Below are 144179 nucleotides of genomic sequence, written 5' to 3' on the forward strand. Positions count from 1 at the left end.
TGGTGGGGAGGGCAGGTGGAGAGAGACATGCTTCCCTTATAACCCAGCAGTCCTGCTCCATGTATTTTCCCAAGAGAAATGAAAACTTCTGGGTGGATGTTTATTCACCCATAACCTGTATGTAGATGGTTTTGGTTGCATTTGTCGTATCTCCTCGACATAGGACTTTTCGTCTTATCCATTTTGTCTTGAATGTGTATGGAATTATTTTTAGGTGGTTGTTCTGGGGATTAAAATATGTATGCCACACTTTTCAGTCTAATAAGAGGTGTATCTTACCAACTCGAGTAATATGTGAAAGCCTAACAGTCATATACATTCATGTGGCTCTTTGTGTTATCATATGTATTCCATCTACAAGCCTTGAAGCCCCACATCCCCTTCAAATGATGATATGTTTTCATGGTTTGGAAGCAGCTCATCCTGGAGGCGCAGAACCTGCCAAGCGTTTTGCACTTCCTCCTCCCAGTCCCCCTAGGGTTGAAGGCTGCACTCTAAGAAAGCAATAACCTGTCCCCAGGAGTCTATCCAGATCCCTGGAGGGCTCTATTTCTGCAGGACGAGGCTACCCCTTGGAATAAATCCTCTCTGCTTCTGCCCAGCTCTGTAAGGGGCACCTTCCATTGTTTCTCCAGCAGGCTTTCCTCTGCTGACAGGGAAGGAGACAGTGTGGGGCAGACAGGGATTTATCCTCTTCTCCTTGGGCTGAGGAGAGGGCTGGGAAGTCCTCCAGGCAGCATCTCACTTCCTCACTCCTTGGGCTGTTCTAAGTGGCTTTCCGGGTCCTTCCTGCTATTTTCATGCTCAAAAATTGAAATTGAGTTTTCTGAGCTGGAATTTCCTCTTTCTGTTTAAGGCTGCTAGGAAAAATGGCTGCCGGGGGTCCTGTAAAGCAAAGCTTGCTTGGGGAATAGGCGAAGATGTATGTGTAAGTGATTTGCTCAAGATTATGCAACCTCCCTGGGCATAGCCCCCACTTTCCTGGGAATTTCCTAGGATGTCCTGGAACGGGCCTCCATCATTCCCCATTTCCTGCTGCATGAGGAGACACTGCCCCCTACAAGAACTATAGTGTAATATCTCCCCCTGGTGTGTCCAGAACAGAATTGATTCCTTCTGGTGGGTTCTTGGTCTGCTGACTTCAAGAATGAAGCCACGGACCCTCGCGGTGAGTGTTACAGTTCTTAAAGATGGTGTGTCTGGTGTTTGTTCCTTCAGATGTGTCCGGAGTTTCTTCCTTCGGGTGGGTTCGTGGTCTCGCTGAGTTCAGGAGTGAAGTTGCAGACCTTTGCAGTGAGTGTTACAGCTCTTAAAGATGGTGTGTCCGGAGTTTGTTCCTCAGATTGTCTGGAGTTTCTTCCTTCCAGTGGGTTCGTGGTCTCACTGACTTCAGGAGTGAAGCCACAGACCTTTGCAGTGAGTGTTACAGCTCTTAAAGGTGGCGCGTCCAGAGTTGTTTGTTTCTCCTGGTGGGTTCGTGGTCTTGCTGACTTCAGGAATGAAGCCCCAGACTCTCGCGGTGAGTGTTACAGCTCATAAAGGTAGTGCAGACCCAAACAGTGAGCAGCAGCAAGATTTATTGTGAAGAGCGAAAGAACAAAGCTCCCATAGCACAAAAGAGGACCTGAGTGGGTTGGGGCTGCTAGCTCGGGTGGCCAGCTTTTATTCCCTTATTTGGCCCCACCCACGTCCTGCTGATTGCTCCATTTTACAGAGCGCTGACTGGTCCATTTTATAGAGTGCTGATTGGTCTGTTTTACAGAGTGCTGACTGGTGCATTTACAAACCTTTAGCTAGACACAGAGTGCTGATTGGTGCGTTTTTACAGAGTGCTGATTGGTGCATTTACAAACCTTTAGCTAGACATAGAGCGCTGATTGGTGTGTTTTTACAGAGTGCTGATTGGTGCGTTTGCAAACCTTTAGCTAGACACAGGGTGCTGATTGGTGCGTTTTTACAGAGTGCTGATTGGTGCATTTACAAACCTTTAGCTAGACACAGAGTGCTGATTGGTGCATTTACAGTCCTCTAGCTAGACAAAAAAGTTCTCCAGGTCACCACTCGACCCAGGAAGTCCAGCTCGCTTCACCTGTTACTGAGATCAGGAGGTGCTGACTGCCTGGGTTCAGGAATGGGAAGCTTGGGCTGAGCCTGAGGGGTCCTGGAGCCTGAGACTAACTATTTTCTAAAAGAAATGGCAAATGCAACCATTATTTGTTGTTTTTTTTTCCTTTATTAAGTAAGCAATGAATGTTCTTAATAGAAAGTGTAGAAATTGCAGATGCGCGAAAAGAACTAAATGAAACCATTCCATAAAAATAATCCCCAAACCAAGGGACCCTTACCATTTGTATTTGAGTAGGCCTCATTCATGTCTTATGTCTACATGAGTCCCCTCCCCATTATCCCATAGGAAAGAGAGAATGAGTCCTTAAAAAGTTGTTAATGGGGTAAAAAGTTTGAATTGCCAAAGGAAGTTTAGAGAAGACGCTTGGGCCTTAAAGGACCTCCATTAACATGAGTATTGGGACCTAAAGAGGTGTCCCAGGAAACCAGGAAAACAAGTGGTAAAGAAATTGGACTCAGACTTAGCAAGTATTCCTTGGAAGATGACCTTACACTTACATGCACGGATGGGGATGTATACAGTGTTTTTACAGTTACTTAAAAGAAGAATCTCACATTGATATTGTGGAGGTTCACACTTAAAGGATTAATTTAAAAATGTCCTAATGCCACATGAATCCCTCGCTGTGGTCAAGAGTTTCCTGATTCAAGGCTTCTGTTTCTCCCTCCGCTTAGATGAAAGAAAAGATGTGAAGCCCTGGAAAACTGGCTTTGAAGATGCCAAACTCGCTTTAGAGAAGAGAAAGGCATTGCTGTTGGAGATGCTTGTGAAGAATTTGAGTTAAAAAAATTGTTTTCTAACCAAATACCACATGTTCTCACTTACAAGTAGGAGCTAAACATGGAGCATCTGTGGACATAAACATGGGAACAATGGATACTGCAGATTACTAGAGTGGGGAGGGAGGGAGGAAAGGAGGGGGGATGGGGGTTGAAAAAGTACGAGTTGGGTATAGGCTCAATACTTGGGTGCAATGTACCCATGTCACAATCTGCACATATGCCCCCTGTATCTAAAATAAAAGTTGAAATTAAAAATGAATAAATAAATAGAAGATGGTTGGCTGTCTCTGTAAAAAAACTAAATTGTTTTCCTGCTGGGTGCGGTGGCTCATGCCTGTAATCCCAGTACTTTGGGAGGCCGAGGCAGGTGGATCACCTGAGGTCAGGAGTTCGAGACCAGCCTGGCCAACATGATGAAACCCTGTCTCTACTAAAAATACAAAAATTAGCCGGTGTGGTGGCATGTGCCTGTAATCCCAACTACTTGGGAGGCTGAGGCAGGAGAATTGCTTGACCCCAGGAGGTGGAGGTTGCAGTGAGCCAAGATTGCTACACTGCACTCCAGCCTGGGCAACAGAGTGAAACTCTGCTTCAAAAAAAAAAATGTTTTCTAATGTGAAAGAAACTAGCAGTACTCATAAAAGATATCATATAGATAGTTACATCTAAACTAATATTATAAATACATGTTTGTTTTCCCTAAAAGCTTATATAATCAGGACAACCCCAGCATTTCTGTTCACTCACTGGGACATACTTTTTTTATATTTTTGCATTGGGAAAATTGACTTGGGCATTAGTGGTATGTATATTCATATTTTTAAAAATCTGGAGTTATTTTATACATGCTCTTTGATAATCTATTTTTAAACAATACGTTTTAAATATGTTAGTACACCTTTATGATGATCCATTTCCACTTAATGAATAGTAAATGTATTTTTTCTTCCTTATGATTTTAACGTTTTCTTTTTTCTAGCTTACTTTATTGTAAGAATACAGTATCTAATACATATAACATACAAAATGTGTGTTAATCGATTGTTTATATTATCAATAGGCTTCCAGTCAATAGTAGGCTATTAGCTGTTACATTTCCAAAAACGTAGTCAAACATTATATGAGGATTTTCAGCTGCACAGGCGGTCGGTGCTCCAACTCCTGCACTGTGCATGGTCAATTGTATATCTATGTCATAGTTTTTATGATCTACACAGTATAAGAATATCATATTGTGGTTTTGTTTTTCCTCTTGTTTTAAAAGATAGGGTGTTGCTCTGTCACACAATCTGAAGTGTAGTGGCACCATCAGAGCTCACTGTAACCCCAAACTCCTGGGCTGAAGTGATCTTCCCACTTTAGCCTCCTGAGTAGCTAGGACTACAAGGGTGTGCCACCATGTCTGGATAATTAAAAAACTTCTTTTTTTAGTAGAGACAGGATCTTGCCGTGTTGCCCAGGCTGTTCTCAGACTCCTGACCTCAAGTGATCTTCCTACCTCGGCCTCCCAAAGCACTGGGATTACAGGTGTGAACCATCCATGCCTGGCCCAAAAATTGTATACTCAAAATTATTCAATGCTTTTCTTATCTCTTTTATCTCGTGTGTGCATGTGTGTGTGTTTGTGTGTGCATGTGTGTGTTTGTAAGCCACATGCTATGAAAAGCTTCAGCATAGTCTACTGGGCCTGGAGTTCTAGCCCTGGCCTGGCTCTGCAGCTTCACATGTCACGGGCTGCCCCCACCTCCTCACTGGCTGATATCTTTCCACTCCATGTGCTTTTCTGTCACTCTGCCCTTTTCTGTCACCCCTCCTGTCCCTGCTTCCCCTCTAGGCTGAGAGCCCCCAGAGGCCCCACTTATGCACCACTGTATCCCCAGTGCCTGCTGCAGGCCTGGCATCTGGGAGGTGCTTATTCAATGGTTTTTCAGTGAATATGTGTGAATGATGAGGCCTGAGAAAGAAAATCAGCCCCTGATATCCAGAAATGGGTCTAATGACCAAAAACAGCCCATTATCATTGTCGCTTTATTGGAGATAAGTAACCTCACAGAACATCAACATCAGAAAAGGTACTCTGAGACTGTGATAAAATGTGAAATAAAAACAAGCTTCCTGTGCAGCTTCCAAAATTCCAACATCCTTGTTCCTTGTGGAGGGCTGGGTGGCTGCTGCTTCTTTACCAATCAGAACTTTATTCTCACTCGAGTGAGCCTCCCTTTACGTACAATGTGCTGAGACACTTAATTGTATAATTTGTCCCCACCTTCTGGCAGCATCCAATCACTACGGAGCCACTGCTTACTGACACCTAGCCCCAAATGACCAACCTAAAACTGACACCCCACAGATCCCCCATGGTGCGTGCTTTTCCTCCCTGCAAGGAGTAATAAACCCAACTTGCTCCACTGCACGTGTGTTCCTGGAGGGTATTGACTGGAGGCAGCCCCTCTTGAGGGGCTGCCTCGGCTCTGCCTCTCTCATCATTTAAAGATGATGGTGATCAACAACACAGGGCTTTCTGTGTGCCGGGCCCTGTTTTGAGTTCCTCGCATATACTCATCTGCATTTTATCCTCACAACAGCTCTGAGGAGTGGGTACTGTTCTTATCTCTGTTTTGCAGATGGAGGAGCTGAGACACTCAAAGGATTAACCCCCTGGCCCAGGTCACCATCTTGTAAGTTGCTGAAGTGGGATTTGAACCCATGTGGTCTGGCTCCATAGTCCATGCACTGAGCTAGGGCCTAACCAGGCTTTGAGCCTAGGCAAAACACAGGTCCTGACCTGCCTTCATCCTGTGCAGGTCGTGGAGCTCATTGGAATGTGATGGGAAGGAGGAGAAGGAGGAGAAGGTGATGGAGAGTCTCCTGGAGGCAGTTGAATTTTTGGCATGGCTGAGAGGACCTGGGGTGGACCCTTGACCCACATTGGGCCCACTCTTGCCTCTCTCCCAGGAACTAAGACTTAGGATTTATGAATGCTGGTCTGTCTGTGCAGGAATGGTGCATAAGGGTATGTAAGCTAGGGAACTGAGAGGTGACATCTCCCCTGGACACAGGGAGGACATTTGGGAAAGATGGAGCAGCAAGTAGAGAGAGAAACAGAGATGGGGGAGCAATTCAAGGGGAGAGTGAGAAGGGAGAGAAGCAAGAGGGAGAGGAAGAGGAAGATAGAGAGGGAGGCAGAAGGATAGGGTCAGGGATAGGGCTAGGAAGGAATGGAGAGAGAGAGAGGATGGAGGAAAGGAGGGAGAAAAACAGACATATATATACATATATACATATATACACACAGAGCAGACACACACACACACACACACACATACACACATACACAATCCATTTCTCCTCTGTCTGCACGTTAGTCCCAGCGGTTCTCTGCTCCTGCCTGGGAGAATCTACCGTCCCTTGCCCCAGGGGTGGCACAGACATGGAACGGTTGGGACCTCTGGCTGGATCCTTCAGCATCCCAGACCCTGGCCCACACCTGATGCTGTGGGGGATGAAGGGAATCCCAGCAATTGTTGCTCTCAGGCCCCAAAAGAAGTTGCCCAGTGGAGTCAGGAGGTTTACAGTATGTCTGGGAATACATTTTCCTCCAATCCTGTCTTACTGTTGCCAACAATTTCCCAGGCAAGTAGTGAATTGTTTTATTTGTTTGCTTTATGTTTTGAAGAGAGTGAGGCAGCATGGTGATTTGTGAAGGGCTGAACTCAGACAGACCTAGGTTTAAGTTCTGGTCATCTCACTTGCTGTGTGACCTTGGACAAGTCACTTCACTTCTCTGAGCCTCTCTCCAACAACGGGGCTAATAATCCCCGCCTTATAAGGTTGTGGTGATGATTAAAAAGTGGCTGGGAATGGTAGCTCTTGGAAATAGTAGACAGTCAATAAATGTCAGTTTTCTGCTCTTCAGTCTTTTAAAGTTACTGTACAGCAGGTCCTGGAATAATGCTAAAATGTTTCATTATAATGTTGGTGAGAAAAAGAAAAATCAATTCCCAGCCAAGGCCATCATCTGGGTGCAGTCTGTACCTTCTCCCCATGTGTTCGTGGGTTTTCTCCAGCTCTCTGGTTTCCTCTCATATTCCCAAGATGTGCACATCAAGTTAATTGGCGTGTCTAAAAGGGCCCAGTCTGGGCTGGGTGCGGTGGCTCACACCTGTAATCCCAGCACTTTGGGAAACCAAGGAGGGAGGATCACTTGAGCCCAAGGGTTCAAGACCAGCCTGGGCAACATGGTGAAACCCTATCTCTCCAAAGAATACAAAAATTATCAGGGGGTGGTGGTGCACCCCTGTAGTCCCAGCTACTGGGAGGCTAAGGTGGGAGGATCACCTGAGCCTGGGAGGTCAAGACTGCAGTGAGCTGTGATCACGCCACTGCTCACCAGCCTGGGTGACAGAGAGGGACTCTGTTTCAAAAACAATAAAATAAAATGGCCCCATCTGAGTGAGTGTGGGTGTGGGTGTGAGTGTGCTCTGTGAGGGGATAACGTCCTGTCCAGTGTGGTTTATTGCCTTGTGCCCTGAGCTGCCAGGATAGGCTGTGGCCACCTGCAACTCTGAACTGGAATTACTGGGTTAATGATTATCTTACTTGTTTTTATTAATCTTTCTTAAGTGTATGTATAGCTCACATTTATTTCAATGTTTAATACTAAAAATGTTTTGGTCTTCATTTAGAAGTTTAGTGATGTTTGGCCGGGAGTGGTGGCTCACGCCTGTAATCCCAGCACTTTGGGAGGCTGAGGTGGGGCAGATCACAAGGTCAGGAGATCGAGACCATCCTGGCTAACACAGTGAAACCCCGTCTCTACTAAAAATACAGAAAATTAGCCGGGCGTGGTGGCAGGCGCCTGTAGTCCCAGCTACTCGGGAGGCTGAGGCAGGAAAACGGTGTGAACCTGGGAGGCAGAGCTTGCAGTGAGCCAAGATCACGCCCTTGCACTCCAGCCTGGGGAACAGAGCGAGACTCCATCTCAAAAAAAAAAAAAAAAAAAAAAGTTTAGTGATGTTTTTGTGGCCAGAAATATGCCTGTAGAAACTTAACTCTAGTTAATATCCATTAGCCTGTGGTAACATTGGTGTTGTAGTACATTGTTTCACTTAAAGTTGCAGTTTCCAAGAATCTGTTAATGACATTAGGTGAGGACTTACCCTATTAGTAAAATTTACACTTGACAAGATTTTAAAAAATATTTTCCACTGACAAATAGAATTGTATTTACTTGTCTGTTATTTCAATAAATTCATGGGAATGAAACTAACATCTGGCACCTATATTTTAACTTTTTAATGTTCTTACTACTGAACTGTAAATGATAAATATAACAAGGAAATTTTTATCAACATATAAATGCTTTTCTCAGACATAGTGGGCTCTTTCTCCTCTGGTTGATTGTGCTGATGAAGATGGCAGTAATGGCTTCCATTTCTTGAGCACTCACTGTGTGCCTGTCGTGTTGGTGATGATGAAGATGGTAGTACTGGCTTCCATTTCTTGAGCACTGCTGTGTGCCTGTCCTGATGGTGATGATGAAGATGTAGTAATGGCTTCCATTTCTTGAGCACTCACTACCATGTGCCTGTCCTGATGGTGATGATGAAGATGTAGTAGTGGTTCCCATTTCTTGAGCACTACTGTGTACCTGCTTTGCACTTTACTTGAGTTATCCCATTTGCCCTTCATAACTCTGTGAGGAGCTCCTATTGGGATCTCCTCTGCAGAAGATGACGGTGAGAAAAGGAGGATGGAGAAAGTGGAAGGGACAGCATGGTGCTCCTCCTTGCTGATCCACGTGGTTGGAATAGAGGCTCAGAGAAAAAATGGGCAGAGCCAGAAATCCCAGGACCTGGTGTTAGTGGGATGTGGGGCCCAGCTGCCGACCTGTGGCCCAGAGCAGTGGAGGATGCCTTGGCTGTGCCCTGGCACACAGCCCTCTACTGCCCTGGCATCTGAGCACTGGGGACTGTGGCAGTGGGGTCAGTGCCCTCAGCTGGACACAGAGCAGAATTTGAGAAATATGGGCCCACCCCAATCCTACAGGACCCAGAGACCCAGCACCCAAGGAGGCTTGGGAGAAGAAGAGGGATGCCCTCAGCTAGCACATGGGGCTTGAGGTCCTGCTGACTTCTAAGGGACCTCATCTGATCTCCCCGCTGGGGACACCCAGCACGTGCAGGCTTCCTTCCTGGCTCCTCTGTCAACCTTTCTCCCAGCCTTCAAACTTTCTCTTCCCAATGCCATTCTGACACTTCATCAGTTCCCCTTCTAGTCCACTAGATGCTGCTCTGCACCCACCTGAGCACCACCATTTCTAATTCCTTCGTTCCTAGTTTGGTAGAGACAGGTGAGCTGGTCAGCTCTTTCCCAGGAGGTAGACTGGAGACCAGAGTGCTTACCAGGGCTCTTTGCCATGTGGTAATGATTTAAACTTCAATCACTGTAACCTGTGGAGCTCTTTTCACGGATTAGCTCCGGTAACCCCCACAGGCCCCCATGATGTATGTTCCCATCCTACATATGAGGAAATAGTATCTCAGGGAGATGATGTGACTTGCTCAGGGTTACACAGCAAATACCTGGACAAGGTGTGATTTGACAAAGCTTTTTGTCCAAGTTCAAATGCCAGAGACATAATATTGCAATAATGCCAGTAGAAGTTGCTATTTATTAAGCTCCTACTACTGGGCGAAGCTTGCAGAATACGGAGATGAATATGACAGACCTATTCCATGGGCAGTTTGTCATGTGTCCACTCCCCTGGGAACTTCAAGGGCAGCGCCCCTGTGTCCCCAGCACTGAGCACAGAGCACACCATAGAGGAGGGTCTCAGCTAATGTTGGCTGAATCAGTGAATGAACTACTGTAGGCTATACAATAAGTACTTTGGTCTTGTGACATTTTTTCATCTATAAAAGGGAAGGTGGAGGACAGATTCTCCCACTTGTCTTATCAAGGGTCCCATTTTTGGGTGTGTTGGCTTAATCACACAGGCCCATCCCTAAGATCCCTTCTGGTTCTGCAGTGCTGCCACCTATCATTGGTGGTTTATCTTTTCCAGGAGTACTTATTTCTTTACTTACCACCGATGTATGCCCCAGAGCCCTCTACTGCTCTGGCATCTGAGCACTGGGGGTAATGGGGAGCAGGTGCAGTGCCCTAAGCTGGACATGGACAGATGGAGCAGAACTCAAGATTTCTTTGGAGCCTTAAACACTGAGGGAATATGATGAACTCTATAGATACTTCCCCCAGAAAAACACATTCATGCCTATGTTTTACATACAATTTCAGGGCTTCCTAGAGCCTAAGTTAGCATCTCTACTGTAGAGGATTCTTGAAGACCATAAGATATCAAGAACGAAAGAATCGTATCTCAACTGGTAGCATTATCTGTTCAATCAACACATTCTTATTGAATTGCTACTAAGTGCCATATATAACTTTAGCATCTAGCTCAGTTAGGAGGGAGCTTTTGGGCAGCAGGGGGTCCAGTCAATGAACTCTCAGCTCTCAGGCCACACCTGCTGATGGGGCTCTGGGTGGTTTTCATAGCTTCTCACCTCCGTGGTGCACTTGCAACTTTTTCTCCCTCCTGGTCCCTCTCTTCAGAGCCCTTTAGAGCAGGCTTATACAAAATGAGTGTGGAGAATCCTGAATTATCCTCGACTTGCAGCCTTGTTCTTTAGTGCTCATGGTCCAGAGTTTATCCCAAAGGTTAGCAAAATCAGCTGCTCTCAGGGTTGTAAGTACAAAGCCACTCTCATCGCAACTTCCTCAACAAAATGTCAGAAATGTCTTCCTCTCCATTTTTGTTAATAATAATTTTTTGAAAGCCTTGGTTGTTCATTGGGCACATATGTATTGAGTACTTTGGGGGCACCTGAGACTACGGGGTGAAGGAGATTATATCTTTGGATGAGGCACGGTGGATGGGAGCAGGATGAACTGATGTCCGGCTGTAAGTGTCAATCCATGTTTTATAGGGTTCAAAACTGCCACAGTTTTGTGGACTGCTTTAAGAAAAAACATTGTAAAATTTCGGTTCAAAAGTGAATAGTTATTTAGAATTAGAGGAGAAACTGCAAAAGCCATCAATTTAAGAAAACTGAGAAATGTGACTGACATCACAACATTCAGAAAAAATAACATTTAAAATAATTGTGTGTAATGCTTTATTCCTGATTTATTTATTTTTTGCCTTCATAGTGTTTGATTACTCCTACAGATAGCACTAATTTTATAATATTTGGTATAGAAAGGGTAAAAGTATATTACAGGTTTTCTTCCATCATGAAGGATAGAAATCTGTTCTCTATTAATCAGAGTTTAGAAAAAAAATTGGTGTCACATATAATTATTTGTAATGTCATGTTGATTTTAAGGATTGTTGTCAAATTTGGGCAAGCCCTATATCAAGATTCTTACATATGTGAACCGTCAGATTTCTGGGGATTTTGGGTCGTGTGTGTGTGTGTGTGTGTGTGTGTGAAAGAGAGAGAGAGAGAGAGAGAGACAGAGATAACTGGTTAAACTTAAGTACTCCTGGAGGTAATGACACTCATTAATCAATCTGTCACTAATATAAATATGTAAAGAGTTTTGTGTTATCTTCGTTTTATGTTAAATCAGTTAGAACTTTATATAATCCTGCAATATGTTGATAAACTTTATTCTTCTTCATTAATTTGGTTATTGAACAATCTAAGTGCCTAGTCTTTGAGTCTATCTGAAATGTATCTCTTCCTCTTTATGAATTTCTGCTTTTGGTATGATAGGAAAGTTTTTGTTATAACTCTCATTGTTTGGCACATTTATAATTACATACACTGCACTATCAAGTATATTCCAATAGAGAGAACTATTTTGATTCACCTTTGATCAGATTAAAGTCTGCTTCTTGTGATTTTATATATCCTAGCATGGGAACAAAAAATGGAGCCTCTGGTGCCACTGATTTCAAAATTCATTTCTCCTTCACTTCCCACATGGTTCTGGTGCAAGCACTACAGGATATGTTCCCGTCGTGGGATTACATCTGGCCCTGCACATTTGTGTTAGTACATAGAGAGCTGAACTGAAGCAGTATCCCTGGAAGTTACTCCTACTCCAGGATGATGAGCAATAACTTACCTATGTACTGAAGTGGCTACTTACCACATTGATATATCTCACAGAACCTCAACAAAGGACATCTGTAACTCAGCTGTCTCATACCCACACAACAGAGAATTAACCAATGGGAAAAGTCAGGATGCAAAGAAAAAGATGATTGCTTGGTAGGCTATTAATTACTGCCTCAATTTCAGAACTTGTTATTGGTCTATTCAGGGATTTGACTTCAGATGGATTCACAGCTGAATTCTACCAGAGGTACAAAGAGGAGCTGGTGCCATTCCTTCTGAAACTATTCCAAACAATTGAAAACGAGGGACTCCTCCCTAACTCATTTTACGAAGCCAGCATCATTCTGATACCAAAACCTGGCAAAGACAAAACAAAGAAAACTTCAGGCCAATATCCTGATGAACATCAATGCAAAAATCCTCAATAAAATACTGGCAAACTGAATCCAGCAGCACATCAAAAAACATATCCTCCATGATCATGTCAGCTTCATCCCTAGGATGCAAGGCTGGTTAAACATATGCAAATCAATAAACCTAATCCATAACACAAACAGAACCAAAGACAAAAACCACATGATTATCTCAATAGATGCAGAAAAGGCCTACAATAAAATTCAACATCGCTTCATGCTAAAAACTCTCAATAAACTAGGTATTGATGGAACATATCTCAAAATAATGAGAACTATTTATGACAAACCCACAGCCAATATCATATTGAACGAACAAAAGCTGGAAGCACTCCCTTTGAAAACCGGTATGAGACAAGGATGCCCTCCCTTACCACTCCTATTCAACATAGTATTAGGAGTCCTGGCCAGGACAATCAGGCAAGAGAAGGAAATAAAGAGTATTCAAATAGGAAGAGAGGAAGTCAAATTGTCTTTGTTTGAAGATGATATGATTCTATTTTAGAAAACCCCATCATCTCAGCCCCAAAACTCCTTAAGCTGATAAGCAACTTCAGCAAAGTCAGGATACAAAATCAATGTTTAAGAATCACAAGCATTCCTTTACACCAGCAATAGACAAGCAGAGAGTCAAATCATGAATGAACTCCCATTCACAATTACTACAAAGAGAATAAAATACCTAGGAATACAGCTAACAAGGGATGTAAAGGACCTCTTCTAGGAGTACTGTAAAGCACTGCTGAAGGAAATAAGAGAGGACATAAACAAATGGAAAAGCATTCCATCCTCATGGATAGGAGAATCAATATCATGAAAATGGCCATACCGCCCACAGAAATTGATAGATTCAATGCTGTTCACATCAAACTACCATTGACGTTCTTCACAGATTTAGAAAAAAAACTACTTTAAATTTCATATGGAATCAAGGAAGACCCCATATAGCCAAGACAATCCTGAGTAAAAAGAACAAAGCTGGAGGCATCATGCTACCTGACTTCAAACTATGCTACAAGGCTACAGTAACCAAAACAGCATGGTACTGGTACCAAAACAGAGATATAGACCAATGGAACAGAACAGGGACCTCAGAAATAACAGCACACATCTACAACCATCTGATCTTTGACAAACCTGACAAAAACAAGCAATGAGGAAAGGATCTTCTATTCAATAAATGGTGCTGGGAAAACTGGCTAGCCATATGCAGAAAACTGAAACTGGACCCCATCCTTATACCTTGTACAAAACTTAACTCAAGATGGATTAAAGACTTAAATGTAAAACCCAAAACCATAACAACCCTAGATGAAAACCTAGGTAATACCATTCAGGACATAGGCATGGGCAAAGACTTCATGACAAAAATGCCAAAAGCAATTGCAACAAAAGCCAAAATGGACAAATGGAATCTAATTAAACTAAAGAGCTTCTGCACAGCAAAAGAAACTATCATCAGAGTGAACAGGCAACCTACAGAATGGGAGAAAATTTTTCCAATCTACCCATCTGACAAAGGTCTAATATCCAGAATTTGCAAGAAACTTAAACAAATTTACAAGAAAAAAGGAAAAGACCCTATCAAAAAGTGAGCAAGGGATATGAACAGACACTTCTCAAAATAAGACATTTATGTGGCCAACAAACATATGAAAAAGAGCTCGGGCTGGGCATGGTGGCTCATGCCTGTAATCCCAGCACTTTGGGATGCCAAGGTGGGCGAATCACAAGGTCAGGAGTTCAAGACCAGCCTGGCCAACATAGTGAAACCCCGTCTCTACTAAAATACAAAAATTAGCTGGGCATGGTGGCATGTGCCTGTAGTCCCAGCTACTCAGGAAGCTGAGGCAGGAGAATCGCTTGAACCCAGGAGGTGGAGGTTGTGGTGAGCTGAGATCACACCACTGCACTCCAGCCTTGGCAACAGAGCAAGAGTTTGTCTCAAAAAAAAAAAAAAATAGCTCAACACCACTGATCACTAGAAAAATGCAAATCAAAACCACAAGGAGATACCATCTCATGCCAATCAGAATGGTGATTATTAAAAAGTCAAGAAACAATAGATGTTGGTGAGACTGTGGAGAAATAGGAATGCTTTTATGCTGTCGGTGGGAATGTAAATTAGTTCAACCATTGTGGAAGACAGTGTAGGGATTCCTCAAGGATCTAGAACCAGAAATACCATTTGTCCCAGCAATCCCATTACTAGGTATATACCCCAAAGAATGTAAATCATTCTACTATAAAGACACAAGCACACGTACATTTATTGCAGCACTATTTACAATAGTAAAGACATAGAACCAACCCAAATGCCCATCAATGATACACTGGATATAGAAAATGTGGCACATATACACCATGGATTACTATGCAGCCATAAAAAGAATGAGATCATGTCCTTTGCAGGGACATAGATGAAGCTGGAAGCCATCATACTCAGCAAACTAACACAGGAACAGAAAACCAAGTACAGCATGTTCTTACTCATAAGTGGGAGCTGAACATTGAGAACACATGGACACAGGGAGGGAAACATCACACATTGGGGCCTGTTGGGGAATGGGGGGTGAGGGGAGGGAACTTAGAGGACAGGTCAATAGGTGCAGCAAACCACCATGGCACATGTATACCTACGTAACAAACCTGCATGTTCTGCACATGTATCCCGGAAATTAAAGTGTGTGTGTGTGTGTGTGTGTGTGTATTTGATTCATTCTCATCTCTGCCAGTAGAGTGTAAACTCCTTGAGGGAGTAGCTCTGCCTCTTTTGCTTAACCTTGTATTTCAACCACCTAGCACCAGGCTTTGCACAAAGTAGATGTTCAATAAGCGTTTGTTTTTGGAGTAAATGATGCATAGTAAGTGTTCAATGTATATTTGGATTTTTATTGGAGTGGGGCAAAAACATCGCTAAGAATAGAAAGTTACCAACCTAATTCTTGTTGGATTAGTAATGAATTTCCTCCAAGCTCAGCACTATATCTTGATCATTAGGAGAAACGCTCTAGATCTTGGATTTTGAGGGCCTAGGGGGTGGGAGGAAAAGACACAGGATAGCAATTTTAAAATGTTGTTGTTATTATTATTATTATTATTATTACTTGAGACAGGGTCTCGCTCTGTTACCCAGGCTGGAGTACAGTGGTACTGTTACAGCTCACTGCCACCTCAACCTTCTGGGCTGAAGTGATTCTCCTTCCTCAGCTTCCCAAAGAACTGGGACTACAGGCACCTGCCAGCATGCCAGGTTAGTTTTTTTTTATTTTTAGTAGACAAGGTCTTGCTATGTTGCTCAGGCTGGTCTTAAACTCCTGAGCTCAAGTGACCCTCCCACTTCGGCCTCCCAAAGTGCTGGAATTACAGGCGTGAGCCACCATGTCTGGCTCTTTTTAAAAATTATTGGCCGGGCGTGGTGGCTCATGCCTGTAATCCCAGCACTTTGGGAGGCTGAGGCAGGCGGATCACCTGAGGTCGGGAGTTCGAGACCAGCCTGACCAACATGGAAAAGTGCTGTCTCTACTAAAAATACAAAAAAATCAGCCAGGCGTGGTGGCACATGCCTGTGATCCCAGCTACTCGGGAGGCTGAGGCAGGAGAATCGCTTAAACCCAAGAGGCGGAGGTTGTGGTGAACCGAGATCATGCCATTGCACTCCAGCCAGGGCAACAAGAGTGAAACTCTGTCTAAAAAAAAAAAAAAAAAAATTAAGGGCCAGAAACAAACACAACAAACACATCCACTGTCTCTATCATTTAATAAAAGAAATACCATTTTAATACTCAAAGAGTAGGAAGGTTATAACTTCAGAAAAAAACAACAAAAAAACAAAATTATCCCTGAGCAGACAGAGGTAGTTGGTATCTTTGCACTTTTGCAGTGACAACTTCTGACACTTGTTTATGGATTCGAATCTTGTCTCCACTACTTCCTAGCTTGTGACCTTGGATAATCAACTTCCCCTCTCAGCACCTCTCTGCCCTCGTCTTGGAGTTGTCGTTAGAATGAAATGATTGGATGTATGTGAAGCACTTAGTGTCTGACTCCACAAATCACAGTGCTTAATACACATAGCAATAGCACCATCGTTGCTCACTAGAGACAACAGCGTCACTTAGTGGTTTTTTGCCCCAGCTACAGACAAGTTGAGCCCACGGAGCAATAATAAGGCATCTACAGGCGGTGAATGGGAAACCTTGCATCATGGCCAAAACTGAGAGCAGGGCAGAGAGAAAAGCCATAAATATTCATGAAAACATTCAAGGTTCAGGCACGTCCATCTCCCTGAGAATAAAGTTTGTTTCTGGGAAGCTACTGTCCAAGCTGTCAGTCCCATAAGAGGGAGAAAAAATAAAATCTCTCTCCCTGGGCCTCCCCGCAACTGCGGAGCCGCTTTACTGCGGTGGGGGAGAGCTGTCTTTCCACAGTGACTGGCAGGGCAGTGGGGCTCTGGCACCGTCCCCGTGGGGGTGGGTGCTGAGAAAAGGGTCGCTGTCAGCCAGAGCCCTCCCTGCCTCCTGCTTTCCTTCGAGGTCTGAAGAATGAAAAAGGATAAACAAACGGAATGTGTTTTGTGCGGGTCACAAAACAGCAACAAATGTAAGCTCTGTGCAATCCCTGATAAGGGTTTTGCACGGATGGAGCCATTAACCATTGGAAATAACACTCTCCTCAGAAAAGCAGTTGCAGGAGAGTCTATGAGAGCTGAAAGTAGACGTGAGCACTCTTTTTAGCTTCCTTGCCCAGTGTGGGAGATGGACAGGGATTTTTGTTTCCTGTCTCTGCTGGCAGGCTTTTTCGCCTCTGGCTGGGAAGGAACCTCAGTGAAGGGCAGAGGAGATTGGCTCTGGAAGTAGGAAGGCTGGCATTCAGATTCCAGTTCTGTCACGTGCTGTGTGACCTTAAGCAAGCCACTGTCTCCCTGACCCTTTTTCTGCATCTGCTGGGGATGATCATAGTATATCCCTCAGTTTGATTTGATGTTGAGTGGCCTAATCTATTCTACAACCACAGATGCCTATAGGGGCCAGGCAGATGTCATGAATGAGAGAAGCAGGTCAGATGCAGGGCAGTAGGGAGTGGTGGGGACTGCAGTAAACCAGGGAGCACAAGCCCTGTGTAATGGGTACAGCTGGTCAGCATCATCTGACCCAGGCACTCTGGCATTTGATCCAGGGCATTACAGACATCCTCAAAATCTTGGAGTCTGTTTCTTTGTTTAATAGTTTCTCGGTGGGCTTTGGCATTGTTGGGCTCAGCTGAGCTAAGAGACTAGATTTGGTCAGCAGTGAGTATGGTAGAAGGAAATGTGAGCTCAGTGTTGCCAGGGTTTTTAAATGCTCAAGAGAAGCAGGAATTCACTTCCATTTTAAAATGCTGCCACTTCGGCAACATTTTTTTTTTTTTTTTTTTAAAGAGACAGGGTCTTGCTCTGTCACTTAGGCTGGAGTTCAGTGGTGTGATCATAGCTTACTGCAGCCAGGAACTCCTGGGGTGAAGCGATCCTCCCACCTCAGCCTCATGAGTAGCTGAGACTATAGGCATGCACCACCATGCCTGGCTAATATTTTAAATTTTTTGTAGAGTTGGGGATCTTGCTATGTTGCCCAGGCTGGTCTTGCATTCCTGGCCTCAAGCGATCTTCCTGCCTTGGCTTCTCAAAGTGCTGGGGTTACAGGATAAGCCACTGCACCCAGCTCAACATTTAAAGATTAATCCACCACAATCCAGACAAAAACCCTGTGCCAGCTGTGTAACCTTGGGCAAGCCCCTTAACATCTCTGAGTTTCTGTTTCTTCATGAGTAATGGGGACAAGAATACATCTAGCTCCTGATCTTAGCAATTTATATTTAACTTTTACCTTTTTATGATGATGTAGTTTTACTATTACCTCTCATTTCACAGATGAGAAAACAGAGGCACAGGAAAGCTAAGGATTTACTTGCACAGGACCCTACAGCTAGTAAGTGACAGGGTTATCGTGAGACTTTAGAAGGAGATAATGCATGCAAAGTGGTCAGTGAATATTAGCTATTGCTGTGTTGTCATCAGGTCATTATTAATAACAGAAATGGTTCAAGGCCAGTTCTCACACTTAATTCAGTGGTTGAAGGAAGCTGCAGGACTTCGATCTGTCAGACAAAGATGATGGTTTAAAATTATGTGTTATGTACTTTTGCAGGTAGCTCTTGGTCATTTTAATAGTTCCTTTCCACATAGGCATTCGACAGCCTTGCCAATGGGTTTCCTGGGACAATAATTAGATTTAGGCCCCTGGTCCTGTCAATAGATTCTCATCTCGGGATGACCAAGCTGATCATGACGAGTAATTTACAGCTCGAGTTGTTCTGAAATCAATATGAATTTGCTTTTCATCGAGAGGGCTGTAAAACATGGGTGACAGGCAGCACCCAAAAGCAGTTGACATGGGAGTGGAGAGCTAGCAGAGCCTGGAGAGAGGTCAGACAATTTAGAGGGAGATAAAGCAGAGGCTAGAGGAGGCTGACCTCTGTCCAGTGGGCCGTGGTCACAGCCAGCCAGAGTTCCCACTGGGACCTGCTCAGGACAGTCTTGATGAGAAAGTAGATTTGATTGACAGTGAGGTGTGGTAGAAAGGGAATAAGTTTTGGAGTCAGATAGAACTGGATTTCTATTTCAGCTGTACAATTTTCTACTCTAGGGAGTTGGGCTCAATTCTTCAAGACTTGATTTTTCTAATCTGCAAGATGAGCAGATAACCGAACTTGTTGCACAGATGAAGGTGAAATGAAACTGTTTGCAAAGTGCTTATTTTGCTGCATGTGAGGCTGTCAAATGCACTTGTTAAGAGGGAAGGACTGCAGAGTCAGGTGGACCTGGGGGCAAATCCTGCCTCTTACCTATTAGCTGAGTAAAACTTGGGTAAGTCATTCCACCATTTTGAGCTTCAGTTTCTTTATATTGGAATAGTAATAGGAACGTCTGTCCAGGGTGGTTGTTATAATTAAATTAATTAGATGATGCATATGAAGTTATATTAGCACACTGCATGTAACATGATGTGAATTCAGCAAGAAGAGGACATCATTTTTGGCAATCTGATTCTCATCTGTCCCAAACAGGGCACAGAGGAAGCTGTCTGTTAACATCGCCTCAATTGCATGACAAATTAATGTTTTTAACACCCTTAAATTGGGTCATTTGAGGAGAGTTTAATACAAAAATTAATGACACCAAAACATATTTAAATAATAAAACAACCATTAAAATTATACATGCCTGATCTATTTACAAATATGTGGATGGGGCTCTGGAAAAACAAGATGCATGCTGAATGCCAGGAATACACCAGTGGGGAGCCATTGCCACTGTGGAGCCAATAACAGTATTGTTCCAGAACTTTCTTTTTGAGCCATTGCAATGCCTCCCAGTAGAATAGGAAGAATGAACCTGCCCATCCCATTTGTTGTGAGCTTGACCATATGACTTGCCTGGGTCAATAGAATATAAAGTAGGAAGTGATTGGAGCAGAGGCTAGAAATATGCTTGCATGGCTTGGCTCGCCCTCTTGTGCTTCTATCATTTGCCATGAGAAGAACATGCTCCTGGTATCTGATGGCCTTGGAATGAGGAGACCCATGGAGCAGATCTGAGCCCAGCTGGCAGCCTGACCAAGATCAACTGAACCCAATAGCACCAAAGAACTCCTACAAATCCTTGAGCAAAGAAATAAATGCTTGCTTCTGTAGCCACTGAGATTTTGAGGTTGTAATGCAGTAAAAACTAACACCTGCCCCCAAATTATAATGGGTGCAGGGAGGTGAAGTTACTGGATTGGGTTGCCTCAGAGGAGCTGTGGCCTTCAAAAGGGGAAGTCAACAGCTCACCCAACTCCCTTCCCTCCCTTCTGTCTCCTCCTGGTGCTTCTCATTGGCTGAACTCAACTAGAAGTGGAGAGGAAGGGAGTCAATGAGAGAACCACTGAAGACCAGCTCCCCGGGGCACAGCATGTGGTAGGGAAGGATGGAGAGTGGATATGGAAGGGCAAATGGGAATTATCTTGTATTAGTCCATTCTTGCATTGCTCTAAAGAAATACCTGCTACTGGGTAATTTATAAAAAAAATTATCACTTAATTGGCTCACAGTTACATAGGCTATACAGGAATCATGGTGGCATCTGCTTCTGGGGCAGCTCCAGGAAATAATCGTGGCGGAAGGTGAAGGGGAAGCAGGCATGTCTTACATTGCCAGAGCAGGAGCAAGTGGGAGAGCGGGGAGGTGCCACACACTTTTAAACAACCAGATCTCATGAGAACTCACTCACTCACTATCATGAGAACAGCATTGAGCAGGATGGTGCTAACTCATCCATGAGAACTCTGCCCTCATGATCCAGTCACCTCTCATTAGGTCCCACCTCCAACACTGGGGATTACAATTTGACATGAGATTTGGGCAGGGACACAGATCCAAATCATATCATATCCAGTGCAATTAAGGGGGAAGGAGGGTTATGTTGGACTCACATATTAACAAATAACTGTGCTAAGACCTTTGCCCAGGGGCTCTATCTGTGGCGTTTTGGGCATCTTCTTCCCAACTCTTTCTTGGCCTCCTGGATTTCCTTTGTTCTGCTTGTTCACCAGGAACATTCTTTGGGATGTGAAGCTCAGTGAAGTCAGCCAAGAGGGCTTCCTTGAAGAACCCAATTATTTCAGAATTTTTGCCCTTCTTAATCCATCAGCCACATTTTGGAAGTGTTTCCAAAATTGTCATGGCTGAGAGAGAGATTCGGGGAATATTTTCTTCTGTCTGTTCCTGTTACTTTTTCCTCCTGTTGGCTCCCAACATCTTTAGCGAAACCATATGTTCTAGGGTATCATTCACAGGAGTCCCAGCTCCATCCTGTGCACTCCAATTTTTTTGCTAGTCAAAAAAATTTGACTTTGACAGGAACACTTTAGCACAAAAGTTCAGAGAAAGAGTTTTGAAATCAGATCTAAGTTATAAAGGTCAACTTATCTTCTTAGCAGCTGTGTGACCTTGAACAGAGGACCTGACCTTATTCCTGAGCCAGCAGAGATCATTTCAGCACCAGATCCTAGAGCGACTTTTGAGAATTAAATGGGATATCCATGAATGCCCTTAGCACAGTACTTTGTTAATGCTTAATAAATTCATTACTATACACTTCCTAAGTGAGGTCAGGGGTAAGACTGACTCTAGAATGGGGTGGCACCTAATGCTGTAGCTGATGCCACAGCACTCAGCTACTCACCCCTGGTATTCGGGAGGCTATGCACAGTTCTTCTGTCAGTGGAATTCCATTAGCTCTTGGAAAAACAAAATTCTTCTTTCCAGGCAGGTAGAAGCTGAGGCATCTCTTAGCCTTCCAGGGCTCTGGGCTGTACTGGGAAGGGGATTTCTCCTTGGATCACCCTGCTGGTGGTCCCTCTTCTGGTGCCATCCACCAATTAAGCAGCCATTCATTTCACTCCATTCTGGAGAAACAAGTATTTGCCAAACCCTGTAATATCCTGGGATTTGTGAATTATCAAATCTAAATATAGATTTATATGTCTCAATTCAATGGTGAATTTGGGTCAGCCTGACTCTTGTAGATAAGTGATATGTACAATATACGATGATTGCAGAAGAAAAGTAGAGATGATTCCAGGAAGCTATTCAAATGCGAGAGAAGCTATTATCTGTTTCCATTGTCGCCTACCTCATGCTCAACCCTATCCACCACCAATCCAGCTGCTCATTCATCCTTCCCCCCACCACCTTCCTCATTTCTCACCTACTACACATCCCATCCTCCATCCATCCATTCCTCCATCTGCCTCATTCCCCTTCAAGCCCATATACCCACCTATCCATCCATTTACCCACCCAGCCATCAATTATGAAACCTTTATTCCATTCACTCCTCCACCTGCTCCATCTGCCATCTTCCCATTCACCACCTACCACCCAACCTCACAGCCACCCATGCATCCATTGCACATTCATCTATCCATTCCCTCACTACTCACCCACCCAATCTATCACCCCATGTCATCCATCTATCCACTAACCACCCATCCTAGCCCCAATCCTATCCACTCGCCATCCGCCAACCATTTCCTACACAGGCACCCACCCTATTCATCCATCCATCCAAACTTTCACCACCCACCCAGTTCATCCCTCCATTTAGCAAATATTTACTAATTACCCATATGTGCCAGGGATTATGCTATGGACTTGGCACACACATGCCTAAGAAATGACTTTTTTCCCAAGAACTTCTATACCCAGTGTGAATGAGATATACTCTAAAATAAAAAAGACAAAATAAAATGCCGCTAAGTTTTAATAAGACATGACAAACACGAGGCAGCATCTTGCAGTGAGTACGTGTGCATGCTTTGAAGCCAGACCTATTTGACTTTGATTTGGGCTTTGCCATTTGATAGATGGATTTCCTCATATCAATCACAGCACTTCGTTAAACCTGTTTCCCCACCTGCTAAACAGGAATAATAATTGCATTTACTTCAGAAGATCATGGTGAACCCTAAACAAGTTAGTGTTAAGTAAGTTAACACATTGTGAGAAGGGGCCATTCACAAGGAACAGTGGACTCCTCTACCAACCTAGAGCAGCCCAGCTGACAACCGACAAGACAATGGGAACCTCAGTCTTAAACTGCAGGAACTGAATTCTGCCAGCAAACACGTGGACTTGGAAGGGGAACCTGGGCTCAGAAGAGAGCCTGCTAACACTTCAATTGCAGTGCTGTGGGATCTTGAGAAGAAGACCCAGCGATACCACACCTAGACTTCTGACTCATGGAAACTGTGAGATAACAATTGTGTGTTGTTTTAAGCCACTTAGTTTGAAGTAACTTGTTATGTGGCAATAGATAACTAAGACATGGAGTTACTCGCCCACGGCTGCATAACTCCTCAGTGATAGGACCTGGATTCAGAACAAAAGTGAACCACCACACCTCCTGAAAGATAACCAGCCAGAGGGGCTAAAAAACCAAAGATTTTCTGATTAGCACCCAGCTGACCAGAAAATTAATTAATCAGAATCTCTGATTCCTTGGACCTTGTGATTAGTTAGGGATTTTCTGCATTTGAAATCAAGTTTTCCATGGTGATTGCACCAAATACCATGGCTGCCCTGATGCTGCTGTACAAGTGCAGCAACTGTAGAGTTGGGGGAAGAAAGTTCCACTTTGGATGTGACCCAAAGGTCTGATTCAGAACACCTAAGTGTTTCCATTTTGAAAATGTGATGCGCATTGCTTACTGAGAAGTAGCCATCTGGTTTCATGCCTCCGCTGCGTTCCCCCCTCCCTTGGGCCACATGGGCTGAAGAAATTAGATCTGTGGACATAAGACTTACTCATTTTAAATATAGAGAATGATTCCGTGGGGGCAGTGGTCTACCAATCAGATAGCCACGACCACCACTACTACCAAAATGACAACAGCAGCTCACAGTCATTCAGAGCTTTCCTGAGCCTGATGCAGAGCCCAGCTGTGAGACCTATGGGTTACCCAGGCAGGCTCATAATTTGGCACCCTTTGTATCATTACGTTTTAATATTTATTCATCATCTATTTGTTGGGTGTCAGGAAAACTCAGTTACTATTAATAAAATTGCATGCTTTTTTCTAACTCCAAATGTGGATCAGGTGTTTCACTCACAGTAGGAATGGAGAAAAAGTCACATTTACTCATTCATACCCTGGGGCCAGCATAGAATCAATGAACTGAAAACATTGGACAACATATTTCTCCCTTGTCTGTCTTACCTTTTCTCACTTCAGTTTTCCTTTGTAGCTTCTTAGGACACATATTAAAGGGATCAACATTTAGATCATGAAATAAATCTCCTTTCTAGCAAAGAGCTCTGTGGGCTGCACAAGTGCAGTGCTAAATTCTCAACAGACCGAGTTGATGCCAGTGACCAGACTTTTAAAGCTTTTTCACTTGTTCATGCTGTCAGCTCCAGAGTGAGGACTCTGGTTTGCATTTGGCCAGTTATGAGTATGTGTAGCTCTGCGTTGACTGGCTCCACATTCTAGATCTAATCCAAGGGTGCTTTGGCACACACTGCATGACTGGTTTGTCCCTCAACCTCATCAGTCTCTGCTGAACACTTTGAAGAAATCATCTCGTCTTTTCTTCCCTATCATGTTGTGAGGCAAGTACTATAATTGGCCCCATTTTCCTGATGAAAAAAGTGAAGCTTAGAGAGGTTAAGAAGCTTTTCCAAGCTTAGACAGCCATTAAATGGCAGAACTGGGATTCGACTCCAAGACCGACTGCCTCCAGAGCTTTTATTCATTATATTTGATGCTCAAATCCAGCATTTTGCAGGTGCACATTTGTTTTCATGGAGAAGTGACTGTATCAAGGATGAGTCCCACTGTAGCCACCATGAGCTGCTTTGTTGGGGGAAACAATGCAAGGGAAAGGTATGAGGAGGTGCACACTCACCTGAGCCTCTAGCACAGGTGTCAGAAGTACTATGAGGTTGAAGACTCTCAGCTGTAGCACATCTCAGATTTGGTCAGTATTCATTTTATTCATACATCCAATTCAATTCAATTCAATTCATTTATTCATTCACTCATTTGAGATTGATTGAGAACCCATGATGACAAACAGTGTTTTATGAACTAGCTGGTGAATTAGACAATGTCCCTGCACTTATGGCTTGCATTCTAATATGGAGGTAAAAGAAATAAGAAAACCAAGAAATAAAATACTTTTAGAAAATAATAAGCAACGTGAAGGAAACAAGGGGGGTTGTGACAGAGCAACAGTGGGATCTGGGTAGAGAAAACAGTCAGGGAAGACCTGTCTGAGGAGGTGACCGCAGAGCTGAGATACGAATGGTGAGAAGGAGGCGGTGAGGACAGGACCAGGAGGAGGAGCATTTCAGGCACATGGAAGAGCAGATACAGTGACCCTGGGCTGGGAGTGAGCATTGCTTAGATGAAGGAGAGAAAGGATGCAGTTGAGGCAAAAGCACAGTGCATGTGGTAATACACAGGGAAGCCTGGTGTAGCTTGAGACCAGAGAGGTCGGTATGGTTCCCTAGGGCATTTTAGGGCAAAAAAAAAAAAAAAAAGAACTCGGACTTTGGCCTGGTGTCGGCAGGGAGCCATAAAAATGAACAGCAGGACCCAGGTAATACTTTTTTCAATGGTTTCTCTGAAAGTCATGGGAAAAATGGAAAAAGAGGTCCAAGAGTGATAATAAGAACAAGTGGGAGACTACTGCAGAAGTCCTACTCCATATAGAAGGCACATCTGAGGGATTTCATGTTTCATTTCACTCTGGCCAGACTGGAACCCTTGCCAGTTCCTTTAACTAGCCAAGCTCTTTTATGCCTCAGGGTTTCCCCCACCTGCAATACTCTTTCAGCCCTTCTTTAGCTAAGTCGAGTTCTTTTTTAGGCCTAAAAAAGGCCCTCTTATCCAATGTCTTTTCATCTAGGAAGCCTTCTCTGGCCCCAAGTGCAGGTGAGCTCTCCTTGTTTCTTATTCCCACGGCAAACAGCTCTTCCTCTTAATGGCACCCATCTGCCTTGCAACTACTTAAGCAAGTCCACTGTCCCCTGCTGTTCCCTTTATGAGCCCCACGAAAGCAATAATTACATCACTGCAGCTGCAAATAGAATGCACAAAGAAGACTCTTGGCAAATATTTATTTCATGAAATAATATTTTGTTGAAGTTCGTGGCAACTTGAGATTTATGCTACTGACCCTAAATGATTTTTAAACAATTAAGTAGGGTCAGTCTTTCAAACAATTTTTTGTTTTTTTGAGATGGAGTCTTGCTCTGTTGCCAGGCTGAAGTGCAGTGGTGCGATCCCAGCTCACTGCAACCTCTGCCTCCCAGGTTCAAGGGATTCTCCCACCTCAGCCTCCTGAGTAGCTGGGACTACAGGCGTGTGCCACCATGCCCAGTTAATTTTTTTGTATTTTTAGTAGAGACGGGGTTTCACCATGTTGGCCAGGATGGTCTCAATCTCTTGACCTCATGATCTGCCCTCCTTGGCCTCCCAAAGTGCTGGGATTACAGGCATGAACCATTGCACGCAGCCCTCAAACAAATTTTTTTAGAGCAATAGCTATGATGGCTACATGCCTTGTATGTGCCGGGAACAATATTAAGCACATTACACTCAGTTACTCATTTAATCATCTCAATAACCATATAGCATAGGAACATTCACCACTGTTTTTCAGATGGGAAGCTGAAGATGATCATGGTTAAGTAACTTGCCCAACAAGACATTCTGATTATGTGATGGAGATAGCAATTCAAATTAATGTCCATTTAGATGCAAAGCCCATGCTTTTTAAACTAATCACTCCTGAAGACAGGCACAATCATTCCCTCAGCAAGTATTTACTGAGTGTCAGCTTCAGTGCAGAGGAAGATACGATGTTGAATTAGCCAGAGTTCCTGCTTTCTAGGACATTAGCATCTGGTAGGAGAGCTGAGACCTGGAGTGAAGAATCTATGTAATGTTTGTAATGTGGGAATCCATATGGCCCAGTCTAGAGAACTGTTGAGATCAAGAGAATTCAGTCTAAAAATCTTGAAAACAATTTCAGAGTAACACATTCACTTATTGTAATTCTCTAACACGATGAAGAGGACTCACAGTCTATAGAAATATTTCATAAATCTTTTCCCTTTGCCACAGCTTCCCTCACATACTACAGCTTTTCCAAAACCCCTCAATCCCAGCCTCACTCCAAATCTCTTTCTCCAGTCAACTGATGCACCTCTTTCCTTTATTCCTTCTGTTTTTTTTTCTCCTTAAGATTCTGTATCATTGAATCTCAAAACAGTTGACAAAACCCAAGCCAGCCCTTTTGCCAATTCTATGAAAACCATGGAGTTTCTTCTAGAGAAATACTCAAGTGCATGTACATGCAGACTGCCCCCTCCTGCCCCACACACAGACATACACTTATTTTACTGGTTTGCCTATAATTTCAAGGGTTCCACAGACCTTCTGAATCTTACCCACAGTTTCTGGATGATAAACCTTGGCATTGGTAATCTGAAAAGCCATTAGCTACTTAGCATTTGCCAAAGCAGGATAGCTCTTCCTCTTTCCATGTGCATGAGAGGACTTCAAAAATTTGCATAAAAATAGATGCCACCCTAACCAACCAAACCCCATGCCTGCTGCTTCAGATGCATGTCTTTCTTCACAGTTTCCAGCTTTAAGTGGCTATATCTTGCAAGGAGAAGGAAACTCTGTAATTAAGATAGCCAGATAACAAAGGACTTAGCAGCCCTCTAGTTGCTGACATTCTAGCTAAAAGAGCTGGACCCAACTCTCTAGTTTTTAAGTCCGAGTTCAGGCTAAAACCTGAACCCTGATACCGAGTGGTTTTAATTAACCCACATGGTATGGTTCTGCAAACCAACTGTTCTCAGCCACTGCATTATGTCACTAGTGGATGGCCATCAGTATCAGAAATGTTGGAAAGTAATTGGAACTATTAGTTAAATCCTAGAGTTGGAACATTATTTGCTTAAAAAATAAATTTGTGGAGACTTCTGGTTCCTAAATGGCAGTGTAGAAGCAAGCTGGCTTCACTACCCCACACAGAAAACCAAAAACATATATACAGTCCTGAGATTATTACCAGCAAGATCCCAGAACTGAAATATGAGAATGAGACATTTCCCAGGGCCACAAAGAAGTGAAAAAATTCTGAGCAGATGGTTAGAGAATTGGATTTCTATATCTGCAATGTCCCTACACCCAATCTGCCTGGCACGAAGTACATGAAAAATTTCCCCCCAACTCATGATTTCTACATTGAAAAAAGTGAGACCGAGGGGACAACTAACTTACCCACTATCTTATGTTCCCTGGCAGGAGACCTGTCCCTGCCTCAGCCTACAGGAAGCATCAGGAGTGCCTGAAGGAAGAAATATTTCTGAGGACAGGCAGAGACAAAGCAGGGAGGCAAGAGTACCATCCATAGCCCTGAAAGGTCTACTCTGCAACTTAGCCAAAGGAGATGCTAAGTCAGAGTGGCTGTTCAGCTGCACCATGCAGAAGGAGGTTTGTTCCACAGGTCTACTGGACATGAGCCCCTAGCCAGCCTTTCCACACTACTAGAATATTCCCTTTGAGACCTCATCCATTCAGGACAGGCAGTACTCTGATTGTTTACCAGAGCTTGGCTTGGGCACCATCTAGTCCTGAAATGGAGGCAGCAACTTAGCAGAAAAAAAATAAACAAATAAATTACAAAGACTGTCTAAGCAAACATACCTAGTAAAAATGAAAACAGGCCACACAGAGAAGACTGGCATAAATAACTAATCATTCAATGCAAACACACCCACACACATCCACAAAAACAATAAGAAACAAGGACCCATGATCTCCCCAAACAAACCAAGGAAACAGTGGTGAACCCTAATGAAACAGTGATATGTGAGCTCTCTAACCAATAATTGAAAACAGCAGTTTTAAAGAAACTCAGTGATCTGCAGAGAAAAGCAATTCAGAAATTTACTGAAGAAATTTAACAAAGAGATTGAAATAATAATAAACAAACAAATCTTGGAACTGAGAAATACATTTGCTGAACTGAAAAATTTATTGGAGGGTCTCAACAGTAAAGGGATCAAGCAGAGGAATCAGTGAGTTCAAAGACAGCTATTTGAAAAGACACAGATGAGAAGAAAGAAAAAAGAATGAAAAAGAACAAAGATCATATTTACAAGATACAGAAAATTACTACAAAAGTCCAAATCTAAGAATTATTGTCATTCAAGAGGGAGTTGAGCAAGAGCAAGGGGTAGAAAGCTTATTCAAAGAAATAATAACAGAAAAATTTCCAAAACTTGAGAAAGATATGAATATCCAAGTACAGGAAGGTCAGAGAACACCAAACAGATTTGATCCAAATAAGACTACCCCCAGGCATATAATAATCAAACTCTCAAATGTCAAGGACAAAGAAAGAATCCTAAAAGCAGCAAGAGAAAAGAAGCATATAGCATGTAAAGGAACTATAATTCATCTGGCAACAGACTTCTCAGTGGAAACCACACAGGCCAGGAAGGAGTGGGACAACACTTTCAAACTGCTAAAAGAAAAGACCTGCTGTTTAAGAATACTGTATCCAGCAAGGCTATACTTCAAATATAAAGGAGAGGTAAAGTCTTTTCCAGACGAACAGAAGCTGAGAGAATTCACCACCACCAGACCCATCTCATAAGAAATACTAAAGGGATTTCTTTAATCTGAAAGAAAAAAGAAAATACTAATATCCAAAAAGAAAACATGTGAAGATACAAAACCTATTGGTAAAATTAAACCTATATGGACAGATCTAGAATACTCTAATACTGTCATTGTAGTATGCAATCTACTAATAACTCTAGTATGAAGCCCAAAAGACAACTCTATCAAAAAGCAATAATAGTTACAGCAACCTGTTAAAAGATAAACAATATAAAAATATGTAAATTGAAGCAACAAAAAATTTAAAATGTGAGAGGGATAGAGTTAAAGTGTTAGAGGTTTTTTTCATTTTTTCTTTGTTTTTATTATTTTCTTTGTGATCTAAGTTGTCTTCTCTTTAAAATATCTTGTTATATCTAAAAGATATAGATCTTTTTGTAAGGCTTATAGTAACAGCAAGGCAAAAATTTTGTAATTGAATCACTAAAAATAACAACCAATGAACTAAAACATACTATTAATAATAGAGAAAATCACTTAACTACAAAGGAAGGCCATAAGAAAGGGAGAGAGGAGCTACAAAATGATCAGAAAGCAAGCAACAGAATGACAGTGGTAAGTTACTGCTTACCAATAATAACACTGAATGTAAATTGACTCAATTCTCTAATTAAAAGGCATACAGTGACTGAAGAGATAAGAAACAAGACCCAAATATATGCTGCCTACAAGAAACCCACTTCACCTATAAAGAGACAGATAGACTGAAAATATAGGAGGTGGAAAAATATATTCCATGCAACTGGAAACCAAAAGAAAGCAGGAATAGCTATTCTTGTATCAGATAAAATAGACTATACATCGAAGACTTTAAAAAAAGATGAAGAAGGTCACTACATAACAATAAAGGGGTCAGATCAGCAAGAGTATATAGTAATTACAAATATCTATGCACCCAGCAACAGAGCTCCCAAGTATATATAGCAAACATAAATTGATCTAAAGGGAGAGATACAATAATAGTAGGGGATTTCAAAACCCAACTTTTGGTAATGAATAGATCATCCAGACAGAAAATATACAAAGGAACATAGGAGTTAAACTATACACTAGATAAAATAAGCCTACCTGACATTTACTGAACATTTCACTCAACTGATGCAGAATACACATTATTTTCATCATCATATGGAACATTGTCCAGAGTAGACCATTTATTAGACCACAAAATAAATCTCAACAAATCCAAATAGTAGAAATAAAATCAAGTATTTTTTTCCAACCACAGTGGAATAAAACTAGAAATGAATAAAAAGAGGAGCAAACTAGAAATGAATAAAAAGAGGAACCTCAGAAACTACACAAACACATGGAAATTAAACAATATGCTCCTGAACAACCAATGGGTCAATGAAGAAATTAAGAAAGAAATTTTAAAAATTTTGAAACAAATGAAAATGGAAATATGACATACCAAAATCTATGAGATACAGCAAAAACAGTACTTAGAGGGAGGTTTATAGCAATAAACTCACAGGGCAAAAAGTAGAAAGACTTCAAATCAACAGCCTGAGGTTGTACCTCAAGGACCTAGGAAAAGCAAGAACAAACCAAACCCCAAATTCAAAGAATAAAAGAAATAATTAAGATCAGAGAAAAAATAAGTGAAACTGAGATTTTTTTAAAATACTGAAGATACAGAAGAGAAACAAAACAAAAAGCTGGGTTTTTGAAAAGATAAAAATCAACAAACCATTAACGGAACTAACCAAGAAAAAAAGAAAGAAGACTCAAATAACTAAAATGAGGAATGAAAAAAGGTACGTGACAACTGAGAACATAGAAATATAAAGAATCATTAAAGACTATTATGAACAACTATACAACAACAAATTGGGAAACTAAAAAGAAATTGATAAATTTCTGAATTAATATCCTTGGTAGATATTAATCTACCAAGATTGAATCATGAGGAAATAGAAAATCTCAACAAACCAGTAATGAGTAACATGATTGAAGCTATGATAAAATGTCTTCCATCAAAGAAAAGTCTAAGACCTGATGGCTTCACCACAGAATTTTGCCAAACTTTTGAAGAAGAACTCATATCAATTCTACTCAAATTCTTAAAAAAAAGTGAATAGGAAGGAACACATCTGAACTAATTCTATGAGGCCAGCATTACTCGGATATCCAAACCAGACAAGAACATAATGAAAAAAGAAAACTATAGGCCAATATTACTGATGAGCGTAGATGCAACAATCCTCAACAAAATACGAATTTAAAAACACATTAAAAAGAACATTCACCATGATCAAGTGGGATTCATCCCAGGGATGCAAGGATGGTTCAATGTATGCAAGTCAATAATACAATACATCATATTAACAGAACCAAAAATAAAAGCAATATAATTATTTCAATAGATGCTGAAAAAATATTTGATAAAATTCAACATCCCTTTATGATAAAATCTTCAACAAACTGGGTATAGAGAAACATACCTAAAAATAAGAAAAGACATATATAAAAACCCATAGCTAACATTGTATTAAATTGGGAACAATTGAAAGTCTTTCCTCTAAGACCTGGAACAAGACAAGGATGCCCACTTTCACCATGCTATTCAACATAATACTGGAAGTGCTGGGCAGAGCACTTAGGCAAGAGAAAGAAATAAAAGCCATTCCAATTGAAAAGAGAAAAACCCAAATGCTCCAACAAAAATTTCTTAGAACTGATAAATGAATTCAGGAAAGTTACAGGATACAAAATTAGCATACAAAAATCAGTAGCATTTATATATACCAACAGCAAGCAGCTGAAGAAGAAATCGAGAAAGCAATCCCATTTACAATAGCTACAAAGAATACAAAATACCTGGGCATCAATTTAACCAAAAAAGATAAAGATCTACACAAGGGAAACTATCCAACACTGAGGAAAGAATTTGGAGAGGACACAGAAAAGATGAAATTGTCATTTTAACAATATTAATTCTTCCAATCCATGAACATATATCTCATGCTCTTAGATTGGAAGAATTAATATTGTTATAATGACAATACTACCCAAAGCAATTTACAGATTCAATGCAGTACTACAGAAATATCAATGACATTCTTCACAGAAATAGAAAAAACAATCCTAAAATGTATGTGGAATCACAAAAGACTCTGACTAGGCAAAGCAATCCTGAGAAAAAGAATAAAGCTGGTGACACTATACTACTTTACTTTAAAATATGCTACAAAGCTATAGTAACCAAATCAGCATGATACTGGCATAATAACAGACACATAGACCAGTGGAACAGAATAGAGAACCCATATGTAAATCCACACATTTATAGTCAACTCATTTTTGACAAAGGCTCCAATAACATACAGTGGGGGAAAGACAGTCTTTTTAATAAGTGATGCTGGAAAACAAGATACCCCATTTCAGAAGAATGAAACTTGATGCTTTATCTCTCACAGTATAAAAAATCAAATCACAATGGATTAAAGACTTAAACTTAAGACCTAAAACTATGAAACTAATAGGAGAAAACATTGGGGAAATGCTCCAGGATGTTGCTCAGGGCAAAGATCTTTTGTGTAAGACCTCAAAAGCATAGGCAACCAAAGCAAAAATGGACAAATGGGATTATATCAAGCTAAAAAGTTTCTGCACAGCCAAGAAAACTTTCAGCAAAGTGAAGAGATGACCCACAGAATGGAAGAAAATATTTGCAAATTATTTATCTGACAAAGGATTAATAATCAGAATTTATAAGGAGCTCAAGAAAATCAATAGCAAAAAACAAGCAATCTTGATTGAAAAGACAAATAACCTGATTAAAAAATGGTCAAGAGATCTGAATAAACATTTCTCAAAAGAAGACATGCAAATGGCCAATAGGTATATGAAAAAAATGTCAACACTGCTAATCGTCAGAGAAATGCAAATCAAAACCACAATGTGATATTATCTCACCCCAGTTAAAATGGCTTTTATCAAAAAGGCAGGCAATAACAGATGCTGGTGAGGATGTGGAGAAAGGAGAACCCTCGAACACTGTTGTTGGGAATGTAAATTAGTATAGCCACTATGGAAAACAGTATGGAGTTTTCTCAAAAAATTAAAAATACAACTATCGTATGATCCAGCAATGCCACTATTGGATATATATCCAAAAGAAAGGAAATCAATATATTAAAGAATATCTCCATTCCCATGTTTATTGGAGCACTATTCAAAATCAACCTAAGTGCTTATCAGTGGATGAATGAATAGAGAATGAATAGAGAAAATGTAGTATATACACACAATGGAATACTATTCAGACATAATAAGAATGAAATCTTTCTTTTGCAGCAATATGGATGGAACTGGAGGCCATTACGTTAAGTGAAATAAGCCAAGCACAGACAGACAAATATCACATGTTCTTACTCATATGTGGTAACTAAAAAAGTGGATCTCATGAAGATAGAGAGTAGATTAGTGGTTATCAGAGGCTGGGAAGGGTAGGGAGTCGGAGGGATGAATAGGTGCAAATATATGGTTTGATAGAAGAAATAAGACCTAGTGTTTGATACATCAGTAGGGTGACTATAGTTTGCAACAATCTACTGTACATTTCAAAATAGCTAGAAGAGAATAGTTGGAATGTTTCTAGCATAAAGAAAAGACAAATATTTAAGGTGATGGGTATGTCATCTTTACAAATTTTATGAACGTGTAAAATTATTACACGTGTGCCAAAAATTTTCTATTATGTATCAATTAAAAGTATTTAAAAATAAATACATTTGAGAACATTAAAGTTATCTTTGTAATGATACTGCTTTCAATGCCCTGTTTTCAGATGTGCTTTCCTGTAGATGGGGGATGGGAGGGAATGGGCAGTGGGTGCCATCAGGGGAATTCTTAATAGCCCTGGGATTCCTGTGTGACTTAGTCTTGCCCTTCATGGTTTCTGATTTTAAAAATATTGAAAAAGGCCTTTGGTAACCCCCCAGTTTTTATGTTACCGTTTTTCTTCTCCCAGAATGGTGCTTCCCAAACCCTAGTTATTTTAACATTATCATCAAGATTTTTGTTGTATTTTGACTTATGCCTCTTTAATTTTCAATTTAAGATTTGTTCTAATACTCAATCCTCTTTAGCCGTATCCTAAGCAATAATAATCATGAAATCATGGGATTGATGTGTTTGTTATTTCCGCACATTAAAATAAGTACGTAATTTTAAAAATAAAATCATGCTTCATGTACCATCAAAAATAATTCTCTATACACCCAGTGTTGTGGTTACCACACTTTGAAGACACACTGTTCCAGTAAGTGCTCTCATGAGTTGAAAACCTTATCTTTGATCCACTTATTCATCGGTAAGTTCCATTTCTTCTTTTAAAATCATCTATTAGGTGCTTATTGTGTGCCAGGCACTGGTCTAGGTGTGTGCTTTGCTTATTATTTTATTTAATTATTTGAATAAAACTTTGAGGTTGTTATTGCTATTCCCATTTTGCAAATGGAGAAAAGGAGGCTCAGAGACATGTCTGCGGGTCTTGCCTAAGCTCACACAGCCTGCGGTTTTTCCAGGAGGACAGAATCAGGTATCTACATTGTGAGAAACTATTAGCAGTGATGGGGAGGCTTGTTGACCTCCTCAAAAAGGCAGGCACTGCGTTTCCAAAACGGCGTCAGCTCCTCTAAACAGTCAAATCACAGAGGGGACATTTGTTTGGGAAATATGTCGCAGTGTTCCAGCAGCCTAGATTCTTTCCAAGAGTTTCTCAAAATCCAGCAGAATAAATATCAGATTTTTTATTGCCTACCACATAATAGGAATATAACTTATTACCGTTGGAGCGCCAGGCTTTCGGCAGCCTCCATAAATCTGGCGCTCCAATTGACTCCATATGCATTTAAGCAAAACTCAGCCCACATAGGGGAGCAGGGGATGTAATTGGAATACGGAATGGGGCTTTTGGATTAATCACATTCTGAATATTAACTGTGTATTATGCTGATTTCCTTGCGAATATATTCAGAAGTCTCAGCATGTGTACCTGACTCAGCCTTATACAATCAGAATAGCAAATGTCCTGATTGTGAGGTTGGAAACAGTTCCAACTGCAGTGTATGAGGCCGAATTTCATTTCCCCTGAGAAAAAGAATATTTCAACACTCTCCGGGAGGCCTCGAAACACAATGTATGGTTTTTCGACACCAGGGGAAGAAGCAGTGTTTGTTTTCAGCTGCCTAGTTCAGAATGGATTTTGCCAAGGAACAAGACCATGTTTTGTAGTGAATTATTGGAGGATTTTTCTGACCCAATAACTATTTTATTTTTAAAGGAATAAGCACTCTATGATTGTCTTTACTAGGTGGAGGAGGCAGGGGGGTCGGAAGGTGGTAGAGGAGGGAATAGGAAGAGGCACAGTGTGACCAAGGATTAAGGTTTAGAGGGGAAAATTCTGAATGACTTCGTGCTCTGCCAAGGGCATTGCTGGGACGACCTTGCTGCATGACTACAGAAAACATCCTATGTTAGTTACACAATTCATCATTCACAAAGCAAGGCTGTACCTGCAGAATCTCATCTAGTACTCACAGCAATTCTGAGAGGTAGGTGGTATGATTCCCATTTCACAGATGTAGAAATTGAGGCTTGGACAGTTTCTCCCTTGAGCAAATGCGAATAAAAAAGTCATGGGAGGCCGGACGTGGTAGCTCACGCCTGTAATCCTAGCATTTTGGGAGGCCGAGGTGGGCAGATTGCCTGAGCTCAGGAATTCAAGACCAGCCTAGGCAACATGGTGAAACCCCATCTCTACTAAAATACAAAGAACTAGCTGGGCATGGCAGTGTGTGCCTGTAGTCCCAGCTACTTGGGAGGCTGAGGCAGGATAATTGCTTGAACCCAGGAGGTGGAGGCTGCAGTGAGCCGAGATCACGCCACTGCACTCCAGCATGGGCAACAGAGAGAGACTCTGTCTCCAAAAAAAAAAAAAAAAGTCATGGGAGAAGGACCTGGGCAGGGAGGGAGGTGGGTGGCAAGTGAGGCACTTGCTTCAGGCACAATGTGAAAGGGCACCCCCAAACCTCAATAATTGAGAAAAATTATATTTTAATGTAATGATGTTTTAAATTACTGCAAAAAATCTATGGGGAGCAAAATATCAAAATTCTACATAAGGACAGGATTAGTAATAGTGCTTTGATGAACCGTATTGGAGCCTAAGGCAAAAGGAAGAATCAGCAATTCTGATCCGGTCTTCATTTATTTTGATGACGTAGTTTTCTTTCTTTCTTTTCTTTTTTTTTTTTTTTGGCTTCCCTTTAAATTTTGTGCCTGAGGCCAGTGCCTCACTAGCTTCACCTCAGTCCTAGCTGTGCATGGGAGCCAAAATTATCTCCCTAAAGCCTACATCTGCTCAGATCAGGCCTCGGATCAAAACCTTCCAGGGGCTCCCTGTCACCTAAAGGAAAGAGTCCAGATGCCCAAGCTTGACTCTGGGAGCTTCTGAAATTGAAGGTGCACAGACTGCAGGCTTTGAACTGGGCTCTGCAGTTTACATACATAAAATGGGCTAACAGTTCAGGCCTTAGACTTAGGGACTTAGACAACCTGGGTTTGGATCTTGCTCTATAATGTACTAACAGTGTGACCTCTGTTAAAGTCCCCAAGCCTCAGTTTTCTCACCTGAAAAGGGAGAGAGCAGTGATATCCAGCTTATAGAGTTGCTGAGAAGATTGAATAATAAAAACAACAAGAATAATGAAAACAAGAACGATGCCATTTATTACGTACCAACCTTCCCAGCGTCTAGCACACAGTAAGTGTTCAGTTAATCCACTCAACAAACATTTATTGAGTACCTACTATATTCCAGGTTCTGGAGCTTTTGAGACTCCAATAAATGTTAATTGTTATTACCATTATTGAATCTTTACAACAGTCTCATGGAATAAGTATTACTGTTTTCATCCTTATTTTACAGATAGGGAAACTGAGGATCAAAGGGATTAAGTAGTATACTGGAGGTAAGCTAACAGTTAAATTGAAGAGCCAAGAGTGGAGTCCTATTAATTCTGGCTCCAAAGTCAACAGAATTCTTTGTGAGGTCTAACGAAGCCTTTGAGAGTATATTTGTCTTTTCCACGGGACTGTAGGATTCCAGAGGGCAGATCTCATGGTGGATTTTTCCTTGTGTTTGTCTCAGGCCTTGCAAAGAGTTTTGTACACAGCAAGTGTTCAACAAACGGCTAACAAAATAAACTGAATACTGTCTTAAAGCTTTCTTGAATGTGATTTGTGGTTTGTGTCTGAGTATTTACCCCCACTATGTCGAGTGCATATGGTGCTTCTCTAGTTCTTTGCAAGGAAAGATAACTTGGCTTGGTGGTGGAGATGGATGGGTGTCCAAAGTGAAACTCACCTTCTTCCTCCACTCACCTGCTCCTGCTTGAAGTCCCTATCTCTGTGAACATAGCACAGTCAACCCACTGCTCACACAAGATACCAGGTATTGTCCCTCCCCTGCTCTTCCATCTCCCTCTTTGCTGATAGCCGCTCAACTGCCATGTGCTGGGGATCCCTCCTCCTAAACCTTTCCTCTTCAGCCATATCTCTTCATCCCTGTCCACTCCCAGCTTAGTCTAGGCTGCCTCCAGGTCTGGCTTGGATCCCTTCTCACTTCTCTGCCTGCTTCTAGCCTGGGCCCCCATCCCCTCGTCTCATTCCATTCCCTACTGGGCAACCAGAACCATCTTTGTCAACCACAGACAGATCAGACCAGCCTCTTTCCTGCTTCAAACTGCATGGTTCTGGTTACCTAGAGCAGTGACCTCCAAAATAAGGGACCCACAAACCGGGGGCAATGAAGAATGATCCCCTTGAGTATGAGAAGGAGGTATTGAAATTTCTTTTTCTGTTTATTTTCTACTTTATCCTTTAGAAATTATATTTCTGTACATGTTTTACATATTTCCTTATATTTCTATGCTTAGTTTACATTCAGTAGAGTCTGAGGCAGAGATTTGGATGCATGGGACTTAGTGCAAGAGTGAGCTCAGGAGAAACCTATGAGAGAATAAGAGAAGTGGGATAGAGTCTCATGCCTGTAATCCCAGCACTTTGGGAGGCCAAGGGGGGTGGATCGCTTGAGCCCAAGAGTCTGAGATGAGCCTGGGCAACATAGTGAGACCCTGTCTCTACAAAGAAATACAAAAATTAGCCAGGCATGGTGGTGCATGCTTGTAGTCCCAGCTACTCAGGAAGCTGAGGTGGGAGGATCACTTGAGCCGGGAAGGCGGATGGTGCAGTGAGTCAAGATCAAGACCGTGCCACTGCACTGCAGCCTGGGCCATAGAGCGAGACCCTGTCGCAAAAAAAAAAAGCAGGATGAGGTAGAGGAAAATAGCTAAGCAAAGGTGTGGCCTCAGCTGGAGTCTAGCTTCAGCCTGAAACCAGGGGGAGCTCTGGAGGGTAAACTGCACTACAAAGAGTCAAGTTGACTTTTTGTGTACCTATGTCAGCCACCTGACCTTAGGGTGGTGAGGGGTGTCAATTTCCAAGTGAGTCCATTCTCCTTGGCCAAGGGAAATTCTTTAGATAGGAGGACAGCTGTGAGCAGTGAGCAGTAACACTCCTGCTATGTCCACAGGTGTGAGGGACAGATGGGACCCATTTGTTAGTTTCATATGTTCTTTATTTGAAAAAAGATCTTCAAACTATAGGTGTAAATATTTGTTTTATACCATTACTTTATTTATCTTTTTTGGAATAGTAATATTGTGTATGTTGGATTTTATTATTTCTCTTCCATATCTGTTATTTTTCTTTTATTCTTTTTCACTTCAGTTTGTTTTGTTTTTCTCAAATTTTCTTCTGTGTCTCTTATATTTTAATCATGTCAATTTGACTCTGTTTACTTCTATTTTTACTGTACTTGTCATGTTCACACTGAACTTTGTGAGAACCATTTCATCCCCTTCTGCTGCCTTTGAATTTCTTCCCTGAATGCTTTTTGCTCTGGGCTAGATCCCAGCTGAGGAGACCACACATTTGCTTAGCTTTTTTCCTCAACTCCGTCCTGCTTCCCTTATTCTCCCATAGGGTTTTCCTGAGTGCATGCCCTCGGTAAGCCCCATGCATCCAAATCCTTGCCTCAGGCTCCATTGAACTTGAAAACTAAGATAGTAACATGCAAATACATATAACTTTAAAAGGACAAAATAGAACTAGACGTTGTCTCTTGTTTCTTGGAGGCAATGGGTTTTTTTTGTTTTTGTTTCTGTTTTTGTTTTTGTTTTTGATGGAGTCTCGCTGTGTCACCCAGGCGGGAGTGCAGTGGTGCATCTCGGCTCTCTGCAAGCTCCGCCTCCCGGGTTCACATCATTCTCTTGCCTCAGCCTCCCAAGTAGCTGGGACTACAGGCGCCCGCCACTATGCACAGCTAATTTTTTGTATTTTTTTAGTAGAGACGGGGTTTTACCATGTTAGCTAGGATGGTCTTGATCTCCTGACCTCGTGATCCGCCCGCCTCAGCCTCCAAAAGGGCTGGAATTACAGGCATGTAATCCAGCATGTAAACCACACCCGACCGGCAATGGTCTTATTAAGCATTTTAAACAATCATTGTGATGTAGTTTGCCTCAATTATGTCAACTTTTTATTATAGAAATATCTGGATATATGCGAAAGTGGGCAGACTTGCATGCTAAACACTCAGGTATGCATCATGCAGCTTGAACACGCAGTCTGTCTGTTCAGGCCAAGTCTAGAAGCTGGAGCTACGGCCTGGGAGGGCGGTGGAATCAGAGTGGACACCTTTGCAGTCTGTTAACAGCAGTGATATCATGAGACATTTGATAGGGGATTGATGTGTCATGCCTAGAACAAGGGCCCCAGAATGACCTTGTCTGTTCACGTCCTGCTAAGTATTCAAAGCCCAGCCAAGGTCCAGCACAACATGGGCATCCAAACATTTGTTAAGAGAATGACCGTTCTCAGCTTCTTGTTCCTGATCTATCATTATTATTAATTTTATCACTATTATTGACACAATTGCATATAGCACTTAATGCATGCCAGGCACTATTCTAAGTGCTTGACATGTATTAATAATTTACCCTCAGAACAACCCTGTGAAGTAGATATTATTATTGTTCTCAGGAAACTAAGGCACAGAGAGGCTAAGTCTCTTGCCAGAGGCCACTCAACTGGTAACAGAGCCAGGATTCTCATTCAAGCCTGCTGGCATCTGCGACCTTGCCTGGGAGTGTCCTTGAGTTTCCTTGTCTGAGGGCAGCAGTCAGCAGAAGGAGGTTGGGCGGTCCCTGTGGGTGGTGTCGGGATGCAGACTGGAGGAGAAGGGCCAGGGGACTCAGAAGCAGGGCTAAAGAGGGGCTGAGGGGCAAGGAGGGTGTGGCAAGGGAGAGGAGGGCCTAGCAGAATGGTAAGGATGGGATCTCGAAGGAGACAGACCAGGCATGAAGTCCAGCTTCCCCTTCATCGGCCGCATGTCCTTTGTTAAGTCATCTGTTTATTGGGAACTTCATTCTCTTGATTTATAAAACAGGCCTCATAATCTGACCTCAGGGTTACTGCTTTGTCACTGTCCTGCCTCTGATACCCCTAGATGGCTCCTGTTGCTCACCCACCCATTCACTGAATGAATGAAGCAGTGCAGCCTTCGATAGCTGTTTAAATCTCTTGCAGTAGTATTACTTGGTGTTGGCTACTGCTTGAAACCCGCAGGTTTGGTCAGGATCTGGTGTATATTTTGGTTTAAGAGAGGTTTTCTCAAGGATTCTGGGGGTGCAATGGCATGTATTTTGGGGGCTTATCTCGCAGCATGTGGAAGGGACGTAAAGCTTCCTTCTCTTCAGCTTCCTCTGGGGTTGGCAGACACTTTGGTTCACACTAGGCAAGAGAGTGTATTGGTTGACAGTGGCAGCTCTGGGTTCAAACAGACAGGTTCAAATTTCAGGCCACTTCCTACACACATGATCTTGGTCAGCTTATTTAACGTCCCAGGGCCTCAGTTTCCTCATTTGTAAAGTGAGGGTAAAGAAACATATTCTAGTCCTGTTTTAAGGATTAAATGAGTAAATACAGGTGAACACAGCTTGGACAGTTCCCAGCACATGGTGGTGCCTGGTAAATGCACACACACCGAATTCCTTTGTGCATCAAGGAAGCGGTGATTGTGAATATTTTCTGATGTGTCCTTACCCACACCTGAGTAGATGGAGATCATCACAGGGCTCTGCCCACAACTGAGGAACTGCCTTCTTGTCATATAGAGTATGACTAAACATCTGTAAAACAATTGCTGTATGCCAGGCACTCTTCCAGATGCTTTATTTACATTACTTAATTTAATCTTCACAAAAATCCTAGGAAGTAGATACTATATTACCCTATTTTTCAATAAAGAAGCAGAGGATCAGAAATGTTAAGTGACTTTCCTGAAGTCACACAGCTAGTATGCGACAGAGATGGGCTTTAAACCCAAAGCCAGTGAACTGAACCAAAATGCTATCCTGCCTCTCTAAAGTCAGTGAAACTCAGTGGGAGGGGGATACAGTACCTTTCTGGCTGTCCCCTGTTCTTTTATCTTCTTCAGACAGCAGCTGTTCACCTGCGGTCTCAGGAGGGAGGCAAGGGCCCATTAAGGGAGTGAGGACAGCATCATTTCTGAGCAGACTTTCCAAGTCTTAGATGATGAGCTACTGCACTTCTGGACTGAGTTGATATCTCTGGAGCAAGGCACAGAGAAAGTGAAATCGGCAGAGCTGGCGAGATGTGCAGAGCACATCTTGTATCATCCACAGAGCTGGGAGTGCTTGGCTGATTCAGCTGAGAGAATAAAATTTCCCATTGTTTACTCCTCAGTATGTAAATATTTTTAAGTGAGCAGTATGAAAGAACAGCAGAAGGATTGTTGAATATGAGGGTGGAGGATGGAGGAAGAAACTGGGCTTTGGAATTGGAAAGTTTTTAACTTGTCACTTCCTGGGTGGGTAATCTTAGGTCAATGACTTCCTCTCTCTGACCTCAGTTTTCCTATCTGTAGTGTGGGGAAGAGGGTGGCTTGATAATCTCTTTGCTCCCTGACCTAACTCTCTTGTTCTTGTATTTTGGGGCATGTTTAAAGATGTTAGGGATGGCAAGAGTGGCCTCCCTCAAGCCCTCCAGGGATAGGACAGGTCATTCTGCATCTGTTAAAGTTCCTTGCTTCATTTGGCACATGAGGCTGCCAAAATGCAGGCCCTAGCACTCCACACAAGGTGCTGTGGAAGGTGCCCAAGTGCAGGGAGGGAAGCCTGATCTGAGGCCCCAGAGACAGCTGATAGGGTCAGACAAAGGCACCATGGAGAGCTCCTCAGGAAGCCATTGTCTACGGGGTGACTTGGCCAGAAGCTTTGCCAAGTCTGTACCATACTGTACATGTACCATACTGAATGGTAGCAAACTGGGCCAATCAGGGTCTCTGTTTGTATATGTAAAAATTCTAGGTGAATAAAGAGAAAATGAATCTCTTGGGTCAGGCTGTGATCCATGATGTTGACACCATGCTATCAAGATGGAGGTTCACTTCTGTTTTGGAAGCTCTGGGACCAGCTGCAGTGTATGAGGCCAAATTTCTCTTCCCCTGAGAAAAATAATATTTCAACACTCTCCAGGAGACCTCGAAACACAATGTATGGTTTTCTAACACCAGGGGAAGAAGCAGTGTTTGTTTTCAGGTGCCTAGTGGGTTTTGCCAAAGAACAAGACCACGTTTTGTAGTGAATTCTTGGAGCATTTTTCTGGCCCAATAACAACTTCTTCTTCTCCTTCTCCTTCTCCTCCTTCTCCTCCTCCTCCTCCTCCTCCTTCTTCTTTTTTAAGGACTAATTGCTCTGTAATTGTCTTTACTGGGTGGAGGAGGCAGTGGTGTCAGAAGGTGGTAGAGGAGGGAACAGGAAGAGGCACAGTTGACCAAGAATTAAGGTTTAGAGGGGCAAATTCTGAATGACTCCGTGTTTTGCCAAGGGCATTGCTGGGACGACCTTGCTGCATGACTACAGAAAACATCCTATGTTAGTTACACAATTCGTCATTCACAAAGCAAGGCTGTACCTGCAGAATCTCGTCTAGTACTCACAGCAATTCTGAGAGGTAGGTGGTATGATTCCCATTTCACAGATGTAGAAACTGAGGCTTGGACAGTTTCTGCCTTTAACAAATATGAATTAACGAGTCATGGGGAAGGTGTTCTCTGCCCACAGTCCTACAATGAAAACTTTCACCAAATGCAAAGAATCTGAGGCCCAGAGAGGTTAAGTGACTTATCTGTAGTCACACAGCTAGCAAATGGCAGAGATGGGTTTTAAACTGAAAACAGTCACCTCCAAAGCCTGTGCATTTAACTATTATGTTACATTGTGTTCTGGTTGATCCATCCATCCATCTATTTTTAAATTTACTGAGCACCTCACTGTGTGTGTCCAAAATGTGATTCTTCCTTGACTGCCAAGAGCTAGCTGTCTTCTATCATTCTCCTTCCACCCACCCATCCATCCACTCATCCATCTACCCATCCATCCATTTATCCATCCATCCTCACACTTATTTATTTTTTTAGCCTGTTTGCTTTATTTATTTATTTATTTATTATTATTATACTTTAGGTTTTATGGTACATGTGCGCGATGTGCAGGTTAGTTACATACGTATACATGTGCCATGCTGGTGCGCTGCACCCACTAACTCGTCATCTAGCATTAGGTATATCTCCCAATGCTATCCCTCCAGCCTCCCCCTACCCCACAACAGTCCCCAAAGTGTGATGTTCCCCTTCCTGTGTCCATGTGTTCTCATTGTTCAATTCCCACCTATGAGTGAGAATATGCGGTGTTTGGTTTTTTGTTCTTGCGATAGTTTACTGAGAATGATGATTTCCAATTTCATCCATGTCCCTACAGAGGACATGAACTCATCGTTTTTTATGGCTGCATAGTATTCCATAGTGTATATGTGCCACATTTTCTTAATCCAGTCTATCATTGTTGGACATTTGGGTTGGTTCCAAGTCTTTGCTATTGTGAATAATGCCGCAATAAACATACGTGTGCATGCATCCTCACACTTATTGAGTTCTCTACTAGGTTGCAGGCACTGTGCTAGGCTTTGAGGGTATAATGATAAGCATTACAGGCATGGCCTGCCCCGATGGGTTAACAGTCTATAGGGGGAGACAACAAACGAGGCAACAAATGATTACAACCCTTGATAACCCACAAAGGAATGAATTAGAGGATAAGAATCTGTCTGATCCTCAAATTAGGGAACATTCTTGTAAATGAAGTACAGGTAGGAGTGAGCAGAGCAACACAGTAGGAAGAGGGTTCCAGGCAGGGAAAACATGTTCCCAGCCTTGAGGTGGGAAAGACCATGGAGGCCAGTGTGGCTGGAGCAGAGTGACTGTAGGAGAGAGTGTCCGGGGATGACTTCAGAGAAATATGCAGGACCAGATGTACGGGGCCTCATGACTACAGTAGGTGTGATAGAAAGCCAGGAAACGTTTTATCCAGGCATAATGACATGAATGGACTTGAAGGCTACTGTACCACTCTCATCCCACCTCCACCTGGTTTCACCTGCGGATTGGATACATTCCAATTGCCTTCGGGGATGGTGCTGGAAAAAAATGTTAACTGTCATTTATTAAGTGCTTAGTGCATGTTTTATGTGTTTTTCCTGTATTATTACATTTATCCTTATGACATCCTATGGAGTAGGTACAATTATTATTTCCTTTTACAAGGAGAAACTGAGACTCAGAGAAGTTAAGACATTTGCTCAAGGTCAGCTTGAGGGGGATTAGAATAAAGGCTCATGTTTGTTTGACTTCTTTAGGTGTATATATGAACTTGCATCCATGTCTCAGTCCCAAGCCACATGGCTAGAATCAAATCATTCAGAGAAGCCAGGGCTGGGATGAGAAGGAATGCCGCTCAAGTAGCTGGAATTTGGCATTAGAGGAGACCAGGCTTATTTAGCTTGGAATCCAGCATTAGAACACCTTGACCCTGTGTCTTCTGGGTGCCTCATTACTCACTGGGAGTATGAGAAGGGAACGATTGCACCAAGGAGAGTTGCTGCAGCTGTTGTTAGAAGGCCTGATGTTTCTGACCTCTTCCTACCTCTTCCTATGCCTCAACCCATAGTGGCTCCTCCAGATGCTATGAAATCCACAATCCATGTCATCCTCGGCCACAAACAGCAGCCAGAGTGGAAAGCTCCATAGGACCAGAGCGCCAACGATACAAAAGTGATCTGCTTCATCAAAGCAGGGGCTCTTGCTCTGTGCCTGGCTGGCCCTAGAAACAAATTACTCTGATCTGAGCAGCTGGGCCTGGTTCTGGGAGATCTGAATTCAGACAAATCTGGAATAGAGTGCAGTGAAAAAGGAGAGACTCAAAAGTCAGATATAGCTGGGACCCAACCTCACCTTGGCCAAGTACCAAACCTTCTAGCTGTGTGACCTTGAATAACTTAGATAATTTCTCTGAAGTCAAAGTTTTTACAACATCTAGATCGGTTTCCCAAAGCCAAAATCAGTACAGTGAGCTATAAGCAGAATACTCATAGCTGATAATAACTGAGCACTTGTTATATGCCCAGGACTGTGCCAAATGAGATGTGTATATATTTGAGTATATATGTAATGAGTGTGTATGCATATGCATATATATGTACATATTTAAATGTAATAATCTTGAAAACCCTATTCACTGCACATACTATTCTTATTTTATAGATGAGGAACTGAGGCTCAGAGAGGTTGAGTAATTCATAACAGTTTAGTAAGCGGCAAAGCCGAAATTTGAACCAGGGCAGCTTAACTCTTCATCACTCCCTTTCATTGCCTTAAATATCCTCCCTTTTCTAAGGTATTAGGACTTCAAGTACAAACTCCAGAGCCTTCTGAGACAGCAAAGGCCTTATTTATAGGCATCTGGAAGTCATAATTAGAAAGTGGAGGTCATCTTTACTAAATTCCACGTCGTAGTCAATTGGGTGTGGAAACTGCACAATTCCAATGGTATGAATGTCTTCTTTATCCCAGTTGGTGCCTGCCCTAAATTAAAATCCCCTGAAGGTACTGCTCTCTTTATTAACTGTTTGCCTTGTTAGGATTGTAAACATTTTCCTTGTTGTGGAGTGGGTCACACCACTTAAAGGCAGAGACGATGTTGAGCAGGAGGGCAGTGCGTCCAAGCCTGCTGGGAAGTGGAGCCTTCCTTTGCCTGCTGCGGTCCTTGCATTTCTACTGGGAGGTCACAGAGACATAGAGCCCTGGCATGACTTCTTCTCCCATACAGCAAGCAGCTACCACATGTTACGGGCTACCTACAGATGTTGGAAACATGGGTTTGGAGCCATTGAGACCTGGGTGTGAGTTCTGGCCTCTTCCCGTGCCTCAGTTTTCTTAGCAGTGACATGGGATGGGATGGTATTTGCCTCACGGATGGAGATGTGGCTTGAGTGAAGAGATATGTGCACTTAGTATAGGGCTGATGCTTAACAATGAAAGCTTTTCTACCCTACTCCTTCCATCTGCTCCAGTTCACATTTCTTATGCTTTTTGACCAGCCAGCAACATTATAATGTTCTCCCTATGTGTAGGTATTTTCCCTTGTTAAGAGTCCTACCTTTCCAAGGAAAAAAGCCAGAAACTCACTTTGCCATCTCCTTTTCAATCTTGTGGCCCAACCCTGGGACCCAATTCAGATGACCTGATTTTTTTTTTTTTTTAAAGTCTTATTAAAGAATAACAGATGGTCAGGCGCGGTGCCTCACGCCTGTAATCCCAGCACTTTGGGAGGCTGAGGCGAGAGGATCACGAGGTCAGGAGATCGAGTCCATCCTGGCTAACACAGTGAAATCCCGTCTCTACTAAAAATACAAAAAATTAGCCGGGCGTGGTGTCGGGTGCCTGTTGTCCCAGCTACTCGGGAGGCTGAGGCAGGAGAATGGCGTGAATCTGGGAGGCGGAGCTTGCAGGGAGCAGAGATTGTGCCACTGTACTCCAGCCTGGGCGACAGAGCAAGACTCCATCTCAAAAAAAAAAAAAAAAAAAAAAGAAGAATAACAGATATGCAGAAAATCACATAAAGCATTAATATATTGCTTGTTAAATATTTATAAAGTGAATATATTCCGGTAACCAATGGCTAAAACACAAAAAGAGAACACTACCAGCTTCCCAGAAGACCTCACTAAACCCCTTTCTGGTACTTATTCCATGTAAGTATCTACTATCTTGACTTTTGAAGCACAGGCTAGTTTTGCTAATTTTTTTTTTTTCATTTTTTTAAAAACAAAAACAAAAACAAAAAAGGGATACATGTGCAGAATGTGCAGGTCTGCTACATAGGCATATGTGTGCCATGGTGGTTAGCTGCACCAAATGACCCGTCCTCTAAGTTCCCTCCCCTCATACCCCACCCCCAATAGGCCCCAGTGTGTGTTGTTCCCCTCTCTGTTTCCATGTGTTCTCATTGTTCAGCTCCCACTTACGAGTGAGAACATGCAGTATTTGGTTTTCTGTTCCTGTGTTAGTTTGCTGAGGATGACGGCTTCCAGCTTCCTCCATGTCCCTGCAAAGGACAGGATCTCATTCCTTTTTATGGCTGCATAGTATTCCATGATGTATATGTACCAAATTTTTGAACTTTATATAGATAGGATTGAACAGCATGTGTTAGTATGTATCATTTTGCATCTGGCTTTTTCAATCACCATTTAGGTTGTTGTTGGGATTTTTGTTTGTTTGCTTGTTTTTGAGACAAGGTCTCATTTTGTTGCCCAGGCTGGAGTACAGTGGCGCAATCTTGGCTCACTGCAGCTTTGAGCTCCTGGGCTCAAGTGATCCTCACACCTCAGCCTCCTGAGTAGCTTGGACTACAGGCATGTGCCATCGTGTCCAGCTAATTTTTGTATTTTCTGTAGAGACAGGGTTTTGCCATGTTGCCCAGGCTGGTCTCAAACTCCTGGGCTCAAGTGATCCTCCTACCTCAGCCTCCCAAGTGCTGGGCTTATAGGTGTGAGCCACTGCACTGGGCCTTACTCAACACTTTGTAAGATTTATCCATATTGTTGCATGTGGTTTATTCATTCTCATTTCAGTGTAGTACATATTCCACTGTGTGAAGATACCTGTATATTATTCTATTCAACTGTTGATGGACATTTGGGTTATTTCTAGTTTTCAGCTAATACAAGTAGGGCTGGTACGAATATTGTTATACATGTTTATTGGTGAACTCATAAGCATTTCTTTGGGGCATATATATATATATATATATGAATAGAATTGTTGAGTCATAGGTTATGTATGTGATGGCTTTTGTTTATAGCAATTTATACTGCCACCAATAATATATGAGAAGTCCAATTGCTCCAACACTTGGCGTTAACTGTCTTTTTAACTTTAGCCTATTATGGTAGTGATAGATATTGCACTGTGGTTTTAATTTGCATTTCCCTGATATCCAAAGACCTTTCCTTGGTTTTTTTTTTTGAGACGGAGTCTCGCCCTGTCACCCAGGCTAGAGTGCAGTGGCGCGATCTCTGCTCACTGCAAGCTCCACCTTGGTTCACGCCATTCTCCTGCCTCAGCCTCCCAAGTAGCTGGGACTACAGGTGGCCGCCACCATGCCTGGCTAATTTTTTGCATTTTTAATAGAGACAGGGTTTCACCGTGTTAGCCAGGATGGTCTCAATCTCCTGACCTCATGATCCACCCCCCTCGGCCTCCCAAAGTGCTGGAATTGCAGGCATGAGCCACTGTGCCTGGCCTTTCCATGTATTTATTGGCCAGTTGGATACTGACTTTTGTGGACTTCCCATTTATGTCTTTTGCCCATTTTTTCTCTTGGGTTGTCTGACTCTTTCTTATTAATTTGTAGGAGTTCTTTTTATACTTTGGATAAAAGTCCTTTTTGATTTCACAGACATTCATCTTCATTCTACTTGTTGTCTTTTCATCACTAGTAGATTATATCTTTTGATTACTATTAAGAGTTGTAGTTGCAGTCCAATGTGGTATTTCCCTTTAGTTAGAACTTTTATCATCTATTTAAGAAACCTTTGCCAACGTCAAGGCCATGAGGATATTCTCTCATGTTTTTGCCTAAAAGCTTTATTGTTTTACCTGTCACATTTATGCATAATCCATCTGGCATTGATTTTTGTGTATGCTGTGAGGTAGGGTTCAGGATGAATCTTTTCCTCATATGAATGTCCAATTAACCTAGCAGCAGTATTTGAAAATAACATCATCTCTCTTCTGCTTGCAGTGATACTTTTGTTATAAATCAGATGATTATGTATGTGTAAGTCTGCTTCTGGACTCTATATTTTGTTCCATTGGTCTCTATATCTGACCTTCAGGAAACTTTCACTTGGAAGAGAGATTTGTGAAGAAGGAGGTGCCCTAAGGAACCCATTTTTTGGTGATGATTGTGGGAGAAGCATAGAGAAATGTATTCATCTTCTAGAGGTGGCTGTGGCACGGTCCTAAAGCTGTAGTAATTTGAATTACAGTATCTAGGGCCTCTGTGGCACTGGCCATAGGGTCTCCTTGGAACAGTCCATGGGTATAATGTGGGCATTGCCCTTGGCTGTGTAGGCTTTAAGCTTAGTTCTTGGTTCTTTCCATTAAGGATGAATACAAAAAATTTGAAACCTCTGTGCTTGCCTTCCCCTGAAACCAATTTGCCACTGCATGCTCCTTTCCCAGTAAGCTGTGAAATACAAGGTCTCCTTGTAATACTTTTATACACTGCTCGCTGCAGTTTAATATATGAGACACTGTATCATAGTCTGGAGGTTCAAAATTACCTCGAAGTAATCATTTCCTAGAGGGCTGGTAGTAAACATTCTGTCACATAGCTATAGATTGTTGCCTGTCACCATCAATCAGCCCCCCAGGGAGATATTAGGGAGAATGATACAGGAGCGAACTGAGAACTGGTGAGTGTCTGCACGTGGCTGCCAGGTCTCTGCAAAGGGAGACAGGTTTGGTGGTCTGTGGCAAACTGGCCTTGTCGGGGGTGGCTCCTTCAGCACTAAGGGGCTGGAGATGTGGGTTCGGGCCCTGAGTGGCCTGTTGGCCTAACTCAGCTTCAGGTTCATGGGATCCTTTATCCTTAACCTTGGCTCTCTGATATCTTCCCTAGTGATTTGGACCAAACCCATCACTTGTGTTTGCAAAGTAATAGTAGTTGCCATTAATGAGCACTCACTCTGCCCCAAGAAATCTTCTAATCATTTTCATGCATCATCTCAATCTTCAGAGTAACCCAAGGATAGAGTTATAATATTAGCCCTATTTTAAATCTGAGGAGACCAAGGCTTGGAGATCTTGGCTAACCTGCAAGATCATGACAAAGTTAGGATTTGAACCTGGAGTGTTCTGCTTCCAGAGGCCGGGTGCTAAGTCACTAGGTACTCATTCTCTTACACATCCAGCTCTGCACTGGGCCCATTAGCCTGTGATCTCACTAAATATTTAAGGATGCTGCTTTTGTCCTCATTGTACAGATAAAGAAATCGAGGCTATAAGAAGTGCAGCTGCTCATCCAAGTTCAGTGAGTAGATGGCATTACTGAGGTTCCACCCCAGGGCTCTCAGGCTATACATCTAAAACTTCGTTTTTGGGTAGGCAGATAAAACATCTCTGTCTGCAGAGGAAGAATGTTTGCAGGTTCATCTCATGGACCTAATATCTCGGTGAACTTAGGCCTATGTCCCCAAAAGGGGCAGATCAGGTTTTGGCAAACTGACATATAAACAACTTAAATTACCTTCTTAAAACACAAAATTATTAATAAAACTTAGGTATGGACATATATACTTATTTAGTAGGTGCATTCAAGTAAGGGGCCCTGAAACTTATACTTCATAAACTTCATAGTAAATCCACTCTAGTCTCCAGTCTTCTGTGGACTCCCACCTTGGATGCAAATCTCCAAAACTCAGAAGACTTTTCCTGCCTCTGCTGGACTTATAGAAATCTGAGCATGGAAAGAAGCACAATGTGGATGATTTGAAAGTGTTCAGCATCTCAGTGTCATCTGTGGTCCCAAACAGGACTGGAGCTGCAAGGGGTGAGGACTCTGAGTGACTCTAAGCTAATGTCACTCAAAGTGTGGTCTCTGAGCTGTGGGTCTATGAGATGTTTGTTACCAGTCCAGGACAAGATCAGTCAGACACCAAGAACTGGCATTTGGAAACTTTTATAGCAATTCAATACTGCAGAGAGTTCAAGTGTCCCATTAAACAGGGTGTAGACAAGTTTGCATCTGGCTTTTTTAAACACTGATGAGATGCTTGTGGTGCCAGCTGGTACTAGTCATGCACAGTAGAACCATGTATCAGGCTATAATATATTGGGAGAAAACCAAAGCTGGTCCTTTACCATAGACAGTTTGAGAAGCACTGGTCTAAGCCTTATTGGGGATGTCATTTTTTTGAATACACCCAGTCATCAATCAAAGTTTCATTTCACAAACAAGCAAACCTCAAACCAGACCACGCCAAGACAATGATAACAGCAGCAACAAAATCCCAAATCTGACCCATTCATAATTTGTTTGTGGTCTGGTTTAGTTTTGATCTGGGTAATCTCATTGGCCTCCATTTTTGTGCAGGCTTAGAAGAAAGTAGTTCCAGTCTCTTTCAAAGTGTAGCCCAAGGACAACTGCCTTTATCCAAATTGCCTGAAAAGCTGTGTTAATTCCTATTGCTTTGTAAGAAATCACCATGCACTTAGCTTAAAACAACACAAATTCATCTTGCCATTTCAATGGGTCAGAAGTCTGAGTCCTGTGCTCAGGATCTCATCAGGCTAAGATCAACATATTGGCCAGAGATGGGCTTGAGGTCCTTTTCCAAGCTCACCAGCAGGTAGCAGAATTCAGTTCCTCGAGGTTGTAGGACTGAGGTCCTCAGTCCCTAGTGGCTGCCCACTGTTCTCTGTCATGTGGTCATCTTCATAGTATGAAATTTTGCTTCTTCAAGGCCATAAGAGTGTCTCTGTTACCTTGATCTCCCCAATGTCTTCCATCTCTAACCTCTACATCCTCTTCTAAAGGACTCACCTGATTAGGTCAGGCTTGCCAAAGATAATCTCCCCTTTGATTTACTTGTTAACTGGTTAGGGGCCTTCATTACATCTACAAATCCCTTCACCTTGGCCACATAATGTAAGCTCATCAGAAGAGTGACAACCATCATATTGACAGATCTCAGCTACACTCAAGGTGAGGGAATTATACAGGGACAGAAAGGGGCAGGGATCTTGGGGGCCATTTCAGAATTCTGCCTATACAGAAGTCAATTTAAAAAGTAGGTTCTTGGCTCCAAACCCAAGAGAATTGATTTTGCAGGCATTGTGGGGCTCCAGAACGCACATTTTAGCAACCTTCCCAGCTACTTTGAGACTGTAAGTTACACAAATCTGGGCTTGAGTGTCAGATTTGCCACTTATTAGCTGGGAGGCCTCTAGATAATCACTCCCTGTCTATGACATTCAGTTTCTTCACCTGCAAGGTGGAGTGGGCAAGCCCTACCTTGAAGGATTGTAGAGAGGATTAAATGTGATGCAGATTGATGTGATGCAGATTGGTGTGATGTGGATTGGTGTGATGCGGATTGGTGTGATGCGGATTGGTGTGATGTGGATTGGTGTGATGCGGATTGGTGTGATGCGGATTGGTGTGATGCGGATTGGTGTGATGTGGATTGGTGTGATGTGGATTGGTGTGATGTGGATTGGTGGATTTTTCATCCCGACTGCACATTAGAATCACTGGGATGTTGCCCTGAGTCACCTCAGACCAACTTAGTCAGAATCTCTAGGATGGTGTCTAGGCATCAACAGTTTTTAAAGCTCCCCAAATTATTATTATTATTATTATTATTATTTGAGACAGGGTCTCCCTCTGTCACCCAGGCTGGAGTGCAGTGGTGCAATCACAGTTCACTGCAGCCTCGATCTCCTGGACTCAAGCAATCCTCTTGCCTCAGCCTCTTGAGTAGCTGAGACTATAGCACAACCACACCTGGCTAATTTCTTTCTAAGTTTTAGCAGAAATAAGGTCTTACTATATTGCCCAGGCTGGTCTCAAACTCCTGGGATCAAGCGATACTTCTGCCTCAGCCTCCCACAATGCTAGGATTACAGGCATGAGCCACCACACATCCGGCCTCCCCAGGTGATTCTGGTATGCAGTTGATATATTGGTCAGCCACTGCTACAATAATGCTATGAAATGAATAACTCTGAAATCTCAGTGGCTTACAATAACAGATATTTTTCTCACTCTTTTATCTGCAGATGGGCTAGGGTTTGTTTAGTCAGGCTTTGCTCCAGGCAGTGTGGGTCTGTTCTGTTTCTCATCCTGAGACCAGGAGCTCTGTGGGACATGCCCTTATTATGGTGCTGATGGCAGGAGTGTTAGATTGGAAACATGTGCCACCTCTCGAAGTTCAGCTAAGAACTGGCCTCCTATCACTTCCTCTTATATTACATTGGCCAAGGCAAGTCACATGACTAAGTTCAACAACAGCAGGGCGAGGAAGTAGACTCTACCCACAATGGGAAACACTGCCAAGTCACATGGCAAAGAACTCAGATGGATGAGTCTGTTGAGAGCGGATGTGGAGGTGGGAACAGTAACCCAATTTACTGCGGCTGATAACTATGGATGCTAGGAAAAGCACTTCACAAGGTACCTGGCCAGAGTGGATACTCAATAAACATCATGTACTCCCCTAGAGCATACACTCCCACAACTTCCTCTGAGGCTCTTGGATGGGAATGATTCTCCTTCTGTGACTAGTTCCACGGATGAGGCGCTTTCCCTCACTGGCGTGAAGTCCGTCTCCAGGAGGAGAGGAGCTCGCCATAATGCACCAAGTGGTTTGAGTTCCTGGGAAGCGAGATCCGTACTGGAGGCTGCAAGAACTATGATTATCTACTTAAACATCCATTTTCCTATCCACCACTCACAAAGTGCTCTATTTATTTGCACACTCTCCGTAATATAGCAGCGGAGGGAGAATTCATTAAGGCAAATTGTGAGGATAGCTTTCAAAAAAAAAATTCATTGCTCTGTTTTATGCAGTACATAGTTCCCTGTTTAATGAGAACTCGGCAACTCCATTTTCCTTAAGGGTTTAATAAAAGTATAATTTAAAAAATTAAGACAGACGGGGAAAGTGCCGAGAGAAGCTATTTTCCTCATTAACTTGCAGAGTAGACCTTCTTGATATTGCAAGATGGGTGGAGAGAAGAAAAACTCCAGGAGCTATCAAGAGTTCTTTAAGGTTACATAAAACTCCGGCTGGGGTTTATGTCGCCTAGGGATTCTTGCTGAACAGATAGGAATTAGATTTATTGGTTGAGTAACGGGGCTGTTACTAGCTGGCAGTTTAATTAATGCTGATATAGGAGCTTTGCTTTCTCTTAGAATTTGAACTACAGAGCACTGGAGGAGGAGACACTTACATTTTTAAAATTTTCTGAATATTCTTGATTGCCTTTGGATGATAGAGGGAGGGATACTACTGGTGTGGCAATGGCCAATGTCCAGGTGATTCTCAGCTCTCTGCATGTAGTATGTCAGGGGAAAATTGTTAACCACAATTTGGTTTCCTTCCATCCTGCTGCTGATACTGGCTTCTTGAAGCAGGGAAGAACCTGAGAGAGAGTCATTTTAATAATAATGTTATTAAAGAAGCTAAGAATTAGTATTGCTCACATTTTTGAGTGCTTATTTTATTAATTTTCACTGGGAAGCTAGTGTTATCATCATCAGGAAACCAAGGCTCAGTCACACAGACAAAAAATACAGAGCTGAGATTTGAACACTGTGTCCACGTCTCAGATTCTGTGCTGCCCCATCCTATATGACAAATGGTCCAACCGAGGCTCAAAGAAGTGGGGTAAAATTCTCAAGGCTGAATAGCAAGTGAATGCAGAGTGGGAACTAGATTTCTACCTAGCAGCTTTCCCTGGTACAACCCTTGAATTTAATATGGGGATTCTGATGCACTGTGATATTAGTCTGCCTGACTCTCCTTGAGAAATATAAATATACTCTCCTTCCTCATCTAGAACACAGTAAGCAGAACTTACATTGATGGAGGGTTTACTATGTTGCAGGTATTCTGCTGAGTGCTTTGTGTTCATTATTACATTTAATCCTCACAATAAAGGGCAGGAGGAAGGTATGTTACTACCTCCACCTTAGAGGTGAAGAATTTGAGGCTCTGAGAGGTCAAATGACTTGCCCAAGGTCACAAATCAGGAAATGGTCCAGACAAGATTCTGACCCAGATCTATCTGAAACTCCCCAGTCTTTGCACTGGCCCCCAAGAAAACATTGCTTGGGTTTTCTACTACTTCATTTTACCAGTGTTTCAGGCTGGCTTCATCCATGATCACTGGGAGCTGACTAATGCAATTCAGACTGACACTTTTGGGAATTAGTTTTAGCAACTTCCCATGCAAATCCTTCTTCTCAAAAGATCGGAAGGGGTCTGCTCTCCTTCCCTGCATTCCCTTGTTGGCATGTGGTTTTATGGCCTCCTTGATGTGCTGTGTTATAAATCAGGAGGCTCTTCTCTTGGACCTTGAAGAGATGAATGGTCCTTGAGTATGGAGTAAGTGGGTCAGCAGTTTGGAAAACATGCTCTTCTCCGTCTCTCTTGGGCTGCCATTTATTACATGATCCTTAAGAGAACCACATTCTTTTCCAACCAAGAAAATGTGTATGGTTTTCCTCTATGTTTGATTCAAAAGTAGTTAAAATTTTTTCTTGACCATGTTATTAAGGACATTTGAGTTGATGACTAAAGGTAGATAATATTCAGAGAATAGAGAGAATGATTCCTAAATTTATGTTTATATTATCAGGGTTGATAACTGCCTTTAAGTATGTTAAGTTGCTTTTTACGTTGACCAAAGAAAGTAAGTTTTGATTTTGCAGGGATGTTTGGATTTCCCATTTAGGACCAGCAGAAGTGACTTTTACACCACACAGATCACTACTCTCCATGTCCTCATCCATGCGAGACATCACTAATAAATCATGACACTATTCCCTGCTCAGACCAGTTGTGATATTAAACTCCTTCCCAGTAGAGGGCTTCAGGCAGCCACTGCCACTGATCAAAATTGGATTATTTTGACTGGTCAAGTTTGACTGGATGTTATTTTATATCCTTTTTGAGTTTTCCTGCCAGACGGCCTCAGCTACAGGCCAAACTGGGTTGAATTAAGATGCTAATCAAGGCATCGATGGGAAATTAAATGACGCTCAAATTCTTAAATAATTAGAAATGAAGGCTTAGAAAAGTGACTCATTGACAATCACATAGCCAATAAGCCAGGGAAGAAATTTAATAGATTTGGGAGTCAGATAGACCCAGGTTCATGTCCTGTCTATACCACTTCCTAATTTAGTGATGTTGGGAAAATCACCTCAACTCCCCGAGCCTCGGTTTTCTCATCTGTAAAATGAGAGTATAATCTACTGACCTTGTTGAGCTATGGTGAGAATTAAACAAGATAATGCATATGAAATGCCTAGGGGAGGGCACGGTAGGTAGAAGAAGTACCTAATAAATATCGGAAGTTACTTTACCAGTGTTCTTAAAAGTATCTTGTAAACAAAAAGTTTAATATACATTATTATAAGATCTGAAAACTTTGTGAAGTGGGTACGACTATCCTCATTTACAGATCATGAAATGGAGACTCAGAGAAATAAGATGGCTTTCCTAACATTATACACAAAGTAAAATAGCAGAACAAGAATTCAAATCCCAGATCTGGCAAGGCACAAGTTTTTATCTGCTTAGCCTTATTTAGGTATCCTCATTTCCATGAAACTTATTCTGACCATCCTTTACAAATTTCTTTCCTCTTTCTTTCTTTCTTCTTTCTTTCTTTCTTTTTTTTTTTTTTTTTTTTTTTTTTTTTTGAGATAGAGTCTTGCTCTGTCACACAGGCTGGAGTGCAGTGGTGCAATTTTAGCTCACTGCAACCTCTGCCTCCTGGGTTGAAGCCATCCTCTCACCTCAGCCTCCCAAGTAGCTGGGAATACAGGTTCAAACCATTATGCCTGGCTAATCTTTGTATTTTTTGTAGAGACGGGGTTTCATGATGTTGCCCAGGCTGGTCTCAAACTCTTGAGCTCAAGCAATCTGCCCGCCCCGACCTCCCAAAGTGCTGGAATTACAAGCATGGGGCCACCGTGCCTGGCCATCCTTTATAAATTTCAACACCTCTCTCTGCATGACTATTTTCCCTTACTCTTCTTTATTTTTCTCTCCAAAGCACTTTTTAACTGTCCAACATACTATCTTACTAAATAATTTACTTATTTATTATGCATATATTTTACTCTCTGTCTCTCTCCTACTTGATCATAAACCCCACAGGGTAGGGAATTTTATTTTGTTAACTGCTATATTCACTGATCCTAGTACAGAGCCCGACACACAGTAATAAATATTGGTTGAATAAATGGATGAAGTATACCTGGCTCAAAAGCTTCCATTGTACCACACCATGTCCTAAATAATTTATAACCAGAGCTATCATTAGTTGAATGCCTACCATATTCTAGGCATCATGGAGGCATCAAAAATATATTGTTGCAAAGTTTGACCATAACCTTTCATGGAAGAGATTATTTTCTAGGCTTTGCAGTTGAGGAAACTAACATTCAGCGTGGTTATGTGATTTGGTTTCACCAGACAGCTATTAAAGAGCGAGTGAGGAGCCAGGTCTAGGTCAGCTGGTCAGCAAGACTTGTTCTCCTTCCCTGGCTCACACACTGTAGGAGACTTGCTTCACTCACAGGGAAAAGGAATGTGCCTCAACACCTGTAAGTGTATGTAAGTATGAATAAATTATATGCAGGTACCACTCTAATAAAGTAATATGGGTTGTACTAGTTTTCTAGGGCTGCAGTGACAAAGTGCCACAAACTGGGTGGTTTAAAAACAGAAATCTAGGCCAGACACTGTGCCTCATGCCTGTAATACCAGCACTTTGGGAGGCTGAGGCAGGAGGACTGTGTGAGCTCAGGAGTTCGAGACCAGCCTGGGTAACATAGGGAGACTTTGTCTACTACTAAATTAACAAAACAAAACCAGAAATTTATTGTCTCACAGTTCTGGAGGTTAGAAATCCAAAATCAAGGTGTTAGCAGGGCTAGTTTCTTCCAAGGTCTGTGAGCGAAGGGTCTGCTCCGGGACCTTTTCCTTGGCTTGCAGATAGCCGTCTTCTCTCCGTGTCTAGTCCCACTGTCTTCTCTGTACGCCTGTTTACCTTCAAGTTTTCTTTTTTTTTTTTTTTAAGACAGTAGTCATATTGGATATGGGGCCCACTCTACACCAGTATAACCTCATCTTAGCTAATTATATCTGCAATGACCCTATTTCTAAATCAGATCATATTCTGAGGTACTGGGAGTAAGGACTTCAACATATAAATTCTGGGGAAGGCATAATTCAACCCATAACACAGATATTTTATATATAAAATTATATATATGTGTATATATATAAAATTTTAAAATGATAAGATAGAAAGATTCTAGTATTCTTTTCCTGATGAATTAAAAAGGTAGCTTTATTGAGACATCATTCCCATACTGTACAATTCACCTATTTAAAGTGTACATTTCAATGATTTTTAGTATATTTACACAGTTGTGCTACCATTACAAGAATCAATTTTAGAACATTCTTATCACCCCATAAAGAAACCCCATGCTGTTAACAGTCACTCCCCAACTTCCTCCATCCCCTGGCAACCACTAATCTACTTTCTGTCTCTATAGATTTGCCCATTCTGAATATTTTGTATAAATGGGATCTTATAATACGCAGTCTTTTGTCTGTTTTCTTTCAATTAGCATAATATTTTCAGGTTCATCCATGTTGTAGCATGTATCGGCTCTTCATTCCTTTTGATGGCTGAGTAATATTCCATTGCATGGACATACCACATTTTATTTATTTGTTAATCAGTTAATAAGTATTTGGATTATTCCCACTTTTTGATATTATGAATGGTGCTGTTATGATTATTTGTGCACAGGTTTTTATGTGGACTATGTTTTTATTTCACTTGGTAAAATAACTATAAGTGTAGTTGTTAAGCGATACAGTCACTGTACATTTAACCTTTGGAAGGAAAGTACCTTCTGGACTAGCTGCCCCATTTTACATTTCTACCAACAATGTATAAGGGTTTTAATATATCCATGTCCTCCCCAACACTTATTATTATCTGCCTTTTAAATTAAAGCCACTCTTGTGTGTGTAAATTGTGCCCTAGTATGGTTTTAATTTGCATTTCCCTGATGACTAACAATGTTGAGCATAATTTCATGTGCTTATTTCATATCTTCTTTGGAGAAATGTCTATTCAGATCCTTTGCCCATTTTTAATTGGCTTATTTATCTTTTCATTATTGAATTCTAAGAGTTCTTTACGTATTTTGGAAGTAAGTCTCTTATCAGATACAAGATTTGCAAATATTTTTCTCCTATTCTGTGGTTTGTCTTTTCAGTTTCTTGATGGCATTCTTTAAAGCAAAAATATTTTATTTTTGATAAAGTCCAATTAATTTACATTTTTTGTAACTTCTGCTTTTGGTATTGAATTTAAGACATCAAATCTGAGGTTGTGAAGATTGTTTTCTTATATTGTACAATTTCTTATACAATATAAGAATTGTATAGTTTTAGCCCTTACATCTAGATCTGTAAAATATTTTGAGTTAGCTTTTGTGTTTAGTATACTGTAGGGGACCAATTTCATTCTTTTGCATGTGAATATCCATTTGTCTCAGCACTATTTGTAGAAAACATCATTGTTTTTTCATTGAATGGCCTTGGCACTCATGTCAAAAATCAATCAGCCATTTTCAAGTATACAATACATTAACTATAGTCACCATTATGATGCAGGACAAGTGAGCCCCAAAATTGGGGCTTAGCCCAGGAAGGTTTTTGGCTTTGCCCAGGCAAGAATTCAAGGGTGAGCTGGTGGTGTTGGATGGCAACTTTTATTAAAGCAGCAGTGCACAGCAGCAGCAGAGGGACTGCTCCTTGTGGAGCAGGGTTACCCCATAGGCAGTGTGCCCAGAGCAGCAGCTCAGAGGCAGGTCTGCAGTCACATTTATACCCATTTTAATTATATGCAAATTAAGGGGTGGATTATGCAGAAATTTCTAGAAAAAGAGTGGTATCTTCCTGATCGTTGGGTTGTTGCCATGGACAGGGGTGATAACTTCCAGGTGCTGCCCTGGCAATGGCAAACTGACATGGCACTGGTGGGCATGTCTTATGGAGAGGTACTTTTTTTTTTTTTTTGAGACAGGGTCTCACTATGTTGTCCAGGCTGGAGTGTAATGGTGTGAACTCAGCTCACTTGAGCCTCCACCTCCCAGGCTTAAGCAATCCTCCCATCTCAGCCTCCTGAGTAGCTAGGACTACAGGTGTGCACCACCACACCTGGCTTATTTTTGTATTTTTTTGTAGAGATGGGTTTTCGCTATGTTTCCCTGGCTGATCTCAAACTCCTGGGCTCAAGTAATCCGCCTGCCTTGCCCTCCCAAAGTGCTGGGATTACAGACGTGAGCCACTGTGCCCAGCCTGGAGAGATACTTTCACTTCTTCCCTGTTTCAGCTAGTCTTCAATATGGTCCAGAGTCCAAGCTCCACCTCCAGAGTCAGTTGAGTCCCGCCTCCTACCTCAATTATGTACAATAAATCTCTTGAACTTATTCCGATCAATTAATCAATCAGTAAACAATCACTTGGCCAAAATATAAGGTTTATTTCTGGATTCTCAGTTTTATTCCATTGATCTATATGTCTATATTCTACTACCACACTGTCTCGGTTTCTGTAGCTTTGTAGTAAGTTTTAATTGGAACTTGTGAGTCCTCCAATATTGTTCTTTTTTAAGATCATTCTCCCTATTCTGATTTCCTTGCATTTCCATATGAAACTTAGTATCAGCCTGCCAATTTCTGCAAGGAAAAAAAGCCAGCTGATATTTTGATAGGTATTGCATTGAATCTGTAAATCAATTTGAGGATTATTGCCTTCTTAAAAATCATAAATCAACATGAGATATCTTTCCATTTATTTAGGTTCTCCTTAGTTTCTTTCAACAATATCTTAACAGTTAATGGACTGCCTTTTGCATCCTGGGGTAGAGGCTACCTGCTTTGATCATCTCTGGTTCAGGGATTTAGTCACATTAATGAGGCTAATTCTATTACTTGCTGTACAATATTTTCTTTAGCCACCCTTTAATTGACAGCAACTAAGATGGCTCTCAGTGTGACTCTTGGCAGGTAGGAGGATGAGCTGGATCTTCTGCTGAGTGTGCTATATTTCTTATCTATCACTACTGATGATGATGATAATGATGAGATGAGTACTGTGCTAAATGTTTGTTTTTGTTTTTTTAATCCATGATCTCATTTTATCTTCAAAACATCCCAATGAGGTAGGAATGATTACTTCTGTTTTGCAGATGGAAAAGTTGAGCTTCAGGGAAGCACACATCTAAAAAGGAGCAGAGCATGTAGTTGAACCAGCTGTCTTGACATCCAACTTTGGCCACTTCCAGGCCACCCCACTATGCCATCTCCCAGGTGGGTGTCAAATTTTGCCAATGAACTGTCTTTCCATTCCCTTTCACTTGTACCGAAGACATAATAGTTACGGAGTATAGGGCATATAACTTGGCCCTGACTTGCTAGAGTCTCCTCTTCAAATTACCAAAACAGAAGCTGGTTGTATTCTCAGCAGCTGCTTCTGATTTCCATTCTTGGACCAAAATTTTTGTTCGAGAACCAGAAACTTGTTCAACTCATACAACTCATCAGACCTCATGGGAGGATTGGACTGTATGTATGTTTCAGGATGGAGCCCACCAGAATTACTGAAACAGAATCCCTGGGGTGAGCAGGAGTTAAAGGGAGTCTAGGATTTTGAATTTTAATCAGAATCTCAGGTAGTTTATGATACAGCTAATCTGGAAAACATGAGTAATGGAATCCATCCACCCATCCATCATTTTATTCCTTCATCCATCCATCCATCTCCTCATATTTAAGATTGGGATAGTACTAGTACCCAGCTTATATGGTACATAAGTCAAATGAAGATATATGTAGGACATGCTTAAGAGTGCCTGGTATGTTGTGAGAGCTGATTAAGACTTACACATGGGCATCTCCTATGGTCCTGGCTTTTTTCTAGCTATTAAAGACACATTAGAAACAGGCAAGGCCTTGTCCTTCTGGTGATGACCATCTTAGCTGGAATGAGGACAAATTTGGGCATCAGATCAAACTGGGTTCAACTCTTGCCTCTGCCACCAACACTGAACATGGACACACCACTGTACTTCCCTGGATCCATTTTATCAAATGTAAAGTGAGAATAATGATAGAGTTATTATTTAATAATAATCAGAATTAAATAAGATAATATATATAAACTGCTTCACTACATATTAAGAGATACTTTATTTTTCCTTCTTCACCGATAACTTTAAAAAAGTAGGTAATAGTAGTAGTAATAATGATGTCTGCCATAGATCGAATACTTACTATGTGCCAAGTGCTTTACATTCATTCTCAATTTATACGAAGAAGAATAAGAAAGTAAGTACTTACATGAGGCTTATCACACACCAGGCATTGTTCTAAGCACCTTATGATATTAATTAACTCATTGCCTGCTCACAACTACCTTATGAAGTAGGGATAATTATTGTCCCTATTTTATAATAAAGGAGGCTGAGGCTCAGAGAGGCAAAGTAACTTGCTTAAGGCTGCACAGCTAGTAAGTGGCAGAGCTGGGATTTAAATCCATATCTCTTTTTAGTCTGGGGATGTTAATGTTTAACTGCCATGTTATGTGGCTTCCCACAGAAAGGTGGCTAAACACCCACAGGAAATTGGTGGAAAGGATTCCAAACTAATTGAGGGCTTCAATCACCACACCTGCAAACTGAAGCACGTTCCATGGAGCCCCTGTGGAAATTCTCTTGTGACAAAAAGATATGTCCAGACGTACCTAATTTCCCCTCAACTTTGCACAGAGCCAGCTTTGCCAAGTTTTCCTGCCATGTAGGAATCTAGAGAGCCCCTGGGAGAGATTCAATTTCCCTAATCTCGCCAAGCACAAGGAGAATGTGGGAGACATGAAAGGCAGCAGTTATTTATTTCATGAATAGATAACGGCAAGCCATTTAGAGGGAGCAGTGACAGGAAGATGAAAAAGCTATTAATGCAGTCGGAAGCTCATTTCTTTCAGAGTGGTCAGCAGCAGTGGAGAGGACAAAAACAAGAAAATATTGCAATAGCTGCTCAAGACAACACAAATTATTCAGGAGATATTAAAGTGCATTGTTCACCATCGTAAACATTTTTTTAAATGTTTATGAGCTCTGTTCAAAGGCATCTTGATGGACGAAACCCAATAACCTTTATGGGGGGTGTGCATGTACGAGTGTGTGTGTGTGTTTGCGTGTACATGCATTTCTTTTGTTCTAGTATCCTAGTATTCTTTGTAAATCCTTTCTTTGAGCTGATCCACTCAGCAGTGGATAGACTGGGTCTACATAATGCAAAGAAGTCCATGCTCCCTAGTTCCCTGAGCAATTGTCCTGTTCTTGGTGTCTGCTGTGCTACAGATGAGGCTCTGGGAAGCTGGGAGCTGATTTGAAGCAGACTAACAGAAGCCAAAAAAAAAAAAATTGCTCTGATTCTGGGAGGAGTGAAACGAGGCAGAGTGTAGAGATGAGATGTGGCAGTATTTCCTTGCATGTGTTGGGAATTGTATGTTCCTATCCAAAGCGGGGCCTACCAGGATAGGATTTGGGGAATCCTTGCACCACCAAATCCTGTGAGAGATTCATAATGTATGGGATCTCGTTCGAGGCTGTGTGATTCTTGAAGAAAAATGATCCCTTTAACATAGCTTAGTCCACTTTTTCCAATCGTTGACCGTAGCGCAGCACCTGTAAAACTCTAATTCCATAGAGAATTCTTTCTGAAACACTACAACTTTTTTTAAGTTAAAAAAATTGAGCAAAGCTGCTAAGCATGACAATTAAGCCATGCTATCATTTCCATACACAATTATCAGCTCAATTATTTTGAATAAAATGACTTGTCAATTCAGGTTAAATAACTGACCGAATTAGACAACTTACTGGTTTGATAGCTTTTTTCCCCCCTACTTGAATTGGTTTACTTTTGATTTGGGACTGAGGCACATAACCAACTGAATTGTTAAGGGTGGATTAATTTTTGAATCCATTAACCAGCTTTGTAGACTGATTGGAAACACCAGTATGGGAGTCCAATGCACCAGAGTTAAATCCTGGCCCTTTCACTTTCTAGAGGTGTGACTTTGGGAAAGTTACTAAACCTCTCTACTGAAGCTTCAGTTTCCCCATCTGTAAAATAAACAATAATAATTAGACTTGTTTGATTGGATCATGGGGTCTCATGGAAGTAATTCGGATAAAAAGCTTAGCATAGGGTTGGCACATAATGAGTTTTCAGTAAGTGTTGGTTATCATCATCATAATTATTATTGTCATCATAATTAGAAGGAAGGGGCTGAGGGTAGCAGGTGAACTGTAAGTTTTTCTTTCAGTCTCAGGAATGCTTGAGGAAAGTTGGACTCTTGGTGGTATCAATAAAAGGAATGTATCCATTAGAGATAAATGATGGTCTTGCTGGGATAGCTATCGCTCATTACTGACCCAGAGGTGTCCTGAGCACACTTTGTTGTCGGGTTCTTATTTGTTGCGTGTAATTACAGGTGATGTAATTATGGGCTGCAGGTGCACTGAAAAATGGGAGCGTGACATGCACCCTTCCCATCTTCTATAGAATGTCCTAGGTTCTATGTCACTAGCAAGATAGTCAAGCTGAGGGACCTGATATCCTGCAGCTTTCCTGTGCTGAAGTGACCCACAGTCACACCAGTACCCATCCCTAAAGACCAAAATGGTGACTAGGGCGTTGGACACTGGGTCTGGGTGTCCATGTCCTTTATGATACTGTTAAGCTAACATGCTACACTGCTTCTTATTCCATATTCCTTTTTTCTTTTTCTTTCTTTTTTTGAGACAAGATGTTGTTCTATAGACCAAGCCAGAGTGCAGTGGCATGATCATGGCTCACTGTAGCCTCAACCTCCTGAACTGGAGTGATCCTCCTGCCGCAGCTTCCCTAGTAAGTGGGACTACAGGTGTGCACCACTATACCCAGCTTATTTTTTTTAAGTTTTTATAGAGATGGGGTCTCACTTTGTTGCCCAGGCTGGTATCCAACTCCTGGGCTTTTAAAATAAAGCAAAACTCATGCCTGGTAAGCCTATCGTATCTTGTGAGTTTCAATGACAATTCAGACCTGAAACTTGCTCCAGTGGCTTTGAAAATATGTGATTTGCAGTTAAAAATATCTGGACTTGACTTAGCATTGTAATTTATTCACTGCGTAACTTTAAGCAAGTTACTTAATCTCCCTAAACCTCAGGTTCCTCTTCTGTAAAATGGGAATAAAAATACACACCTCATAGAGCTGTGACTAATTAAACAAGATAATATATGGCAATGCCCAGAACAATGTCTGGCTCAAAAACTGAACAATGATTATATAAAATGCCCACATAATGCTCTGAGCTGAGTCTGGCCAAGGGGATTTTCTGCAGGCTTCTCTTCTGCTCATCAGGGACCATCCTGAGCCAGGCATCACATCTCCAGTTAGTTATAAAGTTGCCCCCTGCCTGGCATTTAGCCTTCTGTGGACATTGACTAGGGCTGTTTTAATCTACAAATACAGCATAAGTTCTGTGAGGCCAGAACATCTAATTCACGTCTATTTCCCCTAGCCTTTGGCAAAATACTGTAAATATCTACATAATTTTATGGCTGAAATGTAGGACACATGTTAGAGTGCTGAGGACATTAAACCTGGACTGGTTTGATGATGTCATGTAGTAAAGGCCAAGATAAGGATTTTGAACTCTATCCTATAGGCAGTGTGGTGCCTTGGAAGGCTTTTGAGCAGGCAAGTGCTAGGATAGGATTCATACAATATTAATAATAATGATGATGTTAATAATGGCAATGGTGCTGATGATGAGAACATTTGAGCTTCTCCTTTGTACCAAGAGCTGTGCTAAATGTTTTACATGTATCTTGGCACTTAGTCCTGACAATGACTCTATGAGCTTAGAATATTGGATAATTGGCTGTGTGCTGGACAGGTTGAGGGCAGAATGACTGGAGTCTTTTGAGACTTGATATAGGCTTCCACTAAGGAAGGACAGTGAAAATGGAATTGACAAGCCCTCAAATACATAACGCACATTTGTCAATTTTACTGGTCAGCTAAATATTCCCTTAGTTCAGTAAAATGTTCAACCAAATCAATTTAATCCTTTATGTCAGAACAGCCAAAGTAGTCATGGCTTGTATAGAAAGAACCTTATTAGGTTTAAAGGGATGTTGTGACTCATTTGTAGCTAGGTCATAATGTCCCCCAAGAGGATATTCTAGGGAATGTCTGTGGCAGAGGTTTTCATGGTCTAATGCCTGAAGTCACTGATTTGGGGTAATTTTCTCTTAGCTAGAGGCTGTGCTCTCCTGACTTGAGACTTCCCTATCTCTTTAGTGAAAAGCTCTTCTGGGACTATTCTGAGAATTCTGATTGGCCACTGGTTATGTTGTTTGTCTTTCAAAATTCCATTCTGCGTGTTGCCACTATTCTGTCACTTACTTAAGTCACAAACTAGTGTCATCCTAGCAGCCCTCTCTGTCCAGTCTTGTTAATCACAAAGCTTGCCAAAATGAATTCCCCAGGAGCTCTTATGTCCATTCCCATCTCCCCATCCCCTTTGCCACCTTCATCCAGGGCACCATTATTACTCATCCCAGGACTGAAACAGCCTCCTAACTGGTCTTCCTGCCCCCAGTCTTGCCTCTCCAACCTGTTCTTCACATCGCAGCTGGAATGCTATTTACAATATTCAAATCTGATATGCCATTCTCTTGCTTCAGAACCCAAACCCCATGTCCTGTCAGTTTGAGAGTGTCCAGGCACTCTCAAACTCTTTCAGGGAATCTAATTCTTAACCTGACACTGAGAAGCCACAGTAGGTGACCCCATTTCCCCTGCCGCTCACTCTTTTTTTTCATGCCCCCATCAGCAAGGGGATGGGGGAGCTGGTAAACGTGTGCTGTATTTCCCTGGGAGGTTCCTCTAGGGCTGTATCTGCAGTTTCAGTGGAGATTGATGAACTTTCAAATGATGAAATTTCTGGGGGCATTTATTGACATATAAATCAAAATCCAATTTTTGTGAAAGAAAATCCCAGCTGGTTTACATGGCAGGATTATGAAACAGTTTTTGCTTTGTGCACAGCCTCCTGTATGATGTAAAATGATTTTATCTTCCACAAAGGAAGCCTGGCTTTTTGACTTCTGCTGGCATTTTCCTGGGTTAATCCTGGCACTGGGTTCAGTATGAATATTTCCCATATGATTGGCATCCTGTGACTGCCAACTTATGAGGAGAGGAAGAGAAGTGAAATTTATTGAGTGCCTACTATGTACCAGGCTTGTCCCTACAATATCCTATTTTGAGCTTCACAGCAATTAGTGGGGCCTTACTGTCAGTGGTGTGGCCATCTTTCCATCTTCTTCCTAAGAAAGTGTGTTAATTACCTATCACTACATAACAAATTGACACATACTTAGCTGCTTCCACCAAACTCACACTTACTTCCTCATGGTTTCTGTGATCAAGAGTCTGGACGCAGTTTAAGTAGGTTTTCTGCTTAGGGATTTCCAAGTTTTCAATCCAAGTCTTGGCCAAGGCTGTGGTCTCATCTGAGCCTCAACTGGGGGAAGGATCTGCTTCCAAGCTCCCATGGCTGTTTTTAGTGGTCCATTCCTAGTGGGCTGTAGAACTGAGGACCTCAGTTTCTTGATGCTTCTTGGCCAGAAACCCCCAGTTCCTTGACACATGATCCTTCCCAACATAGTTGTCTACTTCTTCTGATCCAGTGGGAGAGAGAGAGTCTTCAAGCAGATAGATGTTACAATCTTATGTAACATTATCCCAGAAATGACATCATTCCACAATCTTTGTCATATTTGTCAGTTGGAAGCCAGACACAGGTCCCACCCACACTCAAGGGGAGGGGACCACACACACAGCATGAGTATGATGAGGCAGGAATCATGGGGGCCACCCTAGAGTCTATCTGCCACAGAAAGATTAGTACATTGAATGTCACTCAGCTACTAAGACTCAGGTTGTACCACTATGCTCTCCTGCCAACTGATTCCACAGACTATGAAAGTACTGCCTGGGGGCTTTACCCTGAATGCTGATGCCAACATCATTTATTCATCCCTGGAGCTGCTGTGTTGATTTTAAACCTGAATCATTAAAACAGTGAGGGGAAGTGAAGCAATTCTTCAAAAGACAACTGGGGTATTGTTATCCTAAATGGAGAAGGGATCCTGAGTGTGTCCACTCCTGCTGGAAACAGGCCTATAAAGGCAGAGATTCTGTGATGGAGCCCAAGTGACCACAATGCACTGTGGCCTTTGGAAAAAGCACACATGGCTGCTCAGGGGTAAATGCCAAACACAGGCTCTTTCCTTCTGATCATCCTTCACAAAAGAGGTCCATGCCATCTGGCTTATTTAACGAAGTCTTGCTGCTCTGTTTTTATTTTCCCACCAACACTCACAGCCACCAGTTTGATGTTCAGAGTTCTTCCAACTCTTGAATTCTGACCAAGACTTTTAAATCCTACATAGCTGTCATATGTAGTTGTATGGGTTGTGCACTGCAAAACAGATGCCTGAGAGGGTGAATCACATGTAGACTTTGTTTCCAACAGCAATGAACATGCACATCATCATTTCCCCTTCTTTTTGTGATAACACCCCAGTTTTGTTTTGTTTTGTTTTAGATGCCTTCTCCCTCCATTCTCTAGATTTTGTACTACTCATTAAGCCAGGGAGTGTTTTCTGCCTGAGGGGAGAGTCACCTTTTTCCAAGTCACATACACAGACCCATCTAGGCTTGCAGCAACCTTGATGACTATTTTCAGGATGGTGAGCCTTCTGCTGGAGTAGGTAGTGACATAATCTGCCTAAGCTGACTTTGAGAGCAAGTGACTCACAGTTTCTAAAACCAACTGACAGCTACCCAATCACGGTGGAAATTCTGCTTTCAACACACTGCACCTAAACTTCTAAGTCCATATGTAGAATCATTAAGCTGAAGAACGTGCCGCTCCAGCTGTCATGTGCCTTTAAATAAGCCTTAAAATCGACAGCCAAGATTGGACTCAATGCTGATTTTCAGACATAAAGGCTGTGCTAGGGGGGTGAGTATTGAAAAGCCACATTAAAAAATATGAAATCAACACCAGCTGTGGTCCAATTAAATATAATCGATGACAGGTGTTTATAGAGATTACACACATACACTTTACCCAACAAATCACTTCCTTCGAAATGTGAAGTTTGGTAAACACAGCAGTGGTTCTCATAGTGAGGTCCATGGACCATTCACACCAGAATGAAGTCCTTAATAAAAATGCAGATTTTCATTCCCCACCTCAGACCTACTGAGTCCAAATATTTTAGGAGAGGGAGGTTCAAGAATCTGATTTCTAACCAGCACTATGCAAAATGAGGCACTATTTTAAGGCTTCCAGGAATACTGAGATACATTGCTCTTAACTCTCAAGCCAGAATAAACTGTTTTAATTGGATTAAGGTTTTGGTCTCCAGGAGAAACCTCTGGAGATGCCCTTAGCAGAGTAAATCTCCTCCATTTTGGGCCTTTGAAACTTTATAAGAACGTATTCCTCTAAGACTTTGCTCCTGTCAGTTCGCCCAATTCCCTGACATCTCCAAATGACTGCATCAGGAACTTTAAAATTCACCATGTATCAGGACCTGGAGGGAACATTTAAAAGTGACACCTGCCTAGGCCCCAGATTTGCAATCAGTTGATGCATCCATCTGGATATATCTGGCCATAAATAATAGAAAACCTAACAGTGGTTGAAGTTGTAAGCACATTTACCTCCATTAAGAAGAGATCTGGCTGGGCGCAGTGGCCCACACCTGTAATCCCAGCACTTTGGAAGGCCACGAGGTCAGGAGTTTGAGACCAGCCTGGCCAACATGGTGAAACCCTGTCTCTAATAAAAATACAAAAATTAGCCAGGCGTGGTGGTGCACACCTGTAATCCTGGCTACTTGGGAGGCTGAGGCAGGATAATTGCTTGAACCCAAGAGGCAGAGGATGCAGTGAGCCAAGATCATGCCACTGCACTCCAGCTTGGGTGACAAAGCAAGACTTCATCTCAGAAAAAAAAAAAGAGAGAGAGAAATTGCTACAGAGCAATCCCATTACTAGGGTGTACACTCAAAGGAAAACAGATCATTGTACTAAAAAGACACATGAACTCATTCATCACCATGCTATTCACAATAGCAAAGACATGGAATCAACCTAGGTGCCCATCAGTGGTGGAGTGGATAAAGAAAATGTGGTACATATATACCACGGAATACTATATAATCATAAAAAAAGAATGAAATCATGTCCTTTCCAGCAACATGGATGGAGCTGGAGGCCATAATTCTAAGTGAATTAATGCAGGAACACAAAACCAAATACTGCATGTTCTCACTTATAAGTAGGATCTAAACATTGAGCACTCACAAACATAAATGTGGGAATAATAGACACTGTAAGCTACTAGAGGTGGGCAGGAGGGAAGGGGTCATGGGTCAAAAAACTACCTATTGGGTACTATGTTCCCGACCTGAGTGCAGTATACCCATGTAACAAGCCTGCACATGTACTCCCTGTAACTAGAATAAAGGTTGAGAAAAAGAAGTGGGGAGGTTCCAGGAGTCACTTGGGACTTAGGGCTGCAAGACGGCTCTATAATTCTTCTGCCACTCCCCAGCCCCCTAACACATGGATGTGAGCTGACTGCAACAGCACCAAACCTCAAGGCCTCACACAACTGCTTTCAAAAGGTAGAAAGTAGGGGTTGAAGAAGCAACAGGGAGTTGGAAGCCATGGTGGTAAGACTGCTCTCTTGAGACCCTCTGTCTTTTGACCATGGAGCATCTAGAAAGCTTCACTCTGTGTCTCACTGGCAGAACTGTGTCACATGACTCCCCTGGCTGCAAGGGAGTCTGAGAGAGTGAGGATCTATTGAAGAGAAATGTTTGGCTTACCAAACATGCTTTATCTTCTAGGGCACATCCAAACAAAATCAGGATTCTGCTAATATGCTTTATCTCTTAGGGCATATCCAAACAAAATTGGGATTCTGCTAGTAATAAGAAAGAGGGTATGCTCCCGATGAAATGGAGCAAGCCAAGCTCTCTAGGTGAGTCTAATAACACATCAGAGAAGGCAGAGAAACATAGGATTAAATGCCATTCATTACTTGCAGTCAAGGTCAGATTATCATCTCTTCTGTGAAGTCTCTACTAGATCATTTAAGCTAGAAGTAACCTTTCTCTTTGCCATTCCCCTACCACAGTAGGTCACAATTCTGACTGCATATTAGATTCACTTTTTTAAAAGCCACTAATGCTTTGGCCTTACCCAAGACTAGTTGAGTCGGAGTCTTTAGGAATGAGGCCTGGAGCATTTGTTCTTGGAAATATCCTCAAGGAATTTGAATGTAAAGCAAGAATTGAGAGCCACTGTCCTAAAATATTGTATCTCATCTCTTTAAGAAAAAAATGGTTATACTAGTTGGTAAAATTAGGTTATGCTGCAACAAGAAATGTCTCCTAAACTCAGTGGCTTAATACTCAGATATTTATTTCTTGCTCGTGCTACTTGGTAACATGGGTTGGCTGGTATCTGGTGCTTTGCTGATCTCTCAGTGCCTCAGCTGCCAGAATCTTTATTGCCATGTGTGCTTCTACAATCACCTCAGCCACAGGAAGGGAAGGTTGATGTTGAGCACAGGTCATTAAGTTATTTCACTTGGAAGTGACGGATCACTTCTGTCACCGTTTCATTGGCCAAAGCAAGTCTTATGGTCACTCTAACTTCAAGGAGATAGGGAAATGCAACTTTACCAGGAGGCTGGAAGGTAGAAAGCTGGAATTTTTCATGACCAGCACTAAGGACTATCAAAATAAAGTTCACGGGGCTGTGTGTGGTGGCTCATGCCTGTAATCCCAGTAGTTTTGGAGGCCGAGGTGGGAGGATCACTTGAGCCCAGGAGTTCGAGACCAGCTGGGGCAACATGGTGAAACCTTGTCTCTACAAAAAATATAAAAATTAGCCAGTTGTGGTGGTGTGCACCTGTAATCCCAGCTACTTGGGAAGCTGAGGCAGGAGGATCATCTGAGCCCTGGAGGTTGAGGATGCAGTGAGCTGTGATGGGGCCACTACACTGCAGTCTGAGCTACAGAGAGACCCTGTCTCAATAAATAAAGTTAGTGAAGTATAAATAGGTATTTTAGGGCTCTTTCACAAGAATGTGCTAATATATAATAAATACAAAATCTAAAGAAAAACAAGTAATATGGACCAATTATGAAAATTCAGTTGTGCAGAAATGTGGAAAGTAAAAAATGTATTTTCTGTTTTCTGCTATTGCCCTTATCATCTGATTCTCCTTTTCTCAATGATTATGACTTCTCCCAGTGGTTGGTGTGTATCCTTTCAGAGATTTTCTATGCATTATAAACACACACACACACACAGACACACACACACACACACAGAGTTTTCTCTTTTCCCCAAATATGGGATTTCCTATGACTGCTCCATATTTTTTTAATAATGTCCAGGTGATTCTAATGTGGAACCCTGTGAGATTCATAATGAATATGGAGATGAATCACAGCTTGTTCCTGCCACAAACGTTCTAGCAAGTGAGCTTCTCCAGGGCAAACACATGCAGTTGAATCTGTAGTAAAATGAAACAGCTCTTGTAGCTGGCTAAGCACTGGAACTACTTAATGAGCAGGAGCTACTGGGCACCATCTCAAAGAGTTGTTTTAAGAACTGAAATTAATAAACATAAAGTAACTGGCAACCAGTAAGAGCATATAGAGACATATGCAACTAACTGGGATAAAACAATCCGAATGTCAAGGCCATTAATGGTATGTGCATCTTGCACAGATAGTGACACATGGTAAGTGCCCCAAATATGTGTATGGAAGAAAGGAAGGAAGGAAAGGAGGAGGGAAAGAAGGAGGGAAGGGAAGGATAGGGAAAGAAAAAGAAAGAAAGAATTATTCCAAAGAGCAGGATAAATGTAAATGCTGACTGGTGTGAGTTATAAGATTTTAAGATTTCCTACAATGGGAATGTGTGACAAGACAGAGGGAGGTGGGTCATGAACTGAATGAAGGAGAGGAGAGGGGTGGATGCCAGGAATGACTCCAGATAACTGGGTAGATGGTGGATGGAACACTTTTGTGGAGCAGGAAGTGTGTGTATGGTAGAGATGTTTATTACCTGGCTCTTCTTGAACTTGAGTGACCTATTTAGATCGGGGTGGCTTTTAGGCAAGGGAAACTACATGGATGAGGGCACAGGAGACGGTGGAGTTTCTAGGATTGCAGGAAAAGTAGCTAGTTTATAGTGGAGGCTGGTTAACATGAGGGAAAATGGGAAAAAAACATCAATCTTATATGTAGAAACAAGTAGAGAAGGATTGTACTAATTAGCTGTATTAAATGCATATAAAATGTTCACTTCTTCATTCTTATGAGCCTGGTAGCAGGAAATGGAATGTGTGTGTTTTGGCAAGAAATGTGCACTGCAGATCATAATCTCAGAAAGAAAGATAAAACTTTGTTTATTGATTGGGATTCTGTTTACTCTTGTATTGACCAGGCTAATCATTTAAATGTGATGCTTTATCTTGATCTGAACCCATAAGTAAACAAAATATGTTTAAATTCTGTAATTGTATCGCATATCCCATATTCTACATTTTGTAGCGGGGGATCAGGTAAGTACTATGTAACCTTCCCTCAAGCAAAATGACTTTATTTAACCAAACTCACTGGCTGAATGACCTTGAATTAGTTACTTGACCTCTCTGTGCTTCTGCATTCTCATCTGAAAGCGGGGATAGTGATAGAACCTACTTTATTGGGTGGCTAAGATAAATAAGTGAGCTAAGTGTAAAGCCCTTAGTGCAGTACCTGGAACAGAGTTAAGTGTTTAATAAACACCGGTGATTATTGATTCTCAGCAAATTTCACCATTAACAACTGAAGTCTATTGAGAATGACCAGTTCATGAATTTGTTCCATGTCTGTGCCTGATACAGATATGAGTTACTGTTCACTTCTAATCCACTTCCAAGAAAATCCCGTAACTGGAAATAGTTACTTCTTTACCTAACCTGGAAATGAGAACTGGTTCTTCCAGCTCTCTCTCTGATTCCCCTCAAGTCTGATTCATTATCAGGAAGTGCTGCTCAAAGTCTCTTAGTTAGCTTGCCTCATTCATTCATTCATTCATTCAACCACTTACCCTAAGTCATTTTCTGTAATACACACAGAGATGCAAGAAATAGCCCCTGCCTCCCAAAGCTCATTGTCTAGTGGTGGAGGGAAGGAAGAGAAAAACAGTGACACCTCTGAGATCAGGGAAATGGGCAGGAAGCTGAGATCACGGAAGGAAACTATGCCATCTAAGGGAAGACCTAAAAAGAAAAGAAATAGCCAAGCAGTAGAATAGGGAGTGGAGAGACTGCCTCAGCTCAAGAATGTCCCAAGCCTGGGAACTGCAAATAGTTCAGTACTGCAGGAAAGATGTGTTAAAAGAAAAACCTCAGCTGAATTAAATTTAACAGAGTATAATTGAGCAAAGAATGATTTGTGAATGGAGCAGCCTCGTGAGCCAGAGGAGGCTCAGACAGACTCCAGTGCAGCCAGGTAGTGAAAGAGTTACGGACAGGAAAAGGAAAGTGATGTAAAGAAAATGGAAGTGAGGTACAGGAACAGCCAGATTGGTTAGAGCTTGGCGTCTGCCTTATTTGAACACGATTTGAACAGTTGGCCACCTTCGATTGGCCAAAAACTCCGTGATTGACACAAGAGTAGACTACAGTCTGTTTACAACTCCATTTAGGTTATAGTTCACAAAGTATAGAGAAACCTTTAGGAAAAACTTAAAATATGTAAGGAGGCAGCTTTAGGCTAAACCTGATCTAACAGGTGTATTTTGATGAAAACATACAGGGAGAGGTGAAGTAGGAAAGCCAGGAGGGGGCACACACAGACCAAGAAAACCTGTCGAGAAGCCTGGTCCCAAGGGCAATGGGGAGCCATTGAAGGCTAGCAGGGGAGGGGTGAACAGACTCGTTCTTTGGAAAGATGACACTGGCTGCTCTGGGGCTCCTAAACTAGGAGACTAGTTTAGGAAGCTGAACTGGTCGTTCAACTCTAAAGTAGGGCAGTGGCATGAAGTGAATAGATTGAGATATATTTAAGGAGCATAAGCAACAGGACATGGGGACTGAGTGAGGGAGAGGAGCAGCATGGCTGCTAAGAATGACCCTGGGTAACTACACAGACAGTGGATGGAGCATTTTTGTAGGGCGTGGAGTATGTGTGGCAGAAATGTTCGTAACTATTAGCTGGCTCTTCTCCACCAGGCCACACATCTCTTTAAGTCAAATTTAAGAAGTGCTATTGATCTTGCCAGTAATTCTTACTGAAGCTTGAACCAGGGTGATAATTACCTGAAGAAGTAAGTTGGGCAAATTCCCCTGAAGGTATACTCCTGAAAGATAAGAAATAAGTCCACTGCCATTACCTACTCTTAGAGCTCCCTTTTGTGATTACTTTTATATCTGGTAACAATTAGGAGCAGATGAGTTCTTGGAGTATACATTCAGAAGATGCTCAAATTTCTGCACAATCTTGACACTCAATACAACAAGATGTATTCATTCCCTGCTCTGTATCACTTGCTTCTCTCAATGGGTTGAACCAGGTAAACATGGCTCTTGCCCTCATGAAACTTCCATTCTAACATAGAGTTCTGGTATCTTCTAATTGAAGTACTAAACCCTCCTTTCCTGTAGGGGTGCCTGAACAAGAATAAGAGTGTATCAGTTAGGCATCACTGTATAACAAAATGTACTCAAAACCTAGTGGCTTAAAATAACAACCATTTCATTTGCTTAAAATTTTGCCATTGACAATTTAAGCTGGGCTCAGCTAGGTGGTTCTTCTTATCTTGGCTGGGCATATTCTTGCATCTATGTTCAGCTATGTTGGGTAGGCCACTTTACTGATCCTGACTAGGCTGTCACACGTTTGAGGGCCTCAGCTGGGATAACTGTTCTGAATGGACTCTGGTCCACATGTGTCTCATCCTCCCATAGACTAGCCCAGGCTGTTCATGTGGCAGCTGGGAATGTATCCCAGAGAGAATGAAAGTATACACAGTCTCTTGAGGTCTAGGCTTGAAACTGACATAATATCACTTCTGCCATGTTTTACTGGCCAAAGCTAGTCACAAGGTCCAGTCCAGATTCAGGCAGTGAGGAAGTAGGCTCCATTCCTTGATGGAAGCACTAGCAGAGTCTCACTGCAAGGGCCATGGGCACAGGGAAAGGAAGAATTGGGGTAATTTTGGCAATATACTCCAAGGACTCATCTGCTCCTAATTCTTACCAGATGCAAAAGTAATCACAAAAGAGAGCTCTAAGAGTAGGTGATGGCAATGGACCTATTTCTTATCTTTTAAGCCAAACAGGAGACTTATTAAGACCTGCTCTTTCCCATGAGGGAATTTTCAGTGACCCTTTTGGCTGCTGGGTTAGTCAACTTTTTCTATTTTAGTTTTCTGACTGTAGCTATCCTCTCCTTTTCAACCTCCAGGACAACAGCCTATGGTTCTCAGCACAGATGTCAAAGAAATGAAATGTCAGCAGAGTTCACTGTGACCGTAGAGGCCATTGCCTCCCCCCTCACTCTCCCATCTCCTCACAGTTGCCTTCGGCAGGGCTGGTCTCCACTATTAATAAACCTTCCCCCTCAGCACTTTTTCTCAAGGGGCCAGTATCAGAAAGACTCCATCTATCTTCCAGCCTGACTCCTGCCAGGCTGGTGAGAAGGTCTTCTGACGTGGAGATAAGAAATCCCAGACATCACTGCCATGTAGGGGAAGCTCGGGAGTTCCATTTTCCTTATGAAAGGTCAAATCACTTCTTTTGCAGTGTTTGGAAAGAAAAAAGCTAACATAATGTGCTTTCTAAATGCCAATGATCTTGACATCCCTGATAAAGAGAAGTCAATGAAGGAAGAGAGTGGCTCAGTAGGAGAGCTGATTTCTAAGTGCCAGTGGGAGAAGTAAAACATTTTTAATAACTCACGTTAAAGGCTGTGGTTAATTCGATCCTGGGTTGTGGTAATGCAATTATTGCTGCTTTTAAAAAATCCTGCATGTTTGCAGTGAATATACTTTATTGCAACAATAATAGTACTCCCTCAAGAGGCCGAGGAGGCAGGCAGGCCAGTCACAAACTGGTCCTATCAACTTTTCATTCCTTCTTTCCTTCATCACTAATCTGTTGAGTGGTCACTATGTGCCTGGAACTGAGCTGAGATGTAAAAGAGGTAACCAGCACGGCATTTGGCTCTTAAGGAACTCACAGTCTAATTGGAGAGCATGATCAGTCAACAGACAATCCTATAGAAAGTGATGCATGCTACCCCAGGAAGTGCAAGATGTTATGGCAGTATCCCCATTGAGGGTATGGGGAATCATCTCCTGCAGTTCCTTGCTCAAGCAGTAGAGGCTCCATGAAGTTATGAGCTAGGTCCGGCGCATTTGTTACTGGAATCCCTGGTGCCTGACACTTAGTGGGAGCTCGTTCCTGTTTGCTGGTTGATTTGCTGGTGTGAATCCTATATTCTGATTCCACAGGGCCATCACCCTTATGCAAACATTCCAAGCAGTTTTACAAATGTGACTTGGAAAATGTGCCTTAGAAAATACTGCTGTTTCTGTCTGGAATGCTGTCACCATTTAGCACCTGGAAAACTCTTATGCACCCTTCAAGACTTAGACCAAATGCCCTCTCTTCTGCAAAATATTTTCAGATTTACTGAGCAGAATTTATCCTCTCTTCATAATGGCTCTAAGCATCTTGTTTATATATCAAGTTTGCTTCTTATCAGAGGACTTTCTTATTGTAATTATTACTATTTTTCCTTTGGAATACTTAAAATTGCATTTTATTTTCTGCCTCTATATATAGTAGCTTATGCCTTTTTTCTTTTATTATTATTTTTAATCAACACATAATAATTGTATGTATTTATGGGATACAGTGTGATATTTCAGTACATGTATACAATGAGTAATGATCAAATCAAAATAATTAAGGTATCCATCACCTCAAACATTTATTATTTCTTTGTGTTGAAATCTTTTGAAATCTGCTCTTCTAGCTATCTGAAAATATACAATAAATTGCTTTTAATGCTATAGAACATTGGAACTTATTCCTCCTATCTAGCTTGTAGTTTTGTATCTGTTACACAAATTTTAGCTACCTCCCCAGGTCCCCTCCACCCTTCCCCACCACCAATAACCACTATTCTACTCTTTACTTTTATGTGGTCAACTGTTTTAGCTTCTGTATGAGTGAAAACATGCAGTATTTATATTTATGCTCCTGGTTTATTCCATTTAACATAATGTCCTCCAAACTTATCCATGTTACTATGAATGACAGAATTTCATTATTTTTTATGTCTGAATAGTATTCCATTATGTATATATCACATTTTCATTATCCAGTCATCTATTAATGGCACTTAAGTTGAGTCTATACCTTGGCTATTGTGAATAATGAAGCAGTAAACATGGGAGTGCAGACATTTCTTTGACATACCGATTTCCTTTCCTTTGGATATATACCCAGTAGTGGGATTGCTGGATCATATGGTAGTTCCACTTTTAGTTTTTTGAGGAATCTCCATATTTTTGTTTTCTATAATGGCTATACTAATTTATTTTCCCACCAACAATGTATAAGAGCTCCCCTTTCTCTGCATCCTGTCCAGCATTTATTATTTTTTGTCTTTTTGATAATAGCTATTCTAACTGGGGCAAGATGATATCTCATTGTGGTTTTGATTTGCATTTCCTTGATCAAAAGTGATGTTGGCATTTTTTTCATATACTTGGTGGCCATTTGTATGTCTTCCTTTGAGAGATGTTTATTTAGATCATTTGCCCATTTCTAAATTGAATTATTTGTTTCTTTTCTTTGGTGTTGAGTTGTTTGAGTTTCTTATATATTCTAAATATTAATTCCTTGTTGTATACTTGCTAATATTTTCTTCCATTCTGCAGGTTTTCTCTTCACCCTGTTGTTTCTTTCTTTTGCTGTGCAGAAGCTTTTAGTTTAATATAATCCCATTTGTCTATTTTTGCTTTTGTTGCTTATGCTTTGGAAGTCTTCTTCATGAAATATTTTCCCAGACCAATATCCTGAAGCATTTCCCCCTATGTTTCCTTCTAGTAGTTTCATAGGTTCATACATTTAGGTGTTTAATCTATTTTGAGCTAATTTTTTGTATGGTAGGAGATATGGGTCTGGTTTAATTTTTCTGCTTATGGACATCCAGTTTTCCCAACACCATTTATTGAAAAGACTATTTCTTCCCCAGTGAATATTCTTGGCACCTTTGTTGAAAATTAGCTGGCTGTAAATATGTGGATTTATTTCTGGGTTCTTCATTCTGTTCCACTGGACTGTGTGTCTGTTTTAATGCCAGTATTGTGCTGTTGTGATTACTATAGCTTAGTGGTATATTTTGAACTCTAGTAGAGTGATTCCTCCAGCTCTGTTCTTTTTGCTAAGGATTGCTTTGGCTACTTAGGGTCTTTTGTGATTCCATACAAATTTTAGGATATTAAAAAAAATTTCTATGAGGAATGTCATTGTTATTTTGATAGGGATTGCATTGAATCTGTAGAATGCTTTTAGTAATATGGTCATTTTCACCACATTAAATCTTCCAGTTCGTGAATAGGGAATGTCTTTCCATTTTTATGTGTCCTCTTCAATTTTTTAAAAATCAGTGTCTTATAGTCTGTCTAGAAGAGATCTTTAACCCCCTTGATTAAATTTATTTCTAGGTATTTTATTGTATTTTGTAGCTATTGTAAATTAGATTGCTTTCTTGATTTCTTTTTCTGCTAGTTTGTTGGTGATGTATAGAAATACTACTAAATTTCTATGCTGATTTTGTATCCTACAACTTTGCTGAATTTGTTTATCAGTTCTAAGAGATTTTTGGTGAAACTTTTAGGGTCTGCTAAATATATAAGATCGTGTTGTCCACAAACAGAAATAATTTGACTTCCTCCTTTCCAATTTGTTTGCTCCTTATTTCTTTCTCTTGCTTAATTGCTCTATCTAGGGCTTCCATTACTATGTTGAATAAACATGATGAAAGTGGGCATCTTGCCTTGTTCTAAGTCTTAGAGGGAAAGCTTTCAAGTTTTCCCCGTTCAATATGATGTTTACTGTGGATTTGTCATATAAGCCCTTTATTGTGTTGCGATATGTTTCTTCTATATCTAACTTGTTTAGAATTTTTATCATAAAGAGATGTTGAATTTTATCAAATGATTTTTCTGCATCTATTGAGATGATCGTATAGTTTTTGTCTTTCATTCCATTGATGTTACGTATCACATTTATTGATTTGCAAATGTTGAACCATTCTTGCACTCCTAGGATGAATTCTGCTTGATCATGGTAAATGTGCTGCTGGATTGAGTTTTCTAGTTTTTTTTTTTTTTTTTTAAAGGATTTTTGTGTGTACGTTAATCAGAGAGATTGACCTTTAGTTTTCTTTTTTTTTGTTGTGTCCTAGTCTGGTTTTGATATCAGGGTAGAATGAGTTTGAAAGCATTCCTTCATCTTCAATTTCCGGGAATAGTTTGAGAAAAATTGGTATTAGTTCTTCAAATGTTTGGCAGAATTCTGCAGCGAAGCCATGGGGTCCTGGGCTTTTCCTTGATAGGGGACTTTAATTACAAGTTTAATCTTGTTACTTGTAATTGGTCTTTCAGGGTTTCTTTATCTTCTTAGTTCAATCTTTATAGATTGTATGTACCTATAAATGTATCCATTTATGCTAGGTTCTCTAATTTGTTGGCATATAGTTTTTTGTAATAGTCTCTAGTGACCCTTATATTTCTTTGATTTCAGTTGTAATACATCCTTTTTCATCTGTGATTTTATTCTTAGGATGTTTTCTATTTTTTTCTTGGTTAGTCTAGGTAATGGTGTGTTGATTTTTTTTAATCTTTTCAAAAAGCCAACTTTTCATTTTGTTGATCTTTTCATTGTTTCATTTAGTCTCAATTTTGTTTATTTCTGCTCTGATCTTTATTATGTCTTTCTATCTACTTATTTTGGAAATGTTCTTGCTTTTTTAATTCCTTCAGATGCATCATTAGGTTGTTTATTTGAAATCTTTTTACTTGTTTGATATAGGCATTTATTGCTATAAACTTCCCTCTTAGAATTGCTTTTGCTCTATCTTGTAGGTTTTGGTATATCTCTATTTTCATTTATTTCAATAAAATTTTTAAGTTTTTCCTTAATTTCTATATTGACTTTTTGGTCATTCAGGAACATGCTGTTTAATTTCCATGTATTTGTACAGTTCTAAAGTTCCTCTCATTATTGATATCTAGTTTTATTCCATTGTGGTTGGAAACGATACTTGGTATGATGTCTACTTTTATAAATGTGTTGAGACTTATTTTGTGGTCCAATATATGGTCTATTCTGGACAATGCTCCATGTGCTGATGGGAAGATTGTATATTCTGCAGCAGTTGGATGACATGTTATATAAATGTATATTAAGTCAATTTGGTCTAAAATTCAGCTTAAATCTAATATTTCTCTGTTGATTTTCTGTCTAGATGACATTTCCAAAGCTGACGATGGGGTGTTGAAGTCCCTAACTATTATTGTATTGGAGTATATCTACCCCTTTAGACCTAGTACTATTTGGTTTGTATATCTAGGTGCTGCAGTATTGAGTGCATATATATTCACAATTGTTATATCTTGCTGAATTGACCGCTTTATCATTATATAATGACCCTTTGTGTCTGTTTTTACAGTTTTTGACTTAAAGTCTGTTTTTGTCTGATGTAAGTATGAAGGGGTGGCCTGCCCCTCCACACCTGGGGGTATTTCTAGTCCGGTGGGACAAGAGACTGAGAAAAGAAATAAGACACAGAGACAAAGTATAGAGAAACAACAGTGGGCCCAGGAGACCGGCACTCAGCATACCAAGGACCTGCACCAGCACCGGTCTCTGAGTTCCCTCAGTTTTTATTGATTATTATCTTCATTATTTCAGCGAAAAGGAATGTAGTAGGAGGGCAGGGTGATAACAAGGAGAAGGTCAGCAACAAACATGTGAGCAGTAGAATCTATGTCATAATTAAGTTCAAGGGAAGGTACTATGACTGGACGTGCATGTAAGCCAGATTGATGTTTCTCTCCACGCAAACATCTCAGTGGAGTAAAGAATAACAAGGCAGCATTGCTGCAAACATGTCTCGCTTCCCACCATAGGGCGGTTTTTCTCTTATCTCAGAATTGAACAAATGTACAATTGGGTTTTATACCGAGACATTCAGTTCCCAGGTGCAGGCAGGAGACAGTGGCCTTCCTCTATCTCAACTGCAAGAGGCTTTCCTCTTTTACTAATCCACCTCAGCACAGACCCTTTACGGGTGTCGGGCTGGGGGACTGTCAGGTCTTTCTTATCCCACAAGGCCATATTTCAGACTATCACATGGGGAGAAACCTTGGACAATACCCAGCTTTCAAGAGCAGAGGTCCCTGCGGCTTTCCACAGTGAATTGTTCCCCTGGTTTATTGAGACTAGAGAATGGTGATGACTTTTACCAAGTATACTGCTTGTAAACATTTTGTTAACAAGGCATGTCCTGCACAACCCTAGATCCCTTAAACCTTGATTTCATACAACACATGTTTTTGTGAGCTCCAGGTTGGGTCAAAGTGGCTGGGGCAAAGTGGCTGGGGCAAAACTACAAATTAACAACATCTCAGCAAAGCAACTGTTTAAAGTACAGGTCTTTTTCACAATGGAGTCTCTTATGTCTTTCCTTTCTACATAGACACAGTAACAGTCTGATCTCTCCTTCTTTTCCCTACATAAGTATAGCTATTCCTTCTCACTTTTGGGTTTTGTTTGAGTGGAATATCTTTTTCTTTGCTTCACTTTCAGTATGTATGTGTCCTTAAAGGTGAAGTGAGTTTGTTGTAAGTAGCACATAGTTGGGTCTTGCTCTTGTTTTTGTTTTTAACCCCTTTCAGCCAGTCCATATCTTTTCAGTGAGGAGAGTAATCTGTTTACATTTATGGTTATTAATAATATGTAAGCACTTATTTCTCTCATTTTAAAATTATTTTCTGGGTTTTTTTATATCATTTCTTCCATTCTTCTTCTCTTAATGTTTATTATTGCTGTTCTGTGGTTTTCAGTAATGATGAGGTTTGATTCTTTTCTCTTTCTCCTTTGTGTATTTGCTGTACCAGTGAGTTTTATACTTTTGCATGTTTTCATAATAGTGATTACCATCTTTTTGCTTCCAGATGTAGGATTCCCTTGAGCATTTCTTGTAAGTCCAGTCTAGTGGTGATGAGTTTCCTCAGTTTTACCTTGTCTGGGAAAGAATTTATTTTTTTCTATTTATTTCTAAAGAATAGCCTTGCTGGCTATAGTATTCTTCACTTGCTTTTTTTTTCTTTTAGTGCTTTTAATATATCATACCATTCTCTCTTTGCCTGTAAGGTTTCTGCAGAGAAAATCTATTGTTAGTCTAATGGAAATTCTCTTATATGTGACTTGATGCTTTTCTTTGCTGTTTTTGTCTTTGATTCTTGACATTTTGATTATAGTGTTCCTTGAGGTGGACTTTTGGTTGATTCTGTTTGGGGATTTTTGAGCTTCCTGGATCCAGATGTCCATATTTCTCCCTGGACTTGGAAAGTTTTCAGCTATTATGTCATTAAATACATTTTTCCCTTCTCCTGTTTTTCTAGAATTTTTGCAATACAAAAATTTGTTTGCTTAATGGTGTCTCATAAGTCTTGTAGGCTTTCTTCGCTTTGAAAAAATCATTCTTATGTCTTTTTTTTGTCTCACTGGGCAATTTCAAATTACCTATCTTCAACTTCAGAAGTTCTTTCTTTGCTTGATCAAGTCTGCTATTGAAGCTCTCCATTTTATTTTTTACTTCATTCACCAAATTCTTCAGCTGTAGGATTTCTGTTTGATTCTTTTATTTATTATTTCTATCTAGTTTTTATATTTCTTATTCATATCATGAATTGTTTTCCTGGTTTTCTTAAATTGTCTATCTGTATTTCTTCTCATTGAGTTTCCTTAAGATCATTTTGAATTCTTTTTTTTTTTTGGCAAATTGTTGATTTCTTTTTCATTGGGATCTGTTACTAGAGAATTATCATGTTCTTTTAGTGGTGTCATGTTTCCTTTTTATTTCATGTTTCTTGTGTTCTTGCACTGATGTCTACGCATTCGGTAAAACAATTGCCTCTTGTAGACTTTCTAGAGAGCATCCGGTAAAACAATTGTCTCTTGTTTTTTCCGTAGAGAAAATCTTTCACTTGAAGTTGGGTTTTAGTGTGTTAGTTGGGAAGGGTGTGGTGAGTCTGTTTCCAGACAGGTGCAGTGGTATATTCTCAGTGCAACTTCTTCAGCTGTGTTCAATGTCAGCAATAATTGTGGATGCCTCAACAGCCTAGGCTGCAGAAGTTTGTAGCAGTGGCAGTAGTGGCACAGGTCGATAATATCCTCTGCATCAAGGATTTTTAGGATCTTTCTGTCATCATTTTTCCCCAATGTGGAGACTAAAATGAGGGAATCCCTCTTGGTGTCAGATCTGATACAATCTACAAACCACTACAGAAGGACTGGGTTCTAGGTGCAGGCGTTTGGAACAGCTGTGGAGGGGGCGGTTAGGCTCAGGGTCTCATGAATCTATTGTGACACCTGGGTCTTGGGGTGCAAGTTTGCTCTCTGTGGCAGAGTTGGATGTAAGTTTTCCACAGAGCCAGGATCTGTGACTCTGAGGCACCTCCTAGCATTTTGGGCCCAGGGAACTTAGTTGTAGCTGTTGTCATACCTCTGGGGGGAAGAGCACAGCACTCGCCTGGCACCAGTGAAGAAGGGGTGATCTGGAGCTTTGGGCTCAAGGAGCAGAGCATGGTTGCACTTTAGGAACTGGAGACAGTAGAGCTTAGTGGCAACTCAAATCCCAGGAAATGAAGCACCACATAGTAGTAACTCTATACCATTGGATAGCAGAGCTGGAAAGTATCCCAGACTCTTTGAGGCCAGGTGCAGTGGCAACAAGTACTCTTGAACGGTGGAAACAGCTGTTTGGATCCTGGTAGGAACAGGGAACTATACAGTGATTCCTCTACTCCTCAGCGGAGTCAGTAGCTCCAACTTTTGGAAGCAAGTCCAGCTCCAGGAAAGCAGAGTATTAGAGCTGCTTGGCCTATAGGGTGGGGTGTCTCAGATCAGCCACTATTCTGTTTCCCTGGGATGCAGGGTACTACATCAGCTAAGCCCTGAGATGTGCAGTTTCTCAGCTCAGCCAGGGCACCAGTTCCCCAAGGGGGGGATATCCCACTTCAGCTGAGGTCTCAGGCACCCTTTCCCTGAGATTCATGGCACTACTTCAGCTTAGGTACTGGGGTACATAGCCACTCTGAGTTGCCAAGGCAGCATTTCCTGGGGTGAAAGGTGCTGCTTCAACTTGGGCACCAAGGAGGCATGACTGCTCTGAATGGCCAGGGTACTGTTTTCTCAGGAGGCAGGGTGCTCCTTCATCTCTGGCCCAAGGAAGTTAAGGAAAGGGTAGGTGGAATGGCTCCACCTCCTCTTGATCCCCTAGGGAAGAGTGTAGCAGCTGCTTGCAGCTTGGCTTGGGGATGTGCCACTGGGCTATGGTGTTTTGGCAATGGCTTGGCCTCAGGGGTGGATGGAACCATGGCTACTCACTCCTCGAACAAGACACGCTCTAGCCATGGTTGCAACTCCAAGATGGCATAATGCAGTATCCACATGGGCTACAGGGAGTGGGACACATTGCTGGCTCCTTTTCTAGAGGAATCCTAGCCATGCGGACTCCAAGTACTTTCCTCAGCCAGGCTTAGTGCTGGTGAGGACTATAGGGAACCTCAGTGGTGAGGTCTGTATTGTCTAAGGTATTGATAGGAGTGACTGGGATCCTCTTGCTTACCTTCTCACTGCAGGGGGAAGTTCTTTCTGGTTCCCAACTGATCTTGGTTGGGGAATGGGGTGGTGGAGGCCCAGAATTTGTCTCTTTTTTACATGGTCATCCCAAGTTTTTGTGCTCACCAGGGTTTCTGTTACTCCTCTGATGCACTGTAGCAATCTCCCTCAGTTATTTTCATTAAAATATAGTTGTTTATCTATTGTTCTGGCTGTGTCTTTGTGACAGGAATGAGTACTAGGGGCTTCTAGTTGTCCATCTTGCTGATGTCACTTTTCCTATAATTATTCATTTTTGATAAGTTTCTGTCTCCTTCACCAGACCATGAGCTTCTTTGGGGAAGGGTCTGTATGTTAGGAATCTCTGTATTATCTGTGCCTGGTCCACATAGCAGCTCAATAAATGTTTATTGTATGAATAAAAGATTGCATGCAATAATTGAGAACACAGATCAGTGGATGCCATAAAAATGGTCATATTTTCTTACTCATGGGGACAATAGGATAAAATATGGTACCTAGGGTGGAGTACTAGGAGAAGGACCATGAGTTTATTTTACTATCTGCTGCTGTAGGGATGGCATCTATTATCTTTTCTAATCTTAGTGGTAGAGAGGAGGTCAAGGCTCATGTCTTAGTGCCATAGCCCATGTCCAAGGGCAGATGAAACATTTCACTCGGCAGAGACTGTGGGGGACCCTTGATCGAACACACCAGACCTCCACCCCTTAGCCAAGCACAGTGGTAGGTGTGTGCTTTACATGCACAGTTCTCACAATGCACATTAGAAAAACCTACAAGCCTTACCTTCAAAATATTAGGCTGGTGCAAGAGTAATTGAAATTTTTGCCATTGAAAGCAATATTTCCAGAATCTCAAAACTTCTCACCATCTCCACTGATACTGCCCTGATCCAAGCCACCATCACGTCTTGTTTGAATGATTTTAATAGCTCAACTGATCTCTTTGCTTCTGTCCATATTCCAACCTCCATCTCATCCCCTTTCAGTCTAATCTAACCCCAGCTGCCAGAATGATCTTGTGAAAATAACATCCTTTCTCTGCTCAAAAACCTCCCATGCTTTCTGTCTCACTCAGAGGAAAAATCAAAGTCCTTATGGTGGCCCTCAAGGTCCTACAGGATCAGCTCTTCACCTCACCTCCTGATCGCATCTCTGATCATGCCCTTCTTCTTTCACTTTGTTCCAGCCACATGGACCTTTGTGCTATTCCTCTTTTATGCCAAACGTGCCCCTGCCCCAGGGCATTTGCCCTTGCTACTTCCTCTGCAAAGGTGGTCCTCCCATAGATGTCCACATGGCTCATTTCCTCATCTCCTTCAGGTCTTCACTCAAATGCTATCTCATCAGATAAGCCTCTCCCAAGCACCCTATAGGAAATAACACTCACCACATTCCCAGGAATTACCAATCCTCTATTCTGTCTGATTTTTCTTCATAACACTTACCACCACAGATATATATTTGTGTGGTCTTACCTGCCTCCTCCTGCTAGGCGTAAAGTTTATGAAAGCTGCAGCTTGGGCTATGTCTAGCCACAATTGTATCTTTGGTGTCTGGCATGCAGTGGGTACTCAGTATTTGATAAATGAATAAAGGCCTGAAGGGATGAGCTCACTAAACCCACTAACCAGCTCTGTGAAGGAGATATCAGGAGTGTGATCCCCTTTCTTAGATGCAGTGGTGGAAGCTCTAAGTGGGGAGAGGCTTGTGGAAGCTGCTCTCTTACTCAACACAATATTTGGCTGCAGGACTGTAGAGAACAGCTCCTTTGGACTGGCTGAAACAAACAGCAAGATTTTACAGGGAGGTACTGCATTCCTTATAGAGCTTCCAGAAGGACTGGAAGCAGGAAATGAAAGGCTGTCAAGAACTGCAGTGCAGGGATGTCACTAGGGTGTGTGGGTCCCAAGGTAAATGCTTACTGTGGATCTCCTATCTCTGTAAACAATGTGCATCAGCCTAAAGCAGCATGTTGGCACCATTCTGTGGACCAATTGCACCCAGTGCCATTAAGGAAGTACCACACTGGCTAGCAGAGACTATCAGCTTACTAGGCCACAGTACCCAGAACAACTTTAATGTTTGGAGCATGTGGTTGACCCAGTACATAGAGAAAAGAGTCAGAGAGAATCATGTGGGGTAGAGCAGAGACTGGAGTTCATACACTTGGTCTGAGTTTGGGGTACTCTGCCTGGATGGCACTGACAGACCCAGCAGGTTTCAGGCTCTAGAGACAGGACTTAGAAAGTTTCCAGAAGGAGAAGAAGTATCTCCAAGTGTTAATTCTGCTGATATGTGGGGCCTGGGAAGGGGCCTTCCTATCCCAGGCATGCTATCCCATGCTATTCCACGCTAAGGGAAACCTCTCAGTTTGTCTAGCAAAAACTCTGTCACATGTTCCCTGGGCCCCAACTCTGTTCCTTATTTTATTCTTCTCTCTCTCAACCTGTCTGAAAACTGGTTTGTCTGAGGAAGGCACTCTTTTTTTCTCCCTAGCTACCCTGCTTATATCATTGCCAACAGACAGCACAGACTGACCAGCACCTCTCAATCCTAATTCCAAATTTCTGGGGAAGGTGGTTTGATTGGCCCACAGACTAATCAGCACCTCTCAGTCTTAATCCCAAATTTCTGATAAAGATGGTTTGATTGGCCATCAGGCATAAGTGCCTGGCCCAATCACCAGTGGCAGGGGGAGGGCTATGGTGCAGGATAATAGCATAACACAAATGCAGCTCTCAGAAGAGGGGATGATGGGTAAGGGGAAATGCCCTCAAAGTAGTCACTGTAGCTCCAGCTGATTGGTGGGGAGGGGAAAGCAAGGATTAATCCTGGATGTTCCAACATTCAAAGTCTATATCTAGAACAACAGTAGTGCACCTGAACACCACCCTTCTTAGATCCAATTGAGAAGCTGACAGGACCACAGAATTCTGGTGACAGCTGCAAGATTTTAAGAAGGGTGAACTACACACTGGATTGCAAATCTTCTCCGTTTATTTCTGCAAGTTGAAATGTGGGGGCCAAAGAAAGTGGGAGTGTTCTGCCTGGAGACATGCTGACATGAACAGCAGGCTACCCTCTGGATACCTGGATGCTGAGTGCATGCACACACATATTCATAAAAACTGGCACATTACACTGGGATGAAAGCAGGTTAATTGGGTTGCTTGATCCCCTGGGCCTACTCAAGGCACTTATTGCAGACTCTAACTGAGAAGGGCTTTGAACTGCTTAGAACTGAATATGCAGATGCTAGCATTAGCCAAGACTTCCAGCTCAGCAATTTTACCTCAATCTCTATAGGCCACCTGATGCTCAGTTGGGATGTGCTGAGGCAGTGCTAGGAGAAAACAAACAAACAAAAACTGCTCAGTGATTATTTAGGACCATGGACAGCAACATGTGTTTACACCTCTCGCAGAAACTTAGGTTAGGCTGTATCCAGGTTGTCAGGGGGCATATTCAAGCAGAAGTTGTGTGGCCACCTACCACAGTTCATGCACTTGGATTCCTATTTATTCATGTATTACATCCATTTGTTCATGTATTCATTCTTTCTATCACACATCTACAGTGAGAGGGAGAGGGAAGGCTAGAGAACCTAGTTATCTGATAACTTCTGATGAGATCCACCTTTGTCCACCTGTCAACTCCTTTTACCTGGGTTAATATAATAAAGTGTTCTTTTATTGCAACCAAATAACTTCTTATAAAGACAGCATTATTGGATGCTAGGATGAGAGCACCCACTTCATCCAAAAAAATGACCAGTCTTATCTCTACCCTACAGGGCTTTGGGTATAGCAGGTTCTATGATCTAAACATTGATATCATGGGTAAAGGACAGAGCTTGGGACTGGCCCTCATGAGACAAGTGTTCTAGTCACAGCCAGAAATGGGCTCACTCTCTCTGCCCACGTGGGTAGAGGCAGTCCCCATCACTTTGGGGAAGCAGATGTCAAGCAGCAGCAATAAATTAAACCCCAGTGGTGCTTGCTTTACTGAAGCACTCAATTTAATGAGTCTTTCTTTGACACACAAAATTCTACTTACTACTTCAACAAATGTGACCTGTTTGGTGTGAATAATTCAGTGTTTTGCAGGAAGCCTGACTTCCACTGAGAGTGCAGCACTGTCAAAGATTGTTAACTAATCCTATGGAGCAGAACTGAGCTCTGGTCCAGTGTTTTCCCAAGTGTTTTATAAGCCAGAAAACACTTGGGAAAACAGTCTAAAAAGAGAATAAAAATGAAAAATACTTCCCCCAACTAAGAACAGAAACCATCCTCCCCCAATCTCTCCCAACACATACACATCAATGTGCAGCTCTTCTCTCCTTAAAGCTTCAAACCTCGCCTGGGGAGGTTTTGATCCAGAAGAAACTTCTGAAGACACATTTCCATGCTAAATAAAGAATTTTAAATGGAAAAGTTCAGCTCTGGATGAATATACTGGCTGTCTCTGCCCAGAGAAAGTGAGGGGTCTGGAAAAATGAGAAAGAACTGACCACTCACATTTCAAAGAAGGGGTTCTTTTCTTTTTGTTTCATCTATCTAATTTTGGGCAAGTCACTTCCCTTCTCTGGGCTCATTTTTTTTTTGAGACAGAGTCTCACTGTGTTGCCCAGGCAGGGTGGAGTGCAATGGCATGATCTCGGCTCACTGAAACCACTGCCTCCCGGGTTCAAGTGATTCTCCTGCCTCAGCCACCGGAGTAGCTGGGATTACAGGTGTGTGCTACCACACCTGGCTAATTTTTGTATTTTTAGTAGAGACGGGGTTTCACCATGTTGGCCAGGCTGGTCTTGAACTCCTGACCTCACATCCACTGCCTCAGCCTCCCAAAGTGCTGGGATTACAGATGTGAGGCACCGCGCTCGGCCCTTTGGGCTCATTTTTAAAACTAGAGCCTTGGATTAGAGATCATGGATTCTTAACCCAGAACTGGTTAAGGGCTGGTCCATGTGTGGTCAATGAAATCTCTGCAATATTGGGCAAAATTATGTTCATATGTGCACTTGGGGAAGGAGAGAGGCCATGTAGCTTCTGTCAGATTCTCAATAGTGTCCCTGGGCTCCAGAATTGCAAGACTCCTGGGCTAAGATGATTGCTCAGTCTCAGTTTGGCCCCAAATTGGGATGTGATCGTGATGTCTTCTGTGAATCTGAACAGTTGTGTTCTGCACTTGGACTCCTTATGATGGGGGCTGAGGGACCCTGTGAGAACTTCCGCCTTTCAAGCTTGAGAACAAAATTAGGGAGCCCAACTGCTGGATGCAGCAAGCATGTGGCTTGTGTGGGCTTTTATCAGGAGAAAACATATTCATTCATTTGTTTAGTCATTTATTCATTCTGTAAATTGTCATTTATGTATGCCAGCTGCTACCCACTGCCCACCTGGAACTCACAGTCTAAGACACAGGCAATGGAAAAACAATCATAAATGACTGTGATCACAAAGCATGGCAAGGGCTCTGAAGGGTCACTAAGCATTGTAGTGAGAGATTGTAAGAGGGACCTCTTTCTCCTTCACTGCCACATCCCATACATCCAATGAGTGAGTGACACATTGGTCTGCCTCTTCAATCACCACGGCCAATACCCTATTACGAGTCTCCATCACCTTGCACCTGAATGTTACCAGAAAGGGGTCCCAATCCAGAACCCAAGAGAGGGTTCTTGGATCTCATGCAAGAGAGAATTCGAGGTGAATCCATAAAGTGAAAACAAGTTTATTACAAAAGTAAAGGAAAAAGAATGGCTACTCCATAGGCAGAGCAATCCCGAGGACTACTGGTTGCCCATTTTTATGGTTATTTCTTGATGATATGCTAAACAAGGGATGGATTACTCACGCCTCCCCTTTTTAGACCATGCCTGACGTTGCCATGGCATTTGTAAACTCTCATGGCGCTAGTGGGTGTGTAGCACTGAAGAAGACCAGAGGTTATTCTCATTACTATCTTGATTTTGGTGGATTTTGGCAGGCTTCTTTACTGCAACCTGTTTTATCAGCAAGGTCTTCATGACCTGTACCTTGTGCTGATCTCCTATTTCATTGTGTGACTAAGAATGCCTTAATCTCCTGGGAATGCAGCCCAGCAGATCTGTCTTATTTTACCCAGTCCCTATTCAAGATGGAGTTGCTCTGGTTCAAATGCCTCTGACACCTGCAGCTCTCTTCTTGGTTGCATTCTTGCCCATTGACTGAAATGGGGACATCCTGCAAGGGAGAGTGGGAGTGAGTAGGATCCAATCACCTGCTATGTGTAAGAATACAAAGTCAAACCAGCACAGTCCCTGCCCTGGAAGAACCCTCAGAAGCTCAGGAAAGGGAGTGAGAGGAGGGATGCTGAAGTGGTGCTCTGGCTACTCAAAGCAGAGGTGGGGTGGGGGTGCAGGGAAAGTACCTTCTCAAGATGAGAACTTTGAAGGACAATGTTCACTTGGATATGTAATTTACGGTACTGCAAAAAAAAAAAAATCATACATTTGGCATCACGCTTGGCATTACACAGAACAAAACTTAATACAGCCAGTGCCTACACACTTATAGCTCATGCTGTTGATTTTCAGCCCACAACAGGATCCAAAACAGACTAAATAAAGCAAGCAAGCAACTCCAAACCCACAAACCAGGCAAATTAGGGGGTGATTACATCCATTTGTGTTTCAGAAGCGCTCCTTGATTTACAAAGGACTGTCTTTAAATAGCATCCCTGGAGTGTTTACAGATCTGTAACTGCTTGCTTGAAGGGCTGCAGGTAGAGAGGAAAACCAAAAACACAAGTTGTAGAATCCCTTGCCAGTTGAAGCCATCCTGAGGAGTGTATAACCTGATTCAAACCTGTAAACATAGAGGGATCTATCCATGCTGTAAAGACAAGCAAACCTGCAACCATCAACTCTGGGGAGCAGGCTGGGGTCTGAGTTCTTATCTGAGAAAATGCACATGAAAGATTTGTATGCACATGGCACATAGTAAGTGCACAGTAAACATCAGTTGTCATCATTATTCCCTGTGTTCCAACACCAGCTGGCTGTCCTGCAATTCAATTCAATTCTGTCACTAACTACCTAGAGTTAGCACAGGTCCCATAGGTTAAGACACTCAGTCTCACAAGACTATCCTCACTTCAGGCAGTAACAGGAAATCCCAGGTGTTCCCAGGCTGCCTTTGTTCCCAGGCTGCCTACACTTCTGCTCAGCCAGCCATCAATTTAGGGGCTCCTATGACCCCCTTTCTGTTTCAGTAATTCACAAGAATGACTCACAGAACTCACTAAAGGCATTATATTTAACAATAACACTTTTATTAAAGAAGGCAACTCAGAAATACCCACATGGAAGAGATGTATGGGTCAAGATCTGGGAGCCAATGCAGGGGGAAGGAGCACAGAGATTCCATACCATCTCCCATGGAACCAGGGTGTGGCATTCTTCCAGTACATCAATGTGTTCATCCACCTAGAAGTGCCCCCAAGGCTTGGTGTCCAAGACTTGTTATGGAGGTTTCATTATGTAGGCACGATTGATTAAATCATTAACTATGTGATTGAACTAAATTCCCATCCCATCCCCTCTCTCCTCCCCAGAGGTGGGGTGTGGGGCTGAAAAGTTCAGTCGTCTAATTATGTGCTTGGTTCCTCCAGCAATCAGCCCCTATCCTGAAGCTACCTAGATCCCCACCTCTCCCATAAGTTGTCTCATTAGCCTAAATTCTGGTATGGTCAAAAGGTGCTCATTACGAATAACAAAAGATACTTCTATCACTCAGGAAATTCCACGGTATTTTGAAACACTATGCCAGGAACTGCGAATAAAGCAGATATATATTATTACTATATTACATTCCCTTAGCCATGCTATATCCTGCAAAATAAGGCTGAAGGAAGGTCTTAAGAGGTCAAACAGTTCACCCCTCTGCCTCTAGGTGAGCCTGTATTTTAATTATTGAAGACAGTTGATTATCATTTTTACACTCACACAATCTAACAGAATCTTTCAGGCCAGAAAGCTTCCCAGTCAGTTCACTGTGGCCATACATTTCCAGATTTCCAGGGAAGCCTCGCAGCAGAAAGCTTTCCATTGGGACTGGCCATCTCCTTTCTCCATATCGTCCCATATACTTTTATTAAACCTCTCAATTTTCCTCCATATTCAGAAAGAGGACTGGCCACCAAAGTGTTAACTCTGGCCTGATCCAAGACAGGAGGAAAGGCAGGTCCCAAGTTCCACCACATTAGGATGCACTTCCCCATTGTACGTGATTTTGGCTGCTCCTAAAATACTTCACACACATAAAGGTCTGTGTCTGGAAGAATTTTCAGTTTTATTACTTTTGCTGAAGGTGTCTACCCATGCTTAAAAATGCACTTCATGCTCTTTCCCTGCAATTACTCTGCAGTTACACAGTCAGTAGTGCATATCATCACAGGTACTATGACCCACAGTCTCCTCCTGACATTCTCCAAGGGCTTACTCATTAGGACCTCACAAAGATAACACTATCCTCTCTCATTGGGCATGTTTCTTCATGAAGAATCTTCTCATGTTGTCTTCATTCACTCAATCCATCAATTATTATTTTATTTTTTGAGACAAGGTCTTGCTGTTACCCAGGATGGAGTGCAGTGGTGCAATTGTGGCAGGCCAGGTCTCACTAACGCAGGTCTCCATAACAACTGTTTTAGCGCTGACTGAGTGGTGAAGTTAAACATTAAAAGCTGAAAGAGCCAGTGTCCTTATATAAAGGCTGGAATGTAACAAAAGCCCACCAAGAGTTTTGCCCAGGCCTTTCCTGGGCCTTGAAGCATGGCAAGACAAGGAAGGAATTCTTAACAGGACCCGTTTAGGATTAAACAAGTTTTATTGGGTGTCTGAAGAAACTCCCTAGGCCTCCACAAACAAGTTTACTGGGGGTTTGAAGGAACTCCCCAAACCTCCATGATTTAGCAGGAGATAAGATAAGGGTAATCATTCCAGCACCTGGACCCATTTAGATTAAGTAAATTTACTGAGGCTCCTGAGGAAGGTCTTCAGGACTTAGATCTTAGTTATAGATTAAAAGAAGTTAATCACTTATGTCTTTAGGTAAATGCACACTTACACGTAGACATATAGCTCAGAAGGTATATAAGCTCTGAAAAATTTTGTAACCTTGAGTTGGTCTAGTGATATTTTTCAGGCCTTCTCCCTGTAGCCAGTTACAGAAATAAAACTCTCTCCCTCCTCAGTTCATCTGCATCTTGCTATTGGGCTATGAGAAATATCAGCCTGACCCTCAGTTTGGTCCAGGAACACAGTCACAGCTCACTGCAGCCTCAAATTCCTAGGCTCAAGCAATCCTCCCACCTCAGCCTCCTGAGTAGCTAGGTGTGAGCCACTACATCTGGCTTTTTTGTTTTGTTTTGTTTTGTTTTGTTTTTGTAGAGATGAAGTCTCACTATGTTGCCCAGGCTGGTCTCAAACTCCTGGGCTCAAGTCATCCTCCTGCCTCAGCCTCCCAAAGTGCTGGGGCAATCCATCAATTCTTTATTCATTCATTTCTGCCTTTCTCTGGATTGCTCTCTCCACATTGTCTAACTGGTAAACTTCTCAGCATTCACAATCCAGCTTAGATGTAACCTCCTCTGGGAAGCCTTCCCCGGTTGCCTTCAAGCCATTTATGTAACATAGACATTGATCTGTGCACCAGAATATATAATGTAGATACTGATCTGTGCACCTATCATAATCACTTATAATGTTATTTTCTGCATCATGTAATGGTCTTTAAAAATTTCCGTATCTTTTTCCATTACAGACAATTTTCATTTTTCAACTGGGCCAGTGGTGCCTTTCCATCAATGACATAATGCATTATCGCTCAAAGATAATCCTGTTTGTAACATTTGTTTCCAGCATTATATTCATTTCTCATAATTGAATTGCTGCAATTAAATATTAAACCATAGTATATATATTTATAAAAATGGAATTGTCTTGCTCATGCAGTTCCATAGCCTGCTTTTTTTAACTTACAATGTCATAAGCATTCTTCCATGCCATTAAGCATTCTTTTACGGCATCCACTTTATTGCCTGCCTAGAATCCCAACATCTGGATGTATCTTCATTTATTTGACAAATTCCCTGCTGCTGGAGGTTTCCAGTTTTTTAGCACTGAAAAAAATGTCCTTGTAGTGAATCTTTCCCTGTATTTATTACTTTTTCTTTAGAATAAATTCCTAAAAGTGGGCTTCTCCAAAGTGTATATTTAAGGCTTCCTCTATATTGGTAACTTGCCTTTTCTAGAAAGATTGTACCAGCCTACATACATGTAAGAGTGTTCCCTCCTCACTCCTGTTCACCACATTCTTAAAACCAGAAGGCAGAAACTGAACAGGTGACAATCTAATGTTCAACACATAAATCTCCTTTGGGCAGGCTTTGTAGGTCTTATGATTAATGCTCAATAGCCACAGTTGACTCTTTTATTTCTTTTGTTTTATTGAATATATATGCAAATAAACTCAAAGAGATTTTAAAGTAGATTCCATGCATGTTTCCCATGGTTTTAATTCCCTCATTAGTTGCATCTTTTGACCCTCATGGGGGACTTGACTTCTTCATGTGTTCTATAATTTTTAGCTGTGAGCTCATCTTTAGTGGGATTTTTTTCTTTGGGATTCCAGGGACTCAAGATTGGGGAAGCTCATGGTATAGGTTTGATGTTTCCATTTCTCTCAGGGGATCTTTTACCAACTTCAGTCTGAGGTGATCAACCCACTTGTATGCTATGAGCCTAAGCCAGTAGGTAGAGTTTTCTAGTGCCACTTTCGTGGATGGAAAGCCCTTTATGGTTCCTGCTTTGAGCTTTATAGATCCCTTCATATGGATGTGACTCTGCCTCCAGGCGTTGGTATTACGACTCTCTAGGTTTATAAAGTTCTGATATCTCATGGACCATTTGGCTCATTTAGTTTTCTCTTCCTTTATGACACCTGGGCTTCTCTTTTCTTTTTATTTTTGATCCAAGCTATGTATTTGAAGCTTTTGATGCTACATTTTATCCAGTATTCCTATGTGTTCAGAGTATGAAAGGGCTCCTCATGTCAGCTCAGCTACTGTATTGGCTGGAAATCTCTGAGCTCTTCCTATACCCTTAGGGATGATTCGACACTCTGATGATGGCCAGAGGCAGAAGAGCAGTTGAAACAGCAATCACCGCAATTGTTAACAATTCAACACAGGTAGGACACTTGCGACTACATGAATTAATGTACACATGGTTTACTTCCAAGAGTCACAGCCTTGTTATTGGGGGAAGAAAAGAAGAATGCCCCATGTCAAGAATTCATGCCTGAGCTCCTGGTTCAGTGTATACCTTTAGAACCACAACCCTAGAGTCAAAAACAACATTTAATATAACTATTCATTGCTGAGCACCAGGCACTGCTTAAGCACATTGCATAGATTAACCCATTTATTCATCACCCAAAATCTGCGAGATAACAATTGTTATTCCCATTTCACAACTGAAGAGACTAGTTCAGAGAGGTTGAGCAATGTGCCTGAGGTCACAAATGAAATAGCAGAGAAGGGGTTTGAACTCAGAAAGTCCAAGTTCAGATCTCAGAGTCCTGACCACTGTGACACTTGGTATGATTTTTTCCTTGTCTTTTGCAAAACATCCTTCCAAAATCCACTCTGCAACCTCCTTTCTTTTGAGATGTCCTTAGTGCTCAGTCTCTGCTTCTTTATCATTAGACCCTTTCATCTAATTCTACTGACCCAATACATTCTGTTGCTACCAACAAGAGAAAACTTAAACAATCACCTCTCTTCTTCTTTCCTCCTTTCTCTCTGACTCTCCCTCTCTCTCTTGCACAGAACTACTTATGAGGTACACGTACCATGCATTCATTCTATTCCCGCATTTTCTTCTTTGTATTATGTTAATTCTCCTTCCTGAGCAGTATCACCATCACCTCTCTGCAGCAGCTGGGTGAACCTCAAAAGGCTAAATTATCAAGCAGAATTTCCAGGTGTATTAGTTATTTGCCACTTTTGCCACACAGTCTATATGAAATAGAGACACCAGCTTCTCCTCCATGTCTATATAGCACAATCAAAAGGGGAGGCTTTAAAAAAATATGAATTCACTGGTCCCATCCCCAGAGACTTTGGTTTCATTGGTCTGGCATGTGGCCTGGACATTAGGAATTTGAAAAGCTCCCCAGGTAATTCTAATGTGCAGCCAGGGCTGAGAAACAGTAAAAAGAAATTAGTTACACCCAGGATCCTGTCCTGATTGCCTTCCAGTTGGATTTTGGCAGACATCCCACACTTTTTTCCCCTTATAACCTTAGAACTTGAGCATGCATAGAAATGTCTGGAGGGCTTGTTAAAACACAGATTCCTGGGCCCCATTCCTGGAGTTTCTGATTTAGTAGGTCTGGAATGGTGCCTGAGAGCTTGCATTACTAACAAGTTCCAGGTGATGCTGATGCTACTGGTTTGGAGACCATTGTCTTAGAACTATTCTTGCTCTTTCAATGCCCCATCTAGGCACTATTCACTGCCATCGTTCAGAATGCCATGTCTCCTGTTCCTGTTTTCCTGCTTATTTTTCAAGGTCATATTCAAGTCCTTCTTCCTTCAGGTCTTCCAGGACTAGTCTAGCTGAGTGGCATCTCTTCCCTTCTCTGCACTACTGAGGCTTCTTCTCTTCTCTACCACTAATTGTGGTTGTTGACCAAAGGTAATAGATTTTAGAGCTAGCAAGTTTCTCAGAGTCGCAGCAATTCAAGACTTTGCCTTTAAACTGAAGGATTCTTTTTCTTACAAATGAGACCTTATTGCAAGTGGCAATATTTAAAATTCATGGATGGGGTGAGGCTGGGAGACTAGGGACATCACTATTTGTTTCTCTTTCTGTCTGTGGGGTCTTGAGGTGCTTTGAAAGGCCACTTGGCTCCTGAGCATATAATTTGGAAACCACCCATAGCCTGAGTCTTCACTTTACGGATGAGAAAACTGAGACTTAGAGAAGGCAAGTAATTTCCCCATGCATCCATGTGATATTGTTGATCACTGACTCTGTGCCAAGCCCCCTTCCAGGTCCTCGGGGGATGGTGAACAGGATGGGCAAGCCTCTACCCTCATGAGCTTATATTCTAGCTGGGGAGACAGGCAATGTATAAGTAAACACATAGATAAAATGATTACAGATTGTGATAAATGCTTAGAGGGAGCCCAACATTTGCTAGAGTCACATGAGTTCAAGGAGGGTTTTTATGAAGCAATCTTCATTCCAAGTCTTGAAGGATGAGAAGAAACCAGCTAGGTGAAGAGCTGAGTGGGGTGGAGGAGGCTTCTGCTAAGCCTTGCTTGTAAGCCAGAGTGAAAATTCTGGGTTTTATTCTCAGTAGGATGGAAAGCCAGTGAAAGTTTTTAAACAGGAAATGACAAGAGCTGACTTTGTTCCTCCTAGTATTTGTCTCCTTGAAGACTTGGATGGAAATTTATCTTTGCATTTTTTTCACTGCACCCCATGCAGAGTAAGTACTGAAAATCTGTGTTGATCACTAATTGCTTCCTTGAAGTCAACAAATATTTATAAGATGCAGTTTCTCATCTTCTAGACAAGTGTTTTTTAGTGTATTTTGGGTTTAAAACCCCTTCAAGTGTCTGTTCAGCGCTGTGGACCATGCCTTAGAAAATATTCCCATGTACACGTGCACACTATGTTTTGCATAAATAATTGATGAATGCCCTGAAGGCCAGGTTGGGACTTTGTACCCTGAGATACCTTGCTGTAGAATCTGCTGTCTTGGTACTTTTCTTATGAAGATCCCTGGTTTGGATGGAGATCATTACTATCTTAGATTTAGAGTCCGATTATCTTAATATTTTTAAGTCCTGCCTGTAAAATGGGCAAATAAATGTATATGTCACAGGGGGAATTTAAGAATTAAATATGATAATGTGGAAAGGTATCCAATACCTAGGTATACAGTAGATATTAATTACTTCCCCTCACTTTGGAGAGAAAGAAAGTATTTCCTTGTGAGGCAGAATCATGCAGTTGTTAAGAACCTAACTGTGGTGATGAATAGATGAGAATTGAATCCTTGTTCTGTTTCTTACTCAATTTTCTCATCTGTAGAATGGGGACAGAGATGTAAAGACACTTAGGGTAGTGCTTGGCACCTGCAATAATTTTTGATAATTAATTTCTGATAATTTTGATATGAATGATGATATTAACATTGTTCATTCTATGTCACTCTTCTTGGGTAAGGAATAGGAAGACTTCTAAGATGAATTGAAAACACAGACCTGATTCTAAGGAGGTTGGATTTTGGCACTTTGGCTAGCCTGTGGAAAATGCTTCCAGAGTGTTTCCCTATGGGAACCACCTCAGCTAAAGATGGGCTGATGTTCATGAAATCTGCATCCCTTGCATGGCTCTGCCAGCTTTCTGAACCCAAGCAAATCAGGGTGGAGAATAAAATTCCTCAGGTATCAGAAATGGAACTGCTTTTCCCTGGGAACACTTGGTAACGTGGAAAAGATGCAACACCAAGAGAGGGCATAAAACCAACAAAATGAGGCCAATGCATGTGCAAGAGCCTTCTTCCTCCCCAATTTAATTCCATTTTGTTAAGTAATGATGGAATAAAAGTTCAGCGTGGTAGAAGATGAGATTTGCAGCCCTATTTGATCAAATGCCTATCGCTGTTGCTTCAAGCCAAATGGGTCGCTTCATAAACAGATAATAAATCAGACATCAATGGGAAACGAAAAGTCACGGCCGAGAATGAAATGAGATAGAAATCATTCCCAGCTATGATGTCTGTTTGGGGCATCTCTGAGAGGGAAGTCATACCAAGGCTGCAGTGGGAATCCCAAAGTGCCCAATGGAGGATTATGATGGAGTGGGGATTCAAACTAATAAGCAAACCCTTATTAGGGAGACCCACCTACCTAAGCCAAACTTGTCCCAGGGAATTGTGAAAGGCCAGCAATTCATCTTCCACTATTAGGGCTCCATTTGTGAAATTAACTAGGCGGTGTGGGTAATAATTTATGGGGAATCATTAACCTAATGATATTGGTTCTCTATAAACTGCTTAGCCTGTCTCAGGGAAAATGGATTTCATAAATCTAGGTGGAAAATTCCAAGTGACTCATGGAAGGCTTATCAGCAGGGTGGGGATGGGTCACCAGACAGTGGAACTCTGCACTTTTGGCTTGGTTGAAGGGCCTTGAAGGTGGCTCTTTCACTTTCTTTTCTCTGCTAGCCCAGGTAGACACTTAAGACAGGAAGTGTCCAGGGTTGAAAAGCACGTGATGGAAAAAGGTATCTTGATTTTCCTTGTCTTGAGTTTTAAATCCTGTAAGAGACCTGCTCTGGGGATTTTGGCAAAGGGGAGAAAGTGATATCCTCATTGCAGGAAGTTTCTGAGCTGCAGAAATCATATCTTTCCTCATCTGGAAAAGAATCAACCTTAAAGCTTTAAACAAGTCAGCTTCTGTGTCTGCCATGTGCCTGGTGGGGAGTTCTACCACCTTGGATGGGGATGGTGGGGAAGCTTTGAGAAGGCGGCTTAAGGCACTAAATGATGAGGTGGAGCCAGCATGCCAGGGTGGGAGGGAGGGGTGCTTAGGGATGGATAGCAAGGAAAACTCAAAGTCCCTGAGGTCAGAGCAAGTTTTGAAATCAGAGAATTTATTACCATAATAAGGTAATATTTATCCCCATTTGCAAGATGGGAAAACTGAGGCCCAAGGAGATTAGGTAGATAAACCTCATCCTACACTAAAAGATGGGCAAGCTGGGATTTTGCCCACAACCACTGGCTAGTTGTCAGCAAACTAGGGCTCCTGAGTCAAGGAAGGCCTTCTTCTGTTTTTGTAATAAAGTTTCATCAGAATACAACCATATTGTTAAAACAAGTTACATATTGTTTACAGCTCCTTCATTGCTACAAGCAGAGTGGAGTTGACATAACTAGCCTGAGAAGCCTAAAATATGTTCTATCTAGCCTTTTACATATCAAGTTTGTCCACCCCTTCACTAGACAGTGATGCCTTTGCCTTTTGTGGAAGCAAGTGGCAATCCTATGGTCCCTGGGAATATGTATCATCCGGTTCATTGTGTGTATCCCAGAAGGAAAAGGAAGAAGAGGACAAGAAGGAGAAGAAAACGAACACATTTTTCAGAAGGGAGAAAACAGAGTTTTTTGAGAGAAAAAGCATCTCTTTCAAGTGGGCAGAAGATACTGATATCCAGAAAGAAGCATTTGATTCTTAGGCCCCTGGGGTTACCTGTGATGCAAACAATATAGGGTTGGCCACTTTAAAGCATACCAGATGAGAAGCAGCGCTTGGGTTGAGAACACCAGCAGGTGTCTCTGTCAGCGGCAGCTAGGCCTGTGTGTCTCATTAGCATGAGGGACACATATGGAATCTTGGCATTTCCCCAAATACTGTCAGGGGTTGGTGCACATGACAGAACCAGCCCAGGATGATAGGGAAGCTGTGATGGTTTTCTCCAAATGCATGGATTCAGAACCGAGTGGAAGGTATCTTCCCCACAGTGAAGCCTTGCTTAAAGAGGATTCTCCTTCCCGCCTTCTGCTGGCATTACAGCATTGCATAGGGAAGCAGAACTCCTAGCATTAGGATTAAACCCTCCTGGGTTTGAATCCTTGATCTAACTGCCATGTTAAATGATCTAACTGCCATGTTAAATCATCTAGCTGATTTGAGCAAGCAACTTACCTCCTCCGAGTCTGTTCCTTCATTTGAATGTGCAGATAATAATAGCACTTGCCTCATTGGGTGTTGTTAAGGTTAAGTAAGAGAAATAAAAAACATGTGGCAGTTGGTAATTTAAATTCTTGTTCTTGGTGGCAAAGGCTGCTAATATCGTCTTGTTCTCCATGCTCCATTATGCATGTCTTCTTAGTTAGGGTGGGGAGTTTAGGGTTAGGGTTAAGAATAGGGCTCTAGCCTCGTCTTCTGTGATAAGAGAATCTCTGATTTTGAAACTGCTAATAAAAACTACATTTCCCAGTCTCCTTGGAGTTGGATGTGGCCGTATAAGTAAGTTATGACCAATGACAGAAGGACAGGGGGCAAAAAAGTTTGAGGTCATTTCTATCTCTATGCACCCCTGAATACCTAGAGCTTTGAGGTCCTGTCCACCACAGACAAATACTGCCATAATCTGTTTGCCGATTTGCAAGTCAGTCTAAACTATGCTGTTTATTCCATTTTAAGGAGTAAATGCTCTTGTCAGGATTCATATATATAATACAGATAAACATTTTAATGATAATCTTATAAAAATAACATAATGCCTTACAAGTTTATATTCTTCTGTTCTGTTAAATATGAGACGATGTATTACCAAAAAGAAAGCCATTTGTATCTAATACTTCCAGGATGCCTCTTCCTTTTCTTCTTTCCTGGGGCTGAAAGGTGAGCATGATGGCTGGAACTGGAGCACCCATTTTGAGCCATGAGGAGGAAGCCTCATGTTGAGGTGTCAGAGTAACATGCTAAAAGGAGCATAGGTCCCTGAACTTCTTAACTCCAGTTTTTGATTCCATGAGAGAGAAATAAACTCGTGTCTTGTTTAAGTGATCTCTAAATTTTGCATTTTCTCCTAGAGCAGAGTTAATCCTGGTATACTAGCTGTGTGGGCATGAGCAAATTTTCTTAAATTCTCTGAGCCTCAGTAACCTTATCAACAAAATCGGTATAAAAAGCCCTAAGCCCTCAGAAGTGTTATGAAGATTCAAGGACACAATGTGGTGGTCTTCTGCTGCCTCAGTAACATTTTATAATGCTCTTGAAATACAGATCTTCAGACCCCACATCTAATACCAGGTCTTGTGATGGGGCCAAAGAATGTTCATTTTTGTCAAGTTCCCCAGGTGACGTGACACCAAACCATGTTCAGGAAGCTTGGAGTTGAGAGATTCATCCTTTCTTCCTTGCTTTCAAAGTTGGAGTGAACATTAAGAGATGCAACCTGCACATGTCCCATAAGGAGCTCAGCCTCTCTAAGGGGGCCTTACGATGTCTCCTGCCTGCTCCAAAGTACCCTGCAACAAACATCCCTCAGCCATTGCTTTCCTTCTCCTTTTACTGCACGTGTGCCCCCAGCAACCACCAACTGCTTCATCCCATCTGAACGACTTACTCTGAAATTCTGTTTAAAATGCAGCAGCATCAGTGGATTATGGCTTGCTGGTTTACATGCTCGTGATGAATCTTTTAATCTAATTAAGGAAGGCAAGATTTGCCCTGGATGCTTTCAGCTGCACAAAGCTCTGGTTTTTAAGCATAGTATACTGGCTGAAAGCACTTTTTTTTAGGGCCAGGAAAACCTGAGCCCTAATGTTTGCTGTGTAGCCCTGAACAAATCACTTAATCTCTCTAAAGAGTCAGTTTCCTCCTCTAGGAGCTAGGCTTTGGGCCAAGCGCTATGTATACATAGAAAAATCCTCCAACAACCTGATGAGGTAGGCATCTTCATTATCCCCATTTTGCAGATGAGGAAACGGAGGCTCAGAGAGGTTAACTACATTGCTCAGCTCACATAGCAAGTAAGTGGTATAAATTTAATAGAATAATATCTGATGGGTGGTCTATTCTAAGGACAAACTAGTTGAGATCCTCTAGAAAGTTTAGCATGGCTGTTCCCCGGGGAATACACCACTTACTGTTGTAACAGTAGCTGCTGTTACTGTCATTATTACATGGTTGCCCTCAATGGAGGAGGCACGGGATCCCAGGAGCATGAGGCCAGGCCATGGAAAGCAGCATTCCTGTTGCAGGTGGAGGAGCCCAGGAAGCAGAACAAGACCAATTGGTGCATTCTTTAGGCCCACAGACTCATTTGATCTGGATATGGGCTGATGTTCCAGGGGATGGACGTCTCGTTAAACATGGTCTCTTGGTTCTGAAAGTCTTGGTGGTGAAGACCCTGGTTTTTTGGTGATTGCCTCAGTTACCTTCATTCTAGCCACATTGGATTCCCTAAGGTGCCTGAAGCCAGACATGTGCACTCTCTCCTTCTTCTTGTTTCTCTGTGAGTCAGGATTCTCAGGGGAGGAGAAGAGAAACACTGGCCAGGGGAGGTGAGGGAAACTGAAGGAATAGAGTAAAAATTGCAGAAGACATAGTTACAGTTTTTTTTTTAATCTGATATTTGATTAGGAAAATGTTTAAAGTTAAAAGAACATCCCAATGATCGGCTGACCATAAACCTAAAATATACTGCTAGCATTTTACTGTACTTGCTTTATTATGTTTCTTCATCCATGATGCTTTTCCAAGAAAATTTCAGATGTCTGTAATAAATATTTCAGCATTTAAAAAAAAAAAAACTTCAGAATCTGTTGTGCCGGTGAAACCTGCCTTGTCAGCCCAGTGCGTGAGTTTCAGATGGACTTGGAACCCCTTTGGTGGAAATGGAGGTGGGAATCAGGGCCCTTGAATTCCAGATCCACCTTCTCATCTGAACAGATCCTCAAGACACTGCGACTCTGAAGAGTATATTCTGAAAGTCATTAATGTGGTCCAAGTTACTCATTTTAAGGAAGAGGAAACTGAGGCTTGGTTGGGTATGGGAAGGCTTATCTCAAGTCATTTATTAATTCATCAAGGATCTGTTAGAAACTGACTCCAGAATTCTTACACAACCCCTTTGATAATTTGATAAATGTGGTGAAACTTTGCCCAGAAAAGTACACATACAGAGGACAGGTGGGAGTCGCAGACCTCTGAACCCATTCATGTTTATGATCTCTGAATCATTAAGTTCCATTTGTGGACACTTCAGCCATGTGGTCTCCACAAGATGCTGGGGGCAGAGGTTGTCCCTCATCTGGAGGCACCTCAGACTATTAGGCCACCTTGCCCAACCTTGCTGAAGAGAGTGTGAGAGGAGAGAGGTGGAAAGATGACTGGGAACAGTCGAGAGACAGAAAGAGAGAGAGAGAGAACAGAGAGTAGAGAAACACATGGAGAGAGAGAAAGAGAAACCTCCATCACTAGGAGACTCAAGGCTGGCAAAGAGAAGAAAGACTCACTTGGAAAGCAGCTGCCTGTTGGCCCTGCCCTCTGGCAGCCTTCTAAACTGCTCCCATCCTGCCAGCTTTCTGCCAATGCCAAAGCAAATATTCTCAGATAAATGCTTGGAACCTAGAAGGTGGGAAGGGATTGCCATCTCCAGCAGCAGCTCAGCCATCACGGGCTCTCAAAAGCATAATCAATTTCACTACCTTCCTCCTCCCGCTCCTTCATCCACTGCCTCTGAATCTACAGTTTCCCATGGGGAGCAGGCTCAGTGGGAGAGGCACTGGCCCAACACTTGGGGACTATGCTTCATAGGACAGGAGCTGGAAAAGAAGGGGTTTCTAAGCAGTCCTGAGTGGCCTCTTGGGGTGAGGGGGTTAGGATAGAGTGGCCCATGATTCCAGAGAGTGTGATCAGATCCCAAAACCCAGAAGAGCAATGAGGGCAGGGGCAGAGAACAAGCCTCTGGTCTGAGCTCATCTGCTTAGTCAACCTTCAGAGCACAGGGAGGGTGGTAGAAGGGGTTAGATTCAATAGACAATGAGAAAGCAAGAAAACAAGGAAGCATTATGGTGCTCAGGGAGGTGGCTAAGAACTTGGTCTGTGGAGTCCCTCCCTCCTTCCAACTATCTGTCCATCTGCCCATCATCCACTCACTCACCCATCATTCCATCCATTCTCCCACCCACTTACTCATTCCTTCTCTCATCATTCATCATCCACTCATCCATCTGTCCATCCATCCATCCATCATCCATGCATGCAGCCATCCATCCGTCCATCCATCATCCACTCATTCATCCATCATCTACTCATCCATCCATTATCTACCCATCAGTCATGCACCCATCCATCCATCCATCCATCCATTCACCCAGAATCTGCTCACCCATCCATCAATTCATCCATTTTCCCATTCACTTATCCATTCTTTCTTCCATCATCCATCATCCACTCATCCATTCATTCATCCATCATCCATGCATGCATCCAATTATCCATCCATCCAACCATCCATCTGTCATTCACTCATCTACCCATCATACACACATCCATCCATCCATCCATCTGCCCATCATCCACTCACTTATCCATTTCCCATCTGCTTACCCATTCTTTCTTTAATTCATCCATCATCTACCCATCCATCTATCATCCGTCTATTATCCATGCATCAATCCATGCATTTATCCATCCATCCATCCATCCATCATCCATTCATTCATCTACCCATCCATTTGTAATTTTTTTTTTTTTTTTTTTGAGATGGAGTCTCACTCTGTCACCAGGCTGGAGTGCAGTGGCCTGATCTTGGCTCACTGCAATCTCCGCTTCCTGGGTTCAAGCAATTCTTCTGCCTCAGCCTCCTGAGTAGCTGAGACTACAGGCATGCACCACCATGCCCAGCTAATTTTTGTATTTTTAGTAGAGACAGGGTTTCACCACGTTGGCCAGGATGGTCTCGACCTCTTGACCTTGTGATTCACCCGCCTCGCCCTCCCAAAGTGCTGGGATTACAGGCGTGAGCCACCGCACCTGGCCTGTAATTTTTATTTTCATTAAGATAATTCATGAACATAGTTTAAAAATTAAAATAGCATACAAAGGCTTATAATGAAATTCAGAAACTCCCAGCTCCTTTTACTCTTCCTACATTTCTCAAGGAGTGGGGAAAAGCTTTCAATCTAGAGAAGATGGTCGAGAAAGACCTCTCTGAAAAAGGGACATTTCAACACAGATTCGAACAAAGTAATGAAGCAAACCAGGCAAATATCTGAGGGAAAGGTGGGCTATGCAGAGGGAACAACAAGGGCAAAGATTCCAAAGGTCTGAGTGAACCTGCAGAAGGGACACAAGGCTGGCGTGGCTGAATCCCAGGGGGTGACAGCAAGGATAGTGGGGCATGAGGAGGGGTGGCAGGGGCCAGAGCACACAGGTTCATGTAAGCCATGAGAAAGACTGGACTTTTCATTGTGATTTGAAACCTAATCCAAGACTAAGTAGGAAAGGAATGCACTTTTATTTGTGTTTCTATTTCTGTCCGATGAGAGTGGACTGGAGTATAAGGCAAAGGAGTGAAAGCCAGTTACCCTGGTAAGAGATAATGATGGCTTGGACTAGCATGGTAGAAGTGGACATGGAGAGAAGTGGATAGATTCATAATATGTCTTGGGATTGTTGCTGATAGAATTTAGTGCCTAATTAGATCTAGGATTGAGAGAACCAGAGGAACAAGGATAAATCTCAAGCTTCAGCTTGAACCATTGAGTAGAAGGTGAAGCTGTTACTGAGATGGAAGACTCTTGAATGACTAAGTTCTTAGAGAAATTGTCAGACAGACCTGGGTTCAAGTCTTAGCTCCACCTCTTTCTAGCTGTTTTATCTTGGATAGGTCACTGCATCTCTCTAAGCCTCAGTTTCCTTACCTGTTAAATGGGTATAGTAAACATACCTACTCCACAGAGGTTTTGGGAAGACCAAATGAAGTTTTGGATGGAAAGTGCTCATCCTAGTGCCTGTCACATAATAGCTAGCCAATACATAACATCTGTCTTCATTAAAAAATTAGAGGGGCTTGGGAAGATGATAGGGATAGAGATAGATAGATGATAGATAGATAGATAGATAGATAGATATAGATGATAGGTAGATAGAGTATATGTTTTGTTTTGCCCCCATGTTCAAAAGCCAGGCAACCCTATCAAATCTACTCATATTACCAGATTTTAGTGGTTTCTGGTATTTTCTTTAAGTGGTTTCCTTTAGGTTTCCAGCTTTTAGTGGTAACTGGTATTTTTTCTGCTATCCTTACCTTTGATGAGAGGGTGGGAAGAATGGGTAGACAAACCCTCTCCTTCTGCCTGGATGGCATCTCCTATGATGCTTAGAGAAAACCCAGTGAGTCATGTCCTACCACACATATATTGATGGGAAAACGCTGCCAAGATCAAGCCTTGGGTCTGCAGATCTTGCTCCAACTCATCAAAGCAATTTTACATGTTATGTTATTTGATTCTCACGAAGACCTGTGAAGTAGGAATTATCAGCCCCATTTGACAGATAAAATGGAGGCTCAGGGAACTTAAATAGATTTCATAAAGTTAAATTCTTAGAAAATATTGGGACTGAGACCTTTGGGCCTTGACTTTTATATGGGTTACATATGTAAACTATGGACCCAGTGATTAATCCTAAGGAAATCATCTTGAATGTGTACAGAGATTTAGTTACAAAGATGTTCACCACAGTGTTGTTTCTAAGACCAATAAGTGGGGGAAAAGCCCTAAATATCCACCAATAGAAAATTGGTCAAATAAACAGAGGCAAGGGGAATGAAGGCATGATACTGTTATCTATCTGTCTATCTGTCCACCCATTTATTTTGGAAGCAATACTGATCGTTACTAAAGCCTCTTAAGGGACATCAAATGCAACTTTGTAATCCTTAGCAAACATTTAAAAAATCATCTTTCCCTAATCCTGTTTTCTCACATCTTTGTCTTTTTAGCAGACAGGGTCTTACTTTGCTGCCCAGGCTGGAGTGCAGTGGTGCGATCACGGCTCACTGCAGCCTTTAACTCCTGGGCTCAAGCAATCCTCTTAGCCTCAGCTTCCTGAGTAGCTGGGACTACAGGCACATACCACCACCCCTGGATAATTTTTCTATTTTTTGTAGAAACAGGGTCTTGCCATGTTGCCTAGGCTCATCTCAAACACCTGGGCTCAAGTAAGCCTCCCACCTCCTGAATAGCTGGGACTACAGGTGCATGCCACCATGCCTGGCTAATTTTTATATTTTTTGTAAAAATGGGGCTTCATGTTGCCCAGGCCTATCTCGAATTCCTGGGCTCAAGCAATCAGCCTTCCCTGGCTTCCCAAAGTGCTGGAATTACAGGCATGAGCAACAGCACCAGGGCGTCTTTGTCATTTTCTTCATACTTCTTTCTGAATGACTGCTTTTTCTGACACCCAACTGTCTTAGTATCTTGCCTTTGCTTCCCCTTCCCATTTCCTTCCACCTGTATTTTTTTCATCTTATAAAAATGAGAATTCTCTGTCTTCTATTACCTAGTTATTTCTATACCAAATGTTGTATCATAAAAACTCAGGAACCCAGAAGGTTAAGAATTCTCTCTGTTGGGAGGAGAAGGGGAAATGTTAAAAGGGCAACCACCAAATTGTCTTTAGCAGGTGGAGGACAGTAAGAAGAGGTTAACAGCCAAATGTTAAGATTTTTCTTTTCCTCCATCACACATCTTAAAAGCTTTGTTATTTTTGGGCAAAGTCCCTTCCAGAAAATACATACCACTGGCAGCCCCATAAGTGTGTATGAGAGCATCAGGAATCCTCTCTGTGAAAGTCTTCAGGATGATGTTTCTGAACTAGGGAAAGAATTCTGAAAATATTCAAAGTCAGTTGTCCCACCATGGTCATTGGTTGTCAGAGAGGCAGAAAGAGCTATACCCCAGGCAGTTGCTCTGAGCTCTGAGAATTGGATCGGAAGCAATTTCCTGGTTCTGGCCTCTAGATGAATGAAAAAAAATCATGTTCCTTTGGCACCTGCTTCGGGAGGGAGATGCTCCACAATCTTGTCTCTATTCAGAATCAATTTAACAAGGTATTGACATTCCTGGATGGAGGGAAGTGGCCAAAGACAGATTGACTGGGCAAGCTCTAGGAAAACCTAGAGTTTATATTTTAAGTGACTACTGGAAAGGGACGTTTAGTGAGCTCACCCACACCTGTCTGGGGAAAGTCTTCAGTGTGGAGATTTGAGATGTGTTCCTGCTGGAAACTTCCCAGCCCTCTTCTCCTGGAGTGCAAACCCCTCTTCCCTGGGGTGAGCCCATTTTAAGCGGCTTGGCTTCCTCTTGCCAGCCACAAATGTGGGCATGAAGCCACATGTAGTTAATCAGAATATCTCCTTCTTCAGGCTACAATGATTGGGTCAATGGTGCAATCATGAACCAAGCCAGCAATCAGAGTTCTCTCTAGGATTTTTATACAGAAGCTCTTAGAAAAGATGATTCTTCTACTGACATGTCTTTTCAGGACCACGTGACTCCAGGGTTGCCAATGGCTATGTTTTCCATTACATCATGTGAACCAAACACAGAAGAGAGGTCAAGAGGCAGAGTTCCTTGACACAGTCTAATTTGAACTCCTGGATCCAGCTATATCTGAATTCCAAACTTACTTTGAGATTTCCTATGTCATGAACCAGTATATTCTAATTTTTGTTGAAGCTAGTTTGTGTTGGGTCTCTATCATTTGCGACTCAAAAGAATTCTAATACAGGTCCAATATGCAAGGGGTTAAAGCATTTTGTGTGGTCTCTCTGACCCATAATCTCAATCTCCACTTACCTAGTGGCCAGAGTTCAATTCAGTTTAATTTAATTTTGTTACATTAAATTCCATTTGATTCCATTGACTCTAGTCAATTAGATTCAGTTCAATTCAATTCATCTAACTTGTTTTGAGCACCTACTGTATACTAGGAATGCAGAGATGAAAAAGTGTCCATCTTTACTCTTCAGGAGTTTAAATTGATTTATAAATAGTTGCTGACCAATGTGATAAATGTTCTTATGTGCCAAGTGCAGTAGGACCAGAGAGAAAAAATGAACTTACACAATTCTGATTTTAAAAAATTTATTTATTTATTTACTTATTTATTACTGTAATAGGAGCCAGTGTGGTTTTGTACTCAAGAGCAAGGGAATTGGGACTGGGTAGATTCACCTTCTACTGTTTTTAGCTGGGTGACTTTCAGTGAAGAGGCTTCACCTATCTGAGCCTTACTTTCCTCATTTGCAAAATGGGGATGATAATAGAATCTATGCACTCTTGTGAAAAGTCAGTGGAAGAACGAACAAGTCAAATGCCTGGCACATAGCAAGTACTCAATAAATGATCATCACCTCCACTCGCTCCTCTGCCCATCGGGAGTGGTGGTGGCAGAGAGCAGTGGGGGTTAGTGACAGAACTCTCTCTACACTGCCTTTGACACACAGCCATAAGGCCTTGCATACTTCTTAGCACATAAAAGGTGCTTAAAACAAATTTAATAAACATGTGTTGAATGAAAAGTCATGAGTTGTGGGTGGACTGGAAGAATTGGGAGCAGACGGAGGTCCAAGCCCTCAGCAGGGGCATGAGGGTTAATGTTAGTGAATTTCTCCTTATGGGGGCGGTTAGGAGTGCAGTTTGCCTGGAACGATTTGCTGGAGGGATTGGCTTGGAGAGGCACAGTGGGCAAAGTCCTTGACCTAACATTCAGAAAATGTGAATTTACGTCAACAAATGCAGGCAGGTGATGGAGATTCTAGGAGGAGTGTCTAAATCCACTGAGGAGGGTCACTCAGTCCTTCCTCAGAGCTCAGAAAGCCTCTGGTTACTCAGCCTCCTCCTTGGGAGAAGTGACAAGGAGCAGAGGTCAATAGCACAGCAGCCTCACTTTACAAAAGGGGAAACTGAGGCATGGAGGAACTCATCCATGGTGATCCATCAGGTTAATGACAGAGCAGGCAGGGACCCATTTGTCCTGCTACTCAGCTGGGTGCGTTCCACCCCACCCTCACCCCAGAGATTTTCATGACAGCTCATTTTATTTGCACTAGACCTGGAGGGATACAGAGGCAGAGGTGGGGTGGGGCCGTGGGACAGCTTGAGTGAGTCCTATACTCTCTGACAGGTCTTTCTTCTCCCCACCAGCATTTCCTTACTTTTTTAATGAGTTTTTCTTCATATTTCTTGGCCGCACAAATGTCTTCTTTTGAGAAGAGTCTCTTCATATCCTTTATCCACTTTTTGATGGGTTGTTTGTTTTTTTCTTGTAAATTTCTTTAAGTTCTTGTAGATTCTGAATATTAGACCTTTGTTAAATGGGTAGATTGCAAATATTTATTCCCATTCTGTAGGTTGCCTGTTCACTCTGATGATGGTTTTGTTTTGTTTTGTTTTTTTGTTTTTTTTGTTTTTTTTTGCTGTGCAGAAGCTATTTAGTTTGATTAGATCCCATTTGTCAATGTTGGCTTTTGCTGCCTTTGCTTTTGGTATTTTAGTCATTAAGTCTTTGTCCATGCCTATGTCCTGAATGGTATTGCCTAGGTTTTCTTCTAGGGTTTTTATGGTTTGGGGTTTTACATTTAAGTCTTTAATCCATCTTGAGTTAATTTTTGTATAAGGTGTAAGGAAGGGGTCCAGTTTCTGTTTTCTGCATATGGCTAGCCAGTTTTCCCAGCACAATTTATTAAATAGGGAATCCTTTCCCCATTGCTTGTTTTTGTCAGGTTTATCGAAGATCAGATGGTTGTAGATATCCAGCACTTATTGTAACAAGTCTTGCCTTCTCCAATTCAGCTCCTATACCAAGGGACAAACATTCAAGTTTGTACAGGGGCAATTCCTATAGAAAATGAGAGAGCCAGGCACAATAGTAGGGAATGGTGGGGACTGTGTCTAACTGGAGAGTTCTTGCCTGTTTAAAAGGAAGAGCTGCTACTCAGCTCGTATCGATGCAGCTACATGAGAAAAGGTGGGCTTGGTATAGCCAGATCTTGCAATTTTCAAGTGCAGCCAGAGATGAAGATTTTTGTATACAATTTACTGTTCAGAAAAAGGGCACATCTGCTGGGGGAATTAGCCCATGGCCTTCAGTTTACAACTCTTAGTGGTGTCTCCTGTCCATTGTTGACCGAGGCCTCAGAGCGTGCAGAGAAGCCCTGTGGATAGAAAGGGAAAAATGGAACCAGCCAGAGGCCTTGGCATGAAGTCAGCAGCTGAGAGGAAGGGGCCTCCACAAAGTTGCTGAGTTTCTGAAATCCCAGGCACTCCATGGTGCAATTTTTTTCTGCTACCCGTAACAGCCCTCCACCAGGCTCCTGGATGCTGACAGCCCTAGATGTGGAATTTACTTTGAAATGCTAATCGTGGGGGAAAAGTGATATTGGTGTTGCTCACTAATTAAGGGCTGGCCTATTTTAAATTTTGGAGGGCTCCTGCCTGTCTCCGGCCTTGGCAGGAGCCAGGAAGGATGCTATTTTTATTAAATCAGAGAGATGAATCAAATAGCCTAAGTGGACAGGGAAGGCGGAGGGTGGAATCACAGAGGCGTGGAGACCTATGAGTTCTTCACAACTAATTTACAGAGACAGCAGGGACATGGATCTCACAACATTAGCACCGGCGCCATCTCCCTTCCAGGGTGGCTAATCATGGTGAGGGGACAGCATAATGGGTCAGGCAACAGGGCCTGGCTTTATTGGAACTGAAAGCTGCACAAGCAGACTGATTAGAGTGGTCAACTGTGATTTGCGAGAGGCCTCATTTGCAGATTGTCTCTGCAGGGTCTGAGTTACGCTTAGAGACTGTTCAGAATTAGTAGCTGCCAAGATGGCTGCGTTCATGGCCTCTGAAGACTGGCACCCTGTTAGGAAGGAAAACAGGGGCTCAGAGCTCTCTCCCCACTTCCCTGTGCAGGATTTACTGGTCTCTGGATCTGTACTGACAGAGGATGCTTACTGCAGGCTGGGCAGAGGGTGCTCGGTTTGTTTCTACTTCACAGATGAAGAAACTGAGACCTAGAGAGGATCTCATGGCAGATGAGCCAAGCTGGGCTTTAGACTCAGTCTGACTTCAGGTTTTAAGGTCTTAGCCCCTTGTTGTTATAGTTTCTTGGTCTCTGTTCAGTGCCTGGCACAGAGGAGATAGATGCTAGATATGTTTATTCATTCACTCACTCATTTACTCTCTTACTCACTAATGCATTCATTCACTCACCAACCTTTATTAAATACTTCCATATGTTCTCTTATTAGATCCCACAAAAACCCAGCCAGGAAGCATGATCCCCAAGTTACAGATGATGACATGGAGATGGAAGCATGTTAACTGACCCTGCTCAAGGCCACAGAGCTATAAGCATTGACAGCAGGAATCCCATCTAACCTTTTGGCCTTGATTAGATCATTTCTACTACAATAGAGCTTTGCACTAAAATTTAAGTTCCCTAAAGGCAGGAGAGGGATGTCATATTAATTTTTCATTCCCCAGGGTGCCTAGTGCCAAGCTGAGCAGGCTCACTCACTCATTTATTCAACAGACATGGATATGAAATGCTTCTGTGGCTGTGTCATTATCTGTAACATGGGAATCTTGCTTCTTGGCTGGGTTCTTCTGGGATAGGGATAGAGCTGTTAGCTGGTGGACATGGTCTTACCCTTTGGAGCCTGCGTCCTGGCAAAGTCACAGACAGGCAAACAGACAGTGATAGAAGCAAGAGATGGAGATGGGACAGGGCTATGATACTCCAGAGAAGGAGCTTTTAATTTGTGTTTGTCTCTCACATGCAGTGCAATAGTGAGTGAGAGGATGGAATCAGGTCAGTTGGAACCTGGGAAGGAGAGGTAGGGTCTGAAGGTCACAGAAGTCCCCTTTGTGTATTAGCGTGGTTACAGGTATAGCCTTTGGATCCAGACAAGTTTGAGTTAGAATCCTGTCTTTTTGATTTAGCAACCCTGTGTCCTCAGGATAGATACATCATCTCTCTGAACCAGTTTGCTCCTCTGTAGAATGGGTATCCTAATACCTGCCTCCCAGGACTAAATGAGAAACAGTATATGACATGCTGAGGACAGTGGCTGCCATGTCAGTTGAACTATAGCTATTGTTACTGTTATTGCCATCACTGGACTACTATGACCATCTCCTCTATCAACTCTGAAGGCCACCAGCCACATTTATAGGCCTCTGCCCCTCTTGTTTGATTCTTCTAGCTCTTTCCCTCCTTGGCTGACACTGACTGACACTTGCTCTGTGTCTGATGCTGAGTTGGCCCCAGAGAGGCCAGACAAAGAATAAGCTGAGAGCCTAGGTCTTGACAAACGTCTATTAGATCATGCCTGAATGACTTCTTGGTTCACCAGAAGTGGGCCTGAGCTGATGTGTGTTGATTAAAGGAATGTATAAAATAAATGAAATATATTTCTCAAAAAATTGCAAAAAAGGTCTCTGACTCTGTGGTAAAATGAGCGGTTCAGACTCTAGAACACAGTGGATGTCTGGATATTAGCAGCTCCCAGTGAACCAGACCTGCCAATACTTACACCCTTGTGCTGTCCCCTCCCGTTGAATCTGGTCTGGCCCTGGGACTTGCTTTAACCAACAGCATATGGCAGAAGAGATGCTGTGCCGTTTCCAGGCATAAGCCTTGCAGAGTGCTGGTGACCTCCATTTTTGTGTTTTTGGGAGCCCTGAGCTGCAGCATCAGATGTCTGGCTATCTTGCTGAGAGCCCACATGGAAAGGAATAAACCATGGAAGTACACAAAGAGAGAGAGGCCTGTTGCCCCAGCATGCCAGCTGGGCTCAGCCTCCCAGCTGTCCTTGCCAAGGCACCAAAGATGTGTGTGCACCATCTTGGATATTTGAGCCCAGTCGAAATCCCAGATGACAGCAGCCCTGGTTGACCTTGTGAGCCAGGTCAGCTCACAAAATTGTGAGAGACAACAGATCACTTGTTTTAAGCCCCTGCATTGTGAGGTGGTTTGTCAGGCATGCAGCCAGGTAATGGACAAAATGCTGTAGGCCTTCAGAGAAAAGAGAAGGACCCAGGATGTGAAGGAGAAGAATTGGGGGTGGGAGGGCATTCTAGAAGAGGGGAGGAGGTACAGAAGTGTGAGTCTGACCAGAAGAGAGTGCCTTTGCTGGGGAATATGGGAAGTTCTGAAGGTTGAATAAGCCAAGGTCAGATCAAAGGGATGTTGAGACCCTGGCAGATATAAGGACAATGGAGATGATAGTGAGTGAGCTAAATTCAACTTTCAGGGCAAAGGGTCAGTAGATAATTCTAAAGCTGATAAATTAAGAAACTGAGGTATAATCCTGTTGTTTAGGGGTGGGAAGGTAATGACTGCAAGAATTAAAAGCCTTTGGGAATAGGATTAGAGGTGAGGGAGGAGATGACAGTGTCTCATCATAAGCTTTTCTGCACTATTTTGTTTACCTTGTATGTGTATTACTCTAATAAAAATTTCAACAAGTTGAGCACACACACATAATTTATTTATTATTATTATTGTTATTATTATTTATTTTTGAGACAGGATCTCCCTCTGTCTCCCAGGCTGGAGTGCAGTACATGATCACAGCTCACTACAGCCTCTATCTCCTGGGCTCAAGCCATCCTCCTACCTCAGCCTTCTGAGTAGCCAGGACTACAGTTGCACACCACCATACCCAGCTAATTTTTTCATTTTTTATTTTTTGTAGAGACGGGGTCTCGCTATGCTGCCATGGCTGGTCTTGAACTCCCGGCAGTAAGTGATCCTCCTGTCTCAGCCTCCCAAAGTACCGGGATTGCAGGAGTGAGCCACCAGGCCTGGTCCCAAAATAGACTCCTCTTCTCCACATTTCCTGGGAATTTTCTCTCACCAACTGCCTGTTACTCTTTCATTTCTTTCATTAACCCACCCCCTGAGGGCAGGGACCACATACACTCTCATTACATCCTGGCATCATTCTTAGCACACAGAGAACGCTCCATATATTTTTGCAGAAAGACAAAAGTAAGGGGATGGAGCATGTCGACCATATGGGTTCAGGTCTTTAAAATTGGGGACTGGCCTAGGTCAGAGTCTTTTAATGATTTTACAATTTTTGCCATATCCATGCATCACCTGAACCTTTACTAGTCAGCATTTTTTCTGAGGTGATTCACCTTTTGAATACTTACATACAATTATTTAAAAAGAAAACGACATTATCAATACCTTCAGCGGAAAACCTGCATCCCTTGCTGTGAATGGAGAGTTGCCATAGAAACAAACAAGAGGAAAACAAAAGAGTTAGCGAATTCTGGCTGGAGACTGTTGCCTGCCCAAGGGTCTTCCCTGGAGCCTGATGCTCTTGGTTAAATCAGGACAGATTAGCAAGTGTGAGGGGTTAAAGACCTAATCAGAAGGATTAAAGGAAATTGAAAAGGGAATGATTTTCTTACTACTATTTAAGATCCCATAGGGGGTGGCTTTCTTGAAATGTTATTTCATGCCCTGCCCCCACCCCTAGACAGCTAGGGATGACCACTGCCCTTTGAGAAATACTGGCTCAGGAGACTGACCCATGTTTTCCTGTAAATTCTGTCTAATCATGGAGTCTTGCATCCTATTGAGAGTGGTTCCCTTGGATGTCCCTTATTCCCAGGGCTCTGGGAAGGGCAGTGTTTGCCCATTGTCTGAGCTCTTCATCTGGAATTCCATGCCTTCCCCCTGGACTTCTGGTCAGTTGGCAGAAAATAGTATCTATGGCTCAGCAACCAGATGGAGCTGGAGTGTCCTGTATCTGAATATAGTGGTGAATGAAAAGTCAATGGATCTCAGTCCGGAGTTCATCTAGTGTGGTTGAATTGCAGTTTTTGCTCTTGTCCCAGATGGGATATTCATTTTGTGCCAGTCACGTCAGTTTCCTGTTAATGCACTCACCAGCTCCTGAAGGTGGGAAAATAATTGGTTGCATAGAGGTGGGTGTGCTCGTGACATTTTCAAACCGGGAACTTAACCAACCACAGCCACTTGCAAAGGATGTGGGCACTTTGGTTTGTGTGCCTTCCTCCTTCCTTACCCCCGATTCCTGATAATTTTCTGTTGAAATTACATACAGGATATTAATAATGATGTTGATTATTCCCCTGTCTTTCTGCTGCTTGGGCCAGGGACCTTTCTGGCTCTCAGTAGTTAGAAAGATGTTAAATTCAGATGGAAACTTAATCACAAGGCATTGAAAGGTCAGCTTTTCAGGGTCATTGGAGATATGCTAGGAGTCTGACTGGGCAAAAGTGTTTCTCATTCTGGGTCAAATTCCTTGACATCTCTTCACCTTGGTCATGCTTTGAATTGACTTGACTTATTTTCCTATAAACAAAATTATTTCATGTTGATGTGGACTTTAATTTGATTGACAAGCAGGGATCTCTAGTATATGACCCCTGCTGTCATTCAGGAAGTCTCAGCCGGAACCTTCAGGGAGAGAATTCACCCTGAGGGAAGAGATGGCTTAGCATGATGAGACTATTCTGACAGCAGAGCCCGAGTTGTGGGAGAGTGAGGATCCTGAGTATGTCATGGTGACTGTTGCCCAGATCTAGCCCCAAGCCAGGTCAGCCCAAGAGGAGCAGCTTCTTGAAGCTCTGTAGCACCTTGATGCCCAAGCAGCAACATTGAAACCTCTCTGAAATGGGTGTCATACACAGGGGAGAAATCCATTCATATCCTCCTCTTCAGCCTAGGCCAACGGGCAACATCAGCACAAAGAAAGTTCAGGATATTGGAATGGGCTCCTAGTATTTCAGTGGAAGAGATGATGGTGCCTGAGGAAGAAGAAATAATGCCTGGTGGTTGCTGTGCCCAGTGGAGCCATTTAGGGGAGGTGCCATGCCTGGGGGCAATTTTGGGGTACACTGATATTTCCCCAGTAAAAATTGGTAAGAGGGCCTGTGTAATGGCCCAATGAGCTGGATATCTGCACTAAGCTCAAGAGAGAAGAAAACTAAAGCAGAAAGATAAAGAAGCTCCTTGAAGAAAGTGAATGGGCTTGCAGATCGGGAAACTGATGGGTTTCTCAAAGTCATGGCACTACAGGGTTAGCCAGAGAGAGGCACATAAAAGAGCTTGAGAGAAAGCAAAGCTTCCCACAGAGAGCAGCCAATTAAAACGGATAAATTTTTTAAGCCAGAAAGTTGATGTCCAGAGAACAATCAATGTCTCATCTTGAGATTGTCTCAGAGCACAAGCCAGAGAGAGAGACCAGATCAAAGAGGTCCTTGGACAACAGGCTTGAGGTATGAGAGGCCATGCAGTCATATGGCAGGGGTGGTGACTGGTACCTGGTCCTCAGGTGACTACACTTGGTGAGCAGCCCAGAGAGGGCATTGCTTTCCCAGGAATGAGGGCTTCTTAAAAGAGGGGCTTCCCATTCAGATGTTGAGGGGCAAGGTAGAGGTGTAGCAGCAAAGGAGGAACTTAGCTTATATCTGGAGATGACAGACCAAAGGTACAGAGTGAAAAATGAGACAATGCACCAATAACTGGGAGCCCTGATCTAACCTGTGTCGGGGAAATTATTTTTGCCTTATTAACAGCCACGTCAGCACAAGGCACACAGAAGACATGAGGAGGAAGAAATCCCATGAGGAAGATGTGGAATGTTAGATCATTGTTCACCAAATATCCACTTTGTCCCCCATCACCAGGGGAGAAGTGTACTTCCCACCTCTTGACTTGGGCTTGGCCATGTGACTTGCTTTGGCTAATAGGAAGTAACAGGACATGATGCAAATGGAAGCTTGATGTGTGTTTGTGCAGCTGGGCTTGCCATCTCTTGCTCCTGCCTTTGACATGAGTAGAACATGCCTCTCAAGGGTCAGGTTGCTGGTCTAAGGAGGGTGAGAGACCTGTGGAGCAGATGTAGATCCAGCCTGTCCTGAGCCCAACTCAGCTGACCCCAGCCTAGATCAGCCAAACCCCAACCAAACTGAAGATGTGTGAATGAGAAATAAATGCTTAGGTGGTAGAAGGAGAACTTTACCCACTTCCAGACGCAAATGCTTGGAACCCTTGTAAAACTCACATCTGCTACTAAGCACGAAGCGTGTCCCACAGACAGCCACACTGGACTTGAGTAGACAGGTCTGGCGCCTCTTTTCACATCACTTTCCTTTCCCTGGGGTTTAAGAGCCAGTGCTTCCTGGTTTCATATCCTTATTCCAACTCTTTCTAGATTTGTGACTTTGAGCCTCAGATTCCTCATCTGCAAAATGGGAGTTATGATGACCAACCTCAAAGGGCTATGAAATTCAGATGGGATAATACCTATAAAGCATTTTGAAAATTACCTGGCACATAGTAAATATATTTTCAACAAATAATAGTTGATAATTTTCTTTCTTTCTTTTTTTTTTTTTTTTGGTGGGTGACACTCATTACTCAATTGCACCCATTGCTTTTGGATTTTACTAATGGTTCAGACTTGGGGGCTTGAATGCCTCAACTCATGTCTCCTTGCTGGTGAGCCTGACCTAGCTTCCCAAGTGCTGTTTCTGGATAGAAGGAGGGCATGGTTCTGCAATGCCCATACACTTTGAGTTCCCACTAGAAAAGCCTCAGTTTCTGGGAGGTGGAGATCAAATGTTGAGAAATAAAACATGAATCATGGCTTTCCAGGGAGGTTCAAATCCAGGTTCTAGGCAGTTGCCAAGGATTAGAGAGAGTGGAGTCAGGTTCTGAATGTCTTGTAAAGTTGGATTTTTTTTTCTCACTTCTGTGAGTCTGAACCCTGTAGGATGAATATCAAAAGCACAGTCAACCAGCCAGGTACGTAAACACACATGCTGGATGACTGGAGGATTACACCAATCTGGGCCAGAAGAGAAGGTACATCCATTCCATTTTGCCTGCTTCAGCCTCAGTGAGGGAAAGGCCACCATCTCACCTTGCCCAGGAGACCTTGGCTCTCTCTAAAGTCAGAAGGTTATGGGGGTTTTGTTCAGATCTGTGCTCTGTGGATGGAAGGGTGTGTGGGAAGGGCTGCTCATCAGAGGCATAGAATTGTCCCAGTGAGAGTGTAATTGAGAAAGAGAAAGACAGAGATATCTCTATACTGCAGTTATCGATGCTAAGATGCATATTTTCCTCCACATTTTAACAACTCTGAAATCAGGATGTTTCTTGCCATGAACTGACTGAAAGTGTTGTGTCAGAATAATTGATATCATTTTCTTTTTATCAGTGGTTCATGCAATAACAGTGTGTCTTACAACCTATGGCATCTTAGATTTGGAAAATATGGTCTTTTTTAACAGCTCATATTTCTGCAGATTTGCTCTGTGCTAAATGGGGCAAAGCTAGTGGAATGACTGAAAGGTGACCTCCTAAACTGAAATTTGGTAAGGCTGGACACAAACCGCAGCCAGCATGTGCCAACATCACCCAAATCCCATACTGGAATCTTCTTGATAGCTAGAGTGAGGGACATTCATTGCACAGAATCTAACACCTCCCTGGATATCCCCTACTCTTGAAACGGAGCTCCACAGGGAAAGAACAGCTTGAACACAATCCGCTGACAAAGTGAATGTATTAAACTGATCTCAACCCTCACGCTGTTAAAAAAAAATCCTACTGCATTAGGAAACACCAAGAAATTAAATCAGACTGATTTGCAAAGGCCAAATGAAGTCCCTTTATCCTCCACAAAACATGGTTAGAATGCAACCTTCTGGAAAGATGAAGGCTGAGCGAAGGGATGACCAGAAGCTGTAAAACCAAGGAATATGGGAAGCAGAAATATAATCCAAATCATTCATTGTCACTGTTGAATGTCAGGAAAGTGCTACTCACCTACAGAGAAGTAGGTGAGTTCTCTGGCCCACAGGTTACATTGACCCTACCCAGTCTGCACCCCACAGCCCCTTATATATACTGACTATAGCACTGGTCACACCCTGCTATTGTTTCCCTGCCCCCATGTCCTGTGATCTCCTAGAAGGCAGAGCCTGTGGTGGCCATCCCTGTGGACATCGAAGGTGCCCCATCAACCTTTGTTGATCACACACATGCTTGATGCAGAAGAGGGCACAGATGAGACTTAAATCTTGCTCCTAAAAGATGAGACTTAGATTTGCTCCTAAAAGATGACATTCCAGGACCAGCGAAGGGAATTATTGCATCATGGTTGTTGAACAGGAGAATCTTGTTACCCTAAGATATGTGATAATGAGGTTAGATAAACAACTAGACTCAAGGAGGGGCTGGGGATATCTGAGGATCACAGAGCCCTGGACACTGTGAGAAAGGCTTCCACTTTGGAGACTGAGGCACAGTGAAGCCTGTGTCTCCAACAGGTGGTCTGCTGGGAGCAGCACCCTGGCCTGGAGGTGGGGTCTGACCAGAAGTTATAGCAACGAACATTCATTGTGGGGAGTGAAAATATATATATATATATATATATATATATATATATATATATATATATAATTTCATATATAGATATATCTATATATGAAGTTGCAAAAACACAAAATCATCTACTTGTGTCCCCTGTGCTTAGCACAGTTCTCAATGCATAGCAGGTGCTCAACAAATGTTTGTGGATTGAATTGTCAAATGTACAACACAGGTAGGGATGCGGAAGAGGCCTTTCCAAAATGCTTCTTTCACAAGATCTCTTCTTGCCCAGAGATTAACTTACAGCCACCACCACCACTGACATTTTTGAGCTCTTCCTCTGTAGCTACTGTGGAGTCTCAGTGCCCTCTAAGTTGAGAAAGGAGGCAGAGAACTAGCCTGCATAAAGCCCTTCTCTCTGCTGCTCTTCATTACTCAATGAGTTGGGTCCTATTATTATCATTATTTTACAGATGAGGAAAATGAGGTGAACTAACATATCAACTTCACACAGCTTATAAATGTGTGATAGACATACAAACCCAAGTCTGCCTCCATAACCCACCACACTTTGCTACTTCTATCCCAGAGGATGGGAGGAAACCCCCTTCTCGCTAAAACAAGACCCATAATAATGACATTGCAACAGTAATACTCTACATTCCCCAGCATGTTCCACTGTCATACCTCAGGAACATGATGGGGTTCACATTCCCTTTGAGCACTTGTTTTATGATACACTATAGGAAGAAAGTGTGTAAATGGGGATATTTCCCCACATTTCAGCCCCTGACAGCCTCTTTCACACCAAGGAAGGAGTTGCTAATCTGATTAGTCAATGCCTGGGATACTGACTAGTCTGCATGTTATTGGTGGTGTGATTACTGATCCTTAAAGACAGGACCCCAGACCCCACCTTTCTGTTTGTCCTCATGCTTGAGTCCATCTCCCTTTAGTCTATGCTCTCTGAATATTTAGCTTGTCAATAAGTTAGATGAGGACTTACTTTGAAGATCTATCTATCTATCTAATCTATTTATCATCTATCATCTATCTTATCTATCTAGTCTATTTATTTATCTAATCATGTTCTCATCTATCCATCTAATCTATCTTTTTTTTTTTTTTTTTTTTTGAGATGGAGTCTCGTTCTGTTGCCCAGACTGGAGTGCAATGGCTCAATCTCAGCTCTCTGCAACCTCCACATCCTGGGTTCAAGCGATCCTTACACCTCAGCCTCCCAAGGACCCAGGATTACAAGTGTATGCCACCATGCCTGGCTAATTTTTGTATTTTTAGTAGAAGTGAGGTTTCACCATGTTGGCCAGGCTGGTCTCAAACTCCTGACCTCAAGTGATCTGCCCACCTCGGCCTCACAAAGTGCTGGGATTACAGGTGTGAGCCATTGCACCTGGCCAATCTATCTTATCTATCCATCCATGTAATCTATCTTATCTATCTATCCATCTGTCTATCATCTGCCTATCTATCTCCATCTCTCTCTCCCTCCCTCTCTCTCCCTTCCTCTCACTCTCCTTCCATCCTTCCTTTGTCTTTTCTTGTCTCTCCTACTCTCCTTTCCCTCCTCCTTCCTTTCCCCTTTTCCCTTCCCTTGCCTTTTCTCCGCTCCTTTTTCCTCTCACAAATGCATGTAGGCCTCAGGAGTTCTTGAGTACCTGGTTCCCAAATCTTTCTCTTAACCTATAACACTCCTGATAAACTGATGCATTTTCTCATTCAAAACACATTTATTGGGTATCTACTATTATCAAGTCCCTGGGAAAAAATTATTCTGTGTGAGTTTAATGAAAAAAAAATACTGATCTCATGAAGTTTACAATCTTATATAATGTATAATTTTTCTTTGTTCTAGGCCGATTAAAACCCATTTAAAGTGCACTAGGAAAATCTATCATCAAGAAGTGGTGAATTGCACCTTTCTGTTTTCATGATATAACAGATACTCACAAAAGGTATAAAAAACTCACTTGGACTAGCAGAGGCTGAAAAACTCCCATTTCATAACTGGAAGCAGATTTCTGCCTGGCAAGTGGTTGGGATTTAGACACCCTTTGGGGCCAACCATTCCTTTGTTCTAGAAAAACCACCTGAACAGGTCCTTTAGCTATACTAAATACAAAGCAAGTGGGTGTCAATTGTTTCAAGGAAAGCTGTGAATTATCAGCTATCTTAAATGCAGATGGTTAAGCCAAGCTCCTCCTAACTCTCTGGAGACTTTGTTTTGTTTGGGGTGAGTGGGGGTATATTTCTTTTTTTCTGGTATGGATTTGGGTGGCATCGTGCAGGAGGCCTGGATCCCACTGCTTGTCTTCAAGGCTCGCTGCATACTGGTGACAGAGCATAGCTGATGGGGAGCTGGAGCTGGATCTGAAGCCCCGGTGGCTGCAGGAAAGATGGGAAAGTCCAGCTTAAAAAGTATGTTGTCCAAGTTGAGGGATCCCAAAATGTAGACTCTGAAGTTGAGGTCATAGATATGGTATAGTAAAAAATACACACATACCACATAAGCTGAAAAAAAAATACAAAACTGAGTCTACTAAGTTGTCAAGCAAAAGAATGCCAGTGAGAAATTTCACTGAGCAGGTCATGCACAGAGGGGATGAAGTCAGGAGTTTTAAGTGCTAAAATGGGATTTTCACGGCACTATTGTAATAAGCTGTTGAAAGCTAGTCCTGTGGACAGGATGAATGAGCTCATCAGTCTGCACACAGATCCACTGGTCAGGAAAGAGTCTTCAGTTACTTCCAGTGAGGGCTGGCATGCAGGGTCACCAAGAGCTTGTGGTCCTTTATCAGCTTCAGTTAGTTACAATTTGTGATGAAACACAATAGTCAGTTTGGAGATCTCTAAGCAAGCACTGATGTAAGTGGAAATGTTTCTTTTGACAGTGCTGTTGAAGACTAAATAAGTCAGGCTTCAGGAAAGGTGCTGATGCTGGCAGATTTTATTCTTATGTGCCAACTCACCCCACTGGTATTGATGAAGCTTCTCATAAAGGAAGTTGACCACTCTGAGACTGAACATACAAATGGACAGTGACCAGATCATGTATAAAAATAGAACTCTGACCTACAACTTCTGCAGCAAGCAACCCAGGAAGCCAAACCACAACCTCTGCAGCAATTAGCTCTAAACAGCAAGGACTTGATCAATAACTGCCAGGTTCCCTAATTTTCACCCCCACTTCCAATTTAGGACCAACCAGGAAAGGAAAATGAGCTCTGCTAACCAATTCCATAGTGTCTTATTCCATTTTTTGTTGCTACAAAGGAACACCCAAGGCTGGATAATTTATAAAGAAAATGAGTTTGTTTGACTCACAGTTCTGCAGTTTGTACAAGAAGCATGGTGCCAGCATCTGCATCTGGTGAGGGCCTCAGTCAGCTTCCACTTATTGTGAAAGGTAAAGGGGAGCCAGCATCATGTGGCAAGGGAGGAAGGAAGAGAGAGAGGAGAGGAAGTGCCAGGCTCTTTTCAACAATTACATATGGTGGGAACCAACAGAGTGAGAACTCACTCATTACCCTGAGGACAGCACCAAGTCCCATGATCCAAACACACCCCTTGGGCCTCACCTCCAACCTTGGGGATCAAATTTCAACATGAGATTTGGAAGGGACAAATATCTAAACTATATTCCATAGGATGCCTACTTTTAGTTAGCTCACCTACAGCTTCCCCATGCCAACAGCCTCCAATCAGGGCACACCTGCTACTTTTCATTTTTTCCCCTATAAAGCTTTCCCACTCCTTTGCCAAATGCATGTAATGGTGGTTGACGCTCTTGCTATAGCAAGCTATGAATAAACAGGTTTACTTTTCTCTTTTGGGTGTCTTTTGTTTGTTTCTACAATTCCCACTTTTAAATTAGGGATAAGGAGGACAGTGAAGGTGGCATTTTAGACAAGGGGGTCTGGACCCCAGGAGTGAAGGTGTGCTCCAGGGCATCCCTGGTGGGGTGGGGTCAGCTGCCTCTGGCTCTTGGAGGCAGGACAGCAGCCAGGCAAGGGACAGCCAGTAAAGGCCTCTAGGGTAGGCTTGGAGCCTGGGGTTCTGAGACAAGCCACCTCTAACAGCAGAAATAAATTGCACCCTTGATTGCAAATCCTTCCTGGATGTCCAGCAACTTCTTGACAAACTTAATGGTCAGGTCTTGCTTGTACCATGGAAGATTTAAAATAGGAATTTGCTTCCAGATGGGAATGGACCAATAAAGGGCAAGGGCAAGGTCAGGGTAGGCCTTGAACAAGATAAGAATGCTAGAAGGCATCGAGCTTCCACCTCTATCATGCTGAAGAACCTAGGTACATCCCGTGGTCTCTAGTGATGAGATGTTGCCCTTGATGTCAGAGGTAGACGTCTTTCTTCCATGACAAAGATCAAGTATGGTGTGATCACCCTTGAGGAACTTCAGAAATATCTGGGGGAATAGAAAGTCTGTGAAAAGACTATAAGTCTGGCCAGTAGTATGATTTATAATAATAAGGGCAGAGGGCAGGCAACTAGCCAACAAGAGGAGATAGTTAAAGCCATCCAATGAACCATTACACAGTCATTAAAAATAATGGTAATTTATTTGCAAGGCATGAGATGATTCTCACAATACATCAAGCAGAAAAAAATGACACAAAAGTTTGAACAAGATCATGCCATTTTTATAATGAAAAATGACTACAGGTATAGAAAAAAAAAAGATCATGAGGTTATTTACCAAAATGTTGAGTTATGATCTCTGTGTGGGGGCCTGGGGGACTTTTACTTACTTCTATTTGTTTACTAGCATTCTCTGAAATTGCCATAATAAATAAAAATTTTAGATTGACACTAGAAAAAGCAAATGTTATTTCAAGTGCTGCTTTAACAATGGAGCTGCTTTGTGTCTTTGAGAGTGGGACTTGACCTTACCCCTAACACTCCTGTGTGCATCTCTCTAGGCTCTGCTTCTCTGGCCAAAATGCCAGGAAATAAACACAAACTGCAGCTTAAGGAGATCTATTCAGGAAAAAGCAGGGAGGAGAGCCAAATTCTTCATCCAATCCCTCAACCAACTGTGTCCTTGTAATAATAAAAATGCAAAGCTTTGAGAAAGGAGGGATTTGAGGCTCTGGGGAGAGAAAATGAAACAAAGAGACCGTTTTGGGTGTGGGGGCTTGCTGACACAGCCTGGGGTGGTATGGGCTTTATACCCCCTGCAATGATCTCAAAGGCACACCTCAAATTATATTATTCATTGATATGAGTGATGGATATTTTCTCTATCTTATGTAGGTCGGATGTGGATAAAAAGACAATTTGGCTATAGCAATTGAGATAAGATCAATGTACTTGAAGCCCCCAACCACTGAAATCATGCAGCTTTCACTGCTGAGTTTGCACAGAGTGGCAGTGGAGCAGCTGACAATGGCTGGCCTAATAAATTTCAGGAATGTGATCTGTCCCCATCCACACTGATACAGCCACTGTGAGCACCCTGCCTCTGGCCAGCGATGGTGCAAGTCCCTCCTGTCACTCACAGAGAACACAGCCAGACTCTCAGCATGGCCAAGGCCCTGGGCTGTGCAGAAATGGTGGGGTTGTAACACCCAAGCACTGATGCCTGTCTCCTCTTCCCTGGGTCAGGATGTCTCATAGTGTGCCCTTTCTAAGCCTCCAGTGGGCTGTTTTTGGTGCTCTATGAAGGGAGCAGAGTTTTGGCCTTTATTATTACATTCTACTGTGCAGTTTGATCTTGGCCAAATCTATGTTCCTCTTAGGAACATTTTCATTTTAGATATTCTTCCCCCAGCAGCCTCCCAAATTTCATTTTGTGCATTTGTTACTTCCAGGAGGAAAAAGCAAACATCCCTTTGGAAACCACCGGATGGGTTTGCGCCATGATTAGATCCATATGATGGTCAGGCAGAGCCTCCCAGAGCCACCAAGGACGGTAAAAGCCCCAAGAGACAATCAGCAGCTGAGGTAAGTTGAGGTGAAGAATCCACATTTGGACCCAAAATTGTACAGGCAGCAGTTTTGACAATGAGCTAAAGATGTGCAGTGGAGAGAGAAACACAACTGGCTTTAGTTTATGTCTTTCTATAATTTTTATATCTGCATTGGAATTAGCTCCTATTCCCCGTCTATCTTACTTGAAAAGAACTAAACTCTGATAATCAAACTTAAAGTGTACTGTATGTATCCACCATGTCACATAAATACATTTCCAGTTCTTGGCTCTCTTATTTTTAAGTGGTACAATTATTTATTATATATGGTAATACACTTCTTTGTTCTCTGGTACCTTCTAGACCCTAAAGCTGAAAAAAAGCCTTTAATAAAAATTTGAATACTGCATTATTGAAGCAGGGAGGCTGTATTATTATAGATTATAGAATGGTTGGGCTTTGGGATGTTTTGATGAATCATTGCCTAATATTTCTCTTCTTGTGACACATATATGATTATTAAATGTTGTCTGCTCACTGATTAACTTTGTTTATTTCCTAATTAGGTTTAAGATCAGCTGTCTTGTGGTTATAGAAATAATTGTTTGATTAATGTGTGGGAATTTACATTTTCATTGTACTTCTGAATAAGTTCTGTCCTAATTAGCTACAATGCCCCATGCTGATCTGGGGCACCAGAATTGCAATTTTCACCCATTAAGTAATAACTGTTAAATTGATTGGTGATAATTGGGTGTAGATAGTAAATACACATTAGCAGAATTTAAATTACATAGCAACTACTTCTTTCAATTTGCTTCCAAAGTAGCAAAGTTCTAGAGACCTAGAGACTAGGGCACTCATGATTTGGATAGAGTGGGGCCTCACATACTTGCCGATACTCTTTTTGATCAGTAAATTTCATAAAGTTTCAAGAGGAGCTCTAGAAATCAGCCAATCTTCTGGAATTTGATGTCTGGGTTTGTGAATGAGTGTCTCCCCAAGTTTCTCCCTAGGCATCTCTCTCACCTTAGCCTGGTGCCTGTCTGCTACTTTAAGAACCCTCAATGGCCCCTACAGAGCCTGCTCTTGGAGGCTTAAGATATGCTGGCTGGTGCCCAAGAATCTTCAAAATAGGGTTCCTCCTTCATAGCCATTCATCATGTTAGGCTTTCTGCTGTGAGACCCACTCAAGGTATCTCAGGCAGAAAAACAGGATACATTGTAAGAACATGTGTGGAGTGGAGGTAGATCCAGGGAGTCCACGAAGGTATAACTCAGGGTATCTCTACCTGTCTCCATTTCTGTCTCACTACCTTTCCCTTTGTCTCTGTCTCTCCATCTCTACCTTTGTTTCCACGGCTTTTCTCTTCCCCTCTCTCCTCCTTCATGCACACCTTTTCAAGTCTCCTATCTCACCACCAACCAGGTTTCCTATCTTCTTTGTTGTTTCATTTCCGTCGCAGCCACTCACGGCTTTGGTTTGCTGTGGTTCCAACTCAACCCCTTCACCTTCAGCCCTCGCCAGCTACCCAGCCTCTCATTTCCCTGAGGGATGAATGTAGACCTTGAGACTTTGTCGTGTGTTAGTCATTCGCCTGCTATTGTTTGCCATAGACATCTACCAACTGGGCTAAAATTTTACTTTTTTTCAAAAAACCATTTTTTATACATCTTAATATTATAGATCATAAAGGGAACTTTACATCAGTATCACAAATGGAAAACAAGCATTTTCCTGGTATACATTACAATGAAAGCATAACAACTTTTTTTTTAAGTCACATGTTCTCACCAAAATAGTTTCATGTCAGGTACCACCTGCTGTGTGCGTCCCGCCTTTCGGGAAGCAGTCGTAAAATGTAGCCCATCCTTTTCAAGCTGCCACAAGTATTGCTTGTCACCAGCCTCAGGATTGGTTGATCTTCAGTCATGTGACTATGCTGGTTTAATTAGCTGTGACTGGAGTTGGAGGCTGTGGTCACGTGATGTAGAACAGAGCCGAATGGGTACTGGGCTTCCCTGAGAGAGAGAGTAAGATGCTTCCAGCAGCCAGGTTTCAAGCCACATGCTCTGCGTACACGATCACAATTCGTCCTCATAGCAACTCCATGAGGAGGGCGTTAGTAGCCCAGTTTCTCTGTCCTTTAAAGCCTAAGAGAGTGGGATAACTTCCTGAGGGTCAAAGCTCACCATATGAAGCTCTGGGAAGACGCCGCTCCATTTGGGACCATTCTCAAGCAGTTCTATTAGAGCTGCATCTCTTTACCTAAAATCTAAGGTCAGCCACAATGGCCTCCAAAAACAGAACTCCTCTCCTCCAAATTCCAGAAAGGCAGAACTTTGAGTGAGCGAAAGGCCATTTGCAGTCGGCCAGGTAGGCTTTTTGCTGAGCTGAGAGGAAAAGCGTTTGGGGAGTGCTGAGAACGCTCAGCGCACTGTCTCGTACAGAGAGACTCCTGCCTCTGTTTCATTCTGATTGCTGATGACCACGCCGTCAGGATCCGGCGCCCAGGAGAGGACGGCTCTGGCTGTAGAACTTGCTGTGTTCCCTGCATTTGTGGCTGGACTGACCCCAAAACAGCGCTCTGTTCTCTGCTTTTAATCTACTCTGACTTTGAAGGTTCTGTTGAGGATGTTTCCTGCCTGTATCTTGTTTCTCCTCCCTCAGCACAGCCTCCAAATTAAAAAACGAAACAAAACATTGATTCTTTGTGAAAGGAGCTGAAAATACGGTAACCACCGTATAGATTGTCGACTTTGGAGGGAAAAAGTGCAGCTATATATTTGACTGTGGTGACACAGTGCCTGACACAGCACTTGACCCGTGGTAGGCTCTCAGTTATGATTTGTGAATGGATGGATGAGACAGAATGGTTGGTGGGGCCTCTGGAGTAAATAGCCAAGGAGGGAGAGAAAATTCTTCATTTGTAGTAAGTATGTGACCAAAATAGAAGAAGTCCAAAATAGAACAGAAAACCACAGAGTATTTTTTCTGATGACATCAAAAATATCTACTTCCCTTGAAGGAAACCAGAATCATCTTTAGTTCCGGCAGAAATTCTTTCTTGGAGGCTCAGCCAGGAAACATTGCATAATGTAGTTATGTAATGCCTTCTTTCCAAAGTGTATCTCTCAATGGTCTCCATACTTTCCAAGGGACCCAGTGTGGAGTACAGGTTGACAGGGCAGGTTCTGAAGTCAGATTGCTTGGCCTTGAAAGCCAGCATTAGCTGGCTGCGTGACCCTGAACTACAGGACTTAACCTTTATGATACTCAGATTTCCCCAACTGTAAAATGAGGATTATAATAGTAATTACTTTGTAGGAATATTGTAAAGAATAAAGGAGATAGTTCATGTGAGTCATCTAGTCCAATGCCCAGGGCTCAATAATTGTTCATGGTAAATTCCTACATCTCCCTTTGAGACTGTCTGAGTTTCTGGATTTGATATACTCTTTTCCTGGAAGGGTGGAAGGATGTTATATTGTAACCTTGCATTTCAAGGTCCCTGGCTTAAATTAGGGAGGGTGTTGGGCATGGAACAATGGAAAGGTAAGAAAGAATGTTCTATCCTGACTTGAGCCTGGGGATTGGCTCAATCTCCCCTTGAGCTGGGGTAGAATTAGTGCCAATCACACCATGTGATTGCTACATAATGGGAAGGTGGTAAATCCCCACACCAAAGGGAAATCAGGAGGAAGGAAAGGGAAGGTATGTTTGGGAGGCATCCTAGGTGGGTTCCCCCAAAAGCCAATCCTGAAACAAGGATTCCAGTGCAAATTATTTGTTCAGAAGGTGATTTCAAGGAAATAGAGGAAGGAGATTGGGGAACAGGTTAGAAAGAGAGGACAGTCAATACAGGGAGGGCAGCTGGAGCTTCATCCCAGGGAGAGTTACTGGGAAATGGTATAAAACACACACCGCTGAGGGACAAGGGAGCTAGGGTATCTATACGTCCACTCCCCTCACTTATTGGTTGAGGGCTGCTCCTTCAAGGAGTGAATTCCCCAGCACTTCTTGCTATCATGCAGAGCAGCCTTCTGAGGTTTGTGGAGGGGGGAGGGGAAAGCTGCATATAGTGGTGTAGAAAGTTATCTGAAGCACACTGGAGTGGTTGGGTGTGAGGGATGTAGGTGAGGAACTGACAGTATCTGTTACAAGTGGTAGCCTGGAGGCGTCTAGAGTCCCCTGCTGGACATGGTTCAGCCGAAGAATATGAACTTCATCTTTGTGGTAACAGGGAGCCATTGAGGATGTTTTAAGCAGGTTGATGGCAGTCAGATCTGAATTTCAGGACTACATCTCGAGAACCCCAATCAAATCCCAAAGAGTTTGTCAGCCTCAATTAGTGCAGAAATCATGCCTCCTCCTTGCTGTATTGTTCAGTTATAGAGAAAGCTGAGAGCCACGAGCCAGAAGGAAGGGATTTGGTAGGCAGTAGGGGCATCAAATCATTGCAACCCAAGGCTCTTGGTGCCAGCTGGAGCAATAGCTAATTGCAGAGTTGTTTCAGAAGGCGCTGAAGTTCCACAGCTGTCCCAGACTCCCAGAGCCCAAGCAAGGATCTGTGTAGGCTGCTGTCTCCAGGAACATACTTGCTGGGGACATGGCCTGGTTCCTAGCAGGAAGCACAACTAGGACACCCTTCTACATGGGTCAGGTACATCATCAGTGCCTGAGTTCCCTGAGGCCTCAAGGCTAAGGCAATCGAGGCAACATGACTACCACTGAGGACAGCCCTCTTATGTTCCATGAAATATTGGGTGAGGAAAAAAAATGGCTATTTTTCCTGCTTGGTCTAAATTCATTTTTTTCCCCCAGTGTGAAAGTATGTTTGAAAGGAGGAAAAAAAGGCTTCCAGCCAGGTCCTCTTCCACTAAGGAAGAAAGGGCATAGGATTTGGGCACAAGAAAACTAGGACGTGGTCCTTCATCTGCTGTCAAAAGTGATGTGACTCTAGGCTAGTCGCTGTGCCACTCTGGTGGGCAATTTCCTTACCTGTTAAAAATGATGGAATTGGGGCCAAGCACAGTGGCTCACACCTGTTATCCCAGCACTTTGGGAGGCTGAGGTGGGAGGATTGCTTGAGCCCAGGAGTTTGAGGCTGCAGTGAGATAGGCTTGCATGACTGCACTTCAGCCTGAGTGACAGAGCAAGGCTCTATCTCTTAAAAATTTTTTTTAATTAAAAAAAAAGATGGGATTAGAATGAGTGGCTGAGCTCAAGAGCTGTGTCATCCACCAGAAACATTTACAAGCCACAAATGTGAGCCACATGTGTAATCTTAAATTTTCTGGTAGTCACATTAACAAAAGCAGCAAAAGAACAGGTGAAATCATTTTTAATAATATATTTTATGTAAGCCAATGTAGCAAAAATATTTTAATTTCAGCATGCAATAAATATAAAATATAATTAGTGTGATATTTACATTCTTCTTTTCCTACTTCTTTTCCTACTGTGTCTTGAATTTAGATTGTGAAATTCTAACATGAACTGTGCTTTTGCTGCAACAAGGGAGTACAGGTTAAATACAGGAGAGAGCTTCTTGTGAGAGTAGATATTAAAAATGCAGACACTGGGTCCTGAAGGAGGCTGTGGAAGCTCCTTCACAGAGGAGTCAGACAGAGCTGGGTTCCAATAAATCCTGACCCCACTACTTACTGAGGGTCCCTGGGCAAGTCACTCTGTCTTTCTAAGGCTGAATTTTCTTATGCGTCAAATAGTTGGGATGATATCCTATGGTAGTAATACAGGTTAAATAAGATAATATATGTAAAACACTTAGCTCAGGGACTGGCATATTTTAAGCGCTTGATTATGACAGATATTACAATTATTCCATTGAGGCAAAATTAAAGCCAGAATTACATGCATTGGGAAAAAAATTATACGTTCTAGGCCTCAGAACAAGGGTAAAAAACTGTAACTCTAGACCCTCATCATCCCCAACATATGTCCTGCAAAATGTCACTCATCAGTCAGTTTCTCTCTATCTGAGCCCTGAAGAAACCTCGGAAGCCTTCTCAACACAGGTAACCACTGTCCATCAATCTGAACTGGCAAGTGGATCAAATTTATTTGCCATCCCTGCATTAGCGTTGCGTGATAGAAGGAAGATGTCAGAATCCCAGGAGGCAATGCTAAACAATGACAGAAAATGTGGGGAGGAGGAGAGATTGACAGAGAGAGAGAGAGAGAAAGAGAGAGACAGAACAAGAGCAAAAGAGTTTTCAGCAGGGAGCTGTATGTTTCTTTCATTTTGGGGTCAATGTGATTGAGCCTGCATAGGACTGCCTGTGAATCCTGCACTGACTGGAGCATGGGTACCAGAGTCTCTCTGCAGTGCCTTCCAGGGCCACGCATTTGGGCTGGGGTTGAACCCTGGCTATTCCACCCAGGGAAGCAGTTTCATTTAGAATTCCAAGGACCCAATTTATCTGTGTCACGCTACCGGCTCCTCCAAGGCTGGTAACAAACGGCTGATCATTTCCGCCACCACCCTGCTTCCCAATCATCATGCTTGCTCAGCCCCTCAGTCATGGAGGGTCTCACACAGGAGAATTGCAGAGCCAGCCTATCCATCTCCTGCTGATGGTGGGGAAATCTCCTTACAGAGCCTCAGGGCTTCTCTCACAAAGATGAGAGAAGGAGAATCAAGTTGACACTCCTTTCCCTCTGAGACGATGTGGCAGAAACAGGAGGAGGCTTACAACAAATTTAAGGGAAACACGTCCATCTGTCTTTTCTTTGTTTCTTTATTCATTCGACAAATATTTTCAGGGGCCCAGGGCAGTTTCTTAGGACCAAGAAGGATGGCATTGCAAAGATGAGCAGGCTTGGTGTCTGCCCTCAGAATTTACAGAACACCAATGACTAGAATCCAGCTCCAAGCTTGGAGTAAACAGATGAAGAAGCAGAAGAGAGCCCTGGGGTGGCTATGGGGCACATCTGTGGGTTTTGTTTCACCCAGAGAGGCTTGTTGAGTGCTTTACTGGCCATTTGTTACCAGGAAGGAGGAGATTGCAAGGATGGATCAGGCTTGGTGTCTGTCCTCAGAATTTACAGGACACAGGAGGCAAGTGGAACAACGACCACAATCTCCTAAAGAAGGTCATATTGCCCCTTGCTTGCAACTCTAAAAAGCCTTCTGCAGGTCTCGGAATAGAATTCAATCTCCTGACCTTGGCTTTAAAGCGTGATCCACTGGGCCTCACTTACTTCTTGATCCTGTCACCAGCTTCACTCCAGCTGCAATGGCCAAGAGGTTCCCAGTCTCTCCTCAGTTCCTGCCTCCGGGCATTTGCACTGCCATACCTCCCGCTTGGGGTGTCCTTCCCTGACCTCCCCTTTCTTGTTCATTCCTTCTTTTCATTCATATCTCAGCCCAATAGCCTCTCCCCAGAGCAGGCCTATCTGACCCCCAGCTGACAGTTGCCACTCCTTAGCTTTGATCACACTGTCCTGTATCATTCTCTGTAAAGTACTTCTCCCTGGCTGGTGTTTCTTTTTTGTTTGTTTAGTGTCTGTCTCACCTCCAGAATGAAAGCTCCAGGGACTCAGGGACTTTGTAGTTCTTGACTCTCCACTGACCCTGACATCTAGTAGAATATCTGTAAATACTGGCTTATTTAGTGAATGAATAAACTAATAGTGAACATTTTTGAGCACCTATCAGACATTAGGAAGAACGTTTCACATGAATTAATCTCATTGTCCTCCTAATGTTCCTAAAAGGTAGGTGGTGTGATTTTCCCCATTTTATAGTGAGGAAACTTAACTCACAAGAGGTTGACCTGCTGGCCTGAGTGCCCAGCTGTTGGGGGGTGGAATCAAGATTCCAAGCCAGGTCTTGGGAGGCCAAGCTCTTAACTCCTAGCCTGCATTCTCTTTTCATGTAGACATGCCATGTATCTCAGTCCTTCATCTTTGTCATGTCACTTGCTCAGGAGGCTTCTATATACCCGTGGCCTCCTCTAACTGGAGACCTGGTTTACGTCTTGAGTCCTGGCTGTGACATATGAGGAGCGGCTTAACCCTCCCAAAGCCTCACCCTCCCCAAACTGATGAGATTGAGGGTTCTGCCATGGGGGTTGTTAACCTAAGAAGCTCTGCTATCAGCTTCCACATGACCTACAATAGAAACCACTAAGTAGGCTAGCCTCCCTAGCCTCCCAGGTTTCCTTTACCTTTCACATGCTAGCATCCTCTTCATTCTATTCTGCATCAAAACATGTGAGTACAATCATAGCAGCAAACTATGCTTTAAAGTTTAAGCAATTTGGTGGGGGAGGGGTGGTTGCTGACTTTGTCTCAGTTGATTCTCACAAGAAGATAGAGAGCATGTTTAAAATTATTTTTATTTCTTAGTATGTGTGTTAGTCCATTCTCACACTGCTATGAAGAAGTACCCAAAACTCGGTAATTTAAAAAGGAAAGAGGTTTAATTGACTCACAGTTATGCATTGCTGGGGAGGCCTCAGGAAACTTACAATCATGATGGAAGGCAAAGGAGAAGCAGGCACCTTCTTCACAAGGTGGCAGGATGGAGTGAGTGCAAGCAAGGGAAATGCCGGATGCTTATAAAATCATTAGATCTCGTGAGACTCACTCATCATGAGAACGGTATGGGGGAAACCACCCCCGTGATCCAATTACCTCTACCTGGTCTTGCCCTTGACACGTGAGGATTATGGGGATTATGGGGATTACAATTCGAGATGGGATTTTGGGTGGAGACACAGCCAAACCATATCATTATGGTTCAATCAAAAATAATATTTTAGAACATTTAGAAAATGAATCAAGATGGAGGACTTATCACAAAAACTTCCTTTCCTCCTGACCCAAGTTCCATAAAAATAAGAGAAAAAAATAATTTTAAGCCCAATCTATCTACAACTTTGTTGTAGGGGTGGGGAAGTGGGTGTTTACCATGGACCTGTCATTTTGAAGAACTTCTGAAAGACTTAATTTAGATGCTATCTGGTCTACAGAGAAGGGACTCCAGAGAAAGCCGCAGCCTAGAATCCTGCTCCAAGCTTGGAGTAAGTTGATGAAGAAGCAGAAGAGAGCTCTGGGGTGGCTTTGGGGGTGATTTGTGGGCTTTGTTTCACCTAGTGAGCCTGGTAGAGTGCTTTATCCTCTTCACTTAGGGTCAGTAGAAGTGTGGACATCAGGACTCAAGTGCAGGCGGTGCCCTAGGCTGCTCTGAATTCCAGGAGGATGGGACCTCCCACATGGAGAAACAAGTAGCTGATACTCCCCACCCACTCTGCAAAATCTCATCCCCAGATACCTCAGAGGCAGGTGTCAGGAAATAGAAACCCTGCTCATAGGCATGCAGCCTGTACCTCAAATACGAAGAGGAGCATAAACCCAGGATCTCTAAGTATTTGAAAAAGAAACCACATCTGAAAGAGAAAAATGAATGCCCAAGTAAGCAGAGATCACAGAGCAAACAGGAGATGAAAGTCAAGGGTGAGGGAATAATAAGATAATTTATGTCAGATTTAAAACATAATACAATTATGTATTTTTTTCTCATTGCTAAAGGACATTACTAATTGTAGGAAGTGTAGAAAATACAGAATACACATAGAAGAAAACTAAAATCATTTGTGATCACAACATTGAGAGGAAATAAGAAAATGTAGTTTACTGTCTTTCTTTTCAATCTTCAAATACATATATGTATGCATATATAAATATATGTATGCATATCATTTTTCAAATAATTTTTATACAAAAGGTATCACATTTGTTGGTAACCTGTTTTAGAAGAACTCTCAAACTTAATTTTATATCCATGCTGAGCATCTTCCCATGTCATTAACCACTTGTCTACATGTGATTTTTTACATATACACGCTATTACACTGTATGGATTTACCATAATTTATTATGCCAATGCTCTATCTTTAGACATCCAGATTACTTCCAACTTTTCAGTTGTGAATAAACAATGCTGGAATAAACATCCTTGAGCATGAACCTTTGAGATGGTAGTCTTTATTTTTTATTTATTTATTTATTTTTTTGTGATAGGGTCTTACGCTCTCTCTCAGGCTGGAGTGCAGTGGTGCAATCTCGGCTCACTGCAACCGCTGCCTCCTGGGCTCAAGCAGTTCTCCCACTTCAGCCTTCTGAGTAGAGACCACATGTGGGCACCACCATGCCCAGCTAATTTTTTTTAAATTTATTCTTGGTGTTTTTTTGTAGAGACAGGGTTTCACTATGTTGCCCAGGCTGGTCTCAAACTCCTGAGCTTAAGCAATCCATCAAACTTGACCTCCCAAAGTGCTGGGATTACAGGCATGAGCCACCACACCCAGCCTGAGATAGTAGTCTTAAAAGCCTATTTGAAGTATGAGATCATCATCATAACAGTTAACAGCTAACATTTTTAAAGCGTATCACATATGGGCAAATGACTCCAAACTAGTTTTTGTGTCTCCAGATTCCATGTTTCTGCCTTTGCTCATTAGTGCTGCCTTTATATACTATTTGGAATCTGAATTGTTGGCTTTGCCACTTGCTAGGGGCAAGTGTAACCTTATGCAAGTCACTACAGCTCTCCGAGCCTCTGTTGTATTATCTGTAAAATGGAGATGACCATACTATCGAACTCACAGGCCTACTGTAAGGATGTCATGAGGGAGTAAAATAATGAGCACAATGCTTGGCATATGGAAAGAACTCAATAAATACTAGCCACTTCTCTTAGTCTGTCCATGGAGCTAATCAGGAATTAACATTACTCTTTCATTCACACAGTGGTGAGTGCTTGACCAGCCTGTCTTGAGAATCCCTTTGCCAACCACCCTGCAACTGGGATTTTTCCTCTTTTGGCCTTCAAATGCATCTAAAGAGGAGGGAGTTGGGGGGTGGTGGTGGGGGTGACAAAGGTCCCAGCATTCCCACCAGCCTCCTGCTGGCTGCAAAAATCCTATAGGAATCTGCTTCTGGAGGGCTGGCTTCCCATCTGGCTGTAATCACCCACCTGCCACCCGAAGCACAAGTGCCTCACAAATTAGGGAAATCAGAGGCTGCCTCTTCAGACCATGCACAGGCAGCAGGATGCCGAGTGGCTGCAGAACCACTTGCTGAAGCTAAAATTAACAAGCTTCTTGGATTGAAGGTTTTAATTAAAAAAGGCTAGAGATTTATTTCCTTAATTCACATACTTCTTCTTAGTAATCACTTTCTCCTTTGCTGCCCTGAGATTTTTATCTACAGCAGCCTGAGCTATACAGCACCCAGTGATGGAGTTTGGGGCCTTGAGTGTTATATGGAGTGGGTGCTCGTCAGGGATTCATTTTGGGGCCCCAGACCTCTTCATGCTGTGCATTTCCTCTTGGCCATTGCACCCTCTCCCATGATTTTAGATATTAGCCATGTACTGTTGGCTTCATACTTTGGAGCTCTCCATGAGTCTCTAAACCCGTATGTCCGTAGGTAGGGCAATGGGTCTAAAATATTCTCCTTTTTTTCCTCTTTTCCCCAGTTCAGTACATGAAGTACTGAATACTCAAGCCAAGTTGCTGGGACACCCAAGATTCTTGAGGTAGAAACTGTACCTTTCCAGTGTCTCTCATTCTTACCACTTCAGGATGCATCAGACAGATATTCAACTACCAGTTTCTGCATTTTGTGGCCTGAGGGTGTCTCTTGTCACTACAGCCCACTCTGCCGCCTACATGGTGGCTCAGACGTGCTGAAGAATATGTGCCCACCTCCCAGAAGCAGCCCTCAGCTAATACTGGCAGGAGCTGTGTATACTCACCCCCAGCTCCCTTGCTGCTCAAGTGGGATTACTCCGGGGTGATGTTCTACACTGTCTCTCACAGCTACCTGGCAGGATTAAGCACCGCTTTCACACAGTGGTAGCTGAGCAGAAAACATTTCCTTTATTTGTTGCTTTCTCTTTTTTTCTTTTTCCCCTTCTCCTCCACCTTCACCTTCTAAATGTAATTCTCCCTCTTGAATCCCCATCTCAGGGTCTATGACTGGGGACCAAATTAAGGATTCTCCTGTCTCCCTCTGAGCTACTATGTCCATCCATCCTCAATGCCTGTCTCCTTCAATATGTCACCAAACTGACCTCTTCTCTTTCTTCTTGTTGCTGCTTAGTCTAACTTCTCAGTATCTCTCATCTGGACCGCTGCCCAGCCTCTCAGTCTGTCCCACAGCTTTTCCCCCATCTCACCCCTGAAATCTATCATATAGATGCACTCAAGGCTATCTTTGTAAAATGAAACCTGGTCACGCCATGCCTCTGCTTTATCTCCACAACGGCTCCCCATTGCCTCTGGGAAACAGACTAAATTCCCTAGTTTGACTCACAAGATCATCTGTGACATATTCTAAAGCCTTCCACATGGTGTTCCTGGAGCCTAGCGTGTTCAGCTTCCCCCGGCCACCCCCTTTGTCAGGCTCCCCTACTGATGCTCAGTAACCACCCCTTAGCGGAAGCCTTCTCTGACATGTCCTCCACCCCAAACTGAATTAGGTCACTGTATTAGTTTGCCAGGACTGTCATAGCAGAATGTCACAGACTGGGTGGCTTCAACAACAGACAATTTTTTCTCACAGTTCTGGAGACTAGAAGTCCGAGGTCAAGGTGGCAGCAGATTGAGATTCTCTCCTTGGATTGCAGATGGCCACCTTCTCACTGCATCCTCACATGGTCGCTCCTCCTTCTGTGTGTTGTCTGTGTCCTAATCTCCCCTTCTTGTAAGGACGCCAGTTGTATTGGATGAGGACCCACCCATGTGACCTCATTTTAGCTTAATGATCTCTTTAAAGGCCCTATCTTCAAATACAGCAATATTCCGAAGTCCTGGGCGTCAGGACTTCAACATGTGAATGGGTTATGGTGCAGGCGGAACAATTTAGCCCATTATAGACCCTTCTCTTTTTCCCCACAGCCCTCATGCCACATGTTCCTCTAGCTCGGAAACCCTTTATCATAATGTCCTGTACACTTATCTTTCTCCCTAACTAGACTACACCTGTGAAGGCAAGGACCCTTTCCACTGCTGCATCCCCACAGTGACTAGAACACTGCCTGGCACACCGTAAGTACTCAACAGCTATCTGTAAAGCACATGCATGTAGTTGCCATCCTGGTTATCCTTAGAATCAAGTGAGGGGCAAAAGAAGGAGGACCTGTATACTCAGCTTGAGGCTGACTGTAGCTGGAAGACAGAGGTGAGATAATGTTGCATGGCCATACCACCATGCCTAGTTTCCCCTTTGGGACATTATCCCATGGGTTTTTCTTTCTTGAGCTGCTCTCCCTATCCTCCTCATTCTGATATCTCACCCAGCTAGACCAGTGTGGTGAATATATCCAGCAGCACCCAACAGCCTTGCAAACCGACAGGCTTTCTTTGACCGTAACCATGTCAGACAAATCAATGTGAGTCCCTTCCATAGCAGTTGCAAGGAAAGAGCAGTTAATCTTGCCCAGGGTGGGTCACCCTGCTTTAAAGGCGTGAGTGGAGGTAGAGGTGCCTATATTGTTTCATGTCTAACTTTGACAAATCAAGTGATTTTTTTTTTTTTGACAGTCTCGCTCTGTTGCCCAGGCTGGAGTGCAGTGGCGCGATCTTGGCTCACTGCAAGCTCCGCCTCCTGGGTTCACGCCATTCTCCTGCCTCAGCCTCCCGAGTAGCTGGGATTACAGATGCCCGCCACCACACCTGGCTAATTTTTTTTTTTTTTTGTATTTTTAGTAGAGACGGGGTTTCACCATGTTAGCTAGGATGGTCTCGATCTCCTAACCTCCTAAGCCATGGCCCATCTTGGCCTCCCAAAGTGCTGGATTACAGGTATGAGCCACCGTGCCCAGCCTCAAGTGGTATTCTTAATGACTTAGTGTGAATATTTCAGAGATGACTTCTTTTTTCTCATTGATCCGTTCACCAGCTGCCATCATCCTTTAATTATAAGTCTCCACTTCCTTCCAGCCTCTCT

This window comes from Pongo pygmaeus, chromosome 10, assembly GCF_028885625.2.
Source record: "Pongo pygmaeus isolate AG05252 chromosome 10, NHGRI_mPonPyg2-v2.0_pri, whole genome shotgun sequence".
NCBI classification, from domain to species: domain Eukaryota; kingdom Metazoa; phylum Chordata; class Mammalia; order Primates; family Hominidae; genus Pongo; species Pongo pygmaeus.